The sequence below is a fragment of the Suncus etruscus genome, chromosome 19 (genome assembly GCF_024139225.1).
Source record: "Suncus etruscus isolate mSunEtr1 chromosome 19, mSunEtr1.pri.cur, whole genome shotgun sequence".
Lineage (NCBI taxonomy): Eukaryota > Metazoa > Chordata > Mammalia > Eulipotyphla > Soricidae > Suncus > Suncus etruscus.
This window is the reverse complement of record NC_064866.1, coordinates 9,714,835-9,859,013: the sequence shown is the minus strand read 5'-3', so window position 1 is coordinate 9,859,013 and position 144,179 is coordinate 9,714,835. Positions and strand designations below refer to the sequence as shown.

General features: G+C 40.0%; 1 pseudogene; it reads left to right on the top strand.

Moving 5' to 3' along the window:
• The first annotated feature begins 43,795 nt into the window (after positions 1-43,795).
• Positions 43,796-143,698, top strand: LOC125997609 (UDP-GalNAc:beta-1,3-N-acetylgalactosaminyltransferase 1-like; annotated as a pseudogene).
• Positions 143,699-144,179: the final 481 nt, after the last annotated feature.

Here is a 144,179-nt window from a genome sequence, read left to right as displayed (position 1 = left end):
TTAGACTACCAATAGTTTAACAACTAGCTCTCAAATTTTCTAAAAAGGTTGATCTTCCTTCTCAGGTCCAGACCAGCTCTGGCATTCACTTCTCTGATGGAGACTCTCCTAGAGTTGGCTGTGGGCTGCATCTCTATACTGAAAGACCAAGTAATTGAATCTTATTTAAAAAAAAAGAATGTAGATAGCATTGCTCAAAATTCATGGCAAGTGAGAATCACCTAGAGAAATTATTAAATGCAAAGTGCTATGGCCCATCTTCACACACTGGAAGTAAAAGAGTTAGCTTGGAGGCAGGAAGAATCCTAGAAACCTGCATTGTTAACACATTAAAATCATGATAATTTTAATGGAGGAGCTGTGAGGTTTAGACACCAAACTGTGGCTTAGAAGGCAGAAAAAAATATACAGAAGAAATGGCAGTGGGAATGATGGGCAGGAGGATCACAGAGAAAATGACAACTTTTTATTATAACACCATAATTTACTAAATGGTTCATAATACAGTTATTTTAGGTATTCAATTTCCAATACCAATCCCACCTCTAGTGAGACCTTCCCCTCACTTGTGTTTTCCACCCACCATGCAAGCCTGCCATTTTCAGAGGCACAAACAATTGACTTCAAAGTACTTGTTATAACAAAAAAGGAAAATAGCATTATCAAAAGATAAATCAATAAAAGTCAACTTGTGGTCATATTATATTTCACAGTGGTTGATTAAAGTCATTGTCTGAGGACTTATGGTTGGTGCTAGTTGATTATACTCTGTTATCATTTTGCTTATTAAGCTACCTAACTTTCCTATCAAATTTGTTGTACTCCTATTGGTCTATCAGTTCTATGAAATTTGGAGGTGCCATGTGCTCCAGAAGTAGTGAGGCTGGAATTATTTAGGGGTTCAAAGCTTGATAAGGTTCACTTGTGGAGTTGAACCATTTCCATTCTTGGTTTTAGGGTGTGAGTGGTGACTGCTATGCCTTCAGGTAAAAAAAAGGGAATCTATCCACCCCCATTTCAAGAAGACCCCTGAGTTTTTGGTCCAGTCCAGTTTAGTCCACCAGGGAAGATTCAAAAGCATCATGTTATTTTTGAGATTAGTTGTCGAGCTGGGCTGGAAAATTACAATCTTCACCACAAATGCTACTAATGTGTGTAGTCTGAGACGAATAGAGGGAAGAAGACAGGAGTTGTTCTAAGTTAAACATCCAGACTTTGAATGCTGTGTATAAAACTCTAGACCAAAAGGCTTTGAATACAATTGTGTGGGGATGATAGGATGGTGACATTGATTATGATGGTGATGGTGATGACAGGGCTAAAAATGCTGGTGAGAATGCAGGGCTGTGTGTTTCATGAACCAACTTCACAGAGCTTGTAGGAAGCAGAGCCATCTGCTGCACGTTCAGCACATTACAGAATCTATTTTGCTTTCTCTCATGATGCTTAGCCAAATTTATATCTGTTTCTGGCTGCAAAGCATGCCTGGTATTGGACTAAGCCCTGAGTTCTGAACAGGAAGAATCCTGAGTCAAAGACACACAATCAGTTTTTCTTGAACCCAAGCAAGTCTACATTGCTGAGCCTTCCTCATATTTTAGACTTTGCTCCAGAAAGTAAGAACCCAGGAATGCTTCCAAGCGAGTGTTTGAAAATACCTGTGGGAATCTGCTTTTGCATCCCCAATTCTTTGTCTCCTCCCACAGAGAGGGCAGTTTCCTCTCCAACTCCCCACTTTTCTGCATCCTTATTTCTCCAAGCTATGTTTTAGTTGGCAGCAATGAAATCCTAGAAGTCATCTGTTTAGAGCAGGACCTGTTCCATAAAAGCTATGTGACTGGAAGGTTGATGGGTGATGGTGACACAGAGACCAGAATGTTATTAGGATTGCCTGACTGCAATAGAAATAGGAGGGTAGTTGAGCACCAATGAGGACTAATGATTTGGAATACAAATGTCTGAAAATTTGCCCTTCTTTAAAAAGAAAATTAGTCTAGCTACAACTATAGAGTGAATTATTAGTGTTTTAATGTGATTAATGTTTCTCTGGCCAAAAGTACTCCTAAAATAAATGAAATGAACCAAAACAACTTGCAGGAAGGTTGGGGATGACAATGATAGGGACGATGAAAGCGACACTTGGAAGTGACTGAATATTCTTCACATCTTACTCTCTTGACATGTTTCTCCCTTCTTTTCTCTTCAAAAACACAGTGCAAAATATCTTCTCTCTGAGCTGGAACACAGAACTTCTTCCAGGTCTTGGTATGAGGCTTCAAATTTGATAAAGCTACCTTCCCCTGTTTTATAATTCTGTATTAGAAACCCTTCCTTCTGCTCTGACACCCCGCATGCCTCTCTTGGCTCTTGAGCCCTGTTTGCCTTGCACCCTCACGGCTCAGCTCAGACAGATGACATGTTGAATAAAAACCACTCGGGCTGTGGGGTCAGGACCTTGTCTTTGTGCCTCATAAAATGCTATGTACACCTGCGGTGCTTTGTAAATAATAAATGGCCGTAATAAAGAAGCTGCTTTTGGGGGGTCAGGAGCACATGTTTGCCGAAAACAGCTCCTTCCATCTTACAACCACCATCATCAGATCTGGATCTAAGTGATGCCACTGTCACCAGAGACTCTGAAGATACAGAAAATTCCCAAGAGATGCATGTCCTGAAAACTAAGGGTTCTAGGAGTTTTTATGTAAAGGGATGGCAACAAGTTAAATCCCTGGACACAAAGTAGACCCCAAATAGCACCATTGGACCCAAACAAATAATGATTCAATCACTGTACCAAACCTATGTAGCTAGCAGAGTATTTCTGGGAGTGAACGAGCCAAGATCCTCTGAGCATTACTTAAGAGGCCCCTCAATTTTTAATTTTAAGTAAAACTTAGGGTTGCAAACAGAATACAGGGCCTGAGGACAGGATTTTTTTTTGGCCAAGAGAGGTCAGAGACCTCCACACTGACACAGTGTGCTTGAAAAATGGGCATTAGAGACACAAAACATCCTGCTTCATTTAACCCTCACGAATGACATTAGCTCAGGCTATTTAGTCAAATGCATAATAGAGATTTACTATTGGAGGATTAATTGACTGGTAATAATGGATCATGGTTATTATCATTGTTATCATGAATCATCAATTTCATCTAAAGGGGAAGGATGCAAGAGAAGAGTTGTCTCTCCCCGTCCCAAGGCTAAAATGCTAATCTTACCTGGAGAAGCAGACCAGCCCACTTCTGGGAGGGGTCAATGGTTGCTATTAAAGGGGTTGCTAGACACTCCTAGGGAAAAGAAAAATGGGAGGCATTACTTTTCCCAACTTTAAACTGTACTACAAAGCAATAGTTATCAAAATAGCATGGTATTGGAATAAAGACAGACCCTCAGATCAGTGGAATAGGCTTGAGTTCTCAGACAATGTTCCCCAGACATATAAGCACCTAATCTTTGACAAGGGAGCAAGAAATCCTAAGTGGAGCAGGGAAAACCTCTTCAACAAGTGGTGCTGGCAGAACTGGTTAGCCACTTGCAAAAAAGCGAACATAGACCCCCAGTTAACATCATGTAGGAAGGTAAAATCCAAATGGATTAAAGACCTTTATATCAGACCTGATACCATAAGGTAATAGAATAACATGTAGGTAAAACACTTCATGACATTGAGACTAAAGGCATCTTCAAGGAGGAAACTGCACTTTCCAAACAAGTGGAAGCAGAGATCAACAGATGGGAATACATTAAGCTGAGAAGTTTCTGCACCTCAAAAGAAATAGTTCTCAGGATACAAGAGCCACCCATTGAGTGGGTGAAACTATTGGGAGAAATTATTCACCCAATACCCATCAGATAAGGGGCTAATATCCAAAATATACAGGGCACTGACAGATCTTTACAAGAAAAAAACATCTAATCCCATCAAAAAATGGGGAGAAGAAATGAACAGACACATAGACAAAGAAGAAATACAAATGGCCAAAACGCACATGAAAAAAATGCTCCTCATCATTAATCATCGGGGAGATGCTAATCAAAACAACTATGAGATACCATCTCACACCACAGAGATTGGCACATATCACAAAGAATGAGAACAAGCAGTGCTGGTGGGGATGTGGAGAGAAAGGAACTCTTATCCACTGCTGGTGGGAATGCCATCTAGTCCAACCTCTATGGAAAGCGATATGGAGATTCCTCCAAAAACTGAAAATTGAGCTCCCATTCGACCCAGCTATATATATAAAATATGTATATATACCCTAGGAACACAAGAATACAATACAAAAATCCTTTCCTCGAACCTATATTTATTGCAGCACTATTCACAATAGCCAGACTCTGGAAACAACCAAGATGCCCTTCAACAGACGAATGGCTAAAGAAACTGTGGTACATATACACAATGGAATATTATGCAGCCGTCAGGAGAGATTAAGTCATGAAATTTTCCTATACATGGATGTACATGGAATCTATCATGCTGAGTGAAATAAGTCAGAGGGAGAGAGATAGACGCAGAATAGTCTCACTCATCTATGGGTTTTAAGAAAAATAAAAGTCATTTTTGCAAAGCTCCTAAGACAATGAGAGGAGGGCTGGAACTTCCAGCTCACTTCATGAAGCTCACCACAAAGAGTGGTGAGTGCAGTTATAGAAATAACTACACTGAGAACTACCATAACCATGTAAATGAATGAGGGAACTGGAAAGCCTGTCTAGAGTACAGGTGGGGATGGGGTGGGTTGGGATGGAGGGAGATTTGGGACATTGGTGGTGGGAATGTTGCACTGGTGAAGGGGGGTGTTATTTACATGACTGAAACCTAATCACAATCATATTTGTAATCAAGATGTTTAAATAAAGATATTATAAAAAATAAAATATTAGCAAACTATAAAAAAAACCTGCTACCCTGGAAGAGGCCCCTTCAAGACATGTTAACTGATGTGAATAAAAAATGAATAAAAAAGGGGGTTGCTTGAGGGGTGTAGGAGAATTCAGCAAGAAATCTTAGCTGAGGGAGTCAGCATGGATATAGCAGAGAGAGGTTTAAAGGCAGGGCAGCTTGGAAATCTGCTTAAGAGGTTAGCATAGAAGCCACACACATGGTGGCTAAGGCCTTATTTATTTATTTATTTTGGCTAAGGCTTTAATAATAAAGTTGGTTACATCCTGACTTCTACCGACTGCCTGCGGATCATTTCTCTCAGAACTTCCAGCTAGAAGGGAATGCCGGTACCTGGCCCAACTGAGAAAAGCCTCACCATCATCCACCACCATCCAGGACTCTATAATTAATATGTAATTCTACAAAGAGTCACTCACTGTGATGACCTATGTCCCAAAGGCTAGAAACAGGTAGAATAAAACACTGGTACATCTTGTTGGCCTCTCACGACAAAAAATTGACATTTGATTTTTATTTCTTACAAATGTGAAGCCAATATTAGGCGGTGCTTATCTTTATTGCCGTAGTGCTCATTAGGTAATTTATTTGATATTTCTTTTTGTATTGTTGTAGTGTTTCACTTTCTTTTTCCCTTTCATCTCTCAAACCGAGGATGAGAGCCTCTAGTCTAGAAGGACTCCGCCCATTTTCAGCTTATTTGATTTTTTACCCCAATTTATTGCTTTTCTTTTCTTCAAACAAAACCACATAACTTGAACTATCTAGTTCCACCTCTCAAGTAGAGGGGGAAACAATGGAGGGTCCCAAGACCAAACAGTTGTATGATCACTAAGTAGTAAGCTAGACACAGAGGGGACCACTTATACTAGCAGCCCCGGGGGATGAGGATGGGGATTATAGGATGCAAGCTGGAAAAGGGGGTGGAGGGAGGACAAATTTGGTGATGAGAATTCCCCTGATTCAATGTTAATATGTATCTAAAATATTACTGTGAAAGTTATATAAGCCACTATGATTAAAATAAAAATTATATGTAAAAAATGTGAAGCCAAAATTTTCTCTGCTTATTTCCTATCTGAGAGATTAACAGAGCAAGAAAAAGTCTATTATGATAACCATTCCTGAATCCTTGGCTGCAGAAACCTAGAGTACATTCTCATGGCAGCAGAGACCTTGTATAGACAGAAGACTTCAAGTAAATCCTTGCAATACACCAGGTCCTATGTTCCCTCTCTGCTGGGGGCCAGTCTTGGATGGACTGATCTGAAGCAGAGATACCACAAAATATTAATAAAAGAAACAAAAATAAGAGAGAAAAGAGTAGAGTAAGGAATCTCACTATCTCATAGATTGAGATCCTTGACTGGTCTCCAGGTCCAATATTCATTGCTTAGAACCAGAAATCATCAGAAGACCCTTTGCTCAAATGCCTGATCCATGTGGGCTAGATTTTTTCACATCTGAGGGCCTAGCATATATCAGGACAAACATCGTTGTAGTAGGTTTTCTCAAGGGGAGACTTTTCCAGGAGGAAGAGCAGAGATAAAGAAGTTACAAGGCCTCCATTAGAAAAGCATTCTACCTTGGCACCAGCATTCTGGTTTGGTAGGTCCAATAGACATCCCTCCTGCCATCCTTTATCTTTCTATCTCAACCCTACATTCATCCATCTCAACCCTAAGTTAGCCCTCTCTCCTTTTTGGGAAAGGAAACTCCATTACCAACTAGTACATTCAAGGGCTCTGAGGGAGATTTCAGCTCAGGACCTAAGAGGGTTATGTTTGAATCCAGAGCTAAAGATCTCAACCATGATCTCAAGTAGATCCCTCTTGTCCTTTCTACCTACCTCTATTCTCTCTCTGTTAACATTTGGAAATTCTCCAAATGAAATTAATTTCTCAGCCCAAGTGATTCAATCTTGATATTTGTAGTCAATAGAAAACAATGGTCAATTATCTAAACGAGCCACAGGCCAATGATGAATGGATAATACTGGCATCTCGGGAGGTCAAGCTGGGCTCTGCTCTGCCCAGTTGGGAGCTTATGCAGCAAACTTGGTCTGCTCTGTGAATAGTCTGGTTTTCTGTGCAGCAAATTGGCTCTGCTCTTGCTTGATAATACTCTGAGAATACTCTGGCTAAATGGAAGCAGGAAGTGGCTTTGATGGGGGGGTGGGAATAGAGGAATTGCTATGGAATAAAAATTTTACCACTGATAACCCATTAAGCTGATTATCAATGCTGATTAGATTTGTTCTTTTTTAATGAGCAAAGCTCTATGGTTATAGCTTCCTTATAACTCTGAGATCTTATTTAAATTTGTTGTGCTTTAAATAGGGAAAATGAGAGGGAAGTAAATTAGAAGGGTGGATTCTTCCAGGATTTTATGGTCTAGGCCTGACCATCTGTCCTCAACTCAGTTTATTCCAGAGTGCAAGCTCCATATTATTATTAATGAGTAACCAGGGAGAGGCCTTCATCCACAGCTTGCTCTGGACCAAAGTTATTATCACATACAACTCACTAATTTCTTTTGTTTTGTTTTGTTTTTGTTTTTGGGCCACACCCGACGGTGCTCAGGGGCTCCTCCTGGCTGTCTGCTCAGAAATAGCTCCTGGCAGGCACGGGGGACCCTATGGGACGCCGGGATTCGAACCAACCACCTTAGGTCCTGGATCGGCTGCTTGCAAGGCAAATGCCGCTGTGCTATCTCTCCAGGCCCAACTCACTAATTTCTAATGAAGCCTTTGATCCTTCTAAGATCCCTGACTTGAACATATTGTGCTTATTCCCTTCCCTCTGCATAAGCAGGAGTGTTGGGCGGCTTCAGAGCTTGTCATCATCAGAAATATGGCCATAGAGGAATACATCCCTGTGACCCTTGTGCAAGTCAAAGAACCACAAATAGGGGCCGGAGAGATAGCATGGAGGTAAGGCGTTTGCCTTTCATGCAGAAGGTCATCGGTTCGAATCCCGGCGTCCCATATGGTCCCCCGTGCCTGCCAGGAGCAATTTCTGAGCACGGAGCCAGGAATAACCCCTGAGCACTGCCGGGTGTGACCCAAAAACCACACACACACACAAAAAAGAACCACAAATGTTTGCCCAAGCTCAAGGATGGGGACTGGAGTAATATAGCTTTAAGGTGCTTGTCTCTATTCAGTGAACTAGTTTTTTCTTAAATATCAGTTTTATTTTGACCATATTGGCTTACATATCTTTCACAGTAATATTTTAGGTACATACTAATATTGAATCAGGGGAATTCCCATCACCAAATTTGTCCTCCCTCCACCCCGTTCCCATCTAGCATCCCATATCCCCCACCCTCACCCCCCAGGCTGCTAGAATAAGTGGTCCCCCTTTATGTCTACCTTACTATTACTAAATAGTAATCTGTAAATCATACATCATACATGTAAATCATGCATCTGTTTGGTCAGGGTACCCTCTCTTATTTCCCCCTCTATTTGAGAGGCAGAACTAGGTAGTTCAACAGTGAACCTAGTTTTATCCCTGCTACTACATGGTCCTAAGGACTACCACTCAAAGAGCCAGGAATAGTAAAAATTGAGGGGAGTGGCCAAATAGAACAAATTTAGCCCCCCCAAAAAGCTAAAAGGATGGAGGGCTGTATTGAAGGAGAATTATGGAGGAGAAAAGGGTGTTGTGTTTATGTGTAGAAGGCTATGGATGAGGGGGTGGTTCTAATGTTGTATATGAGTCTATCATGTTGTACATAATGTTAACTTGCTGAGTGGGGTATTTGTATGTTCGTGTGTGTGGTATGTGTGTTGAGTAGGGTGTTTGTGTGTATGGTATGTTTAATGTAGGGGGTGGGAGTGGTGGAGTGATATTAGTGGAGTGTTAGGTAGATGATATTAGTAGTAGAGGAGTGTGTGTGTGTGTGAGAGAGAGAGAGAGAGACAGAGAGAGAGACAGAGAGAGAGACAGAGACAGAGAACAAAACAGCTACATGAATAAGGGTTTTCTATTCCTTATAGATTTTCTAGAATCATTTCCGGGTTGGCTAAAGCTTCAGAGGGTCTTTGAGGCTCTAGGTTTGATAAAGGGCAAGCTGAATATCGAGCAAATAAAATGACTATTAAAAATAATTGGAAGAGAAGCATTTTTTAAACCAGCTAACAATGCAGCCATTTCCATTTTCTTCCACTGGGTGAAAGGAATATTTAATTCTAAAATGAGATGAGTCAAGAGCCAGAGAGATAGTTCCAAAGGACCGAGAACATGTTTTGCTTGTGGTGGGGCCCCAGCTCATTCCCCAGCACCACTTAGTCCCCTGAGCACTGTCAGGAGTGATTCTAAACACAGTAATGGATTAACCCCCGAGTACCTCCAGTTGTGGCCCAATACTCTGATACCTCCCTTACATCCTGCTACCAATGGAAGTGAGTTAAGTCTCCCTCACATTTCTGGAAGGAAATGCAGTATATGTTCCCCATCCTCTTTATTTGCCAGGTCGTTTGCCATGTCATAGGTGGGATAATTTATTATTCATAGAATATTAAAAAAAGACTGGGTCTTATGAACTTGGAATGTAGAAACCAACATGGCTTTCTGCAGAAACCAACATGGAGGTGTAATACAGGGCTAGCAAGGATTGGAAAGCCATCTCCAGAACTAGGAATAAGAAATCAAAGCTGATGGACTGAGACTGTGTCACTCACTTTTTAGTACCCTGGAGCTTGAAAACTTTTTCTAGGGAGGCTCATTGAAAGCAATCAGCTTGCATAGCTCCTGGAAGCTTCAAAAGCGTCTCCACTGGAAAGAAACTTCCTTCAAACCCAAATCCTCCCTTCTAGAACCATTCCCCCCCAAAAAACATATAAATCTATATGTTTAAAAATCTATATGTCTATAAATCTAATATCTATAAATAAAAGGAAGTTTGACTTCCCCAGTCATCAAGAGATTGCAAATTAATACAATATATTATTATTGACTTGGCAAACATTTTTAAATGATCACTTCAGGACATTCTAGGATGCTGTTGGATGTTTTGTCAGTCAGTGCAATCTTTGTAGAATAGAAAGTCATTTGGAAATACATGAAAAACCTTTCAATCAATTATAAGAATTTATTCTCAAGAACACATCAGAGCATAAAGATTGTTCTGCAAGGATGCCCTCTGCAGTGGGAATTTTGCAAGTCTGAAAGTGGGGTATTGACTTTAAGGTCCCAAACAGGAAAATTGAAAAACTAAATGGTAAGAAAACTACATGAAATACTGCTTTAGAGCCCTTAAAAGCATATTTTTGGAATATCACTAATGGCTGGAGAAAAATTGTGAAATATAATGCAAAAGCAGCATAACAAAAAAGTATACATATGTATTTCTACTATGTTTATTTCTAGAAAAAGATTTTGTAATGATGTGCTTCAAGCTATTAAGAGACGTTTTCTTAGGGGAGAGATTTTTAAGTGCTTGTTGTTCTTAAAGCTTTCCTGTATTTCCCATTATTTTTTATAGCAACAATGAAGTATGACCACAATATAAGCCATGATATGTAAGTTAAAGAGAAAGAGCTGTGAATCACAAGCACAGATATAGCAGAGGGAAAAAGGCACCTCTGTGATTTAGCCTGGCTTCATCTTCCCTTGGCTTATTTTCCCCACATAATCAGGCAGGTCGTGCTTCCTCATGTGGCCTCACCTCTCCCAACCTCCCCTCTGAAGGCCTTGCTCCCCTGCTCTAAAATCACTGAGGCAACTGGAAGAGAACAACACGACCCACCATGCCCACATTGTGCCCTCACACCTGTCTTCCATGGGGACAAAGGATGTGCCTGTACATAGCAGACTCTGAGTGGTAACCCTTCAACTACTAAAGAGAATATTTCTCATCATTCCTTTCATGCCAATTGTGTCTCCTCTGTATTGGAACTCCATCAGCATAGATCCATACTCATCAGCTCCCACATGGAATTAGATAGTAATTTCCTCTCTACTGTCTGTACTCTTTCCTTCTCCAACTCTAGACTCCACTTTCTACACCCGCTTTACAACATGCTGTCTACATGCACCAATGACTCTTTCATTTTTTCATAAATCTTTATCAGTCATCTTGAGTCTTTCTTTCAGAATTGTTCCTATCATGGTCCTCTGGATTCCACATTCCTTTATCCTATGGTCTTCTCTCAGTCTTTCTGCTCAACCCTTTAAAGTCTTGACAGGGGAGAAACAGTTGATGCATCTTAGAATCGCTTCCCAACCCATAGCCTATTCTTTTTTTTCTTTCTCAAGTTCTTCACACTTCACTCATTCCTGACTTCTTCCTTTGCTTGCTTAAATCCCCAGATTTCAATTCTCTGAACTCTTTTTCTCTCTAAGTTCTAATTTGGTAAATGTTTAATAACATCCATTATACTAAAATTTTTAAATTTATAATATATCTCAAACACAAACTTCTCCCTTGGAACATCAAACCATATAATCAAAATCAAACTTTTGATTTTCTTCTCAAAATGTATGCCCTCTACTGCTATAATTTCACTATCCTGAACTCAGTCCATTGGCATCAGCCTTGATTAATCTCTCTCCTTCACATTCTTCATAGAAACCATTAGCAAATCTAGTCTCTTCCACCTTCATAATACACCCAGAATCCATCCATTCTCTTCTCACCACTCTACTACTATCACCACATAGGGAAAAAAAATCTCAGTTGGATGTTTTTTTCCAGAATTTCCTAAACTAGTCTCCTCATCTTGTCTCCACATTAGGCAAGACAACCTGCTAAAAGGCAAACCAGAACTAGAAGCTCTTTCATCTTACTCGGGATATCAGCTCAGCTCCCTTGATTAACCTTGGATCCCAGTCTCTCTTCCATCCGCATTGACTTCTTTCCATTTTTACTTCCTTTGTTTTGCTTTCCCACGAAGTTTTCCTGGCTGTTCTAGAACATATCAGATGTGTTTATCCTTGGGATATCTGCCTGACTTTGCTCCTTCAGATCTTCAGGCTTGTATTCCAAGATCCATTTAAAACTGTAAGGTTCCTTGGTGGTGCAGCAATAGGGCATTTGCTTTGCACATGTCTGACCTAGGATGGACCACAGTTAGATCCCCAGCCATATGATCCCCCAAGCCAGAAGCGATTTCTGAGTGCAAAGCCAGGAGTAACCCCTGAGAGTCACCAGGTGTGGACCCAAAACAAAACAAAACAAAACAACAAAAGAAAAACAAAAACAAAAAAACCCTGCAAGGTCCCTTCTACCACCTCAATCATTGTCTCCATAAGACTTATCGCTTTCTGAAAACTATAAGTAGGCCTTTTTATTTATTTATTTATTTATTTGCTACTTAGAATGTAAGTTACATGTTGGGCCCAGAGAGATAGCACAGTGGTGTTTGCCTTGCAAGCAGCTGATCCAGGACCTAAGGTGGTTGGTTTGAATCCCGGTGTCCCATATGGTCCCCTGTGCCTGCCAGGAGTAACCCCTGAGCACCGCTGGGTGTGGCCCAAACTCCCCCCCCCCAAAAAAAAAAAGAATGTAAGCTACATGAGGTCAGACTCAGTCTTGTTTACTGTTACATACCAATGCCTTGATCAGGGAGAAATACTAAAAAAATTATTTGTTGAACAATTTACTAACAAATGAAGTAGTGATGGAAAACTTACACTTGAATTCTTTTAAAATGTGCCTCTACAAACACAGCATGTCTGCATATAGACAGCTCCATAGACTCACTCTGTTTTTGAAAGATTTGAGAAATAAGTAAAAAATTATAAGTATACCAGCCATTGCAGCTATAAGCTGGCTATCTTGGGAGAAAAGGGCAGGCCAAGTTCCTGCCCTGCCAAAGCCATATTATATCACCCACAATCTCTGCTTCACCAATGGTCCTGTTTTATCACTCCTCTATGACTCTCTGAAGATACACCAATCTAACCAAAACTCCAAGTACACAAGTATTTTCACTGATACCACCAGAACTTTTTTTTTGGAGTGAGTATAGCCACCTTCTACCCCACCGCATACATCTTCTTGTACTTACTGAAGACCTTGCAGCCAAAAATATGCCCCTCAAGAGCCGCAGTGTCAGGAAAAATGCTTGGAATTCTCGGGGTTTTGTTTAATACTGTCATCCTCATCTAAACACACCAATTTAGAAACCAATGTGTATCTGAAGTTACCTAATGTTCAGAAACAAATGAAGTAACAGAATGGTCAACTAGCAATAAAGCCTTACATACTAAACCTTCTGACAATAACTTAATGACCCCATTTGTCATACAATAATTTGCTTGTCACTATACTTCTTTTATTATTTTTGTACTTGTCGTTTTTTCTCTCTTTATTCTTTTTTCTTTAATTACTTTGCCCCTACTTATCTGGAAACAACCATATTATGATCAACTATGTCAGCTATGTGATGCATGTTCTGTAAATAAAGTAAATTTTTTAAATGTGCTTCTAATTATAGGCACAGAAGGAAATTGGCCATGAACATATCTTTTCTGTTCCCATTAAAAGCTTTGATAAGATGGCTTGGTTGTGTTACTATACCAAAAGCAACAGATTTTCAGTGTTTAACAATGTGTAAATGATTTTGCTGCCTATTCCTTTTCTCTTTTCCTAATGAGCCAGAATATTCACTTGCTGTCTTTGCCCTATTATCTACCCATTTTTCTAGAGCTGACTTTCCCATCTTCTCGAAATGAACCAGCCACTTAGTTGAGAAAACGTCTGAGCAAATATTTTTGCCACTATTCTTGGTATTTGCCCTCCTGAAAGTTTCTTGCCCTAGATTGCTCCTGCACATCTTTGTAGGGACTCTTGGTGGAGCATGAAGAGTTCCTATAGAACTTTACATCTGTCAAAAGACCCATGGTCTTCCTAGTCAGGCATTGGTTGTTATTGGTAATCAATGTTGTATTGATTGAGGCTCCACTTGGCACTCCCTGGACACTTAGATCCATGAATATTTCCTATAGTAAAACAACCATGTCTTCAGCCTATAACAACTGTGCCCCTGAAAAGACATTGTTCTTACTTAGAGTGAAAGACCCACATTTTTCAAGCCCAACCTGCTGGTCAGCCTCCCTCAGGGACTTCATCCTTTTCTCCATTTGCTCCTCTGTGAAGCAGAAACAGGCAACCTGTTCCCTGTATTAAGGTAACAGCAGGATCAATATAGATAGAGGATTACAGTGGACTTGTGCGTAAGATGACATCCAGCTTTTAACTGAAAGCAAAGGTGTTCCCCTATCTTCCTCTTTCTGTTAAACTCTCTTTTAATATGTAAAAGCCCACCTGGAGTTCTGGCTTTTGGTTCAGGCAGAGAGGCCATGAAGTAAAAAGCAGACTAACTCCAATGACTCTCTCCTGACTGGTTTGGTTGATGAATCTTTTGCAGCTACCCTGCTTTTTCAGACCTCTCTGCATGGGGTTTAGAAACACAGTGGCTGGGGTGATCTCAGAACTCGTGGGTTTTATTTATACTTTGTACAAATGTCAGGATGGAGCATGAGTGAGGCACTTTAACACATTTTATACCTGGCTCTAGAAAAATATAATAGATTTGACTTTCTCTTGCCTACCTCTTTTTTTTTGGGGGGGGGGGCACACCCAGTGACGCTCAGGGGTTACTCCTGGCTATGCACTCAGAAATAGCTCCTGGCTTGGGGGAACCTCATGGCATGCCAGGGGATCGAACCACAGTCTGTCCTAGGCTAGCACCAGCAAGGCAGACGCCTTACTGCTCCACGCCACGGCTCCAGCCCCTTATCTACCTCTCTTACTTACAATTTTGTTACTATATGCTAAGAAGCAATTTTCGATTCTGCAGTGATTTTCTATAGGACAATGACAATTTCCTGAGGGCCACCGGCCCAGAAAGGATGGATAGGATCTCAAGACACATCTTCTGGAAGAAGCTCCTTGCTTGGGGGGCCAGGGTGAGGGAGTCCCCACTTGACCAGTGAAGATGTCAAGAAACGCAAGGGTAACTTTCTTCTTTAGGTTGAAGATTAATTTTCCCTTTGGTGTCTGCAAGCAGACTCATTTCCTCACCCAACAGTTTTGCCAGCTGCTTTCAATCCTAATATTTTGGCAGTCCAACAGCAGGCTGTTCTGCAAAAGAGTTAGGAAACTGCTAATGATCTGCTATTAGCAACCTCGCAGCTCTCTCACTTTTCTGCTCAGAATTCAAGGTGGAGAATGGGGCCCAGCCTGGCCTCCTGCTTTAGAACCCCAACCTCATGCTGCAAATATGCAGAAATCCTGTTTATGAAGGGGCACCTAAGGTCTCTATCTCCAAGATCTGCTGTACAGTGAGACCCATAGCTATAAACATTCAGGTCACAGGGCAGTGTTTCTCTACAGCTCTCGGTGTTCCTTCCTTGAGACCAAAGGTGACTGAAAGAAGGTCAAGATCGGTGGGGTGTGCTGCTTCTAATGTTGAAGATGGATTGTATTTTAGCACCTGGCTTGCTGGGGAAGGAAGGTGATTGATTGTCAGAGCACTCAGGTAAAAAGAGAAGACAAATTAGTCAAAATGTCAAATACTTCGTGTAGTGAGCACGCAATATATTCTTGCATAATGCAATCTGCATCACGTGTCTGTCTTGCTACTTCTCTTCATGTTCTAATTTGTGATTCTGGAGTCATCTGCAATTACAGTAGTATTAAAAATTGCCCATAGAAGTGAAAAAAACATTGTCCAATGTTTGACAGCTCCTATCACTGTTATGGGTGCAAGAGTGTGTGAGTTTGTGTGTTTGTATGTGTGTGAGAGTGTTTGTGCAAGCATGTAGTCAAGGTTCCTTGGCACAAATTTTTGTTTGTTTTAGGCCACCTTTGGCACAACTCAAGATTTATTCCTGGCTCTGTGCTCAAGAATCACCCTGGCAGTGCTCAGTGAACCATATGAGGTAGCAGGGATTGAACCTGGGTTGTTGCATGCAAGGCAAGAGTCCTACCTGATTACTACCTCTCTGGTCTCAGACTTCAGCATCATTGATGATATCTTTTTTCTGTTTTTTTTGGGGGGGCCACATCTGGTGATGATGCCCAGGGGTTACTCTATGCACTCAGAAATCACTCCTGGCTTGGGGGACCATATGGGACACCAGGGGATCGAATCTTGGTGCATCCAAGGTCAGCCACGTGCAAGGCAAATGCCCTACTCCTTGTGCCACTGCTCTAGCCTCTATTGATATCTTGAACAGTGAAGTCAATCATGGTAGGTCTTGAAGTTGTTTCTCAGTGTCTTTGGCTTCAACTCACTAGAAAGCAGCTGTGCTAGTTAAAGAGTTAAAGAGGTCTCCAAGGCTTTATCAAATGGTAGACCAAAGAGGCAAAATTGGTTATTGCTTGCAGAAACTTCTTGTCCAATCATGGAATTGAACTTCCTTGAGACCTTTCCCCAACCCCACCTGCCAGTACTCAGAAACCAAGCTAAAAGCACTCATCTTCCATTCATTCATTCACTCAAAAAGAAGCCATTCAATGTTAATGAATGAGAGAAGTAGAAAGCCTGTCTCAAATACAGGTGGGGGGGGTCTTGTTGGTGGGAATGTTGCACTGCTGAAGAGGGGGGTGTTCTGTTTATGACTAAAACCCAACTACAGTCATGCTTGTAATCATGGTGCTTTAATAAAGATTTTATTAAAAAAATAAAAGAAATAGTTGAATAAGTCCCAATTCCTTCTGAGAGCTATATAAAAACCTACTGGGAAAGCAAGCAATGGCTAATATTCAGTTATGTTATTGAGTTAATTCAATATACTATAATAAAAAAAGTGTAAAGACAAAAATAAAACAAAAAGGGGCTGGAGAGATAGCATGGAGGTAAGGCGTTTGCCTTTCATGCAGGAGGTCATCGGTTCGAATCCCGGCGCCCCATATGGTCCCCTGTGCCTGCCAGGAGCAATTTCTGAGCCTGGAGCCAGGAATAACCCCTGAGCACTGCCAGGTGTGACCCAAAAACCAAAAAAAAAAAAAAAAAAAAAAAAAGAAGTCATTGATCATGTCCTACATTCCAGACATTGATCATAGCCATAAAATAATTTCTTCGGCTAAAAATCTCATCTAGAGGGGTTGAGGAAATAAGTTAAAGGACAAGAACTTATGCCTTACATGTGTGAGGCCCAGCATTTGATTTCTGGTACCACTTAGCCTCTGAATATCTGTAGAGTAGTCCCCAAGCACCACTGTATTACCAGCCCAAGAAGAAAACATTAGACTGCCACTTAAGTATTTCCAGGTGTGGCTCCCCAGGTCTTGGAGCACTGCTGGGAGTTTTTCCCACTAAAAAAGAAATTTATTGCGGCTGGAGTGATGGCACAGCAGTAGGACATTTGCCTTGCACATGGCTAGCCCAGGACGGATGGCGGTTCAACCCCCCTGGCGTCCCATATGGTCCCCCAAGCCAGGAGCGATTTCTGAGCGCATAGCCAGGAGTAACCAGCTGTGGCTCAAAAAAATTTATATATATATATATATATTTATCTAGAGATAGGGAGAGGCCTATCAATATTCAATTCTTCTTTTCATACTTTTTCTCTGTTCATGAGTCAAGGAAAGAAACGGATATTTAAGGTAGTAAATTCTTAACATCATAAATAGCAACAGACTCTTGGAAACTGTGACAAAAGAAGGTCCTGATTTATGTCTTTGTTTAATATTTTCAGGATTACAATGAGAGAGATGGTGTAGAGAGAAGGGAGCTTGCTGTCAATGCTGCTAACCTGATTTTATTCCCTGCATTCTTTACAGTCCTCCGAGCCTGCCAAGAGTGATCTCTGAGAAAGGGCTAAGCCCTGAGCATAGCTGCATGTGGCCTAAAAACTAACATATATTTATTTTTACTTATATATATATATATACACATATATTTTTTTCTAGGATTACTTTTCCATCAAAGTTGTAATACTGTTGAACTAAAGAAAATTATTCAAAGACCTGCTGTAAGTTCTTATACCTAGTAAGTTCCATGCTTGCTTTTTCTAAATTTTGCTATCTGTTCTCCTAAGTAACAATTAATTTAACTTGCATCACTATTAGGTATTTATTAATAGACTGGCATAGCTCTATTCTTTTTTTGGGTTTTGAGCCACACCCAGTGATTCTCAGGGGTTACTCCTTGGCTATGTGCTCAGAAATTTCTCCTGGCTCAGGGGACCATATGGGATGCCGGGGATCAAACTCAAGTCAGTCCTGGATCAGCCACTTGCAAGGCAATTCTGGCCCCAACATGGCTCTATTTTTAAGCCCCTAATCTTCAACCAGAATTCTTTGACCATTCCTAGCAGTTCACAAAAATAAAATGATTTTATAACACTAAGTTTAATAAATTCCTTTATACATTTGTCTACGTTAAGCTTCATATCTTTTTTTTTTTTCTTTCCTTTTATCCTGTGGGGTGTTGGGAGATGTTTGGTTTATACCCAGAAAGACTCAGGATTTTCTCCTGGCTCTGAACTCAGGACTCAGTTCTAGAACCACTTGGGTGTTGAGGATTGAACATGTCAGACAAGCACCCTGGTCTCTGTACTATCTATCTCTCCACTCCCTGGTTTTTATTTCTATCTTAGCCATCAGCCAATCTGTGAGTTAGCTCCTATTCTCCCCTAGTCTACAGGTGTGAAATGGTTGAAGAACCTTAGAAAACTCAGAGATCTAGAAAAAATAAATTTGTTTTGCTATTCAGGAACTCCCACCCCTATACACAGACAGTTATATGAGTATTGAGCTCTCTTACTCAGGGCTAGGGACCATTCAAAGGGTCACATCAAGTACAATGACAAAGAAAAGGATCTTTTGGGGAGGAAGCCCAATGATGCTTCATTGCAGGGTACTGGTTGAGCTTAATCATGTGGGGTATGTAAAACTTTCTAGACAGAGGCTGGAGAAGGCCTTTGAGAGAGCTACAATAGCAAAGAAACACCCAGTAGGACAAGCTCCGAAGGCTGGGATCAGCCCATAACTTGCAGAGGCTACTGTCCTGGTTCTGGCCTTCTGTTGAACATGCCCAGAGACGAGCCATCTGTTCACAACCAAATTTAAATTATTCTTAGATACATAGCACCCTTGCCCCCAAGAGCAACCATTCTTAGATTTACTGATCTTTCATGCTCAGCCATGCCTTTCGGCTACCATCTTGCTAATTGACTCAAGAGGAAGCCAAGCAGAGAGGGCAGTATGGAGAGGACAGAGGAGCTGGTCCTGATGCCTGCCCCCTCAATTTTCCTCCCCTGCAGCAGATCTCCCTGTGTGATATCATCAAGTTTCTTACTGCTTCCCCTTTTGGGGGATGGCTGGTGTTTCTTTTTTTTTTTCTTTTTTTTTTTATAATTTTTTATTATGAATTATGAGAACAAAAGATGCAAAGAAAGAGGATAAGGTAAAGTTACAGTGGAAGGACAATCACCCATAACATAATTATCAGAAGAAGTCCCCTTGCTGATATCTTAACTTTGAATTTTCACCAAAGAAAGTTAAGATAAATAAAACAGAATCCATGTGCAATTACTTTTTCCCTCAAGTCCCCAGATTGTAGCACATTATAATATTTCTTAACAGCACACAAGGCAATCTAAAGCCATCAAACTTACGTAACTCCTTAAACATTAGAGGCATAGTGTTTTTTACATTTACATGTACATGCATATTAGCTTAAGTTAACCTCAAATTTTAAGTGGGTGTGTTTTAAGGATTAGAGTCAAAGGAGCACAGTAAAAACGGTGTTAGAGTGGCAATTGTTGTTTGCATAGGCCCACCAAAATATGAGAGGCATGGAAAGGAATAGCCTTGGCCTAAATACAAAGAGATCCTACCCCTGAAGTTTCCTGGCATAAGACCAGCTCTAGGCCTCAGGAAAGTTATCGTTCGCTCCAAGACATTGTCCGTAGCGCCAACACACTTATCACACAGTCTCTGTTGTTGGTCTCATGTTTCTGTATTAAAGATTCTGGAATCTGCATGTCCTACATTGAAGTCATGATGAGGAGTGCCTTCTCGTTTCACCTCACCATGAAAGGGGAATGCAGGAAGCCCTGTCCTATAAGCAGGTTGTTGTTGTTGTTAAGTCTTCTCAGTGTTAAAGGAAGTCTCTTTTGAGCAGGACGATGTCTGAGCAGTGGTAGGGTCTTCCGTGGTAGAGGATTGCTTCCAGGTGATGTTATAGACAAACCTCACCATAAAGGGGCAATACAGCAAGCCCTGTCCAGTAAACAGGTCATTGTTCTTGTTGTCTTCTCAGTGTTAAGGGATGTCTCTTTTGAGTAGATCGATGTCAGAGCAGCTGTAGGGTCGTCCCTGGTACAGGAATGCCTCCGGGTGATGTTATATACAACCTTGGATGTTTTGTAAATGTCTTCTGTAGATCAAGGGGTAAATGGAGAATGCCCATTCTTCTGAGGCCTGTGCCAGGTCTTTATGTCAATGTTCAGGGTGTAAGGTCTCATTGTACTACAAGATTTGTGTGTTCCCATTTCTATTAGATAAGAACTTATTGGTATGTATAGTATTTTCCCATGTCAGTGTGCCTACGCAAACAAGATATAAAGCCACGTGGTGCTATCAGATATATGGGGGCATAAGAACATTTCCAACAAGACCCATGACTTGGTTCAAACATAAGTATTAAACTGAGGGATTCTTTCACACCAAATTCCATATTGAGCAGTTCACAAAGAGAAGATAAAAAAAAATGGGGGGGGGGATCATCACTGTATAAGAAAGTATTTAGCAAAAGTTATAGCCGTCAAAGAAAACACCCATAAAATGTTGAAAAGATATGTGTCCTTTTTATGCCTTTTAAAATAGTTGTGTGGGTGTTAACTCTAGGGCACCACCTTGGTCTGTGAATTAGGACTCAAGAGTACTTAAGTTAGAAAGGGTAAAAAAGGAGTAATGATGATAGGAGTTAAAGAAGTTAAAGAGAAATATGAACTTATGAAGGGGTATGCAAAAGGGCAGAGTACAAAATGGACATTCTGCATACATAAAAACATAATTCAATGATAGTGAGTACTATTAATGTTTCTTGTGAGAGTACTATTAATGTTTCTTGTGCGCGTGGGGGCGATAGCTCCCGCGCGATTTTGAAAATGTAGACTGGACAGAGATTACCAGTGCCAGCCAAACCTCCTCCTGCTAGACTCCCGGCTCCCAGGAAGGAGAGATCCTTCAAGAAGCTGGGAGAACAGAAGTTCAGAGCCCCACCCAGACCCTCCCTATGGAGCCACATGGATAGTGGGGGAAGGCCTAGGGTCCTTCAAGCTCCACCAAGGGACCCAACTCACGGGCTTGCCCAGGGGTGTGGCCCAGGGAAGCCCTGGAGATCTGGAGCAAGGCAGCAGAGGGGTGCTGGGGTTACCCAAATCCCGCACCCCCCTTAGGCCTGGCCAAGCAGGCCTCCAGCATGGCGTGGGCCTGCCAAACCTCCTCCTGCTTGACTCCCGGCTCCCAGGAAGGAGAGATCCTTCAAGAAGCTGGGAGAACAGAAGTTCAGAGCCCCACCCAGACCCTCCCTAAGGAGCCGCATGGATAGTGGGGGAAGGCCTAGGGTCCTTCAAGCTCCACCAAGGGACCCAACTCACCGGCTTGCCCAGGGGTGTGGCCCGGGGAAGCCCTGGAGATCTGGAGCAAGGCGGCAGAGGGGTGCTGGGGTTACCCAAATCCCGCACCCCCCCTAGGCCTGGCCAAGCAGGCCTCCGGCATGGCGTGGGCCTGCCAAACCTCCTCCTGCTTGACTCCCGGCTCCCAGGAAGATGGCTGGTGTTTCTACTGCCCACAGTCAAGAGCATCAAAGTGTGCCCTTCCAATTACTTGGTCCAATAGAGGAGAAAGCTTTACTCTAGAAGAGGCACCTAATAGGGAAGCATGCTATGTGCTCACAACTCCAAGAGTTTCAGTGTGGTAGATGCATGCTGTAGAAACCATGTGACTAAAGATGGGAGCGGAAGTGTATGCTCGAAGCCAGATCTCTGCAGAGTATGTGCTCTGTACTGGGGGATCCAATCTGTGGGATATTTGAAATCCACTGCTGGGAAGGTGAAAATACCTTCATGAAAACTTCAGCAACACAATACCACTCCTAAGGATATACCCTAGGGACACAAAAATGCAATACAAAATCCCTTCCTCACATCTATATTCATTGCAGCATTATTTACAATAGCCAGACTTAAGAAACAACCAAGATGCCCTTCAACTGATGAATGGCTAAAGAAACTGTGGTACATATACACTATGAAATATTATGCAGACATCAGGAAAGATAAAGTCATGAAATTATCCTATACATGGATGTACATGGAAGCTATTATGCTGAGTGAAATAAGTCAGAGGGAGAGAGAGACTCACACACCGAATAGTCTCACTTATCTATGGGTTTTAAGAAAAATAAAAACATTATTGTAATAATACTCAGAAATGAGGGCCGGAAGGATGGGCTCACGGTATGAAGCTCACCTCAAGGAAGGGTGAGTGCAGTTAGAACACTAACAAGTGCCATGACAATGTTAATGAGTTAGAGAAATAGAATGTCTGTCTTGAATACAGGCAGGCAATTTGGGTGGAAGGATATGGGGTGCATTGGTGATGGGAATAATGCACTGGTGAAGGGGGTTGTTCTTTTTGTGACTAAAACCCAACTACAGTCATGTTTGTAATCATGGTGTTTAAATAAAGATATATTTTTTAAAAACTTCAGTAACACAGCATTGCTAAAAGAGGACCCGTGAGGCTTGTGCCCGTTGACGTACATCATAACAGAGATTCCAAAACCTGTATTTTTGTAAAGAATGCCTAAATCAGCTTGGAATCGTCATTGTCTCTAAGCTCTGCAGGCTCAGTTATGGATAGCAGCATTCATGGATAAGAAGCACCATTTCTCAGACAGGGAAGCTGGCTGTCATGTTGTTAAAAAATTGAAATAATCTCATTATTTTGGTACTCCAGCTCAAAATGGTTGCAAGGCTTAGAGAGCCTCTCCAGGAATCTCAACAGTTCCCAACATTCAAAGCCATTCCTTATCCAGATTCTGGAAAGCACAGGAGGGAACCATGAAACACGGACCTAATTAAAATACATGCTGGAATTAGACTATGTTCAGAAAAGGGCACCTTACAGCATAGCTCGATGATTTATTGCCATCTGACAGTGGGTCCCACCACATAGGGAAAGAATCAACACCCTGCTAATCCCCTAGAAGCTCTTTCAAAGTGTTCCTTGTCTTCACCCCAACATCAATGAAGGCATGTCTAGGGTATCTATCCTTATTTCTAAAAACCACTGAAATTTTAGAAATGAAAAAGCACTGAAGGCATCAGCAGGAAGGAAATGCAGTCATATTTGTCCTTTACCAGGTGCATCTTGACATGGAAGAAGGCAAGGAGGTGAACTGGGAGTCAGGTACAAAGATGGGAGGGACCAAAAAAAAATGGCAGTGGAGGAAACTGGGAAGAAGAGAAGGAAGGAGCACAGGTAAGAAGAAATAAAGGAAGAAAAGGAACTCCACAAGGAGTGGTGAAGCCACCTTGTCCACTCTCATATTTTCTGTGTTCTGTAAATTGATTAAATGACCTTAAAAGCCTCTTACTTCCAACCCTGAAAGTCTTTTCCTCCAACCAGTTACCCAGAAAGCAAGCAAGCCTCCTGCTGGTGCTTAATTCACTCCAGAAAAGATTAGAAAAACCTGGTTACCGGCTTTTGAAAAGTTGCTTATAATATTCAGTAGGAGCCTGCAGTCCTCAGAGACTTCTATTTTTACCAAAAAACACACACAGTGAAGTGGAGAATTTTCAAATGAATTAGACATGAGATTGATCTCTTTTATACAGAAGAAGAGAAAAACAACAGGACTGCTGAGTTGAAGCTGCTCTCCCTCCTCCAATTTCCCTCCTTCACTGTCTCCTCTGACTGCTTATACCAGGCTCAAACTGGGTTGAGACCCAGGCCTAAACCCCAGCAAGGCTCGGGCAGCAGAGCCCCCCAGGACAGCCTTCTGCCTCCCAGATGGCCTAAACAGTAAAAGCAACTTTCCCTTATAAGCAACTGTAGGAGTGGACTTGGGACACATTCAGGCAAACCTGGGGTGATCTACCTGTAGTGCCCAGCTGATGAAGCAGAGCGCTGGCATCCTTAGCTGTTCCCCAAATTTTATTATGCTCATTGTGAATTCCCTCAACAGTGCTCTGGCAGACCCCCCAAAAAACCCTTTGCTTAGGCTGGGGTCAGGTAAGGACTACCTTGTTTTTGTCTTAGGAGCTTCTTATATGCTAGATCAGTGATTCTCAGTACATTTTTTTTTTTTACCACTGCAGACCAGATAGCTGCAAACCCTGGAAACATATCTCTATTCACAGCTCTCTGCAGAGCCCCAGGAAAAGGGTGAGTCACCTCCATTCTCAGCCTCCCCCAGAAGGCATGCCTGGAGCCTACTCCCAACTTTAGCTAAAGAGGCATACCTTTTCAACAGGCTTAAATCAAGGCAATCTTTTCATAAAATTGGGTCCAGGCAGGCTTATCTTAGTTGTCACTGGTAACTCAAAAACTCATATGTACTAATGTCTAGACTCATGAGAGCTATGGTGGTGGGCAGAAGGAAGGGAGTATGGAAGAAATGGGTGGATGGGGCTTAGGGGAATGGCTCTGTGACTTTCATGACAGGCATGATATAATACCCAGAGGCACAAAGCTCAGCCCTTTGGATTCCTTAATATAGTAAACCAATTTAAAATCCTCGGAAAAATGCCAGGGGAAGAGAATTGAAGAGGCATGAGGAAGTGGGCTAAAGATATTATCAGGGCATTGGCCAAAGATCTTGGACATTTTTTTGATGTGGAAGGGAGGCAACTATATACATTCTGAACCACAAGAATCAGCATGTGAGTATTATAAATATGTGACCCAAACTATAATAAGCAAAGTTTGAAAAAAAAAAAAAGAGTTTAAGGACCAGAATGATAGTTTTACGGTGGGAAGGGCACTTGTCTGCTCTAAGCTGACCTGGGTTTGATCTCTGGCACACTATATGATCCCCTGAACCCACCATGAATAATCTCTGAGCACAGAAGTAAGAGTAAGTCCTGAGCATCACTGGATGTGACCCCCCCCCCAAATTTTTTTTTAAATAAAATAATTTGCTAAAGAGATGGAGTGGGGAGAGAGAAAGATGCTGACACTGATGTTAGGTTTGGAATTAGAGAACTGAATGCCTAAAACTTGGTTATCAATAACTTAGTATTTAAGGTGAATAAAATAAAAACAACATTTTAGGTCCAGAGAGATAGCATGGAGGTAGGTGTTTGTCTTGCAGGCAAGGTGTCCCATATGGTCCCCCGAGCCTGCCAGGAGTGATTTCTGAGCCTGGAGCCAGGAGTAACCCCTGAGTGCTGCCAGTTATGACCCAAAAACCAAAAAAAAAAATTTAGGGGTTCAAAGAGATAGTAAAATTGATTAAGGAGCTTCCTTACATGTGACCAAGTCAGGTTTGATTTCTGGTACAACATATGGTCCCCTAAACCCCACCAGCAGTGATCCTTGAGTGCAGAGACAGGAATAAATTCTGAGTACTGTGAAATATGGTCCCAAAACAAAAGCAAGCAAAAAATAAATTTAAGAAATGCAAATATAATTGGTAAGAAAACTACACCTTGTTCTTGGAGGGGGTGAAGGACTGGGAAGTTCTTTCAATCAAAAAATAAAATAATAAATAAATAAAATAAAATAAAATAATAAATAAAATAGGGGCATAGCAATAGCACAGCCTTGCATGCGGCCAACACAGGATGGCAGGTGGTTCAAATCCTGCCATCCCATATGGTCCCCCAAGCCTTCCAGGAGCAACTTCTGAGAGCAGATCCAGAAGTAATCCCTGAGTGCCTTTGGTGTGACCCAAATACCAAAATAAATAAATAAATAAATAAATAAATAAAATAAGAGCTTTTCTTTACTGTTAGAGCAATAGTACAGTGTAAAGGACTCTTGCCTTGCAAGTGCCTAACCTGGTTTTGATCTCCAGCCTGTATGAACCCTTAAGCACTACAAGATTTATCCCTAAGTGCAAAAACAGAAATATGTCCTAAGTATCACCTGGGGTTGCTATAAAAAACAAAACCAAAAATACTTATTTTTTTACTTCCCTGGTTTATCAGGTACAAAAAAAATAAACATTTTGTTCTTCAAATGGTTGGATGTCAAATTTCAATCCCCCCCCCCCAAAAATCAAATAGCTAGGTATTGAGTACAGGAGGCTATGAGACTATAAGGAGTGGTATGATCTTGGACAAAATGAAGTAAGCAGTCTTCTCGATTTCATGTTTCCTCATGTGAAAATGTAGGCTTTACTGTGAGACTTCAAGAGAAGCATGTCTCAACTCTGACTATTCTGATTTTTAAATAACATCCATATGTGTGTGTGTGTGTGTGTGTGTGTGTGTGTGTGTGTGTGTGTGTAGTCACACTCAAATATAGTGTGAATGCATGAACTTCTATATTGAGTCATAGGATAAATGAAACCAGAATGTCGAAGAGTTTTCTGTTGCTTTGATGGAGGGCACACCTAGTAGTGTTCAGGAGAACCATGAAGTGTTGGGAATAGAGCCCAGAAGTCCTGAGGTCAAGCCCACATACAGACAGCTCTTTGCACCATCTTCCCAGCCCTAGAAAAGAGTTTTCAAGCTTCAGGTATAAGAGGTTGAAAAAGAGGAAGCTCTGAACCATTGAGGTGGGAGTCAGAGACACAGAAATAGAAAGAATTGTACATTTCCAGACCCTGAGTAGTAAGGCTGGTACCTGGGCCAAGTGCAACATATGGAGGACATCATAGTTTGGGGGCAAGTTTTAGGGGTGGCCATAACTGTTCTGCTTGAACCCAGCAGGCCTACATGAAACAGGAAGGACACGGATCAGGAGTACTCAGTCCTGGCTTATTCTCTGTGGGCGGATTATTGTGACCCCCAAAAGAGAAGACAGTAGCTTAGTAACTTAAGCATGCTGCCACTTCATCAAGTAGAGAGCATTTTATTTCAGATAAGAAAGAAATGAGCCTTTTCTTTCAACCCTAAGGCCCTAAGACAGGGGTTCTTTAAAGCGTAGGTTAAGGTCCCTGAGAGGGGGAAGCAGTGGTGCTGATGGATATGAGTCAGAATGAGTGACACTGTAGGCCATTAACCTGGACCCCACTTAAAGACTCACTCACCCAAGGCAATGGCTTGTTTTCCTTTAATGTGTTCTCAATACAGCATCAAAATTGCTTTATACTATACCTCAGCCATCATTAATATTATTAATTTGACCCTAAGCCCTTGTATTTTAATGTTGTGTGACTAATCAGAACACTGATGGAAAGCAATTCATAAAGAAGATGTTTGAACAATGATTGAACCCTTCCAACTCAATTCCCAAAAAAAAAGAGAGGACAGTACCTGAAGGAAAACAACATGGGGCATATGATGATGCGTGTTAAACTCGCTTTTTGCAAATCAATGGTGCATTTCTCTTTTTACTTAAAAGGATTATTGGTAGACTAAATGTGGCTATTCAGTCTGGGGTTTGGGGCCAATTTCTAAAATGACCAAAAATTAAACTCACTTATGGCTTTTTTTTTTTTTCTGGTCAATAGAGCATTGGAGTTTTTAACACATGGATGCCTATACAAACCACCAATGGGTCACCCTAGGGTGTCATGAATAGACTGTACCAATGGAAAGAGTTATTATTGTTGACAACACTTAACCTACCATTTTAGTTTTGTACCAGTTCATTAAACTAATTATTCTAGAAGCCCTCTATGTTGAGAAACACAAATTGCAGTGTCAGTGTTAAGAACTTTGCCTTTCTGGAAAACTGCTTCTGCTACAGTAAGCTTGCTAGCATCACAACACATTAAGTCTTTACTGAATAGACTGGTGCTAAAAAAATCTTTCACTTATTTACTTTGGTCTAGGGCTATTCTGGGTACTGATCCGGGTTACTCCTGACATGGTTCATGGTATCATGCAATGCCAGGATTCAAATGTCTGTCGCATGTGCTCCAGCAATTTGAGTTAGTTCCTTGGTCCTTTCTACTATCTTTTAACAGAATGTGCTACTCTTAAGAAAGTCGAGCTCATTGAATCAAATTTGTTGTTGTTGTTTATGTGTTAGGAGGCCATATCTAGTAGTACTTGAAGAACACTAGTACAGGAATCAAACATAGGACTTCACATATACAAGGCATATGTATTGTACCACATCCCCTTACCTGAATTATTATTTTCTAGATGCCCAATGCAGAATGTTACAAAATTCTGCAAGAGTAAAAGATCATTCAAGGTGCCAGATAACTGATAAATTTTAATGTCAGAGAATGAAAAATTCATTATATGATTTTAGATTCCACACTGCAATTTATCTGTAAGTAACTGCTGTTTGTTCGGTCGAGTTTGTTATCAAAGAACATCTGAAAAGTCTATTAAAATATTTTTATTTCCTAATTACAGACATATGGAGGTGAACTTTTTTTTATATAAGTGTCAACCAAAACAGTATATCCCAGCAGATTGGTTTTGATGTGTCAAAACATTTAAGAAAATTGAGAAAATGTAAACAACACCAATCTTCTCACTAGGAAGTTTTTTGCTTGAGGAAATACAGCTATTGAATATTAAAATATGCATGTATATTAAATTTAAATGGGTTTGTTATTTTCTAATAATCAAATTCTAAGCATGATTGCTTAAAAATCTCTAGTATATTTCTAATGGTCCCAATATTTACTGTGCCAATGCAAAAAAAAAGCACAAATTATTTTTTTGTTATTGTTGTTGTTTTTCTTTTTTGTGTGCTTTGTTTTGTTTTTATTTCAGGACCGTGGTTATTGTTTGGTTGTTGTCTTTTGTTGTGGTGGTTTTTGTGTTTTTGTTGTGGTGTTGCTTTTAGGGTTCTTTTGTTTGTTATTTTTTTGGTATGGTTTTTATGTTTTCTTCCTTTTTTCCTTTCTTCTCTTAAATTGGTATTTATAGCCTCTAGAAGGACTCTAGTTTCTTTCTTGTTTGATTTTTACACTCTCCCTCCTTTTTTTTCTCTTTCTTTTTTCTTCCCTCCAAACAGAACCACATAACTTGAACCATCTTGTTCTGCCTCACAAATTGAGGAGAAAATAATGGAGGGAACCAAGACCAAAGAGGTGTATGAACATTGAGTAGAAATATAAAATAATCATACTTAAACACCAAATCCGAAGCCAACGACAACAGAATTGAAACCCAATCTACAACAAGCTAGACACAGAGACCACTTATCCTAGCAGCCCAGGGTCAAAAGAGAGGAATATGGGATGCATGCTGGGAACAGGGGTGGAGGGAGGACAACACTGGTGGTGGGAATGACCCTGATTCAATGTCACTATGTATCTAAAATATTACTGTGAAAGATTTGTATTCCACTTTGGTCAAAATAAAAATTATTTAAAAAATAATTAAATATCTAGTGTAAACTTTAAACCTGTAAATAACCATCACCCAAATAAATAGCTCTTTAGTATCCTCAGACATTTTGAAAAGTAGGGGCTATGGAGCAGAGAAATACACAGTAGGTACAGAACTTGCCTTACATGTGGCCATCCCAGGTTTGATCCTCAGCATTTCATATCATCGCCTGAGTCCACCAGAGGTGATTTCTGACTACTGAGCCAAGAATAAACCCTGAGCACCCCTGGGTGTGACCCCAAAACAAAACAAACAAAAAGAAAAAAGTAGGAGCTAAAAAGATAATACAGAGGGTAAGGTTTGCATTTTTGTTTTTGTTTGTTTGTTTGTTTGTTTGTTGAGCCGCAACAGGCAGTACTCGGGAGTTACTCCTGGCTCTGCACTCAGGAATTACTCCTGGCAATGCTCTGAGGACCATATGGAATGCGGAGATCAAATTTGGGCATGATTGGGTTGGGTGCATGGAAGGCAAATACCTTAATTGTTGTGCTATCGCTCCAACTCTGGGAAAGTTTACTTTGTACACAGTCAGCTTGGATTTTGACCCCTCCTGTCATCACATAAGATTCACCAAACCATGGCAGGAATGAACCCTGATTATAGAGCCAAGAGTAAGCCCTGAACTCAAGTGAGTGTGGTCCCAGGAACAAAATAATAATAATAATAATAATTTAAGTGAGAAAAAGTCTTTTACTTGTAAATTCTGATAACTGCTATGATATAAAATAAAGTGTACCTATCTAACTGTGCTTCTCTGGAGATCCCAGAGATGTCATAAGCCTCTTAAGATGCATCAACATCTCCTATGGGGGTTGCATTTGAAGCTAAGCTGTGCAATTCAAAATGTACTTTCATGCATACAACATCATTTTGTAAGTGAGCAAATTACAGTCTCCATGTTGCTTCTCACAAATGTATTTCTCATCATCTCTATTCACCCCTTGCCAGTTTTTGTTTATCCCTCAATGCTAAGTGAAGTCCTTATACTTCAAGCATCCTCTCTCACTTGTAGTAAAGTCAACACTGACTATCTGGAAGGACTCTTCGAGGTTATGATATAGGCCCTGGAGAAAGGTGGTTGTTTATCCATGTCTTGAAGGATCATTATCCTCCTCCAAGAATCTATTAATGGCAGAGCCAGCCATTACAACTTTCTTGTGCTCTGTTTATGACTTGGGGATAGAAGTGACTTACGTGGTGGACCACAAAAAATAACAAGAGACAAGAAACTAGAGATGGGTGGATGAGGGAAAAAGAAAGAGCAAACAAAAATAAATGGCTACCGGAAGTAGAGAAAGTGGCCTTTGTGGTCCAATGGCCATGAGACCAGACTCCTTCCTTTTGTGTTCCCCAACATTCTTAAAGTGGCCCCTAGACTTCCTGATGTGCTTATAAATACTCTTTTCTCTTACCTTCTACGTGTGTCACATTTCTATTTGATGCAATACTCTAGGTCTCTGGCTCTCTCAAAAGTGTGCCACACCCTGGGCTCCTTGTAAGTCTGGAAGCTCTCTCTCATGCCTTCTGGTTTGCATTCCTAACCATGAGACAGAGAAGCATAAGGGAGCCATGAAGGCAACCCTTTATGGATCTTCATTCCCTTGACTTCAAGCTCACAGAATCAGACCCCACTAGCGTTGTTGTCTGGTGGCCCAGGAATGTCCTCTCACATTCAATGTGTTTCCTCTCCTTCTGCCAGGAAATCACACTTTCTCCTTCGTTTAAAGTAAGGTGCAATGTCCAAACCCACCTGAGACCATAAATCTAATAGCATTAATTTCTATAGAATTTAGGATAACGTGGATAACTTCCTTTCATGGCATTAATGGGTTCAAAAGAGATTTTACCAGCTTTAACCACAAAACCTACTCCCTGTGTTTTTGCTTTATAATTTTATTTTAACCATTATGTTTTATAATTTGACAATGCTGTCAAAGGTAGGGTTTTATGCAAACAACATTCCAGCATCAAATTCCCAACCAGAGTGTCTATTTCCCTCTACCAGTGCCCCCAGCTATCCCCTCAGTAAACCCCTTTCCTCAGCTTCCCCACTATAACTCTGCCCAGTCTCACTACTATGTTGAGCTTTGTTTCTGTGTGTAGACCAATTCTTAGGTTTCATTTCTTTTGCTCATTTGCTTTTCCCTTTCTCTGCTTCTTTATATCACACATATGAAAGGAATAATTTTGTAAATGTTCCTCTTCTGATTGACCACTACTCAGCATGATACCCTCATTTCTTTCCACGTAGAAGAAAATTGCATGATTTCATCTTTTCTTATAACCAAATAGTATCCCATTTTTCATATATAATGACTTATCAAGTCAGCTGCTCTTGGATACTTAGGTTGTTTTCAAGCTTTGACTACTTTGGCTACTGCCCAGAAGTGGGATTGTTGGGTCAGAGGGAAGTTCAGTTTTTAGTTTTCTAAAAAGTGACCAAATGTTTTCCAAAAGGGTGAAACAGTCAATATACATGTACCAACATTGAATGGGGAATAAAATCTCTTTTCCCCATATATAGGGGACCTGTATTTCTTCATCAATGAATCTTCTGTTCATCTCTTCTTTTTTTTTTTGATGGGGCTGACTGTTCTTAGTTGATGATGGTATTTAAGTTTGTTTTTTGCTTTTTTTTTTTTTTTGCTTTTTTTTTTTTGTGGTTTTTGGGTCACACCCAGCAGTGCTCAGGGGAAACTCCTGGCTCTATGCTCATATATTGCTCCTGGCAGGCCCGGGGGACCATATGGGAATCCGGATTCGAACTGATGACCTTCTGTATGAAAGGCAAATGCCTTACCTCCATGCTATCTCTCCGGCCCCTTAAGTTTGTTTTTTTTAATTTATTTATTTAAAGAAAATGCATCACAGGTTTGACACAGATGACCATACTATATTTGTTTCTAGCTAAGTGAAAGCAAAGTTATCTGGAAAAAAAATAGAAAGAAAAAAGGAAAAGTACAGAAGTAAGTACATTTGTAAAAGTTATTGTATCTCCGATGAAGTCATTAATACAATGGCAGAAGGTTTAGTAAGTTTCTGGTTGTTATTTGTCCATTCTGTTAACTTGGAATTATCCTTGAGGGATGACAGCATAAAACAAATGAAGTTGTCCAGAAATTCAAAGCACTATTCCTGATACTACGACTTTTAACGGTATGTACTTACCTGCCAGGCCATCTCGAAGAATAAAGATATGGGGGTAGGGGGTAAATTATCTCAGTATTTGTGAATCCAAGAACAGTCCCCAGAATGAGAAATTACTTCCCATCCTTTGTCCCCTTTCGGGGGGAGATCTTGGTAATATTTATCCGCAGCAAATAATAATCCACACAAACAAGAAAGATAGGGTGTAAAAGACTGGGCAAAGAGAGCGAGAGAATCCTCTTGCAGCCTGCAGCTTTCGCAAAAGGATCCCTCTCCCCTCTCCATCAAGCTATTTATTGCCAACTCCACAGCGCCCCACCTGGAAGGGCTAGGTGGGGCAATAGTCACAGAACAATCCTAAGGAAATACTTTTATAGACAACAATTCCAAGAATAATCTTATGGAAACTTTTTCATATACTACAGTAGGGTACTCACACTTGCTCAAAAAATCCCAATTGTATCAGCCCCAGAACTGATGTACCCTGAAGTTTGGTCAAATTAGTGTCCCCACAGTGGATCATAGAGGGTCAGTGATGAGGCAGGGCCATTGGGAAACAGTGATTTTGGGTGAGGGAGGCAGCAAGCATGGCTTTGGGAGGGTGGAGGTTTGGCTCACCCTCTCCTCTCAAGATGGCCAGCTTTCTGCTGTGTGGGCCAGTCTAAACCTAATCTTTCATAGCTCAGCTTAGATCTCATTCAAGCAAAGAGTGATTCTATGCAGCTGGCAGGATTCAAACATGGTGGCTGCGTTTGTGGGCGTGGTTGCAGCTTTATTGTTAAGTTTTACCAGTGCTTTATAGATCTTCAATATTTTGCTCCCTGTGCTCACCTCAAGCTTTAAACTTTGTCCTCTGCTACCCATCCTCATGAAACACCCAGAGATAAAGTACATAGGACAGAAAGCCTGATCTATTGGAAAAATAACTAAAGGACAAAGCTGTGTATCCAGTGTCTTCTAACCGAATTCTGAGCATGTCCTGTTCAAAGTCTGACCAGGCTAGGTGACTTTCCTTTGATTTGATATTATATTACTTGATTTGATTTTTTTTTTTTTTTGGTTTTGGAGCTCTGCCCAGCAGTGTTCAGGGGTTACTCCCTGCTTGGAGGCACCCCTGGCAGGACTCAGAAAGCTATGCAATTCTGGGGATGAAACCCAGCACCATGTTTGCAAAGCCTGCACTCCAGTCTGTTGAATATCTCTTAAGCTCCCAGGCTATCAGATCAGTAAAATGCTTCTCTCTCTCTCTCTCTCTCTCTCTCTCTCTCTCTCTCTCTCTCTCTCTCTCTCTCTCTCTCTCTCTCTCTCTCTCTCTCTCATACACACACACACACACACACACACACCTTATTATACCTTATTTCTACAGCTTCTCCTGAACAGACTGCAAACCCCTGGCCACCTGCTTGCTACCATTGACATCTGGGTCCTCCTCTCCGTGGCAGGAGATGCTTGCAGAGAGATGAGTGGTGACAAGTCTGCAGTGTGGCCGCTCTTCAGCCAAAAAGGACTATGTCAGTCACAGTCGGCTGGCAAGGGAACAAATTGCTACAAGCTTTCTGCAGGGCAGTTTGGCAACAAGTCCTAAGAACAGTGAACATATCTCATCACCATCATTTGTTGTTCTGAAAATCAATATTCCTTAAAGCATATTTATGCGAGCCAAAATTGAGAAGCAATCCGACAATGTCCAACAGTCAAGGCCGAATCAAAGAAGGGATCGATACGCGGAGTGATTAAAGATGTGACTTCCAAGAATTATCTCGAACTTGGAAAACTTTTCATGATCAATTGTATTTGACTATTTCTTTTAGTGAAGCAAAATCGTTTTATTGACAGAAATTTACTTAGAGAAGTGCAGAGAGGAGAGAGAGAGAACGAGAGAGAGAAAGAGACAGAGAGAGAGAGAGAGAGAGAGAGAGAGAGAGAACATGGGCTTCCCCAGAGTGGGAAATATTTATGATAAAATTTAAAGTTAAAAAGGCATCTGAAGGGGCCGGGAAGGTGGCACTAGAGGTAAGGTGTCTGCCTTGCAAGCGCTAGAGTAGGATGGACCACGGTTCGATCCCCTGGCATCTCGTATGGTCCCCCAAGCCAGGAGCGATTTCTGAGCTCATAGCCAGGAGTAACCCCTGAGCGTCGAACGAGTGTGGCCCAAAAACCAAAAAAAAAAAAAAAAAGGCATCTGGAGATATAGTAGATATATTAGAATATTGTAAATAGACTAAAGTAGATATAGTAGAATATAGTGGAGCTAGCACAGCAAATAAGGTGTTTGCCTTCCAGTGGCTGATCCAGGTTCATTCCCTGTACTGCATATAGTCCCCTGATACCACTAGGAAGGATCCCTGGGCACAAAACACTCATATATGTGAGCCCTTCCTGAGGGATCTGACTTGAATAGTCTGGGTGAACCATGGAATTTGTATTTGGAGAAATGGGCTTTGGGTCTCTCATTGTGGTGCTCAGGGATCACCCCTAGCTGTGCTCATTGGGGCCTCTGTGGTTCCAGAGATCAAATCAAAATCTACCACATGCAAGGCAAGTGCCTTAAGACTTGTCCTGTCTCTTCAGCCTAGAATTTGCATTTTTAATTAGCACTCCAAGAGCCTATCACACCACTTGGCATCAGTATCACATTTGAGTCACTACTAAGTCGGTGCTATGGTGCCTTGATCGATATTGGGCTATTCTTTGGTGTCAGTCTAGTCCCCTGTCTAGAACTTGCTATATTAACTCTCACACTTTTGAAATTCTGGAATAAATGTGGCACTTCCTGTAAGTAGATTTCCTAGTTTTGCTCATTTCTCCTCGCTCACATTTTTGTCCTTGTCAATTTACTCTCATATAAAAAGGAAAGCAAGAGTTGGTTCTTTGAAAAAATAAAAAATATAAACCAAGACTCATAGTCTTGGTAAAGACTTGATAAGAAAATCTTGATAGTAAAGTCTTGATAAAGCTGGACCCACAAAGAAAAAGAGAGGGAGAAACTTAATAAACAGAATTTGAAAAGAAAAGAAGGATGCCACTGAAGATGCTATAGAAATTTAAAGATTTGGCCAGAGCAGTAGCACAGCAGTAGGGTGCTTGCCTTGCACACGGCTAACCCAGGACAGACCTTGATTTGATCCCTGATGTCCCATATGGTCCCTCAAGCCAGGAGTGATTTCTGAGCACATAGCCAGGAGTAACCCCTGAGCATAACCAGGTGTGGCCCAAAAACCAAGAAAGAAAAGGAAGGAAGGAAGGAAGGAAGGAAGGAAGGAAGGAAGGAAGGAAGGAAGGAAGGAAGGAAGGAAGGAAGGAAGGAAGGAAGGAAGGAAGGAAGGAAGGAAGGAAGGAAGGAAAGGAAGGAAAGGAAGGATGGAAGGAAGGATGGAAGGAAGGAAGGAAGGAAGGAAGGGAGAGAGAAAGAAGAAAGAAAGAAGAAGAAAGAAAGAAAGAAAGAAAGAAAGAAAGAAAGAAGAAAGAAAGAAAGATAGATAGAAGAAAAAGAAAGAAAGAAAGAAAGAAAGAGAGAAAGAGAGAGAAAGAAGAAAGAAAGAAAGAAAGAAAGAAAGAAAGAAAGAAGAAAGAAAGAAAGAAGAAAGAAAGATAGATAGAAGAAAGAAAGAAAGAAAGAAAGAAAGAAGAAAGAAAGAAAGAAAGAAAGAAAGAAGAAAGAAAGAAAGAAAGAAAGAAAGAAAGAAAGAAAGAAAGAAGAAAAGAAAGAAAGAAAGAAAGAAAGAAAGAAAGAAAGAAGAAAGAAAGAAAGAAAGAAAGAAAGAAAGAAAGAAAGAAAGAAAGAAAGAAAGAAAGAAAGAAAGAAAGAAAGAAAGAAAGAAAGAAAGAAAGAAAGAAAGAAAGAAAGAAAGAAAGAAAGAAAGAAAGAAAGAAAGAAAGAAAGAAAGAAAAGAAAAGAAAGAAAGAAAGAAATTCATAGATTAATCAGAGATTACTTTGAAAATCTTTATGCTCCAAATCAAGAGAACCTGGGCAAAAAGAAATGGATAAATTTTTGGATGCCTTTAAACTCCTACGGTTGAACCAAGTTGATCTGAAATACCTGAACAGACCTATGACAATTGAGGAAATTGAAATGGTAATTAAAAGGCTTCTCAAAAAAAAAAAAAAATCCCAGGCCCATATGGGTTCACTAAACCTTTTTAAAGCTTTAAAGAGGACCTACTGCCAATCCTTTTCAAGTTCTTCCAGAAAATTGAAGAAACAAAAACACTCCCAAATAGTTTCTATAAAGTTAACATCAAAAGCAAAAAGCAGGGCCCAGAGAGATAGCACAGCTGCGTTTGCCTTGCAAGCAGCCGATCCAGGACCAAAGGTGGTTGGTTCGAATCCCAGTGTCCTATATGGTCCCCCGTGCCTGCCAGGAGCTATTTCTGAGCAGACAGCCAGGAGTAACCCCTGAGCAACGCTGGGTGTGGCCCAAAAACCAAAGGAAAAAAAAAAAAAGCAAAAAGCAGGGGCCAGACCAATAACCCAGTGGTAGAGTGTTTGCCTTGCATGCAGCTAGCCCAAGATGGATCTCGGTTCAATCCCCAGCATCCCATATGGTCCCCTAAGCCAGGAGCAATTTCTGAGTGCAGAGCCGGGAGTAACCCCTGAACATCACTGGGTGTGGCCCAAAAACCAAAGAAGAAGAAGAAGAAGAAGAAGAAGAAGAAGAAGAAGAAGAAGAAGAAGAAGAAGAAGAAGAAGAAGAAGAAGAAGAAGAAGAAGAAGAAGAAGAAGAAGAAGAAGAAGAAGAAGAAGAAGAAGAAATAAGCAAAAGAAAAACCACAAAAAGAGAATGATGGGCCAATATCTTTGATTAGCATATACAAAGATCCTCAACAAAATACTAGTAAGAATCCAACAAAAAGAATTCATCAAAAAGATTATACACCATGACCAAGTAAAATTTAGTCCGGGGATGCAAGTCAATCAATTTAATACACCATATCAATAAAAGAAAAAAATCATATGATCATATCAATAGATGCTGAGAAATCATTTGACAAGGTTCATGATAAAAACTCTTAATAAGGTGGGAATCGAAGAAACTTACTCAATATTGTCAAAGCTATTTAACACAAACCCATTGCAATCATTATACTCTTTGTGAAAAAACTAAGTCTTTTCTCTAAGATCTGGCACAAGGCAAGGTTGCCCCTCTTGCCACTTCTATTTAATAAATTAATGGAAGTACGTGCCATAGCAATTAGGCAAGAAAAAGATATCAAGGGCATCCAGATAGGAAATAAAGAAGTGATGCTCTTACTGTTTGCAGATGACGTGTTACTGTATCCAGAACATCCTAAAAAGTCCACCAAAAAGCTTCTAGAAACAATAGAATTGTATAGGAAAGTGGCAGGCTACAAAATTAATACATAAAATCCATGGCTTTTTTATACACAAATAATGAAAGAGAAGAAACTGTTTTTTTTTTAAATAATTTCATTCACAATTGTACCTCAAAAAATCAAATACCTCTGAAGGAACTTAACTAAAGAGGTAAAAAACCTATACAAAGAAAATTACAAAACACTGCTTTAAGAAATAAAAGATAACAGAAGAAAAAAATATATAAATATATATATATATATTCTCCCCATGAATTAGGAAGACTAACATCATTGAAATGGCACTACTTCCAAAAGCGTTGTATAGATTTAATGCAATCTCTACAATTGTATTAAATGCAGTTAGATGCATTTTTCAAAGAAGTGGATTAGATGCTCCTGAAAGTCATATGGAGCAATAAAGTTCAAGAATAGCTAATGCAATCCTTGGCAAAAAGAAGATGGGAGAAATAACTTTCCCCAACTGTTGTCATACACCTCTAAAATTACTTTTTATTTTTTCTTTCATCTTTTCTGAGTGAATTAGCACAGATATCCTTAATTATGTCAACCCTGACAACATCTAAAAGCTTGGTTGGCTCAGTAAGACTAAAGAAGTTGCTCAACAACCCCTGGCCAAAATGCACTTTTTCCTATGACTGTCTGGTTTCTTGTGCAAAACTGCAAGCTGAGACCCCAAACCCTACTTTAAATTGTACTATAAAACAGTAGTCGGGCCCGGAGAGATAGCACAGCGGCGTTTGCCTTGCAAGCAGCAGATTCAGGACCAAAGGTGGTTGGTTCGAGTCCCGGTGTCTCATATGGTCCCCCATGCCTGCCAGGAGCTATTTCTGAGCAGACAGCCACTAGTAACCCCTGAGCAACGCCGGGTGTAGCCCAAAAACCAAAAACCAAAAAAAAAAAAAAAAAAAAAACAGTAGTCATTAGGATAATGACGGACTTTTAGGACAGTGTAATAGACTTGAATACTCAAAGATGGACCCACAGGTTTACATCAATTAATCTTTGATAAAGGAGGAAGAAATATAAAATGGAGCAAGGAAAACCACTTTAACAAGTGGTGTTGGGAAAACTGGTCAACTATATGCAAAAAAAATTTAATTCAGATTTCTCTTTAACACCAAGCACAAAGGCCAGATCAAAAAAGGGTCAGAGCAATGGTGCAAGCAGTAAGGTATCTGTCTTGCCTGCGTTAGCCTAGGATGAATCACGGTTCAACTCCCCAGAATCCCATATGGTCCCCAAGTCAGGAGCGATTTCTTAGCTCATAGCCAGAGCGTCACAGGATGTGGCCCAAAAACAAAAAAAAATGAATTAAAGAATCTTAATATCAGACCTAAAATCATAAGGTACACAGAGGAAAATGTAAGCAAAATGCTCCATGACATTGAAGCTAAAAGCATCTTTAAGGGTGAAACATCACTGGCCAAGTAAATGGAAGCAAAGATAAACAACTACATTAAACTAATAAAGTTCTGCGCTTCAAAGGAAACAGTGACTAGTGACTAGAATACGAAGACTACCCACAAAATAAAAAAAGCTATTCACCCAATAATAAGTTAAGGAGGTTTATATCTAAGATATATACAGCACTGATAGAACTTAGCCGGAAAAAAAATATCTAACTCCATCCATAAATGGGGAGAAGAAATGAACAGACATTTCTTCAAAGAAGAAATACCTGTGGCCGAAAAGCACATGAAAAAAATGTTCCACATTACTAATCACCAAGGACATGCAAATCAAAACAATAATAAGGTATCACCTCACACCACAGAGATTAGCAAACATCACAAAGAACAAGAACAACCAGTGCTGGCACAAATGCAGAGAGAAAGGGACTCTTATCACTGCTGGTAAGAATGCAGACTGGTCCAGACTTTTGGGAAAATAATATGTGTATTCCTCAAAAAACTAGAAATTGAACTCTCATATGATCCAGCAATACCACTCCTAGGGACAGAAAAACTTACTCTAGGAACAGAAAAACACAATTTAAAAATGCCCTCTGCTCATATTTATCACATCAATACTTACAACAGCCAGAATCTGGAAATAATCCAAGTGCTGAGAACAGATGAATGACTAAAAAAAAACTGTGGTACATCTACACAATGGAATAGTACACAACTGTTAGGAAAAATGAAGTCATGAAATTTGTTTATATATGGATGGAGATGCAGAGTGTTATGCTGAGCAAAATGACTTAGAGGGAGAAGTATAAATATAGAATGATTGCATTCATCTATATGTAATAATATGCACTAGTATGATATCAATATTCAAAGATAAGAGAGATGAGGGCTGGGAGGACTAGTCCATGGTTGAAACTTGCCACAAATAGCAAGGGAGTGCAGTTAAGGCAGAGAAGGGACCAGTATGACAATGATATTTGGAAATGATCCCTTCTGATTAGAACTGGGTGCTGAAAGGGGGTAAAGTGATATACATGATACCCCTTCATTAGCAATAGTGCATACCACAGTGGAGAGAGAGAGAGAGAGAGAGAGAGAGAGAGAGAGAGAGAGAGAGAGAGGGGAAACATAATGCCTGCCCAGAGGCAGGCAGGGGAGAGGGTGGGAGGGAAACTGGGGACATTGGTGGTGAGAAATGTACACTGATGAAGGGTATTGTACATTATATGGCTGAAACTCAATCATGAACAATTTTGTAACCTCGATGTAAATGAAGTAATAAAGTAATCATATAAACTATATAAATATAAAAGCAATTCTTGTGCTAATAGCAACTACTACTCAAAGCAACCACGTGAGACCATTTCTTCTTCTCTCCTATTCTTCTCCACACTAACTCCAACCCTAGCAGCATCTATATATCCTATATTCTCACTATATTCTGAGATGTCCCTTGAATGTGACGATGCTCTAGGTCCTGTCCTTACTGAAGAAATCTCTCACTTGGGGCTGAAGAGATAGCACAGGGGGTAAGGTGCTTGCCTCACATGAGTTTGGTCCCGGTTCTGTCCCCGGCACCCCATATGGCCTGCACATTTTATCAGGAGTATCCCTGATAAGGGTAAGCTCTGAGGATCAGAGATAGCAGAGCACTTGTATGGGCACAAGGCTGACCTAGGTTCCAGTCCCTGGCACCTCATAGGGTCTCCTGAGCACTGTAAGGAATGATGCCTCAGCATAGCCAGGTATGGTTGCTCACGCCCCCCAAATAGAAATATATTCCACATTGGAGTGATTTAAGAAAACACTTCCTGCTCTTTCAGAGTAGAACCTAGACATGCTTTGCTAAGTTCAGTTGCATCAGGCATGTATCAACCGGTGAAGGGGGGAGGGTTCTGTTTATGACTGAAACCCAACTACAATTATGCTTGTAATTATGGTGCTCAAATAAAGATCTTATTTTTAAAAAATAATAAATGTGTTTATATTTATTAAATAAATAAGAAAGAGTGACACCAATACTCTCACCCACAATTCTCCCAACTGACCTCTAGCCTCTATGTTTGGGGACATAAAACCGAGTGACACTTCAATGTATGCACCAATGCTATGACCAGAACAAGTCCTTCCTTTATCAAGGAGAATCTAAGCCCTTTCAAAGGCACATGGAAAATTGTAGGATTGCTCTAGAAAAGAACTTTATGCTGGGCCACAAGTCAGGCTGCCAGCTGCAAAAGCCATTCTGAGCTCTTGAAGAGCTTCTTCCTGTGGCTTCTTTTTTTCTTTTTAATATCTTTTTTTTTTGTTTTGTTTTTGGGTCACACCCGGCGGTGCTCAGGGGTTATTCCTGGCTGTCTGCTCAGAAATAGCTCCTGGCAAGCACGGGGGACCATATGGGACACCGGGATTCGAACCAACTACCTTTGGTCCTGGATCGGCTGCTTGCAAGGCAAACGCCGCTGTGCTATCTCTCCGGGCCCTCTTTTTAATATCTTTAATTAAACACCTTGATTACAAACATGATCATGGTTGGGTTTCAATCATGTAGAGAACTCCCCCCTTCACCAGTGCCACATTCCCATCACCAATGTCCCAAATCTCCCTCCTCCCCCACCCCACTCCCGCCTGTACTCTAGACAGGCTTCCTACTTCACTCATTCATTCATATTGTTAGGATAGTTCTCAATATAATTATTTGTCTAACTACACTCATCACTCTTTGTGGTGAGCTTCATGAAGTGAGCTGGAACTTCCAGCCCTCCTCTCTTTTGTCCGTGAAAATTATTGCAAGAATGTCACTCACTAAGCTGCTTGAGGACCACCCCAGATTATAGATCTCACGTGGCCCTGAATTCTCTATAGAGGGAAGAGAACAGTATTCCAGTCTCAGACCATACTTTGTCACCTGCATCCTAAGCATCGTTGCTTATACACAGAATCCACAATGAAAGAATCTCCTTCATTTCAGATACTTAGTACTCAAGACCAAAATCCAGACCAAGTGGGCAGGCAGAAGACAGCTCCATGAACGCCCACTCTTTTTCCTCCAACTGTAAAACACAAGTCCCATGCAGGTGGAGAGAAGCCAATAGATGGGGAGAGAGTCATGGCACTTGCCATGACTACAGGTTTTAACTCAACCAAAATTGCCCCTTGTCCACAACCTGAAAAATCATCCCATTAGCAAGGCAAGCCAAGACGCTTGCATTGTTCTAAACCTAAGACCTGAGAGGCCCAAAGCAATCAGCAAAGCTGCACCCTGTGTGATGAAGAGAAATAAATGGCTGAGAAAGAAGTCAGAAAGAGTTCTTCTAAATACAAACATTTTGTTTCTCCCAGAGAGCACCACCTGTTAGTTCTTTTATTTTTGCACACATTAGAAAAGCACGGTTCATTCGCATGGGCTTTTTATTGAATCAACCCCACTTTCAATAGACTCCTGGGAAGAGTAGTCAATTCCTACTTGGGGGGTAGGAATGGGGAAAATATCACCCAAGTTCCCATTCTCCATCACCACCCACAGCACTGGGAAAATGTATTCGGTTCACGACTCATCTCAAACCAGAAGGAAGCAGAAGATAGCATGGCAGAGGCTGCCATTAGCTGGCTTGGCTGTCAACGCACAACTACATTCCATCAGATGGAAAGTTAATTTCCATAATGACCTCCCTGGGATGGCTTAGGGGGCTAATTTTTCTGCCCTTGGATCATCTGGTCTTACTGACCCCAGGAGGAACTGCCAGTCAGCTGCAGTCACCAAACTTAGAGTGTGGCACCAATTTCTTCCCTGTCAAGCCACAGGGCTGTGATTCAGGACTCGGGCAGTGAGTCTTGGCTGACAGTCAGGGGAAGACAGATGGCCTTGGAATGATTAGATTTTGAGTTTCCTGACCAGATTTTTCTCCTGTGTATCATGAAGCCAGCCATGACTTGAAGACTCATTCCTGGAGCAGCAGGCAGCCACCTTCTCGGGTTCAAATGTTCTAGTTTGAGAGTATGTAGCTCAAGTCTTGACTATTAGGGGACCTGATTCATTTTCTGAGACATCAGGAGGGAAAGCAAATGCACTTAGATTTTTCGAAACTGGTGTTAACTCAGAGGCATCCAAGAAGAGTAAGATTAGACAAGACTGTGAACAAGGCATTTCTGTGGAACAAGGACTCTCTCTGGCTTCAACAATGATTTTTTTCTTTTTTCTTTTTCTTTTCTTTTCTTTTCTTTTTTTTTTTTTTTTTTTTTTTGTAAGAAGACAACACACATGGAAATACTCAGGGCTTATTCTTGGCTCTGTACTCGGGAATTTCTCCTGCTGGTGCTCAGGGAGCCATATTGGATGCTGGGGATTGAATTGGGGTTAGCCAGGTGCAAGGCAAGTGCCCTATTCATTGTACTACCATCCTGTTCCCAGAAGAAGAGGTTCTTGCTCTTCACAAAGTCTCCTGCTTTGGAGTTCCCTCTGAGATTGTGGCTAATTGTGGCTTCTTGGACTGACAACTCACAATCAACTTCGATCACCATTCCTCTTTAGTCACAAACATGGCAGAAGCTCCTTATCTTCCTCTCACTTGGCTCACTGCCATTCATATAGAGGCCATAGTGGAAGTCACCTCTGACAGGTTCCTCATCACCTGTCATATTCCACAATCAATCACTCCAACAGCCTTGTCACCATGCCTCAGCTCCCGCATGGATTCAAAGCACCTCACTATCACAAGTACGAGCTAACAGAGCACCCTGTGAATCCATTCTACCCAGCAGACAGAAAAATCAACCTTCTTGTCCTGTCACTGCCAGACTGAGCGTGGGACTATCTGACCTGTTTGGCTGAAGAGGGGTCTCAAAAGACCCTTAAGCACTGTCGTGGGAGGCCCCCAATAATATCTACCTCTTATTGCCTCTTCAGCATCATCCTCCCCCTCTTGCTCTACTTGATGACTTTAATTCTTAGAGGATGCTGATTTTTCATTTAATCTTTATTTTTGGTATGGAGGGTACATGTAGGGTTCCCAGGGCTTACTTCTGATTCTGTGCTTAGGGGTCACTCTCAATAGGGTAGGAGGGAACCAAATGTGAATAAATGCCCAGTATTGAGCTTGGGTCAACAGCATGCAAGGCAAGTGTCTTACCCGCTGTATTATATCTCCGTGCCATCTTAGATGATGCATTTTTATTTCCTTTGCCAAACCTCAGAGGCACTTTCCTCTTCAGGAACCCTCTTATTCACAAAAGTTGGTTTCCTCTTCACTCTACCCTCCTGTCAGCTGATGGACTCCCACTGGTTCTCTGGTTCCAGCCCAAATGGCCCTTTCTCTAGAAAGACACCTCACCTATTTCTGTGCAGTTCTATTGCTCTGAATAGACCAGAAACTATTATCAAGGAAGCTTTGCTCATGGTGGAGTCCTTAGTCCCAGACACAATAGCAAGAATTCAACAGGTGCTTTAAATATTTTTGTGGCACAAGGAAATGTAAGAATCAATAAAATCTTACCTGTAGTTGTCCAGTCATTGAAAGGTGTTAGAATTCAAACCCCATCCTAATTAACTTCAAACCTGTGACTTTTTCTTTCCTTCACATTTTGATGACATTAGTGTCATCATGTGGATAGATTATTTAAAACAAGACTGATGACCTCTGAGCTAGATGGGATTTGGGGAGTAACTGCTATGGACTCTGGAGAATGCTTTGAATTTGGCATTTTAAAATCAAATCTGAGGGCTCACCTTCTATCTACTTAACTATTCTGGCCTAGAAAACAGGTCTTGTCCTTTTTTTTTTAATCTGAAAATTGTCTTCAAATTACCTCTTCTTTCCCCTCAGAGCACCCACTTCAGTGATAACAAATCCTATAAGACGTCCAAGAGCAGGGAAGAGATTGCGCCATTACCACATTATTTTTTATTCGAAGAAAATATGCGTTTCTTTCCCTAGATTATGTGGGTTTGCTATTGATGCAATGTGACCAACTAGCATTAGAAAATTCAATCAGCCTAAAATTTTTCAGTGAAAGCCAACGAGGAACTTCCCACTAAACAGCTATCACTGTAAACACACCTCACAAAGTTGTCTCTTAAATAAGCCAGAGATGGATCACATTTCTACCTTTATTCCAACAATGAAGGGCAAGCAGCTGAGGTATATAAATGCTTAGAAAAAGCCCTGGAAACCCTCAGGAGGGAACTAAATTAGACTTTCCCTGCAGGATCTTTGGCACTGCCAAAGCAGAGAATGAGCAAAACAAATTAAGGCCTCTGCAAGGCCCTCCCATACATAGCCAAGAGCCTTAGGCTGTAATCCTACCATGTGCCACCATGTTCTGTCATTTGTCTGATGAATCCTCAGCTGTTCAATGAAAATACACCCCTTTTGGATCTGATTCAAAATAATTTAGCCCTGTTGGGGAATTGTAGTCGAAATAGATTGACCATAAATTGAGCATTATTGAATCTGATTGATGATTTTATGGGGGGGGGAGAGTCCTTAGAGTATTCTCTATTCTTTTAAATAATTTTAAATTTTATCCTGATAGAGTGTTTTTAATAAATGCTGCCTTTGAATGTAATCTGCTTTAATTTTTTCCTGAAGAATAATTTGGTAATATATATTCAATAACCTTTCAAATGTGCAAATCCTCTGACTCAGAAATTCTATTTTCAGGAATTTTTCCTTAGGAAATAATAAAAAAAATGTGTGAAAAGAATTGGTCTACCAGAATGTTTGCTGTTTGTAATGGAGAAAAAAAGAAGATAACCTATAGATTCAACAATGAAGGCTGGTAAAAGAAAATATAAAGCATAGAATGGTGGACCATTATTCAATCACTAAAATAATATCAACTCTGGTGATGATGAGAAATAGTCATTTCACTCTGTTAGAGAAAATAAAATGAGCAACTTTTGGGGAAGCAAATTTTTCTTATCTATCTTTATTCAATATAAGCCAGAGAAATAGCACAGCTGTAAGGCATTTTGTCTCACACACGGCAGACACAGGATGGACCTGGGTTCGATTCCCAGCATTCATATGCTCCCCCAAAGCTGCCAGGAGCGATTTCTGGCACAAAGCCAGGAGTAATCCCCTGAGCACTGTGTGTGGGGCCCGAAAACAATAAAAAAAATAGGCATAGTCCTTTACCAAGCAAGTAAACTTTTAAGACATTTTTATAATATTTTATATAAATATTTTTAACCTTTTTTGTTAATGGTTCCCCCCCCACACCCTGAGCCTGTCCTAATATAAATATTTAAGCACCATGATTACAAGCATGTTTGTAGTTGGGTTTCAGTCATAAACAGAATACCCCTCTTCACCAGTGAAATATTCCCACCACCAATGTCCTTTTACGTTTTTCAGATTTTTAAAAACTTATTTAAGCACCATGGTTTACAAGGTTGTATATAATACAGTTTTTCCCCACAGTTAGAAAATTATTCATGATTGAGTTTCAATCATACAAAACACAACACTTAACCAGTGCACATTTCCTGCAATATATGTCCTCAGTATTCCTCCACTTACCTCCCAGCTCTTTCCCTGCCTGCTGCTAGGGCAAACATTTTTCTTCTCTCTTTTCTTTTTGCCTTTCAGACACTGTGGTTTGCAGTGTTACCAAAGGGTTATCATGCATATCACTTTACTTCTTTGCAGCACCCAATTCTTGTCCAGAGGGATCATTTCCAAATATCATTGTCCTATTGGTTCCTTCTCTGTCCTAACTGCACTTCCCTGCTATTTGTGGCAAGTTTCTCACCATGAACTGGTCCTCCCAGCCCTCATCTCTATTACCTTTGGATATTAATATTATATCTTTTTTTCATATCCTTCAAATGAGTGCGATCATTCTATGTTTATACCTCTCGCTCTGACTCAGTTTACTCAGCATAATACTCTCCAAATTCATCCATGTATAAATAAATTTCATGGCTTTAGTTTTCCTAACAACTGTCCACTATTCCATTGTGTAGATATACCACAGTTTCTTTCGTCACCCATCTGTTGTCAGGCACCTGGTTGTTTCCAAATTCTGGTTTTGGGAATAGTGCTTCAATGAACATAAGAGTGCAGAGCACTTTTCTGCTTTGTTCTTCTGGGCCCTTACAGCATATTCCTCTGAGTAATATTTCTGGAAGCTCAATTTCTAGTTTTTTGAAGAATATCCATGTTTTTCCTTAAAAGGCTGGATCAGTCTACATTCCCACTAGCAATGAATGATAGTCCCTTTCTCCCTATATATTTGGGTGTGTTATAAAATTATTTAATCCATTTTGATTAGACATTTTTGCGTATCATTAAAGAGATTTCTGAGTTTACTTTATTCCATGTAGCTAACAAGTTTTCCCAGCACCTCTTATTGAAGATGGTTTCATTGCTCCACTTTGTATTTCTTGCCCCCTTTATCAAAGATTAATTGATCATATCATCTGAAGATCAATTTATTCCATTGATCTGAAGGTCTATCTTTATTCCAATACCATGCTGTTTTAATGACTACAGCTTTATCGTAAAGTTTGAAGTTGGGGGAAATTATCCCTCCCTTCTTTTTCCCAGTGATTGATTTATCTATTTATAAAGGCTTATTGCTCCATATAAATTCAGAAGTGTTTGGTTTACTTTATTGAAAAACATCATTGCATTAAATCTGTGCAATGCTTAGGAAAGTATTACATTTTAATTATGTTAAATCCATACACAGAATATGAGTTGTATTTTCTCTTTTTTAAATATTTTTTATTTAAACACCTTGGTTACAAACATGATGTGGTTGGGTTTCAGTCATATAAGATGACACACCCCCATCACCAGTGTAACATTCCCATCACCAATGTCCTAAATATCCCTCCTCCCCTCCCCGCCCCCACCTGTACTCTAGACAGGCTTTCTATTTCCCTCATATATTCTCATTGTTAGGATAGTTTGCAATGTGGTTACTTCTCTAACTAAACTCATCACTCTTTGTGGTGAGGTTCATGAGGTTGGCTGTAACGTCCAGCCCTCCTCTCTTTTGTCTCTGAAAATTGTTGAGAAATATCTTACATTTTTCTTAAAACCCATAGATGAGTGAGACCATTCTCTATCTCTGTCTCTGTCTCTGTCGCTCTCTCTCTCTCTCTCTCTCTCTCTCTCTCTCTCTGACTTATTTCACTCAGCATAATAGATTCCATGTACATCCATGTATAGGAAAATTTCATGACTTCATCTCTCCTGATGGCTGCATAATATTCCATTTTGTATATGTACCACAGTTTCTTTAGCCATTCATCTGTTGAAGGGCATCTTGGTTGTTTCAGAGTCTGGCTATGGTAAATAGTGCTACAATAAATATAGATGTAAGGAAGGGGTTTTTGCATTGTATTTTTGTGTTCCTAGGGTATATTCCAAGGAGTGGTATAGCTGGGTCGTATAGGAGCACAATTTCCAGTTTTTGGAGAAATCTCCATATCGCTCTCCAGAAAGGTTGAACTGGTCGGCATTCCCACCAGCAGTGGATAAGAGTTCCTTTCTCACCACATCCCCACCAACACTGTTTGTTCTCATTCTTTGTGATGTGTGCCAATCTCTGTGGTGTGAGGTGGTACCTTATAGTTGTTTTGATTTGCATCTCCCTGATGATTAGTGATGTGGAGCATTTTTTCATGTGCCTTTTGGCCATTTGTATTTCTTCTTTATCAAAGTGTCTGTCCATTTCTTCTCCCCATTTTTTGATAGGATTAGATGTTTTTTTCTTTTAGAGTTCTGTCAGTGCCCTGCATATTTTGGATATTAGCCCCTTATCTGATGGGTATTGGGTGAATAGTTTCTCTATTGGGTGGCTCTTGTAATGATGTTATTCTCCAAATCCATACACAGAGTATGAGTTGTATTTTCTTGTGTCCTCTTTTATTTCTTTTTTTTTTTGACCTCTTATTTCTTGAAATAAAGTTTTGTAGTGTTCTTTGTATAGGTCTTTAACTTCTTTAGTTAAATTGACTCTAAGGTACTTGATTTTCTTTCTTTCTTTTTTTTTTTTTTTTTTGGGTACTTGATTTTCTTAAGCAGAATTGTGAATGAGATTTTTGTTAATATCTTTTTCTCTGTTCCATTATTTTTATATAGATGAACCATGGGTTTTTGGGTATTAATTTTGTAGCCTGCCACTTTACTATGCAAGTCTAGAAACTCTTTTCTAGAATTTTTAGGATTTTTTAATATAATAATCATGTTATCTGCAAATGGTGAGACCTTGTCTTCTTCCTTTCTTATGTAGATGCCTTTGATAGCTTTGTCTTGCCTCATTGTTATGGCAAGTACTCCCAGTACTATATTTAACAGAAGTGACAAAAGAAGGCAACCTTGTCTTGTGCAAGATGATAGAGGAAAGGCTTTTAGTTTTTGTCCATTGAACATACTGCTCACCATGGAATTGTGGTAAACGGTTTTGATGTGTTGAGGAAAGTTCCTTCAATTGTCATCATGAACAAGATGTTTTTATCATAAATGGGTGCTGGATTTTATCAAATGTTTTCTCTACATCTATTGTTTGATCATGTGTATTTTTATATATATTTCTTGGAAAATAATATTGTTAAGTCATCCTTCAGAACTGACTTGATCAGAAAAAGAGGGATATGTGCATTTCTTTATATGTATTTGTGGGAACTATGTTGTTATTATACCTTTGAATCAGGGATAGTGGAGAATGTCATCTACTGAGGGAAAGATACTATAATCTTGCCATAGTCCTCTGGTGCCCCAATAGTATGCCCCCATGGTTTTATTCCATCCTCTCCCCTATAGCACCCTACCTGTACCAATTTACTATTTAAATATCCCCCAACCACGGGTCTTACAACATATCTAATACTTTGTGGCAATATCCTTTTCCCCTTTTTTCCATAGATCCAGATGATTTGTCATATTGGCTTGACTTAAGTTTTATTTACTCTGAGATTGACTATACATGCCAATATATGGGTCCCACTGAAGGCCTAAGATGGACCTAGGGCAGGCTTTCTACTTTCCTGGCAATGACATGGAACTGGAGCAAGCTTCATACCACCCAGGCAATGACTTAGGATATGAGAGAGCTCAAAGGTTCAGGTGTGATATCTTAATGTGACAGCCATGAACTATAAGAAAATAAGTTAAAGGAAGCCTTTACTTTCCACGAGATGTAGAAGGACGACCCTCTGGGCTATGGTAAATTAAAAGACTGGCCTGAACCCTGCAGTTGAAAAGTATGACAAAATGCTTCCTGGAAAAGTCTACCTGCTCTAATCTGATCTAGGTTAAAAGGTTTTGTTTTGATTTGGTCTTGGTATTGTTTTGTGTTTGTTTTGCTTTTGGGCCACTCCTGATGGCATTCAGGAGTTATTCCTGGATCTGCTCAGAAGTCAGTGTGGGCAGGCTCGGGGTACTTATGGGATGTTGGGTATTGAATCCAGATTAGAAATGTGAAAGGCAAATTGTCCTACCCACTGCTATCACTCCAGCCCTTAAGTAGAAAGTTTTTTTATCCCAGCTATTACTATATCTATGCAAAATAATAACAACTTTTATCACTTTACAATAAGCTCTGCTCTGGGTATATTGGACATGCTGTTGGCAATGCTGCTATTATTGATTCTGGGATCCTGCCTTTTGTTATGATAAGTAGTACATACAGACAGCAAGGCCTATGTAGCCTATCTCAATTTTGTTTAGCGAGCAGAAAGGGGGACATGTAGCTAAACACACAGAGTACATGCCTTGGTTTCCCCCAAATCAGAAACTTTGCCTTAGCTAACTTTTCCCTTCACTCACCCCTTTTTGAGAAGTAAAGAGCCACCTAGGCTTAATTAGCACTACGTAGGTACTTTTGTCTGTTAACTATGCCAGCTTTCCCCTATGCCCAGATGGATTTAATCTGGTCAATAGAGATCCTACAGGGAGGACAATAAGGTTCTCCTTCCTTAAGGCAAGAAGCCTTCTGACCCCACATTTTTTCCCTTGTTTTTTTCTTTCTTTTTAAAATAATATCTTTATTTAAGAACCATGATTACAAACATGTTTGTAATTGCATTTCAGTTTTAAAAATAAATACCCACCTTCACCAGTACAACCTTCCCACCATCAATGCCCCTCTTTTCACTCTTCCCCCAGACCCTGCCTGTATTTGAGACAGGCATTTGATTTCTCTCATTCACTACCATTGTCATGGTTGTTGTTTGTGTAGTCATTTCTCTAACTGCATTCACCACTCTTTGTGGTAAGCTTCATATCATGGCCAGTCCTTCCAGCCTTCATCTCTAGTGTCTCTGGGTATTATTACAGTCATAAATAGAACACAATAATGTCTTTTATATTTCTTAAATACCATGCATGAGTGAGACTGTTCTGTGTCTATCTCTCTCTGACTTATTTTACTCAACATAATAGTTTCCATGTCCATCCATGTATAGGAAAATTTTATTACTTCATTTTTGACTGCTGCATAATATTCCATTGTGTAAATGTACAGTTTCTTTAGCCACTCATCTGGTTTGTTTCCACATTATGGAATTGTAAATAGTGCTGCAATGAATATAGGTTGCAGAAGGCATTTTTATATTGTGTTTTTGTGTTCCTAGGGCATATCTCTAGGAGTGGTATAGTTGGATCATATGAGAACTCAATTTCCAGTTTTTTTGAGGAATCTCCATATTGTTTGCCAGGAATGCAGGACTAGATAGTATTCCCACCAGCAGTGAATGAGAGTTTCTTTCTCCCCACATCCCCATCAGCACTGATTGTTCTTGATCTTTGTGATGTGTCCTAGTCTCCGTGGCATGAGATAATACCTCATTATTATTTTTATTTGCATCTTCCTGATAATTAGCGATGTGGAACAGTTTTTCATGTGCCTTTTGGTCATTTGTAATTTTTTTGATAAAGTGTCTATTCATTTTTTTCTCCCCAATTTTGATGGGGCCAGATGGTTTTTGTTGTTGTTGTTGTTGTTGTTGTTGTTGTTGTTAAGTTCTGTCAGTATCTTGTATATCTTACATACTAACCCCTTATCTATACTTAGATACTAGACCCCTTATGGGTATTGGGTAAATAGTTTCTCCCATTCTATGAATGGCCTTTATATCCTAGTCACTATTTCCTTTGAGCTGCAGAAGCTCAGCTTAATATAGTCCCGTTTGTTTATCTCTGCTTCCACTTGTTTGAAGAGTGTTTCCTCCTTGAAGATGCCTTTAGTCTCAATGTCATAGAATGTCTTTACCTATGTGTTATTCTATATACCTTATAGTCTGGGTCTGATATCAAGGTCTTTAATCCATTTGGATTTAATCTTTGTGCATGGTATTAGATGGAGGTCCGAGTTAACTTTTTTGCATGTGGCTGATTAGTTGTCCCAACACGACTTGTTGAAGAGGCTTTCCTTGCTTCATTTTATGTTTCTTTCTCCTTTATCAAAGATTATTTGGTTGTATGTCTGGATAACATTCTCTGAATACTCAAGTCTATTCCATTGAGGGTCTGTCTTTATTCTAATACTATGCTGTTTTAATGACTATTGCTTTGTAATACAATTTAAAACTGGGGAAAGTGATGCCTCCCTTATTATTTTTTTCTTAGGGTTGCTTTAGATATTCATGGTGTTTATTGTTCCAAATAAATTTTAAGGAGTGTTTGATCCACTTCTTGAAGAATTTCATGGGTATCCTTAAAGAAATTTCATTAAATCTGTGTAATGCTTTGGGTAATATTGCCATTTTAATTATGTTAAACATCCCAATCCATAAACAAGTTATGTGTCTTCATTTCTTTGTGTCCTCTTTTATTTCTTGAAGCAGAGTTTTGTTGTTTTCTTCACCTCTTTAATTAAGTTGACTCCAAGGTATTTGAGTTTGTGTGGCACTAATATGAATGGGATTGTCTTTTAATGTCCATTTCTTCTCTATCATTATTGGTGTATAAGAAAGGCGTTGATTTTTGCGTGTTAATTTTGTAGCCTGCCACTTTGATATATGAATCTACTGTTTGTTCTGACTATTCACATGTGTTTCTTGTAGGCAGCAAAATATTAGATTTAGCTTTTGATACACTTTTCTACTCTGTGTTTTAACTGGTGCATTTAGTCCATTCATGTTGAGAGAGATCATTGTCATGGGATTTAGTGTCATTTTTATATAGGACTTTGGTGTGTCTTGTCTTAAAGTAGACCTTTTAGTTTGTCTTTTAAGGCTGGTTTTTGTTTGTAAAGTTTCTGAGCTGTTGTTTATCCATGAAGGTATGTATACTTCCTTCAAACCTGAATGTGAGTTTGGCTGGATGCAGTATTCTAGACGAAGCATTTATTTCATTGAGTTTTGTCACTATATCCCACCACTGCCATTAGGCCTTGAGGATTTCTTGTGACAGGTCTGCTGTAAATCTTAAGGATACTCCTTTGAATGTAATTTCCCTTTTTGATCTTGCTGTATTCTACCTTTATATGAGATTCATCATTATGGCTAGAATGTGTCTTGGGGTGCTTTTCTTCTGGTCTCTTTTAACTGGTACTCTTCAGGCATGCAGGATTTGGTTGCATGCACTCTTTATCTCTGGGAGTTTTTCTGCAATAATGCCCTAGACTATTGATTCTTCCTGGGAACTTTCTCCTGGATCTCTGGGACTCCAATGATTCTTATGGGTTTTTTTTCTGTTGAGTTTATCAAACACTTCTATTCTCATCTGTTCCCATTTGAGAACTTGATTGACTTGCATATGTTAAACTTGCATTTCTCAGATGAATCTGATTTGGTCATGTTGTATGATTTGGGGGATAAATTGCTGGATTCTATTTTGTAGTATTTTGTTTAGGATCTTTGCATCTGTATATCAAGTATATCAGTCTGTATTTTTTTTTTTTGTCTCTGCTTTTGCTATCAATGTGATATTCACTTTAGAGAAATTGTTTGGGAGTGTTTCTGTTTTTTAAATTTTCTGGAAAAGCCTGAAAAGGATTAGCAGTAGGTCCTCATTATCCTTTAAGGTTTGAAAGAATTCATTAGTGAATCCATCTGGGCCTAGGCTTTTGTTTTTGGGAAAATTTTGATTACCATTTCAATGTCCTCAAAAGTGATAGGTCTTTTCAGTTATTCCACATCATTTGGTTCAAATTTGGAAGGTTATAGTCATCCAAGAATTCATCCAGTTCTTCTAGGATTATTTTATTTTATGGCATAAAGTTTTTCAAGGTGATCTTTTTATTACCCTTTGAATTTCTGTAGGATCTCTTTGTTCCAGGTCAGACACATTCCAGGCAAATGTCCTACCCACTGCTATCACTCCAGCCCTTAAGTAAAAAGTTTTTAATCCCAGCTCTTACTGTTCTTTTTTTTTCTTTTTTTTTGGGGGGGGGTCACACCCGGAAGCACTCAGGGGTTACTCCTGGCTCTACACTCAGAAATTGCTCCTGACAGCCTCAAGGGACCATATGGATGCCGGGATTCGAACCACTGTTCTTCTGCATGAAAGGCAAACGCCTTACCTCCATGCTATCTCTCCGGCCCCAGCTCTTACTGTTCTTATGCAAAATAACAGCAACTTTTATCACTTTAGAATAAGCTGCTCTCTGGGTATATTGGACATGCGAATTCATTTCTGATTCTATTTATTTTATTAAGTTTTTCTCTTTCTTTGTGAGTCTTACTAATTTATTAATCTTGGTTATTTTTAAAAGAAACAACTCTTGTTTTCATTAAGTTTGTATGTTTTTGAGTGTCCAATTCATTAATTTCTTCTCTAACGTTTATTTATTCCTTCTACCTGCCTGATTTGGGTTCATTTTGTTAGTCATTTTCCAATGTGTTAAGCTGTACCATTAAGTTATTTATATAGGCATTTCTTCTTTTCTGATGAATGCTTGCAAAGCTATAAATTTTCCTCTTAACACTGTTTCCCACAAATTTCAATAATTTATGTACTCGTTCTAATTTGTTTCCAGGAATCTTTATTTACTCTTGATTTTTTTTCTCTGACCTATTAGTTGTTCAATAGTGAGCTGTTTAATTTCCAGGTTTTAAAGTTTGTTCTCCATTTCCGTTTTTAATTCACTTCTATTTTCAGTGTATCCTAGTCTGAGAAGATTTTTGATGTGATTTCTGGTCTCATGAATTTTTGGAGATATGTTTCGTGGCACAGCATGTGTTTTACTTTGAAGAATGTTGCATGAGCACAGTAGAAGAATGCGTATTCAGCTTTTGGGAGATGCAAAGGCCTATATATACCTACTAAGCTCCTATCTTCCTTTTTTCCTTCAAAACCAGTATATTCTTATTAAATTTTGACTTAATTGATCTATCAAAAAGTGACAGAGCAGTACTGAAGTCTCCAAAGACTTTTATGTTGCTACTGATGCCTGCAAGTCTATTAAGTTATGTTAAATATCTTGGTGGCCATTCATTAGGTACATATGTATTTAGAGATGTAATTTCTTCCTGATATGCATATCCCTTGATTATTAATAAATTACCTTCTCTGTTTCTTAAAACCATTTTAGGCCTGAAGTCTATGTCATCTCTTATTGCTATGGCTGTCCCACCTCTTTTAAGGAAGTTGTTTGCTTGAAGGACAGTCCTCCAACCTTTGAGTCTGTGTTTACTCTGACTATTTAAATATGGTTTTTGTAGGCAGAAGAATGTTGGATTCAATGTTCTGATCCACTTTCCACTCTGTTTCTTTTAATTTGGGCATTTGTCCATTGACATTCATAGATATTACTGTCATGAAATTTTGTGCCATCTTTTTGTAGAAGTTTGGTGTTTTTCTTACTTTAAAGTACACCCCGTCCAGTTCTTTTAAAGTTGTTTTTGAGTATTTAAAGTTTTTGAGCTGATTTTTATTTAGGAAACTGTCCATTGTTCATTCAAATCTGAATGACAATTATAATTGGTGAGGTGTTCATTTTGTTTAGTTTTTTCACTTTAGCCCACCACTGTTAGGTGGGCTGGATGGGTGAGGCATTTATTTTGTTGAGGTTTTTTCACTATAGCTCACCACTTCCATTAGACCTGAAGAATTGCTTGAGATAAATCTGATATAAATCTTAAGAATACTCTTTTGTATATAATTTCCTTTTTTGATCTTGCTGCTTTCAGTATTCTATCTCTATGTTCTCATCATGTGATGAAGATGTGCCTTGGGATACTTTTATTTGGGTCTCTTTTAACGGATACTTTGGGTATCCAGAATGTGGGTATATGCACTCTTCAGCTCTGGAAACTTTTCAACAATGAGGTCTTAGACTATTGTGTCTTCACTAGTGTGTCCTTCCTGGATTCCTGGGATCCCAATGATTCTTAATGTTGTTTCTTTTGAATTTATCCTAAAGTTCTCATCCATTAATTTATTTTGTGCATTATTTCCATCTTACGTTTGTTTATTTCTGACTTGTTTCCATCTTCTTATATTGTCTGGAGGTGTTATGCAACACATCTTTGAGCTCACTGATTCTGTCCTCAGGAGCTATTACTCTGCTGGTGAGGCCTTCCAGTAAGTTTTTTATTTTGTCTATCAAAAAATTTTAGTCTGTCATTTCCGTTGGAAATGTTCTCATCTCTACTCTCATCTCCTCTTGAGTCTTACTGGCTGTCCATACCATGGTTCTTTGAGTTCTTTAAACATCCTCAACATTTCCTCTCTAGGGTCTTTATCAGAGCAGCTATATAGGTAGCTGATACTAGTTGGGTATTCAGAAGTACTATCTTCACTCACTAAATGTGGTGGGATTCTGTGTTGATTTCCCATGGTGACCATGACCTTTGCACAGTGATGGTGCTTTTTATGTATGATAATGTAAATAATTCTTATGTAAGCCATTGATTAGAAGAAAATCGCAGCCACTCTGCTTTGTTCTGTGCCATGCTCTTCTCAGGATGAACTGACCTGAGAGAAAATGGCTCTTCTGAGTCACAAATATGACTCTGCTGCTGACCTATCTCTTTCTCAATTTTGGGGGGCTGTTTCAATTCTTTTTTAGGATATTTTTTCTTTAAAATATATCCTCTTCTTACTCCCTTTATTGCTGTGATGATCTGGGGGGGCATGTGCACACACACACAAACACACACACACACACACACACACACACACACCCCTCTGACTTTTGCGCTCACTGGGATTACAGTTTGTTATGTGTTATGCGCTTCTTGGCCATAGTGCTCTCATGCTTTTAGATGCTGTGATTGTCAGGGGTTTACCCCCTATTTACAGGTGCTCAAATGCATTTGGTTGCTGTGCAGCCAAAATTTGCATAAGGCACCAAAAATCAAGAGAGCAGAAATAGCCACGACTGCTCTTAGCCCAAGCCTCAACACCAAATGGAACCTACAGCTGCGCCTTTGTACTGTAGGTTCTCCAGACCTCCCTAAGTTCCATAAGAATTATTTACCATTGAAAGGTAAAAATGCATATCATAAAATGCTTAGAGCAGGTGCTTAAAGTGGAAAAATAAAGTTCAACAAGTAAAGAATTGTAAGGCTCCACATGCTGTACTCTCACCCTTAGAAAATCAGGTCTGGAGCAGGGGTCGCTGCAGAAAATAATCCAAACCAAGCTGAGGAGGGTGAAACACATGTGGTCCTGGAGCTTTCACCTCATGGAGTGAGGGGGAATGGTCACTGTGAGTGGCAGACAAAAGACTTCTCCCTAGCCTAGTCCCATTTAAGTAACCTTAGAAGTGTAAAGGGAGGGGGAGAGATCAGAAACCAGCTTTGTTTAGGGTGAAAACCAGTAGTAGCCCAACAAAGAATGGTAAATTAATAATAGTATGCCATACATGAAACCCTTTGTAAGCATTATATATAGTATATATAATCATATATATATATTATATATAGTATATATAATCATAGTATTTTGAAAACTCTCTATGATATAGGCACTATTCTAAGTAAGTGTGTGTGTGTGTGTGTGTGTGTGTGTGTGTGTGTGTGTGTGTGTGTGTGTGTATTTGAGGACAACCTCCAACAGTGCTCAGGATGCCCTGAGTCTCACCAACAATTTTGGCCAAGCCAGGCCCACTGTTCAGTGCAAGGACCCAAGGATGAATTATTGCCACAGACTTATAGTGCTAGGGATATCCAGACCATTCTGGCAATGTAAGGGCCTCCTCTCATTACTTTTAAACAGTTAATTTATTCAATGTACTGCTATGAAAAATATCCCTGTTGCTGCCAGGCTTTGCTGTAAAACAAGCTTTTCCCAAATTTAGTGGCTTAAACAAATAAATATTTGTTCTTCAAGTGTTGTTGGTTGATCCGTAAGCAGATCTGGTTTGGGCAGATATGCTTCAAGGTGAGCCAAACAATCAGCTGCCTCTGCTCTCTCCATGTTTGGTAGTCAGCTAGGGGTTCAAGTTAACTGATTGAACATTTATTTATAACAGGTTGGTTCTGTTTCATGGCAGAATTACAATAGAGAGAATAAAAACATGTAATTTTGTTTGTTTAGTTTTGGACCACACCTGGCAGCACTCAGGGGTTGCTCCTGGCTCTCTGTTCAGAAATTACTCCTGGCAGGTTCAGGAGGCCACATGGGATGCCAGGAATCAAACCCAGGTTGAGTGCAAGACAAACACCCTACCTGCTGTGATATTGGTTCAGCCAAAAAAAAAGCATGTAATTTTTAAAAATTTTAATTTCATTGTTGCAATAACATGGTTTGTAGGACTGTGATCATTTATCTCACTTACTCCACCATCAAAGTACCCAAAACCCTCCACCGGTTTTTTTTATTCCACTCTGATTCACCTGCTCTCTCCCTTCCTTTTCCTTCCTGTCCACCACCACCACCAGTCAACTTTATTCCTTTATCCCTTCAGTCAAAGGCTTAGGCGTGCTTTCTTGGTTCATTGACCATTCCTTTGTTTTGTTTCTTTATATGCCATGGATAAGTGAAATCAACATTTGACTTTCTCTCTCTCTCTTTCTTTCTCTTTCTCTCTCTTTCTCTCTCTCTCTCTCTCTCTGACTTATTTTGCATGTCTTTAGTTCTTTCCAAGATGCAACAAAAGGTAACATTCCACTTTTTCTTATAACTGAGTAGTATTCCATTATGTACATATACCACAATTCCTCCTCCTCCTACTTTTTGGTTGTTTTTTTTTTGGGGGGGGGGTCCCACCAAAGTTGTCTGGGACTTACTTTTAGCTCTGCACTCAGAAATATTACTCCTGGCAGTGTTGGGAAACCACATAGGTTGCCAGAAATCAAACTGTGGTTGGCTATGTGCAAGACAAACACCTTACCTGCTGTACTATCTCTTGATACACTACAAGTTCTTTTTGTTGTTGTATGTATTTTTTTGTCACTGCAAGACTGTGCTCAAGACTTACTTTTGGTTTTGTAATCACTTCTGTTATCATCCTGATTTTTTTTTCAAGGGACCATTTATAGTGTCAGAGGTCAGCTGCATGCAAGCCAAATGCCTAACCCACTATACTATTATTACTCTGGCCTGTCTCCTCTTTTCAAAAAAGAGAAAATAATCATTTGAATAATCATTCAAACTTCCTCTTTCAAGTCATACACAAATCCTGACATTTTCATTATGCATAAACAATATTTTCAACAGTTACAGTAGTATGAAATATAATTTAACTTTTCATAAACTTTGTTTACATATATCATATGTTCTGTAAGACACAAACATTTTTGACATTAAATATTTGAACCATTTTCTCTGTAGGTGGCTTATCAGGGATAACCAACATAATTACTAATTTATTAATAATATTAATGATCTAAGTATTAGTAATTACACTACAAATTTTTATCCACTCATTCCTCAGTGGACACTTGGCTTGTTTTCATATCTTGACTATGAAAAAGTGCTGCAATAAACAAATGCATGTATCTCCTTTAAAATTAATGTTTTTTGTACTCTTGGGATAGATGCCAAGAAGTAGAATTACTGAATCATATGTATTTCTAGCTTTGGATTTTTAGAGGGAAGAGAGACTGTGCTCAGAGCTTACTCTGGCTCTCTACTCATGGGTCAGTCCCAACAGGCACTGGGAACTATACAGATGCCAGGGACTGAACCAGATGAGATACCAGAGAGTGAATCTAAGTAAGGCAAGTACCTTACTTGCTGCACTGTCTCTCAAGTCACATAATCTTAGTTTGGGAGCAAGTTGTCTCACAAGCAGTGCTCAGGCGGACTGAGACTCCAACAGTGATTTTTAACCTGCAGTTGGTTCAATGCAAAGACCTGAATATGAGAGCTGCTTGCACCCGCCTCCGCTTCTGCCCTTTAATGGGAGAGATTTCCGGCCAGCAGCTTTCTCTCAACCAGGACAGAAGGTAGAAGGCGAATACAAATAATTCGCAAGTGTTAAGCTCTTTTGTGAACACCTAGAAAATTAAGCCGCAGAAGTTAATAAAGCGTTCAAGCTGAGTTCCTGTCAAGAGGTTTATTGAGGGAGCGAAGAGGGTTTTTATGCCCTGCTTCAGTGGGAGGAGCAACAACATAGGATTGAAATTTAAACCAATCAGATTTGTACAGGTACAACGATTTTAACCAATGGGAGCAGACACATTTTGATGGCGGGAAGGATAAGGAGGAACCTGGCAGGATGGGGGGAGGGGAAGCAAATCCTTAATAGATCTTTCTTTTGTGCAAGCAAATAAGGATTACAGTTTAAACCTTACAAAAACCTATCTATAATTACGTGTATGAGAGCAGTTACAAAAACAGGTTCCATGGAAAGTTTAAGGAATCTAGTTAAGCCAGATTCTCTGTGGTGAGCTAAATTTATTTGCAGAGTTCTTTTGGCTCGGGGCTATGCAAACTTTTTGTGGCTTGAATCAGACGGTGGAAAATCCATTCAGAGTTCCATTAAACATGTGGGTGCTCGGTCGCTCACAGCTGCTTGAGTCCAGTAGTGTCAAGGATATCTGGGTTATCCTGGCAGTGTTGGGATCCCCCAGGGTCACACTTGGTGGTGCTTCAAGAACATGAGATGCTGGGAATTAAATCAGAGTTGGGTGTATGCCAGGCAAGTGTGCTAACCACTATACTATCATGAAAATTAAGAAAAAAATTATTAATGTTTTATGAAGTGTATATACTATTGTCCATAGAAGCTTCTTTTCCACCATATATTCCTGTTAGCACTGATTGTTTTTTGTACTCTTTGATATAAGGCAGTTTTATGGGTGTGAAATGATAGCTTATGATCATTTTGATCAGCCTTTCCCCATGTAAGGGGTTCTTGAGATTCAAAGAGAGGGTTGGCATACTAATAATTCCATCACAATCTACTGGCCAATGTAAAGTCAAACTCAAGATGTAGAGAAATATCCTCTTACTTAGGGGAGCAGTTTTAAAGTCATATTACAAAAAATATATTACTATGTGGAAAAATTGAGATTATTTTGTAATCAATCTACTGCATATCTAAGAGGAAAAACAGTATGCTAAATGCTCCTATTTGTTTCCTAAAAGATACACTATGATAGGCTGGAAAGATAGTATAAGATTTAAAGCTCTTGTTTTGCACAGAGCCAATCCTGGTGCAATTCCTGGCATCACATATGTTCCTCCAAGTATTACCAAATGAAATACCTAAAGAGAGAGCCAGAAATAAGCACTAATCACAGCCAGTGTGCCCAACAATACACCCCCCCCCAAAGAAAAAAGAATGTGAAGATTGAAATTGCTTCTGAAAACCCTGGAACTTAGAATTTCTATTTGTGGGGGGTGTTTTGTTTTGAGACTACATCCAGCTGTGTTCAGGACTTACTCCTGGCTTTATGATCAGGGACAACACATGGAGGTGTTCAGGGGATCATATGGGATGCCGAGGATCAAACCTGGGTGAGCCACATGCAAGAACCTTTATTTTCAAAATATGATTAAATCCAGGTCCTCTGGGCCCTAAAGTTTATGTTGATGACACAACACTGCTAACTCTCATGGATAGAGATTAGACTTATCTTAAATCTAAGTAACCCTATGTCCCCCCTTTTTTTGGAATTTGAATTGTTCTTTATAAGTCTCATGTTCTGGGGAAATAGTCAACAAGACAGACTAAGTCCTTACTTCTGGGAACTTAACAATCATGAAAACCATACATTAAGCAATAAAATGATTAAATTTTTCATTATGATGATGCTGAATGCTGCAAGAAAGAAATATAGGGCCCAAGGATGAACACTGACAGGAAGAACCAACATGGCCTGATGAATCAAAGCAGATTCTCTGGGCCATGGTGTCTAAGCTAAAATCAAGTCATTAGTATCACATCCACTAGATCCAGAATCTTCTAGCCAGGGCAATTTTGAATGAACATATCTTCAGACTTTATGGGGCCACAGAGAGAGGCATCAGTTCTTGTTTTGCTCTCAATTTTGCCATTCACTGCCTCTGTGATTTTGAGCGAAGTATTCGCCTGGTGAGTTCCTGCTTCTTTCTAATTAATCAAAATGAAAACATTAATCAGTGAGTTTCAATCTCTTTTTTTGTTTTTAAATCCCAGAACCTGGAACACATCTGGTAGGCTGATAAAAGTTCAGGGGCCATGGACTCAGTGGCCAGTGACTCAGTGGTAGAGCATTTCCTTGTGTGAGAAAGACCCTGAAGCAACTGTTGTACCCTCCAACCACTTGCAGGAAAAACCCAAGCTTGCCTCTCCTGGAGGCAGCCCCTGAGCATAAGCAGTTGTGACCCCCAAAGCAAAAATAAATTTTGTTGTTTGCTCCCTACCTCTCCCAATCATTGCAGCAATCTACAAGGACTTGTGATAATCTCAGGGACATTTCAAGCTGCAAGATCCAGTTTGAAATCCCCTTCACCTGGGGAAGTTCTGAGGTTGTTCTCAGACAGAAAGTTGTATGATGCACTGTAAGGATATCACACATCTGCCATGCACTGAAGGAGGCAATCTATCTTGACACAGAAACAGTAAACAGTACAGAGGACGACATTTCTTGCCCACTACAGCCACATTTCAACATGCCTTCTGAACTAAAATTATCCTTGTATTATTTTTATGTTTTCCTTCCTTTTTCCCTTTCTTTTCTTAAACTGAGATTTCTAGTCTCTAGAAGGACTTCTCCTGTTTTTTGCTTGTTTGAATTCCCCCCCACTTTTTTTCTTTTCTTTTCTTTTTTCTTACCTTCAAACAGAAACACATAACTTGAACATTCTTATTCTGCCTCACAAATTGAGGGGGAAATAATGGAGGGCACCAAGACCAAACAGTCGTATGAACATTGAGTAGAAATAAAAAATGATCAGACTTGAACACCAAATCCAAAGCCAACTACAACAGAATTGATACCCAATCTACAACAGGCTAGACACAGAAGGGACCACTTATACTAGCAGCCTGGGGGGGGTGTCAAAGGAGGGGTGATATGGGATACATGCTGGGAACAGAGGTGGAGGGAGGACAACATTGGTGGTGGGAATGCCTCTGATTCAATGTCACTATGTACCTGAAATACTACTGTGAATGATTTGTAATTCACTTTGGTCAAAATAAAAATTATTAATATAAAAAGATCTTCCCATACATGATCACCAATCTACGACACCCACATGAGATTGAGAAAGTAACAGTGAGCAAGTAAGGTTAAAAATAATAAATCAAATGAGGTGAGATGGTCTCTTCCAGCCAGGCAGTGTGGGGAAGGGAGACAGCCAGGTTTGGGCTTAACTGGAGCAACTGGACAATAAATCTGCCCCTAATATCCTAGGAGTTAGGTGATCAGCAATGGCATTAGGGAGGGTCCCTCTAGAACAAACTAGGGTTCTGCTTGGTCTTTATCCTTTGCTGCATAGAACAGTCTTTGGTGGCATCCATTCATGATTTGAGTTCCATCATTCAAGTTAAATAACACACTATAACAAATCTCTTTCCATTGAGAGGAGAGTGAATGCTGTGCCTAGAATACAGTGGCAAAGAAACAACAACGCTGACTCTCAGAGAGGATTATGACAAGTTATGATTAGTCTGCTCCTAGTTGGCTGACAGCCCACCTCTTTCTCAGTACTATTCTCCTTTAATCCTCCTAGCTGGGTCTCCAAGGGTCTCCCAACATTCACCATGCTAGCTCCCCCGTTGGAGGCGCTGACTCATTCTTGAATCCAAATTCCCTCTCTGTCACTTAAGAGAGTGAGAACTTAGGTAAAGTCTTAGTGGTTCTATTTCAGATTTTTTTTTTCATTTGGAAGGCAAGAGAGAAATCTCAATAATCTGAGCACATGCTTTGCTTCCAGATGGCCTGAGTTTGATGCCCTGCACTGCACAGTCCCCAAACCCTGCCAGGAGACATAATGCCCTGGCACCAAAGCTAGGAGTAGCCCCTGAGTAACGCTATATATGAGCCCCAAGCCCCCCTGGATGTGACCACAGATATTTAGAGTGAGAGTCAGATAAGATAATGCAAGAGAAGTTCATAGCAAAGTGGCTGACACCTGGAAAAGCCATGAATTCTGTTGCCTATGTTGTGACTTTGGTTTCAGTGTCATCATGGTTCCTGGGTTCACACATTAATTAAAGGCCAAGGCATCTCCCCTCAGGACACAGAAGAGGAATAAAGGCTCTCTTGGTTTCCCCTGTTTTCCAGCTGAAAGATTGCCTTGCCCACAGAATTCTTGGTAACCAGTTACAGACTGTCCATCTTCACTTAGAAGCTTTTCAAGATCTGGAAACAATCCAAGTTCCCAAGAACAGATTACTGAATAGAGAAACTGGTACATAAACACAATGGAATACAACTTGACTTAAAATCTGGGGTCAGAGCAATAGCACAGCAGGTAGAGCATTTGCCTTGTTATCTGTCAACCCAGGTTTGATCCCCAGCATTCCATACGGTCCACTGAGCCTGACAGGAGTAATTTCTGCAAACAGAGTCAGGAGTAACCTCTGAAAGCCACCAGTGTAGCCCAAAAACAAACAAAAAAATAAAAAGAAAGAAAAGATGAAAGCATGGCATTTGCTGCTATTTGGATAGATCTGCATCTGAGTGGCTTTAGTTAGTCTGAAGTAAAGACCACAGGATTATCTCTTAAACTCGGGCTATAAAGAAACATTGGGTGACTTAACAAATGCCTAAAGGCAACAGAAACTGAGAATGGGTCTTTAAAAGGAAGATACTTTGCCGTGTGTGTGTGTGTGTGTGTGTGTGTGTGTGTGTGTGTGTGTGTGTGTGTGTGTGTGTGTGTAGGACAAGTTATGAATAGTGGGGGAACAGTGGTGGAAGGAAGCAGACACTGTTGGAGGGCATGGTGTTAAAATGTTTGTTGTATGAAGCCCTACCATTAACAGTAAACATGTTGCCTAAAATAAAATAAAATTTTTGGGAAAAAAATTGGGGCTGGAGTGGTGGTGCTAGCAGTAAGGCATCTGCCTTGCATGCACTAACCTAGGACAGACCATGGTTTGATTCCCTGGTGTCCCATATGGTCCCCCAAGCCAGGAGCAATTTCTGAGCTCATAGCCAGGAGTAACCCCTGAGCATCACTGGGTGTGGCCCAAGAACAAAAACAAAACAAAAAATTGGGGGGAAAAATTGCACTTTTTTTTTTAAGATAATAGGGAACTTTTAAAATCCACTGATAGGGGTTGAATCAGGCTTAGAACATGATATAAAAATAGCATGTTCAGATGTTCAAACCAAGCCACCTCTATAGATTTACTCAAACAAAATGTAAACCAAGCCATGAAAGATCATGGTTACACCAGCCCATGCAGCAGAAAGCTGGCCATCTTGGGAGAAGAGAGTGGGCCAAGACCCCACCTTGCCAAAGTCATGCCCGTTGCCTCCATCACCTACAATCACCAATTTCCCAATGACCCTGCCTCTTTACCCTTCTATGATTCCCTTTGGGGACACCAATATAACCTAACTTCAGGTACACGGGTTTGGGATGATAGCACCAGGACTTTATGGAGCAAGTGTAGGCAGCTTCCCCCTGTATCTTCCTTCTTCGAGTAGGCCTGGCATTTGAGTACACGCCCCTAAAAGTCACATTATCGGTAATATTGCTTTGAATTTCTGGACAACTTTGTTTGATGCTGTCATTTCTATAGGAATACACCAACTTTAGAGAATGGACAGCTAACAACAAGAGCTTACTAAACCTGTCATTATATTAATGACTTCATTGAAGATACAATAGTTTTCACAAATGTGCTTGCTACTCTACTTTTCTTTTTCTTTCTTCCTTCTTTCTTTCTTCTTTCTTTCTCTTTCTTCCTTCTGTTATCTTTCTTTCTAAACTTTCCTTCTTTTCTTCCTTTTCCTTTATTCGATTTTTTTCTCAATAACTTTGCCCTCACTTATCTGGAAATAATTGTATCATGGTCAACTATGTCTACTATGTAATACATTTTCTTTAAACAAAGTAAAAATAACAGCATGTCCATATATTCCATCTCTCCATTCTTTAGCAGTCCCTCTCTGCCATTTCCAGATATGACAACTCATTATCTGTATCTCTGGGGTCTCCCTCACCTTAGCCAAAGTCCCAGCAGGAATACCTGAGTAGGTCATCACAGGTCACATACCTACAGCCAACTTGATTTCTGTAGCAGAAACTGGGACATTGGCTTTGCACCCAGGTGATACACACTGTAGGTGATGGCTCATTTTGTCTGTCTACTTGACTGGATCATGGGATGCCCAGACCTTGAGCTAACCAGCATTTCTGTGAAGATGTTGCCAACTGCAATTAGCATTTGAATCAGTGAAATCAATGAAGGCTTTTTTTTTTTTTTTTTTTTTTTTTTTTTGGTTTTTGGGCCACACCCGGCGGTGCTCAGGGGTTACTCCTGGCTGTCTGCTCAGAAATAGCTCCTGGCAGGCACGGGGGACCATATGGGACACCGGGATTCGAACCAACCACCTTTGGTCCTGGATCGGCTGCTTGCAAGGCAAACGCCGCTGAGCTATCTCTCCGGGCCCCAATGAAGGCTTTTTTTAATTCCCTGTGTAGATGAGCTGAATCAAGTATTTGGCCTAATTGAAATCTTTTCCTGCCTTTAAGTACTCCTGCCTCTCATCCTGGCTTTGAACCTGAACTGGAATCTATACTCGCAGTTCCTTTGGTTCATAGACTCTCAGATTCAGGCTGAATTATACCATTAATTCTCCTTGCAGACCAAATCAGGTGACTCCTCAACTTCCATACTTAGGGTAGTGAAAGACTTAAATCCTGTCATCCATATTAGGCTCAGGTTTTGCAATAACTTTTGGGGAAGGCAGAGAGAAAACCATACCAAGTGATGCTAAGACATACCCCTAGTTCTGAGTTCATGGATCACTCCTGGCAAGATATAGAGACCATTTGAAATGCTGGGGATCAAATCCTGTCAGATTTGTGTAAGAACGGTACCTTATTTGCTGTATTATCTCTTCAGTCCCAGGAATAATACTTTTAGTATTATGTGCATATCTGTCCCAAACAATTAAGGTTACCCATTTATTCCTAGGTTTTTGCTGTTTGACAATCTGATTATCACAGGACCATCTCTCTGTGCAATACATTTGCCATACAATTAGTTTAAATACCAACATGTTAGCATGTTTCTCTGGTCCACACATATAAATTGTGGGCATGGTTTTCCAAAGAGGTATTTGTATTGTTTCTCATCGCATGAGCCATTCTCATTTGGGAGCAATTTCTGGGAGAATATACCACTTACTGCAAGTAACATTTTCTTTTGTAGATCTGATCATATCTCCTTTCCTGTTTTCAGTTAACAAAAACAAAAAGATAATACCTTCCAAAAGGACAATTTTCCAGATTCCACAAAATGTGTTCAATCATTTGGTCAAACTAAACAGAAAATTGCATTCTTTAACGGGGGCTATACCAGTCCGTTTCACGGATTAAAATGCTATCTGCCAAAGAACTTTGCTCCCTCGAGAATGAGTAAACTCAATTGGGTGTGAGGTTTGGAAAGCTCCACTTGAAAATAACTATAAAGCAAGTTATTTTGCACCGTATTCATTGTGTTTCTGCAGAAAGGAAACCTATACTTTTGAAACTTGAGCTCTCACACTTTGCCCACAGACCATATAGTAAAATTCCCATTGAAAACTCTCTGAATCCTGTGGCCCTAAGAAATAGCATAGCAAGTAGAGTGTTTGTCTTGCACACAGACAACCTGGGTTCAGAGCCCCTGCATTCATATGGTTCCCAAATCTGCCAGGAGTGATTTCTGAGCACAGAGCCAGGAGTAACCCTTGAGCACCGCTGGATGTGCCCCCCCAAAAAGAAATACTCTAGGTTCTTCAAAACAGAGATTTTGAATCCCAATTAACAAGTAAAGTAACTGCACTGAACTTTTATCCAGTCCCACCCTATCACTGAAGCTCTACTTCTCAGGATCTTAGCCATATCTCTATTTTTTCTATTATATCATTCCTTCCCCCACTCCCTCAGCCATGAACCCCTCGCAGGACCAGAACACAGCATATTTTTCTCCATCAGGGCCATACCCCATATTGTGCTAGTTTCAGGCTTGTCCCCTGTCTTGATGATAATTCTTTTCTTTTTTATCATGGTGGCCCTCAGTTCCCTTCTCCCCAGTGGTATCCATATGTGCCTCCATCTTCTGGGTTCCCAATAATCACATTGACTTGGGGAGTGGTCCCCTCTTTACTCTCTTGCCCTAAGAGCATGGTTATTTTTATGTTAAATTATATCTTGGGTAATTTCACATTCTAATTTTCTTATGCCACCTGGCATTTTCTACCTTGTCATGTGATTTACACTTAGGAAGAAATGATTGAAAATAATAATCCTCCTCTGTACCACACATTCTTAGATGCCTGGGTCAGTGGTCATCATCTAATGACCATCTCCATTGAGCTTCTCCAAGGTTTGCAAATTTGCTTGCTTGCAAAGGAAGTGGCTAGCTGTATAGATTCCAATTCCCATCCTGAGATCTTGATCCAATTACAAAACCTCTTGAAGCATGTCTATTCTCAGCCATAAAATGAGCCAATAATAGCTTCTCACCCCAAAGTGTATCAGTGTATGAAAGGATGGAAGAAAAATACCTTACAGAGGATCTAGCACACATTAGGTACTCAATAAATAGCAGTTTATTCTTCCTTTTTCTTGATATAGTTCCCATTCTGGATGGTCCATGATTTCCTTCATTCAGCAATCATGTTTGGTCTAGGGACCTCTGCAGTCCTTTTTCCCTGACTCCCATTGCAACTCCTGCTCCTAGAATTAAGCTCAAACACTTCAAGATGGGGCCTTGAAGTGATAACACAAAGGGTAGGGAGCTTGCTTGCATGAAGTCAACCCAGGTTTGATCCTTGCCACCGCCATATAGTTCCCCAAACCAGTCAGAAACAATCTCTGAGTACAAAGTCAGGAGTAAGCCATGAGCACTACCAGGTGTGACACCCCCCCCAAAAAAAAAAAAACAAATGAAAAACACTTTATGTTCCTCCTATTTAGGAATACATTTTGCTACCAACCTATAAAAATATCTCTTACTGATAGACACCCCAGTAATGATCCTTCCAAGATCAGAGCCTGAGCAGGCTCACAGAATAGGCCCCTCTTGTCTAGTCTAATGTTACCCAAAGTCCTTCTAATGGTTTTGTTTGTTTGTTTATTTGTGTGTGTGTGAACTGAGGAATCACACTTGATACATGTGAGGTCTGAACTCTATCAATGCCACTTGTCGGGCACCCAAGTCTTTATGAATTATATTCCAACGAAGATATTTGTTTCATGATGCCATCTTTGATCTTAAGAATGTTTCTTTTTATTATTGGTTTGGAAAACTCCAGCTCATTCTGGTACAGTGCCCTATTTTTGAACTGGAATCTTCCAGTCCTGGGAGGAAGAGAAGGTATTGGCAAAGTTTGAACACAATCTGAACACAAGGCTGCCTGGAGACTGCAGCTATCAGATATCAGATATCATTCAGAGACACAATTGCATGGTCAAATGCACATGACTGCTGGTGTGATTCATGTAATGTACATTACTGTCTTTGTTTTCTTTTAATAAATTTTTATTAAAACAATTTTTTGCTATAATATGATGTGATTTCAGGTGAGCATTCTGGTAACTCAACCTCTTTATAGATTATATTATGCTCCTCACTAAAAGTCCTATTTTATTTTTTCATCATACAACTGATCCCTATCACTGATTTCTCCTCCCTCCCTTCTTAGTCCCTTCTTGTAATTATCATTAGGGGTCTCTAGTCTAGGTTTATTTTGTTCATGTGTTTGGTTGATTTCTCTATACACCACATGTGATTGATAACATAAGGAATCTATCTTTCTCACAGCTAAAGAGATAGTTCAATGGGTAGAGTATTTGGACATGGCTGATCCAGGTTTGAACCATATGGTCCCTCTGAGCCCCACCAGGAGTGATAGTTCTGAGTGCAGAGGCAGGAGTAATCCCTGAGCATCAGTGAGAGGAACTCAAAACCAAAGCTAGAACAATAAAAAGAATCTACCCTTTTTTCTCTGACTTATTTCACTGAGTTCAATAACCTCTAGGTCCATCCCTGGCTCAAATGGCAGGAGTCAATCATCTTCTCTTTTATTAAAAATTAGATAAATAGATGAGTAGCACCCCATCATGAAATACAAAACACTTCTTATGCTTCGCTGAATTCAGGTAGTATTGATCATTGCTGCATATGAATTTTGTAATCAGTAGATGCTAAAAACACAGCTTGATCACATATTCAAGTAATGTTTAACATTTAGAAAAGGAATGTTTTTACTTTAAACATTCGACAATATCTACTATCACAGTTGCAAAGAAAGTCAGGGTTATACTCTAAGGCGGGGAGGTGGGGCAGTGACCCTGTACACATTCAATCTTCTCACCAGACTCAGTGACCTCCTCACCTATAAAATGATGACGTCAAAAGATATGGCCTCTAAACTCAGCACTAAAATTTTGTGAGTCAAATATCACCCTCTTCTAGATACTTGAAGACAAACCCGTATGTCAATGACTGCTATTCCTACAGAGGATGTTACAGGGGCTGGAGGTCCATAAAACCATAAAGAGTTTGAATCTGTTAGTTTTTCTTTTATTCTTTTTTGGAGAGGTAAATATTTTAATTAAATCACTGTGAGATACAGTTACAAAGTTGTTCATGATTGAGTTTCAGTCAATGTCCAACACCCATTTCTTCACTAGTATACATTTTCTGCCACAAGTGGCATCTATTAGTTTTTCCATCATACTTTATTTATCCCCTTCACTTACTTGGTTTTATTTTTAGTTGCCATGTCCTCCAAAACTAATGTTGCCTTAACAGATTGCTTTCGATTACCTAGGTTAAGACTCTATTCTAAGAGCCAAGGTCCTCCGCTGCCCCTTATCATCTTAAATTCATTGGTAGGAGTTGGAAGTACCAATACTTAGCTGTTACTTAAATATTTGTACACAGCTTAGTTTCAAAGTATAAATCCCTCATAGTTAAGTGATGTGTTTCTGTGCTATCAATTTTGCCATCTGCTCAGCTCCGAGCAAAGTGAGTTCTCTTGTCTTTCCACCACCTTTCCTTCACCACCATCCCTCACCTAACCAAAATGCCTCTGGTTGGACAACCAATCAGAAAGTATCATTCCTAGTATTTATTAAGCATCTGTAAGGGGGCTAGGAGAAATGCCTCATAAAAGAAACATTGAAAGGGCCTGAGAGATAGCTCAGAGGGTAGGGTGTTTACCATACTCTAGGCCCACCTGAGTTAAATTCCCAGTATCCTATATAGTCCCTGAGTACTGCCAGGAATGACCCCTGAGCACCACCAGGTGTGGCCAAAAACAAAACAAAAGAAACACAAGTGTTTAATTTTTCAGCTCAAGGAATAAGAACCTCTGGGTATAGACAACAGCTTACAATATACTTAGCCTTCTCTTTGAAAAAGTCTAAGGTAGACAGCTTAAATCTCCACTATGATGGAGTGCTTACCATTATTGGTCTACTTGGAACAGAAACCTGCGGCCAGGAGGGATGCTAGCCCTTTAAGACTATGGCTCAGTCATTGTCCCAAACTCCCGTATTATCTTAGAACTGCTAAAGCAGGCTGGAATTTTCCATTAGATTTGGAGAAATCTAAACGATCATAAAAAGGAAGCTCACAAAGAAAACACCAGAAACATTTTTCAAATCAAGAACGCAGATTACAGTGTGTTGCTCATAGAGTCTGGCAAGTTCCCTGTTCTCACTGAAGCATTGACTCTGTACCCCCAAAAGATTCACTTAAAATGTTCCTCTTAGGAATGGCTTGGTTCCTAGCTTCCAGTCTCTTTTTTCCTAGTCTCAAAAATTAGCTCTCTTAGGCAAAAAGGTCCTTACAAATTCAGAAAAAATGCCCATCTCTATCCTTTCTGTGTCAGGCACATGATGGTGCAAACCCCTCTTACCTGAAAGCTTGCATCGACAAGTGAGGATGACAGAACAGCACCACATCGATTCCACCCCAGAGCTGTATGCTCTGGCAGAGATACACACAGACTAATGTTGTCCCCACAAACTAAGAAGTCCAGGGGGCGTTCCAGGGTCTGTAATTTATGCTTGAGATAATATATGAAAGATGATTAGAATTTATTCAATTTTCACACGACAGGAAGATTATTGCAGGCAGTGGAAAGCACAGCAGAGGAGGAGGAGAGAGCACTAAATGACTCCATTCCGTTTAGCAAAGGGATGCATGAAGAGACTCTTGGAAAAAGATCAGAAGAGGGTGAGAGGGTTGAATCAGGGCAAAATTTGAGTACTGGGGAAAGATGGTAAATATTAATCTCAAGGGAGCATGGAAGACTTCTAAGAAAGAGATTGGCATAATCAGACTTGTAATTTTTAAATTCTGGCAGCAATGTTCATAATTAGGAAAATGCAGGCAGGAGAGGCAGGTTCCATCTGGAGGTGATGGCAGTAATCCAGGGGGGAGGGGGGAGCGATGGTACAGTGAGTAGGGCAGTTGCCTTACATACCATCAACCTAGGTTTAATATGGTCCCCCCTGAGCAATACTAGGAATAATTACTGAGTGCAGAGCCAGAAGTAACCCCTGCAGAGATAGGAGTATCACCAGGTGTGAAAGGAAAGAAAGAAAGAAAGAAAGAAAGAATAAAGAAAGAAAGAAAGAAAGAAAGAAAGAAAGAAAGAAAGAAAGAAAGAAAGAAAGAAAGAAAGAAAGAAAGAAAGAAAGAAAGAAAGAAAGAAAGAAAGAAAGAAAGAAAGAAAGAAAGAAAGAAAGAAAGAAAGAAAGAAAGAAAGAAAGAAAGAAAGAAAGAAAGAAAGAAAGAAAGAAAGAAAGAAAGAAAGAGAAGGAAAAGGAAGGAAGGAAGGAAGGAAGGAAGAAAGAAAGAAAGAAAGAAAGAAAGAAAGAAAGAAAGAAAGAAAGAAAGAAAGAAAGAAAGAAAGAAAGAAAGAAAGAAAGAAAGAAAGAAAGGAAGGAAGGAAGGAAGGAAGGAAGAAAGAAAGAAAGAAAGAAAGAAAGAAAGAAAGAAAGAAAGAAAGAAAGAAAGAAAGAAAGAAAGAAAGAAAGAAAGAAAGAAAGAAAGAAAGAAAGAAAGAGAGAGAGAAGGAAAAGGAAGGATGGAAGGAAGGAAGGAAGGAAGGAAGGAAAGAAGGAAGGAAGGAAGGAAGGAAGAAAGGAAGAAGAAAGAAAGAAAGAAAGAAAGAAAGAAAGAAAGAAAGAAAGAAAGAAAGAAAGAAAGAAGAAAGAAAGAAAGAAAGAAAGAAAGAAAGAAAGAAAGAAAGAAAGAAAGAGAAGGAAAAGGAAGGAAGGAAGGAAGGAAGGAAGGAAGGAAGGAAGGAAGGAAGAAAGAAAGAAAGAAAGAAAGAAAGAAAGAAAGAAAGAAAGAAAGAAAGAAAGAAAGAAAGAAAGAAAGGAAGGAAGGAAGGAAGGAAGGAAGGAAGGAAGAAAGAAAGAAAGAAAGAAAGAAAGAAAGAAAGAAAGAAAGAAAGAAAGAAAGAAAGAAAGAAAGAAAGAAAGAAAGAAAGAAAGAAAGAGAAGGAAAAGGAAGGATGGAAGGAAGGAAGGAAGGAAGGAAGGAAGGAAGGAAGAAAGAAAGAAAGAAAGAAAGAAAGAAAGAAAGAAAGAGAGAGAGAGAGAGAGAGAGAAGGAAAAGGAAGGATGGAAGGAAGGAAGGAAGGAAGGAAGGAAGGAAGGAAGGAAGGAAGGAAGGAAGGAAGAGAAGGAAGGAAGGAAGAAAGAAAGAAAGAAAGAAAGAAAGAAAGAAAGAAAGAAAGAAAGAAAGAAAGAAAGAAAGAAAGAAAGAAAGAAAGAAAGAAAGAAAGAAAGAAAGAAAGAAAGAGAGAGAGAGAAGGAAAAGGAAGGATGGAAGGAAGGAAGGAAGGAAGGAAGGAAAGAAGGAAGGAAGGAAGAAAGAAAGAAAGAAAGAAAGAAAGAAAGAAAGAAAGAAAGAAAGAAAGGAAGGAAGGAAGGAAGGAAGGAAGGAAGGAAGGAAGGAAGGAAGGAAGGAAGGAAGGAAGAAAGAAAGAAAGAAAGAAAGAAAGAAAGAAAGAAAGAAAGAAAGAAAGAAAGAAAGAAAGAAAGAAAGAAAGAAAGAAAGAAAGAAAGAAAGAAAGAAAGAAAGAAAGAAAGAAAGAAAGAAAGAAAGAAAGAAAGAAAGAAAGAAAGAAAGAAAGAAAGAAAGAAAGAAAGAAAGAAAGAAAGAAAGAAAGAAAGAAAGAAAGAAAGAAGAATGAGAGAGAGAGAGAGAGAGAAAGAAAGAAAGAAAGAAAGAAAGAAAGAAAGAAAGAAAGAAAGAAAGAAAGAAAGAAAGAAAGAAAGAAAGAAAGAAAGAAAGAAAGAAAGAAAGAAAGAAAGAAAGAAAGAAAGAAAGAAAGAAAGAAAGAAAGAAAGAAAGAAAGAGGGGTCGGTGAAGTGGCGCTAGAGGTAAGGTGTCTGCCTTGTAAGCGCTAGCCAAAGAAGGACCGTGGTTCAATCCCCCGACTCCCATATGGTCCCCCCAAACCAGTGGCAATTTCTGAGCGCCTAGCCAGGAGTAACCCCTGAGCATCAAACGGGTGTGACCCAAAAGAACAGAAAAAAAAGAAAGGAAGGAAGGAAGAAAGGAGGGAGGAAGGAAGGAGGGAAGGAAGGAAGGAAGGAAGGAAGGAAGGAAGGAAGGAAGGAAGGAAGGAAGGAAGGAAGGAAGGAAGGAAGGAAGGAAGGAAGGAAGGAAGGAAGGAAGGAAGGAAGGAAGGAAGGAAGGAAATAACCCAGGGGAGTAATAAGGAGTGAAGCTAAAGCAGATGCTAGAGATTTTATGGCTCTTTTGATAGGAGAGTAAGAGTTTAAAAAAAAGAAAAGTTGGGGCCGGGAAGGTGGCGCTGGAGATAAGGTGTCTGCCTTGTAAGCGCTACCAAGGAACGGACCGCGGTTCGATCCCCCGGCGTCCCATATGGTCCTCCCCCAAGCCAGGGGCGATTTCTGAGCACATAGCCAGGAGTAACCCCTGAGCGTCAAACGGGTGTGGCCCAAAAACCAAAAAAAAAAAAAAAAAAAAAAAGAAAAGTCTATTTCCCTAATTTGTAGTTGAAATAATCAGCTTCATAGCTAACATAATAAAGTGCCTGCTAGACACCATAGTATGGTATTTTTTTTTCCGGCCACACCTGGTGATGCTCAGGGGTTACTCCTGGCTATGGGCTCAGAAATTGCTCCTGGCTTGGGGGACTATATGGGATGCCAGGGGACTGAACTGCTGTCGTCCTAGGCTAGCACAAGGCAGATAGATGCCTTCCAGCTTGTGCCACTGCTCCGGCTCAGACACCATGATATATTTGCATATTTTCATTGTATGCAATATTTGGTTTGGGGTTTTTGTTTGTTTGTTTGTTTTCAAAAACCTTTGTGTCAGGCACAGTCTTCCGCATCAGGTTTAGAGTGATGGTGGTATATGGGAGGAAAAAAAATTCCTTGCCCAGGTATGTGCCGAATTATTGTGAGCAACAGAAAGAAACTTTGATCAGCTAAAAGGGATTGTACCATCAGGAGTGGAGAGAGTTTAAAATAAGTAAGCCAAGGAAAGTTGCCCCAGGGATGAGGGGACTGCAGGAGGGATTGGGGTGGCCGATGGGGGGAAAAAACAGTGAGGCACATGGCTAGCTGGGAACAATTATGCTGGTGTAATCTAGTATGGTCCCTGCTCACTTCAGCAGCCCAGTGCAGTGGATGGAGAGTTGTAGGGACAGGGATAGGAGGACAGAAGTTAGAGAGGGGAGATTGTTGGGAGCTGGGGATCATCAGGGGTTGGCTTGGTCATTGTGAAAACTCTAGCTTTTACCCTAAGAAAGAGAAGCTGTTGCAAAGTTCTGACAAAGCATTAATATGATTGGCTTGCATTTGTCCAGAATCACTTTGACTCCTTTACTAAAAATAGATTTAGGAGGGTCAAAGCCAGAAGCATGAGACCAACTCAAAGGCTCTTCAACAACACAGATGAGAGAAAAGTAAACCGTGAGAAGGATCGACTTTTGTGGATGTTTCTGAAACATTATTAGTGTTTATTACTGTTTTTATTATGATTTAGATGGTGTTATTATAATATCATTAATGTACATTAATATCATTATTAACATACAATTACTATACCCCAGCACATACAAAGTACTCAAGACCCTCAACCACTAGGGTCAAGTATTTGTCAGGGTTGGGTATTGTACATTCCTTTGGCTTGTTTCTCTATATCTCACAAATGAATGCGATCACTCAGTGTTTCTTCTTCTCCCTCCGACTTACTTTGCTGAACAAGGAGCCCTGTGGTTCCATCAAAGATACAGCCAAGAACATGATTTTATCTTTCCTTAAAGCTGCATTGAAATCCCTTGTGTATATAATCCACAACTTCTTTATTCATTTATTTGTCAGTGTACATCTGGGTTGTTTCCATATGCCAGCTATTATGCTAAGTGCAGCAATGAACAGAATTGTGTGTATATTTTAAATTAATGTTTTTATGTTTGGGGGAATGGAATCACTGAGTCATCTAAAAACCCTATTTTTTTTGAGAAGTCTCTATACTGTTTTCCATATAGACTGAATCAGACCAAACCATTCACAAATAATTGGTGTAAGAGGATTGATTTCTCAGCACATCACCACCAGTCCTTCTGATGTGAGATGAGATCTTATTGTTTTTATTTTTAATTCCATAATAATAAATAATAATAAATAATGATGTACACTTTTTGGCATCTACTGTCCTCCAATGCCCTTTTTGGTGAAATATCTATTTAGTTCCTCTCCCCATATTTTGGTGGGGTTATTGGTAATGGTGGTGATGGTTGTTGAATTTTATGATTTCTAGATCTTGAATATTAGTCCTTGACCTGTGTGTGCAAATATTTTCTCCTATTTGGAAGTCTTTTTCATTTAGTCTGAGTTTCTTTTGCCAAAACTTTTTAATCTGATGTAATCCCATGGGTTTTTTTTTGTTTTTCTTTTTAACTTCATTTGTTGTTTGATTGATTGGCTGATTGATTGGTCCTTGGGCCACACCCAGTGGTGCACAGGAGTTACTCCTGGCTCTGCATTCAGAAATTGCCCTGGCAGGCTTGGGACTATATGAGATGCCGGGGATCGAACCAGGTTCCTCCCAGGTCAGCTGCATGCAAGGCAAATGCCCTACTCTATGCTATCTCTCCGGCCCCAGTAATCCCATGTATTAAATCTACCTTTGCCAATGGAGTCAAATCATTGGAGATACCTCTGAGGGCTGCATATCTTGTAGAAGACAACCTATTTTCCTCAGGTATTTTATGGATTTTGATCTAATCTAACAGTCTCTAATCCACTTTAAATTAACTTTTATGTGAATAATGTTTTAGAGAGAAAGGTATCAAGATTTTAGTTATGAGGGAATAGGTTTGGGAGGGAAGATTTGGTGACAAAGTTTCTTGGTGACAAAGCTGCCTGTTGGGCATCCTAGCAGAAGTTTAAAGAAAGCTGTTAAATAGATAAATCTGGGTTTCCAGAGAGAGAGGTCTGAGCTGAAGCTATAAATTTTACTCATCAGCTTATAGATGGCATTGAATACCATGAGCATGGATGAGATCATAGATGACTGTGGAGAGAGCAGAGAAAGGGCTAAAGCAAATTTTATCCTGTGGGAAATCAATAGTACTCTTCCTGTCACTCACATCAGGAAAAATCATCCTACGTTATGAAAAAATATATATAACGTCCTCAGACAGGGAACAAGAATTCCTTCTCCAGAAATAATTAGGCTTTACAGAATCAAATTTATAAGTGTTCCTCTTCAGTAGAAACTACTTTAATATCCCCAGTCCAGTTTTTCAGCTTCTTGCTCCCAAAGTCCTGATTTTCACTTAAAACCCTGAAAAATTGTGAAACAGTTTTTGGCAATAGTTTTTAAACTACAATTCACAGGTTTTGGAGCAGTAACTCCCATAGGAAATAACATAGTTATAACCCAGTAGACCCTGAGTTGAATCCCTGGAACTACATGATTTCTTGAACATTATTTGGTAGAGCTCTGGAGTCCCTGAGCATTTCTGGGATATAAAGAGATATAATCAGGGCCCGGAGAGATAGCACAGCGGCGTTTGCCTTGCAAACAGCCGATCCAGGACCAAAGGTGGTTGGTTTGAATCCCGGTGTCCCATATGGTCCCCCGTGCCTGCCAGGAGCTATTTCTGAGCAGACAGCCAGGAGTAACCCCTGAGCACTGCCGGGTGTGGGCCCCCCACCCAAAATAAGAGATATAATCCACATAATTTATGATGTAGCCATTTAAAGCATGCAATTCAAGCAAAGTAAATAAAGATTGAAATGTACTGGTATTTTTATATATTCCTTTATTTAAAGACCATCAACCATAGTTGATCATAATACATTTGTTTCCAGGAAAGTAGAGAACATTTATTAAAAAAAAAAAAAAGAAAAGAAAGAAAAAGAAGGGAAACTGAAAGAGTAGAGCAACAAGAAAATTTGTGAAAATTATTGTATCTCACAATAAGGTCATTAAGTTATTATGAAAAGGTTTATTGTTGACTATTCTGTTACTTCTTTTGTTTCTGAACATCAAGTGTCTTCAAATACACACTGTGTCTAAACTGGTGTGTTCCTACAAGGACAACAGTTTTGGGGTTTGGGGGGGAGTTTGTTTTTGGGGGGGTGGGTTTGTTTGTTTTTGGGCCACACCCAGTAATGCTCAGGGGTTACTCCTGGCTATGCGCTCAGAAATTGCTCCTGGCTTGAGTGTCAATATGGGACCCCAGGGGATTGAATCACGGTCTGTCCCAAGTCAGCTTGTGCAGTCAACCTACTGCTGCGCCACCCCTCCAGCCCCCTGTTTTGTTTTGTTTTTTTTTAATTAGAGAAATAACTACACTAACAACTATCATGACAATGGTAGTGAGTGAAAGAAATAGAATGCCTGTCTCAAATACAGGCAGGAGGAGCAAGCTGGGGGCAGGAAGGTTTCCCTGGTGAAGGAGGGATATATTTTTTATGACTGAAACCCAAGTACAAATATGTTTGTAATCGTGGAGCTTAAATAAAGATATTATTTTTAAAAAATAAAGTGTGGAGAAGACACATTCATGACCAGAATTCTAACTCTATTGTTGATATTGCGGCTTTTGTGGGGCATATTTTGGGCTTCCAGGCCTTCCAGAAGTATGAGAAAATAAGGGGACACAGTGCCGACACTCACTCCAAAAATGTCGTGGTGTTGTCGATCTAAATACCAGCATACTTTACATTTTGGTCAGATCAGTGTCTCTGTAAGAGAGCCATAGTGAAGCAGAATCACTGGTAAAGAAGTGATTGTGTTGTTGGGTGCAGCTAGTATGGCTTCGACAGTACAGGGCCTTGGCTCCCATGACTGCCCAAGATTGCCAGCTTTCAGCTGCATGGCTGTTGTACTCATAATTTTTTACAACTTGATTTACATGTCTTTCAAGTTTAGATTGAGTTTATGGAGCTGGCTGAATGAAGACATGACAACTAGGTTCTTGATGCGTGGTTTTGGATGCCAGGTCTTCTGGAAGTATGAGAAGATGGGGAATGCAATCTAGTGGTCATCGTATATTCACAGGCAGACATTCTCTGCATTATATACAATTATTTTTGAGAATTGCCTTTAAATTTGGATCTCAGAATGCTAGCCTCTACACCAAGATTTCAGGCTTTCAGAAGAGTTTCCTCATTTATCTTCTGGACTTTCATGCGGGCACGTCAAGAATGGAATGCATCGTTTTCTTTTATTTTTTTTCTTCCCTTTTAATTTTTATGTCATATAGAACTTGCTCAAGGACTATCTCGTGGTACTTGGGGAACCCTTAGGTTCAAACTAGGTTCAAAGCCAGGGTTCAAACTCAGGTCTCCTATGTGCAAGGCATGTGTTCCTGCCCTATCTCTTTGACCCCTAAAACTCATTAGGTTCTTTTATTGTTTTATTTGGGGGCCACATCTTGCTGTGCTCAAGGGTTTATTCCTGGCTCTGCACTCAGGGATCACTCCTAATAAGCTTGAAAGACCATCTGGAATGTTAGGGATAGAACTTTGGTTGGCTGTGTACAAAGGAAACACACTACCATTGGACATTCTGGTCCCTCGTCATTTCTTTTCACCATTCGCCAATCTACGAAACTGTTTGATACGAAGATGTTTGATACTGATGGGAAATAAAATGGTTCAATCACTTGAGAAACCAGTTTGGCAGTTTCTTTTAAAGTGAAGCATAAACTTCCTATAGAAACCAGAAATTACACTCCAGGGGTTTTAACCAGGAAAAGCAAAAACATAAATCAACACAAAGGGATGTATGAGATTGCTCACTGTTGCACGGTTCATAATAGCTGAAAACATGAAAAGTTTGTTTAGGAAGGCATAAGTGAGTGGGCAGTGATGACTTAAGAGGTCACTATGCTTGGTAGTGAGTGAGGATAGGTGCCCTGGTGCCCGATTGTTTCAGCATGCTTTTGTTCTCCACTCTCCACATTCATCTCTTTTTTGTTTGTTTGTTTGTTTGTTTTTTGGGTCACACCTGGCAGCGCTCAGGGGTTACTCTTGGCTCTACTCTCAGAAATCGCTCCTGGCAGATTCAGGGGACCATATGGGATGCCAGGATTCGAACCACCATCCTTCCATGCACAAGGCAAACGCTCTTGCCTCCATGCTATCTCTCCGGCCCCCCATATTCATCTCTTAACCATTAATACTAATCAACTCCAGGTTTATCAAAAGAAACCCCAAGAAGCTGAGACTTCTATAGAGAGTCCATTAGCTCAGAGGTAGCTGCATGTATGTGGTTTCCCAGATTTATTGAGTATTTGATCATATAATACATATTATTTCCTCAGCTCTTATAGTTGGGAAAGGTCTGATTCCTAGAGTAAACCCCTGGTCTAGGACACACATAGCTGTTTCCCAGACTAAATGTAGTATTTGTATCAAAAGTGGTTCCAGGGGGACAGAATCTTAAGATGGAAATGTGAAAGTTAAATGTGAAAGTTAAATGCATTAGAAGTCATGAAAAAAATTTTTTTTTGTTTTTGGGCCATACCTGGTGGTGCTCAGGGGTTACTCCTGGCTCTGCACTCAATCACTCTTGGCAGGCTCAGGAGACCTTGGGTTGCCAGGGATTGAACCCTGGTCTGCTGCATGCAAGGCAAGTGCCCTACCCACTGTGTTATTACTCTGGCCCCAGATATTTGTTTCTTTGCTTTTGGATCACATCTAGTGGTGTTCATATTTTACTCCTGTTTCTGTGCTCAGGGATTACACATGGCTGGGCTCTGAAAACCAGGGAATAAACACAGGTCAGTCACATGCAAGTCAAGTACCTTATCTGCAATACTATCTCTTCAACCCAAGAAAGCTATGAGGTTTTGGTTTTCTTGAATGGGCTTTGTTTTGTTTTCTTGTCTTTTGGAAGGGTTCTAGTAACCCCTAGAATGTTCAGGGGTTATTCCTGGTTTTATGCTTAGAAATCACTTATGATGGTGCTTGGGGAGACCATATGGGATGTCAGGAATGAAACCTGGGTCCACTGCATGCAAGGCAAATGTCTTACCCACTGTAGTATAGTTCTGGCCAGAGAGAGAACAAGCCACGAGATTTAAGTAAAGTGGCAAACTATTGAAATGATGACTTGTAGTTAACTGCAATTAACTTCCAGAGAATGGCACCAAGGACCAACCAAGGAATACTGGTCACATAATATTTGAAAGCAAATACAATTTATGAGTCATTTAGTGTTAGCAGCTTCGTAGATGTTTGATACGATGTATTTTTTTCATTGTAAACATTCTAGTAACAGCTCATTGTGTTTTAATTTGCACGTCCCTGATGACTAATAGTGTTGGCCATGTTTTTGTGTTCTTCATAGCCACTCATGTATCTTTTTTTAATGAAATCTAAATTCAAATCTTTACCCACCTTTAATTTGGACTACTTATCTCCTTATTGAATTTTGAGAATTCTTTATTCATCCTGGATTTAACCCCATCTCAAATATGTTATTTGCAAATATTTTCTCCCAGTCTGTGGCAAGGCATTTCTTTCTACTTTCTTTTTTTGTTTTTGTTTTTGTTTTTTGTTTTGTTTTGTTTTGTTTTGGGGTCACACCCGGCAGCACTCAGGGGTTACTCCTGGCTCTATGCTCAGAAATCGCCCCTGGCAAGCACGGGTGACCATATGGTATGCCAGGATTCAAACCACCGTCCTTCTGCATGAAAGGCAAACGCCTTACCTCCATGCTATCTCTCCGGCTCCTCTTTCTACTTTCTTAATTTCACTTTGGAAGTGTAATGTCTTCATACTGATAAAGTTCAATTGTATCTTGTTCCCTTTTTTTTTCTTTTAAAAATATTTTTATTTAATTAAAGAATTGTAATTTACTAAGTTTCTGATAGTGTATCTTGTTCTTTTATTGTTGAATGCCTAACACAAGGTCCAAAGTTTTTTTCTCTCATAAATTTTCTTCTCAAGGTTTGCTATTTTTAAGCTTCCACATTTATGTCCATGATTAATCTTCGGATAATCTTTGTGCCTCTGAAAAACCTAATGTATAAAATTACCTAGGGATCTTGTTAAATCTATATCCTGGAATAAATGCAAAATTTGGATCAGTAAATCTACTATGCTACCTGGGAACCAGCACTCCTAAAAGTCTCTATGTCTGTCCCACAACCACTCTTAAAATACATATGAAAATTCAATTCAAGCCAGCTCTCACCTTTTCTTTCTCATGTTTGGCACAACACTTTATAATATGGATACTCTTGACTACTCTGACTTCTTTTTTCCAAATGCCTTGTTTCCCAGAATCTGCCCAGCATAACCTTAGAATGCCCTTTTATCTGATAGACTTTTCCTTTGATCCCAGTCCCATTCTGAGATAAGGACCAATAGTAAATTTTAGAAAAAGCACTTTGTAAAGATTATTTGAGTCTGGATCTAAATCCTTTCACAGGACCTCTGACCTGTGAAAAAAAGAAAAATAAAAATGACTTTGACACAAGAACTTATATGTCCTTGAATATGTAATGGATTGTTCAAAAATTAATGAGATAATGCTTGTACATATGAAAGCTTGCACAGTACAGGCACCTAGTAAACCCTTAGGAATCCACTTTTCTTCCATCTTTTCCTCTTGAGACACCATGTTTTTCATAAAGAGCAATTGACTGTAGGCATAAAATTCATTTCTTCTGGACTGGTCCTATGTAACCTTGTAAATGTCATGTCTTTCTTTTAACTTCTTTTCCACCCAGATATCCATCATACCTCCCTAGTATACCTAGTATATCTTTATGAAATCTATCTTCCTTTTTCTTTGAGTTTTTTAATATTCAAGTCAGGACCAAGATCTCAATTACTTAATGTGATGTGAAACACAGAAGTCAGGCAGATGTACTACAGAACTACTACCTTAATCACTTAATTATTATTTTATACTGCTTTGCTCTGCTTAATTTCCATGGCTATGATCCATGGGATCACACATTTAGAACTGCTCCCACTTTGAAGTTTAATATCCAAACTTCTTTTGGAGCACCAGGCAATATCTTATGTTGCTTAGGGGACCATCGGATGCCAGGGACTAAATCCAGGGTTCCCATGTGAACTTATGCTCTCAGAACTTTGAATTTCTCAAGCATTTGACCTGTATTAAGTATCTAAAAGGATTATATATGGTTCTAGAAACTTCCTTAAAATCCTTTTCTCTATAAATAAAAGTCATTTTTACAACAATCCTCAGAGACAATGAGAGGAGGTCTGGAACTCCAAGCTCACTTCATGAAGCTCACAACAAAGAGTGGTGAGTGCAGTTATAGAAATAACTACACAGAGAACTACCATAATCATGTGAATAAATGAGGGAACTGGAAAGCCTATCTGGAGTACAGGTGGGGGTGGGTGGGATGGAGAGAGATTTGGGACATTGGTGGTGGGAATGTTGCACTGGTGAAGGGGGTGTTCTTCTCTTTACATGACTAAAACCTAATCACAATCATATATGTAATCAAGATGCTTAAATAAAGAAAAAAAGAAAAGAAAAGAAGGGTTTAGTAGATTAAATATAATGAATAAAAGGTTTTTGATATACACCAAAAAAAATCCTTTCCTCTATTCTCTTTCTCTCTACTCATCCCAGTTCACCCTGTCCTTCTGTCCTTCCAACTTCTTGAGAAAAATCTTCTCCAAAAGTCTCCCCCAGCTATTCTCATCTCTTGGAAGAAATGTGAATGACACAGCATACTTAAAGGGGAGTGAGAGAGAGAGAGAGAGTGTGAGAGAGAGAGTGAATTTGGGAACACAACTGCATCAATAGCTGCTGTCTTCTCATAGGATGAATTCTCCGATCTTCTATAAAAGGAAAGTGAAGCTTGTGGTGGGTATCCTGCCTACAAGAATATAGAGGAAATCATACCTGGAACTTCTGGAGTATGACCTTGAACTTCTGAATCAGCTACCATATAATTTATTGTTTTGTTTTAGTCTGCCCTGTGTTATTCTTGTTTTATTCTTGATTGTTTCGTGTTCTTGTGGAGTAACTTTCCTTAGTTTTGGGTTTCTACTATAATTATTCCACCACGATCTCCTTAATTATGGCTGTAGTCCTTCACCACTTATTTTTGTGTAGCTATCATTTATTTTAAGCTTCCTGCCATCTTTCAGCAAAAAAAGAAACATAGGAAAATAAATGAAATGGCAGTTTTCTATGGGTTCTTGTTCCACCCTAAACTGGAGAATAAGCAATTTGTAGACAGATATTATGTTTTATATTTCATTTGATCCTAGCTTTCCTCAATACGTAAATACCTGTCAGGTAGTTCAGACATCCTTATTTTATAACTATTTTTCAATGAAGGAGAATAGGAGTCATCTAGTGACTCCTTATTCCTTATCATACATGCTACAAACAAAATGACATTTCATCCACAAAAGAAATTAAGTGTTACTACTGTTAGTTTAATAGGGTGACCAACTCTTCTTATTGGCTTGGGACGTTCTTAATTTGAACTCTAAAAGATCTGCATTCCTGGCAAACCCAGAAGGTAGGGTGGTCACCCTATCCTTTTTTGGTTTTTTTTTAGGTGATACAATTAGCAAATGATTTAATGCGGGCTATTTTGCTTTCAAATTTGTGCAAGCCATGTTAAACTTGATAAAAATTATGGGAAGAACAGATCTTTATTTCCATGGCCTTCTCTAGGTAATGTTGGGCTATTAATTCATTAATTCATGTTTATTGTCTTTGTACTTTTTTTATTTTTTTAATAAGGAAGTATTACCCTTCTAAACTCAAACACATTCAATGCTTAGTATAGTACATCAAAGGTATATCTTGTTCTTTACAGTAAGTTCTCTGAAAACATTATGACATAATTACAGGATACACACAAAATTAAATATATCAGCATGATGCAACTACTCAGTACTGCATACAGTGCATTATTTATAAGGCACCACAAGAACACAATTCTTATAAATTAATATGGATTATTGTTCTCAGGTTTGTGCTATTTATATCTATTAGTGATAGTGACCATCAACTTTTTTTAAGGTTTGGAGTCAAAGGAGCACTGTAAAAACAATGTTAGTGTGGCAGTTATCGTTTGCATGGGCCCACCAAAGTATGGGGGTCATGGAAAGGAAAAACTTTGGCCTAAGTACAAGGAGAACTTATCCCTGAAGTTTCCTGACAGAAGACCATTTCTAGGCTCCAGGCAAACCAGTTTGTCCAATCCTGGTCATTGTCTGCAGTGCCCATACAGTTATACCTTTCACAGTCTCTGTTGTTGACCTCACGCCTCTGCATTGAAGGTCCTGAAATCTGTACATCCCACATTGAAGTCAGGATGGTGCGGAGCGGCGTCTAATTTCATCTCACAATTAACGGGCAATGTAGAAAGCCCTGTCCAGTACGCAAGTCGTTGTTGTTGTTGTTGTTGTTGTTGTTGTTGTTGTTGTTTAAATCTTCTCAGTGTTAAGGGAAGACTCTTTTGAGTAAATCTATGTCAGATTAGCAGTAGGGTCTTCCCCAGTAGAGGATTGCTTCCAGGTGATGTCATAAATAACGTTGAATATTTCACAGATGGCTTCCCTGGTTCAGGGGGTCACCCTATCTTTTTAGAGGTGCTTTCCAGTTTGTCTTACAAATTCAAATCCAGATCTATTTAAGTGCACAGATGTTTCCCCAAAGTGATTTGGCTAATCATCTGCTGTTTAGGAAAAGAATTATTCAGTTTCTCACCACCTGAAATTTACCTTTTTTATTTATTTAGTTTTAGTTTTTGGGTCACACCCGGCAGCGCTCAAGGGTTTCTCCTGGCTCTATGCTCAGAAATCGCTTCTGGCAGGTTCAGGGGACCATATGGGATGCCGGGATTCGAGCCGCTGACTTTCTGTTTGCAAAGCAAATGCCTTACCTCCATGCTATCTCTCTAGCCCCTGCTATCTCTTCAGCCCCTACCTTTTTTAAGTGAACAAATGTAAAGCACTCAAAACTTGCATCTGAGGTTTTAGCCTCAGCATCCCACTAAATTATCCCAGCACACCCTACTGGGGAGGTGGATAATCACCCACTTTAACAAACACTATGAAAGTACTGTATTAGGGACATTGGTGGTGGGAATGTTGCACCCGTGAAGGGGGTTGTTCTTTACACGACTAAAACTCAACTACAATCATATTTGTAATCAAGGTGTTTAAGTAAAAATATTAATAAAAATAAACTGTTGTTTCTTATTTGCATTCTCACTTCAAAAAATTCTGCAACCAATTTTGGTGTATTCCCTGGTTTGTTGTACTGGTTTATTATTTCTACGTTAAATAAAATTGGAGACAATAAAAAAGTACTGTATTAACAGAATAAATCATAACATTAGAGAAAAAGGAAGTTTTCAGAGCCTGGTAAAATGGCTCTGGTTTACCCCCAGGAAGTAGCTCTGGGTACAACTACCTTTGTGATTAGTTGTTGGAAGAGCTTTTGGAGAAGAATGGATTAAAGGGTTCAGGTATGAGGGCTTGGAGCTGGTTTGGACATTAACCATTGCATAGGGGTCAATGCTAAAAGGCAAAAGGACAAGTTAGAGTTGTGTCTTCTTCCTCCAGTTCACCTTGAACCTCTTGTTTCAGTCATGGAGAGCTTGTCGCCTGCTTCTTGTCCCAGACTGTGATTCCAGCAAAGTGCATTTGCTAACAATACATTTGCCACATATAGAATTCCTCATGAGTAATTCGGACCCGATCATTATTCCCTGCTTACTACTCACATGCCCAATATTTATAGAAGTGAATATAGCGTTTAGTTTAAAGCTGATAATAGAGAACCCATTAGCTCCCCGTCATCATCTTTCTTCCCTCCAGCAAGCAGAGACTCATTCAACCTTGAAGAATAACCCCAGACTTAGCTGGTGCAGAAGGATCACATTTCTTTACTACAACCAAGTTGAGAGACTCTAGAAGTTGTTCCTATGTTCCACATTATTTTCTATTCAGTGTTTCTGCTTCCAAATATCTCTCACTTTGAGTCATAAAAATATAGTCCTTCAGGCCAGTGAGATAGTGCAGCAGGTAGAGCACTTGCCTTGCATGAAGCAAACCCAGATACTACCCCCGGTACTTCCATTTGATCCCCTGAATCTCACCAGATGATCCCTGAGCTCAGGAGTAATCTCTGAGCACCATTGGATGTGACCCAAAAACAAACAAAGCTGAAGAGGTAAAACAGCAAGATCGACCCAGGGTCTGTCATGCCAAGAGAATCCAATCAATAGTTTTCTTTAGACTCAGTGATCATGGCTGACTGTGCTGGTCCCCTAGTTTCAGTGGAATTCAGACATTTAGAAACTCTCAAAAAATTGTTTATTTTATTTTATTGTGTACTGATTGAGCTTAGAGGCGAAGCAGAAGGACGCGTTACTGATCTCAAGGCTTTTGTGATGAAAGAAAAAAATGGCATTATAGTTTATGCTAGCGATATGATTTAAACTGTTTCATATCCTCCAAAATACTCAGAATGATAATAAAATGGGATGACACATGGACATGATAACCATCAATTCAGAAAAACACTTTCAGAACCACAAAATGATAGAGAAAATAAATTTACATTGACCTTGTGTGGCTAACATCAGTGAAGGTAACCTCTTACTTTTACTCAAGCTAGTCTCTGTGGTGTGAAATCATATCTTGTTGCTTTGATTTGCATCTCCCTGATGATTAATGATGTTGAGCATTTTTTTTTCATATGACTTTTGACCATTTGTATTTCTTCTTTGAGGAAGTTTTTCTCTCCCATTTTTAGATGGGGTTAAATGTTTTCTTGCTAAGTTTTACCAGCGCTTTATACATCTTAGATATTAATATTAGTACCTAATAAAATGGGTACTAGGTGAATTTCCTTTGAGGTATAGAACCTTCTCAGTTTAATGTAGTTCTATTTGCTTATCATTGCTTCCACTTGCTTGGTCAGTGGTGTTTTATCCTTGAAGATGTTATTAGTTTCAATGCCATTAAGACTTCTACCTGCATTTTCCACCATGTACCTAATGGTTTAACTTCTGTTATCAAGATCTTTGATCCATTTTGATTTGACTTTTGTGCATGGCATTAAAATGAAATTGGAGTTCACCTTTTTTTACATGTCTCTGACCAGTTTCCCAACAGCACTTGTTAAAGAGATTTTCTTTGCTCCACTTTCTATTTCTCCTCCCCCCCCCTTTTTTTTTTTGGTTTTTTGGGTTTTTTTTGGCCACACCCGTTTGATGCTCAGGGGTTACTTCTGGCTAAGCGCTCAGAAATTGTCCCTGGCTTGGGGGGACCATATGGGACGCTGGGGGATCGAACCGCGGTCCTTCCTTGGCTAGCACTTGCAAGGCAGACACCTTACCTCTAGCACCTCACTGGCCCCTCTTTTTTTTTTAACTATTTTATTTAAACACCTTGATTACAAACATGATTGTGGTTGGGTTTCAGTCATGTAAAGAACACCCCCCTTTACCAGTGCAACATTCCCATCACCAATGTTCTTTCCCCCTTTTCAAAGATGAATTGATCATATACTGGAGGGTCCTTTCAGGATATTCAAGTCTATTCCATTGATCTGATGGTCTGTCTTTATTCCAATAGCATCTGGGTTTTGTGGGGGTTTGTTTTGGTTTTTTGGGTCACATCCAGCAGCACTCAGGTGTTACTCCTGGCTCTGCACTCAAAAATCACTCCTGGCAGGTTAGAGGGACCATATGGGATGCCAGGATTCAAACTGGGGTCCATCCTGTGTTGGCTGCATACAAGATAAATGTGTTACCGCTGTGTTATTGAGCATCTGGGTTTTTATTTAATTTAAAGTAAGGGCAGAACATAGTTGACCATAATACATTTGTTTTTAGATAAGAGAGAAAAGTTATTTACAAAAAAGAATAGAGGGGCAGGAGCAGTGGTGCATGCAGTAAGGCATCTGCCTTGCCCCCGCTAGCCTAGGATGGACTGTGGTTCGATCCCCCCACATCCCATATGGTCCCCCAAACCAGGAACAATTTCTGAGCACATAGCCAAGAGTAACCCCTGAGCATCACTGGGTGTGGCCCAAAAACCAAAGAAGAAGAAAAGGAGAAAAAATAAATTTTTTAAAAAGAGAAGTGTACATTAGCAGGCACATTTATGAAAATTATTGTATTTTCAATAAAGTTATTAATACAATAGCAGAAAATTCAGTAACTCTTACTGTTAGCTATTCATTCAGTTAAATTGGCATATTTCTGTAGGAATGACAGCGTCAAACAAATAAAGTGGTCCCAAAATTTAAAGCACTATTACTGATAGTGCGTTAGGCCCAGAACAGTAGGAGAAGAGAGAAAAGACAGCAGGAGCCAGGATCTAGTAAACAGTTTCTCCAGTAATTCAGTAGCAACCATCTAGCAGTAGCAATCCAGCAGCACTGGCAGCAGCAGAATATCCTAGCCTTCCCTCCATCCACCCTAGCACTTCAGTCCGGGGCTTTATATACCCTGGGCCAACTGCCAACCTGTAGCAGTTACAAGGGCCTGGCTTCTGATAACTGATGTCTTCACCCTTAAAAGGATGTAGCCACTGAAGGCTTACTGGGGCTATAAGAGTTTCTGTTACTTTATAATACTTCAGTTTTTAGAGCTGTGAAAATTTTAGTTTTAAAAGTTTTAAAAAAAACTTTTAGTTTTTTTTTTATTTAAACACCTTGATTACATACATGATTGTGTTTGGGTTTCAGTCATGTAAAGAACACCACCCATCACCAGTGCAACATTCCCATCACCAATGTCCCAAGTCTCCCTCCTCCCCACCCGACCCCCGCATTGTACTCTAAACAGGCTCTCCATTTCCCTCATACATTCTCATTATTAGGAAAGTTCAAAATGTAGTTATTTCTCTAACTAAACTCATCACTCTTTGTGGTGAGCTTCATGAGGTGAGCTGTTACTTCCAGCTCTTTTCCTTTCGTGTCTGAAAGTTGTTATTGCAAGAATGTCTTTCATTTTTCTTAAAACCCATAGTTTTCTCTCTCTCTCTGACTTATTTCACTCAGCATAATAGATTTCGTGTACATCCATGTATAGGAAAATTTCATGACTTCATCTCTCCTAAAGACTCTACCAAAAAGCTTCTAGAAACAATAGACTCATATAGCAAGGTGGCAGGCTACAAAATTAACACACAAAAATCAATGGCCTTTCTATACACCAATAGTAATAAGGAAGAAATGGACATTAAGAAAACAACCCCATTCACAATAGTGCCACACAAACTCAAATATCTTGGAATCAACTTGACTAAAAATGTGAAGGACCTATACAAAGAAAACTATAAAACTCTGCTCCAAGAAATAAGAGAGGACACGCGGAAATGGAAACGCATACCCTGCTCGTGGATTGGCAGGATTAACATCATCAAACTTTTAGTTTTTTGTTCTCAGCTGCTAGGCCTCCTGGAAGAAGGAGGATGTGGGGGGAGGGTCCCACACTCACACCAAAAAGTCCTCCCAACTACAATCATGTATGTAATCATGGTGCTTAAATAAAGAACAAAAAAAATTTTATAATAATTTTTGACCATATTGGCTTACATATCTTTCACAGTAGTATTTTAGGTACATATTAACATTGAATCAAGGGAATTCCCATCACCAAATTTGCCCTCCCTCCACCCCCGCTCCCATCCTGCATCCCGTATCCTCCACCTTCACCCCCCGGGCTGCTAGAATAAGTGGTCCCCTCTGTGTCTAGCTTACTACTTAGTGATCATATATCTGGTTGGTCCTGGTACCCTCCCTTCCCCCTCTGTTTGAGAGGCGGGACTAGATAGTTCAAGTTATGTGGTTTTGTTTGAAGAAAGAAAAAGCAATAAAGTAGGTAAAAATCAAATAAGCCAAAAATGGGTGTAGTCCTTCTAGAGGCTCTCAACCTCAGTTTAAGAGAGGACAGGGAAAAAGGAATTGAAATACCACAACAATACAGAAAGAAATATTGAATAAAATATCCAGTGAGCACTACAGCACTAAAGGCAAGCACACTTAATAGTCTCAGTCCTGAAATAAAACCATGCCAGAGAGCAAAAAGAGAAAGATAAAAATAACATAAAATAAGATTGGAGACATCAACTTCAATATCTACACCAAAACAAAGAAGTCAAAGGATAAAAATAAAAATAAAAATAGATTCTTTACATGACTGAAACCCAAACACAATCATGTATGTAATCAAGGTATTTAAATTAAAAAAAAGTAAAAATAAAAATAAAATAAATAAAAATAGATTAAAAAAATAACTATTTTGTGCCCCCCCTAGGTTTTTTTTTCCTACATAGGCATAGTAAAAATTGGGGACATTAGAGAGGAAATTCCCTTGGCCTAGGAGATACAGGTTCTCTCCACCCTTGAAGAATAGTGTCATGGCATTGACTGTAGACTCCTTGTCAAGAACAAAAATTTTTAAAGAAATAAAATAAAATTTAAAAAAGCCCTAATGATATGAGCCCAAATACCGGGTTACCTGAAGTTTGGTCAGATTGGTGTCCCTGAAGGGAGTCGTAGGGGCTGGTGAGGCAAGCCATCACATCAGCAAAATGGTGATTCTGAGTGATGGATGCTGCAAGCATGGCTTTTGCAGGGTGGGGGCTTGTCCCACTCTCTCCTCCAGAGATGGTCAGTTTTCTCATGAGTGGCCTATGATTTACATCTCGTTAAAAAAAAAAGAGTAAATCTATGGAGCTGGCCCAGTGCGAATATTGCAGCTATGTTTGTGGGCATGGTCACAGATACCAGGCTTTCCAGAAGAAGGAAGATACATGGGGTGAGGTTGGGTGGGGAAGGTGCCTACACTCACTCGAAAACTTCCTGGTGCTATCAGTCCAAATACTAGCGTACATGAAGTTTTGTCAGATTGGTGTCCCAAAGAAGATTGTAGAGGCAATCTACAGAGGCAGAGCCATAGGCAAAGTAACAATTCTGGGTGATGGATGCATCAGGCATGGCTTCAGCAAATGGGGTTGGCCTGCCTTCTCCTCCCAAGATTGTCTGCTCTGCTATGAGAGCCAGTATAGCCATAATCTTTCGCAGCTCATTTTTCATAGCATTCAAGAAAAGAGTGGTCTGATTTGAACATGGTGACTGCTTTTGTGGGAGCAGGTATAGCTCATATCATGCTGTGTTAATGACAACTGACTCATAGAACAGTTGCAAACTGGAGAAAATGATGTCTTCCATTTTCTTTTCTCAAGGATTGCTTTAACTATCATGGAGGTTTATTGTTCCATTGGGTTTCAGAAGCATTTGGTCCATTTCTTTGAAAATTATCTTGGGTGACCTTAAAGGGGTTGCATTAAATAAATCTGTGCAATGCTTTGGGAAGTAGTCCAATTTTAATGCTGTTTATCCTCCCAATCCACAAGCAGGATATTGGTTTTCATTTCCTTGTGTCCTATTTTATTTTTATAAGTGGTGTTTTGTAGATTTCTTTGTATAAGTCTTTCACGTCTTTAGTTAAATTGATTCTAAGGTACTTGATTTTCTGAGATACAATTGTGAATGGGACTTTTACTTTAATATCGCTTTTCTTCTCTTTCATTATGTATTTAGAAAACTCATGAATTTTTCATATTAATTTTGTAGCTTGACATCTTGCTATCTAAATTTATTGTTTCTAGAAGCTTTTTATGATCTTTAGGATTTTGCAAATATAGTATCATGTCATCTGCAGACAGGAGAGTTTGACTTCTTCCTTTCCTATCTGGATGCCCTTGATATCTTTTTCTTATCTAATTACTATGGCAAATGCTCCCAGTACTATATTGAATAGAAGTGAGCCTCCTACTTTTAATGAGGCACATAAATCCCCCCGCACTATTCTCCACTGCAGTTATGCCTGTATCTGACTTTGTCTTATTGTGGTATGGCATATGTCATGTGTTCAACCAGCAGTTAGTCCATCCTTGGAGACTTGTCACACACTCTGATCTATCAAAGTAGCCAGAAGATGAATGTTTCAAATGCACTGCTATAAATAAAGAAAAACTTGATTAATACTTTTGTCACGGTAGATTAGATTAACTTTAGAAAACATATAATGGGCTTCAAAAAAAAAGACTAAAAATTTTCAATTCTTGGAGAGAAAGAAAAATAATCTGTCAGAAATGATACTAAGAGTAGTATAGGAAGTAAGAAGAGGTAAATAACATTTTTTCCTAACTCTGGCCCAGTCTGAATTTAAAAAATCACAGTAAACAAGTCTTTGTATTATTTTATTTAGTCATAAAATAATTTTTAAGACATTTTCCAAGTGATTTCAGGCTCTGAAATCACTTCCTGGCACATTTATTCTGGCAGTCTAAGTCAGACATTTTGGTGTTTAGTTCAATTCTAAATTATAATCACCAGATCTAAACTCAAAGATATTTGTAAAGGCTATACTCTGCTGGGATCAAACTTAAAAGATATGGCACATAACTCCAGCCCTTTGATCTCTCTTTAGGGCCCAGAAAATGACTATTGATGAAAAACCTCCTCAGCAGTGTTGGAAGCTACCAGAGCTATCTCTTCTGGTGCTCAAGAGACCAGGCAGTGCCAGACCCTTTAAATGTCAGGTATATCCTCCAGAGCTTGTCTCTGTGGTCCAGAAAATTAATTTCTAAATTTTCATTCAGGCTGAGGTATTCCAGAAGGTGTGGGTTGCCAGAGCTACAAAGAAAACTTTAACAAAATAATTGTCTCTACCAACCTCTGTGGAGGCTCTTTGCTATCTAAAAGAGGGGAAGCCATGGCTACCCCACCCCAAGTCCTGCTGAAAGCCAACATATAATAATACAGGAAACCAGCTTCCTTCTGAAAAAATGAGTACTTCCTCCACTTGCAAGAAAGGAAAAAAATTTACCTAGAAACTTCTCTTCCAAATAATCTTGCAGCTCTGTGAGGAATGGGAGAACTGGACTCTCACTAGAAGAGGAATTCATCTTCTCACTTGCCCCCAACAGCCACTACCTTCCACTTCCCCACAATGCTCAGACCCCTTTTAAGGTTATGAGAAGTTATTCTCCAAATAGAAGAGATTCTTGAGAAATAAGCATCACCGGATACTTTAAGACGAGAGGTAAGGTGATATAAAAGGATATAAAGATGATATAAAAGTGATATAAAAAGGGGCTGGAGCATTGGCACAGCTGGTAGGGTGTTTGCCGTGCATGCACTGACCTAGGATGGACCACAGTTTGATCCCCCAGCATCCCATATGGTCTCCCAAGCGAGGAGTGATTTCTGAGCGCAGAGCCAGGAGTTCAACCCCTGAACATCACTGGGTGTGGCTTAAAAAACAAATGATATGGGCCCGGAGAGATAGCACAGCAGCGTTTGCCTTGCAAGCAGCCGATCCAGGACCAAAGGTGGTTGGTTCGAATCCCGGTGTCCTATATGGTCCCCCGTGCCTGCCAGGAGCTATTTCTGAGCAGACAGCCAGGAGTAACCCCTGAGCACTGCCGGGTGTGGCCCAAAAACAAACAAACAAAAAAATGATATAAAAGGATACCAGGGTAACATGGAATAACCATCCAATTTTTCCTACTTTCAAAGGAAAGTGAGGGAATCACTCAAAGGGTTAGAGCACATGACTGGATGTGGAAGTCCAGAGTTCAGAGTTCTAGCCCCTAAACACCTCCTGGCATGACACCAATGGGCCCTAGCACCCCTGGGTCTGGGCATTGTACCATCCTGCCTATACAGCTGATCAATTATAGCAGGGGTCATAGGTGATCTGACCCCTGAGCACTTCTGGGGCTACTCACTCTCCAGAAAAGAACTGTTTCAAAGACAACACTTCATGTCAGATCTACCACCCAGATTCACAGGACACAACTGAACCCTGGCTCTCCCAATCAAATCATATTGGTTTGAGTTTAGAGGGTTTGTGTTGCTGATATTCTGAGCTTAGAAAAATCTCTGGCATATGGATTCACAGTGTGAGTTGCAACAACATCAAAAGGAAATTTTTCTCTGAGAAGATAGAAAAGTAGAGGGAAATTACTATTTTTCAGGGCCTAGAGTGCATCAAGAATCAACCTAGGCAATCTTGTTTTCTCCCAGCACAAAAATTATTTCTCTGAACAAGATTAACAAAAAGGCAGGGTGGGGAAAAATCCATATAGACTACTGGAGACCTTAAAAGGTATAATATGCAGACCGGAGCAGTGGTGCAGAGTGGTAAGGTGTCTGTCTTGCCAGCGCTAGCCTAGGATGGACCTCGGTTCAATCCCCCAGTGTCCCATATGGTCCCCCAAGCTAGGAGCGATTTCTGAGCACATAGTCAGGAGTAACCCCTGAGAGTCACCAGGTGTGGCCCCCCAAAAAAACAAACAAAAACAAGTATAAGATGCAAACCTTCACATTTGATTCTCAGCTCGCTATCTTATTAATTGTGGATGCCAAGAACCCACCATAGCACCCTTCATACACAATATTTACTCAGTACATTTTTAAATAAATCAATGTTTAAACCATTCCCCTCATCTAAAAGTAAAATATTGCAAACAAGTTATACAAGTCAATTTTTTAAAGTCCTACAGTAGAAATAGCAAGTAAGGATATTTTTTTCTTTATTTAAGCACCATGATTGTAGTTGGGTTTCAGTCATAAAAAGAGCAACTCCCCTTCACCAGTGCAACAAATAAGGATATTTAAATTATACATATTCTATTCTTTCCCAGGACCTCTGAGGGTCCTACTGATTGAAGAATATCATCTTAAACATCCCCAAGGGGCAAGATACAGCACAGTGATTAGGGCTATGCCTAGAGTGGGCCCAACCAACTTCAAATCTCTCCACTCTGCATGGTTCCCTTAATGTCCCCTTAATGTCCTGAAGTCCCCACTGAATTTCTGACTCAGGTGACTGAGAATTACCAGAAGGGCCTAAACCTCCTAAGCATTTCTTGGAAAGCCTCCCCCCAAAAAGTGCCCAAATCAGGAGTCTTAAAATGAGAAAAACTTTAAAGATACAATCATAATTTCATGTAGAACTAGGCAAAGAACTATCCGGGGTGAAATACTAGAAGAGAAACTATATCTGAAATGACAGGCAATCATATAGTAGAATATTCTACATCCGTGAAATGTACAAATTCAAAGAGAAATAATACATAATTTTAAGTGAAAAAAAAGCAGGACACAAAATTATGAGCATATCCTCACTATTCTAATCAATAGACGCGATCATATTCTTGGAAAATGTCATCATGAAATACTTTAAACATTAGTTGTAATTATTTCTGGGTAGTGGAATTGTGAGTGCTATTTAATTTTTCTTCCTGTGTCTCATATTTTTCTATTATTTTATAACATATATTATTTATATAACAATTTTAAGATTCACTTCGTTTTTATAGAAGAAAGATAATAAAAATATGTCAAATGATTCTCTCTGGTGCCACAAGCTGTTCTAGGGAAACACTAAAAGAAGTTTAGATGCCGAAGAGAACAATTCTTTTTGCTAGTTTTTTTTTGGGGGGGGTTAGCACTTTCCCCCTTTATTGATTAATAGGCAGATCTCATGTAGTGCTTTAGTCTTCATGTTTTCCATGTTAGCTCAGACAGCAGCTGCTCAGAAATGTTCCTCTGCAGTCTGCAGAAAAGATTTTCAGCAGTACCTAATTCACTCAGTTATCATTGTCATTCGGTTGATGCTGGAGAAAGGTCCATTCATCTCGAAGTCTTTATATCGCGCTGTGGTTGGGGCTTCATTGGTGTCCTTCCCACGAAGCACCCACAGTTTGGCTGGTAGGGAGAGAAGAGCAGTCAAGAGGAAACTTCAACAAAAGAACAGTGAGTCCTGTCATTGCACAAATGTTCACGGGCCTGAGAGAATTCAGCTCAATAAAAATTAAGATCTGAGTGGATGAGTGCATTTACACATGAAATCACAAAAACCAGATTATCAAAACTGATGAGAGTAGAGGTCTCGCCCCTCCACTAAAGGAGATGAGGAGAATGAGGAGGTGTGGATCAAAGAATTCAACCTTACAGTTCTAAGGCAAGTTAAGTTCTGGGTCTCAAATTTACAGCACAATGACTAGAAAGAGTATTGTATTGTGCATTTAAAGTGGCCCAAGGAGGGAATAGAGAGATAGTATAGACTAGAGAGTAGGGTATTTACCTTACATGAAGCCAGTCCAGGCAGGTTTAATCCCCAGCACCCCTTACATCTCCTAAACCCACCAGGAGTGATTCCTGAATGCAGAGCCAGGAGTAATCCCTGAGCCTCACCAGGTGTGGTCAAACAAAAAAGAGAAAGAGAAAAAAAAGAAAAGAAAAGGAAGAAATGAGGGAGAGAGGGAGGGAGGGAGGAAGGAAAAAAAGGAAGGAAGGAAGGAAGGAAGGAAGGAAGGAAGGAAGGAAGGAAGGAAGGAAGGAAGGAAGGAAGGAAGGAAGGAAGGAAGGAGGGAGGGAGGGAGGGAGGGAGGGAGAGAGGGAAGGAAGGAGGGAGGAAGGAAGGGAGGGAGGGAAGGAAGGAAGGAAGGAAGGAAGGAAGGAAGGAAGGAAGGAAGGAAGGAAGGAAGGAAGGAAGGAAGGAAGGAAGGAAAGAAGGAGGGAAGGAAGGAAGGAAGGGAGGGAGGGAGGGAGGGAAGAAGAAGGGAGGGAGGGAGAGAAGAAGAAGGGAGGGAGGGAGAGAAAGAAGGGAGGGAGGGAAAGAAAGAAGGGAGGGAGGAAAGGAAGGAAGGAAGGAAGGAAGGAAGGAAGGAAGGAAGGAAGGAAGGAAGGAAGGAAGGAAGGAGGGAGGGAGGGAGGGAGGGAGGGAGAGAGGGAAGGAAGGAGGGAGGAAGGGAGAGAGGGAAGGAAGGGAGGGAGGGAAGGAAGGAAGGAAGGAAGGAAGGAAGGAAGGAAGGAAGGAAGGAAGGAAGGAAGGAAGGAGGGAGGGAGGGAGGGAGGGAAGAAGAAGGGAGGGAGGGAGAGAAGAAGAAGGGAGGGAGGGAAAGAAAGAAGGGAGGGAGGGAAAGAAAGAAGGGAGGGAGGAAAGGAAGGAAGGAAGGAAGGAAGGAAGGAAGGAAGGAAGGAAGGAAGGAAGGAAGGAAGGAAGGAAGGAAGGAAGGGAGGGAGGGAGGAAGGGAGGAAGGGAGGAAGGGAGGGAGGGAGGTGAGGAAGGAAGGTGAGGAAGGAAGGGAGGTGAGGAAGGAAGGAAGGAAGGAAGGAAGGAAGGAAGGAAGGAAGGAAGGAAGGAAGGAAGGAAGGAAGGAAGGAAGGAAGGAAGGAAGGTTGGAAGGAAGGAAGGAAGGAAGGGAGAAATCAGAAATCACTTCTGGCAGGGTTGGGGGACCATATTGAATGCCAGGTATTGAACCCGGGCCTGTCTTGTGTCAGCAACATACAAGGCAAAAACCATACCACTGTGCTATTGCTCCAGCCCCCCACATAGGGTTTTTTTTACCCCAATTCCCATGCCCCCCCTTTTTTTTTACCCCATCATAGTTCACATTGTTTCTTTTCCTTCATTAAAATCTCCTGAATGAAACTATTTACTTCATCCTCTTCTCTGGAAATTCCTTTTATTTTTTTAATGGAATGAAGTTTTCTGTTTGTTTTGGAGGGGAGATTGTTTTTAATACATAAATTCCTTCATTGAATCCCCATGAGATACAATTACAAAGTTGTTCATGATTGAATTTTAGTCATATAATGGACCACACCTTTTACCAGTTCACTTTTCACACCACCAATGTCCCTAGCTTCTCCCATCCCACCCCTGTCCTCTCCTTTGTGGCAGACGTTTTTCTTCTCTCTTCTTTTTTCTTTTAGACACTGTGGTTTTTAATATTGTTATTAAAGTGGTGCCATGCATGTCACTTTACCTCCTTTCAGCACCCAGTTCTTGTCCAGAGGGATCGTTTCCAACTATCATTGTCATAGTGGCCTAACCTATTTGTGGCAAGCTTCCTACCATGAACTGGTCCTCCTAGAAAGAGAAAATATTTTTCTGAAAAGAGAAAATATTCTCCTCACCCACACCCAAACACACCGTTATTATGCGAGAGAATGAAGGCGGTAACTTACCTCCTTTTATTCATCATATGGCATGTCCTTGTACACAGCTTCATGAAGTACACCACTTAAACATATTCAATATGTCTATCCCTAACTACAACTAGAAAATAATTTTGTTTTTAAAGCCAGGAAGGTCCAGCTGATAAGAGAAATGAGGCTAAAGCTCTTCCTGATGCCGTGGGCAGCAGAATTTGACCATGGGATGTTATCTGTTCCAAATTTTTGCTCCGCCCCAAGGATCTAGATCAGAAAACACCAGAACACAAAGGCCCTTACCAATGCCAGGCCTGGATAAACAGAATCTTTGCCATTAGGAAGCATGGGGAGACTGGGAGGAGAAAAGGAAGTGAGTGTTGAACTTACAGAAAAAAATATTTCTAATTGTATGATTTCTGCCAGGATGGCATCAATAATGCCACTGAACTTAAGCTTTTTAAGCTCATTTTCTCCCTTGAACACATATACCTTTTTGCTTTTTTACCATTCTGGGAAAAAAAAAACTCTCTTAGTCTCTTGAACACATTTTCCTTTTTTATTTTCACCCTTCACTTCTTTATTTTTTTTTCTGGCCACACCCTTCAATGCTCAGGCAATAACTGGGAGACTATATAGGATACCGGGAATTATACCAGGGGCTGCCACATGCAAGGTGCCCCAATATTCCTTCTCTTCAGACCCTTTCCTCACATCTGTCTAAGTAAATTTTATTCAGTAAACACTTTTTAAAAATTAAAACTAAAAGCAATGTCACTAATATAAGTGAACAGACAAACAACCAAAGGCCGCTTCAGAGAACAATGTTCAGACCAACCTTGTCACTCCACACTGCAATCTCTCTCAGTCCCAAGGTCTTTGCCTGCACAGAGGGGCTAGCACAATGTTCTAGCAAGGATGTTCTGAGAATGAGAAATACTACATATAATGTACAGGCCATAAGCCTTGATAAATATTAGGCAGCCCATTGCAGTAGGTATAAAGTCAGTCTTCTCCTACACTATCCCACACTTTTAGAGTTACCTAATTTGTATAGCAAGGATTTTTTTTAAATAGGAGAGACAGGGGCTGGAAAGATAGCATATCAGTAGGGTGTTTGCCTTGCATGCAGCTGACCCAAGAGGAACCCGGTTCGACTCCTGGCATCCCATATGGGTCCCCAGCCTGCCAGGGGCAATTTCTAAGTGCAGAGCCAGGAGTAACCCCTGAGCGATGCCCCAAACCAATCAACAAATAAATAAGTAAATAGAAATAAAAGTTTAAAAAAAATAAATAGGAGAGACAGCTGCAGGATGGTGGCCAATTGGGTGCGAAGGAACACAAAAGTAGTCACTTGGGAAGGCAGTTGACTTCTTTCAAATCAAACCTGGAATGAGTATTAGTGAATATTATTATGAGTATTTTATGTATATTATTAGTGAGCATATTGAGTGCCTGTATTTGCAAATGAATATTAGTGTGCCCTCTATAGGCAGAGCATAGAAAGTGTTCCTAAGATCAGGGACTATGTGAAGGAGCTAAATGTCAACACAACAAACTTGACTCCATTTGTTTTTATGTTGAAAGTCCTATGACTTACTCAACTGGCCTGTCCAATGTTCTCGAGAAGCAATATATTAATGTATCTGTATTTAATTAAGTGATACATGATTTAAAGCAAGTTTTCTTTAAAATGTCAACAACATGATCTAACTAGGTAATGTTCTCATTAATCTTGGATATTAATCAGTGTTTTTATTTTCCAGCAGAGCTGACGTACAACGAGCTCACCCCGACTCTCTCATGACTTATCACAGCCCAGGTTGGCATCTCTCAAAATTATCACCATTATTTCTATCTCATGAGTGTCCACCACACATTTATGAGCATTAACACCATAGATAATCTTTATGCCGAACGCTCAGAACACAAGAAGTAATAAAACACGAGTGCCTGCTTTTGAGGGCATTCTAACCAATTAGCAAAGACAAAATATACATAGAGGCAATGGGTAAATCATTAGTAAGAAAAGTTGCTTCTGGGCCCGGAGAGATAGCACAGCGGCGTTTGCCTTGCAAGCAGCCGATTCAGGACCAAAGGTGGTTGGTTCGAATCCCGGTGTCCTATATGGTCCACCGTGCCTGCCAGGAGCTACTTCTGAGCAGACAGCCAGGAGTAACCCCTGAGCATCGCTGGGTGTGGCCCAAAAACCAAAAAAAAAAGAAAAAAAGAAAAAGAAAAGAAAAGTTGCTTCTATTTCATTCAACCCCTGGCTCCACATTTCTATACCTTAAAGAGTTGATAACTTAACATAGATGTTTCATAAGTTAAACCGAGTAGTATCTTGATAGGATAAATGCTTTTTATTTCCCTTTCCTGCCCTAATTTTTTCTTTACACTTTTCATCTATTAACATGCTACCCTTTTGTCACCTGCTCCTCCCTTGAAAATTGAGCATTCTCAGGGGAAAGAGTTTGTCTGCCTTATTTCTGCAGATTCAGAAAGCACAAGCCTGTGTCTGGCCTATTATAGGTATCTGAATAATGCTTGGTGAAAAGACAAATAAATGCTCCAGTTATGATTTCTCAAGAGAAAGAGAGAGATTTTCTCAACAGATTTTCTTAAGATAAAATGTTTGCCCTGTGGGTAAAATGTACCAAGGTATTTGTTGGAATTCTGTTTTATAATCATGGAAAACTGAAAATAATTTAAAAGGGGGATAGAAAGATAGTACAGGAAGTTGGAATCTCTAACTTACAGTCCCCTAAGTGACCTCAGAGTGAGAGCTAGGTGAGACCCCAAAACAAAACAAAATAAAAACAAATGAAAGAGGAAAATGGCTGAATAAATTAATGACACATATCATAATTTCTTTAAAATAGCAACAATGATCAATATTCTTGGAATGATATTTTTGGTGTGTTAAATGATAGCATCATTAAATAGATACCTGGTTTTAAAAATCATTGTAGGAAGTCTACAGGTATTTAAATAAAAATTTTGGGGAATGGGGCCAGAGCGGTGGTACAAGTGGTAGGACATTTGCCTTGCATGCGCTAACCTAGGACGGACTGCAATTTGATCCCCCGGCATCCCGTATTGCCCCCCAAGCCAGGAGCAATTTCTGAACACATAACCCCTGAGCATCACCAGGTGTGGTCCAAAAACCAAAAAAAAAAAAAAAAAAAAAGAAAGAAATTTTAGGGAATAATATAAAGAGAATGTGACTGGATTAAAGATGAGATTTTCATTTTCTTCAAACCTCATCTTTTCTTATCCCAGAGGCAATAATATTTCATCTATAATTATTGTTAATTTTAGGTAATAAAAGATTAATTATATTATTAATGATTTAATTAATCATTGATTAAAAGTTAATAAAATTGATGCCCCTGTGATACTCTATTATAATAGTATTAATATGAATTATATCATGTCAAATATTAATTATATGATAATTCTTATTCATGATTGCTAAGTCATAGTAATAGCATGTGCCTTGATTTTAAAAAAAGAGTAAAGGATAATTTAATTTTTAAAAAATAATTTTTCTGGAGGGGCAGTTGAGGTGGCGCTAGAGGTAAGGTGTCTTCCTTGCAAGCGCTAGCCAATGAAGGACCGTGTTTCGATCCCCCAGCGTCCCATATGGTCCCCCCAAGCCAGGGGCAATTTCTGAGCGCTTAGCCAGGAGTAACCCCTGAGCATCAAATGGGTGTGGCCCCCCAAAAAAAATAAAAATAATAATTTTTCTGAGAATTCCAGTCTGCAACACTCCAGAAGCATTAGCCAGGAGTAACCCCTGAGCATCAAATGGGTGTGGCCCCCCCAAAAATAATAAAAATAATAATTTTCTGAGAATTCCAGTCTGCAACACTCCAGAAGCAATTCCAGACAGGAAAGTCTTGCTTGGGTCGTCCATCCATAGTTCTGCCTTCATTCCCCTCACCCCACACCTTCCTTCTCTATTCCTCTCCAGTAGCATGGGACATAAATCAGAACTGCCTATAATCAATCGATCTAGCCAGCCTGGGATTAACTTGAGCAGGTATTGATTTCAGATGGTGGTCAACTTCAATAGCCAGCAGTCATTACAGGAGTTTATCTCTCCATCTTTCTTCTTGAGAAGACTGCCATGGATTGCCAAGTGAATTTTCATCAATGAAATCCCTAAGAACCACTGTCTCAAGTTCTGACAGCAAGATGCTTTGCCCAGTTGGAAGATTGGCCTGAATTCTTCTTTTAATGCATCAAACAGACAGGCCATCGCTGAACTGGTAATATGAAGGAGCTAGAAGCCTTACCTAGATGAAAAGTGTCTGGGGTACCAAGTGAAACTAAGACAGATCCCCCTTCTCTAATAGCTAAGACTATGCCAGAGACATAAAATGTTCTAGAGGCCTAGTCTAGGAGTTCCACACAACCACTTCATTATATTGACCCTGGTTTAATTACCAAAGCATGTAATTCGAGGAAACACCAGGTATTATTTTTTTCATATATATATATACATACATATATATATTCTTTTATTGATTCATCATGAGATAAACAGTTATAAAGTTGTTTATGATTGAGTTTTGGTCATACAGTATCCAACACCCATCCTTTCCACCAGTGCAAACTTTCCACCATCAATCCCCCAATTTCCTTTTAGGTATTTTTCCTGCCTTTCTTCCTGCCTGTTCTCGATAGCACACATTTCTTCTCTCTCTCTCTTCCTTTTTTTCTCTTTAGACACTGATTTGCAATATTGTGACTGAAAAGGTATCACGCAGACCACTTTACCTCCTTTCAGCATTTTACATTAGGGGTGGGTAGTTAGTAGATGGAAAATTGGGCAGTGAGAACTTTTACTCTCAAAATGACTTGAGATGAGATTTTAAATTCCCTGAACTTTGGTGCATTTATCCATAAAATTGCCTTTCAATACAGAGTCCACATTATTTAAAGAATACATGAAATCTCATACTGCCTAATGCACTCGAGTTGTGATTTGCACAATTGTAGTGATTTAATACATGTTGGTTTTCTGTTGGTTTTTTTTTAAATCAGTATCTATGGGTGTCTCCTCTAATTGTGTGTTTTTTTTACCTAATCTCTATGCACAATACTCCTGATCCCAAAGATGTGGCTTGTCCACATTAAATATTTCTCCAGTTCTTTGCAGGGTCCTGCTGTTGAATCCTTTCCGACACTAAATATGCAGAGTGAATGCAGATGCTTTAGAACAAGAACTCAGTTCACAAAATTGCCCCTACTTGAGACAAAAGGATCCCCAAATGAACCCAGACTTTAGAACCAATTGACTAAAGCCAACAGTTCCCACAATCCTTTCCGAGAATCCAATAATGTTCTATAATGACTCATTGAAATTAGGAGAATACATTACTCGGGACAAAATCCAAATAGGTACTTCTTATTTGGCCACAGTAAGCCTCAGACCCCAAGACCATAAAGTTAGTGTAGCTTCCCACACCTGAATATATATTACTTAAATAATTTAGGTTCTTCAAAAGGGAGAAACAATACATGGAGAATCTGCTAAGTGGCCCCACAAATCAGTGGTGCTCTATAAAATACTCATTGCATGGATGAGACTGGCAGAGCCTTTTAGAGACTTGCCCAAGATCATGTCCATGGCAGAACTTGTATTTGAATCCAAATCCATCTATGACTTGAGTCCATTTCTAGAAATTATATTTGAGTTGTTTTTAAGAGAAATAATACGAGGTTCTGTTCTTTTACGTTCAGAAATGGGGTGACAAGTTCTGTCCTGTTTCTGTGTCCTGTTTCCCCTCAGCTGAGAATTTCTTTGGTTATTTAGCTGGGGTTGGAATCTGAGTGAACAATAAATGCTGATAGTAACTGGGTTCATGGTTTTGGACAACTTACTAAATGTTGAACTAAGTTCATTACATGGATTATATGGATTCTCATTTCGTCTTTCACAATGAATCCACAAAGTAAACATTATTATCTCTCTCTTCCAGAGGAGAATTCTGACATTGGCACAGTGCAGCTAAGTGAGGTGCTCAAACTGCTAAGTCTGCACTGACAGGCTCACCCCCTAAACATCCACCTCCCATCTTGAAGAAAATGAGAGTGAAGCTGCAGGCCACTTCACTCTCAGAATGGGTGGCCACATGCCAGAATTCCTTGCTATAGGCAAGGATTCCATAAGCCCATGAACCCATTTCAGCCTTTCCCTCCCAGCCCTGAGAACCAAGTACTCCTGCCTCACAGGCCTGGAGTTGCCTCAAGAAGCAACCGTGGGTTCCACACTCTTCTACCCTCAACTCTATTCCCTCAGACCCTCAAAGAAACTGAACAGTGCATCCCCCTGTGGAAAAGCAGCTCTTTTGTTGATTAGACCTTGGAAGAGAGTTGGGGGGAAGAGGCCAATGGGAACCTCTGAGCTTGGGCATCAAAGAGGGAAATCTGGCTGAGGCAGAGATGTAGTCACAAGCACTAAAGGAATTTTCTGACACTATGGCTCACCAATATTACTTTACATATGGAGCAGTTTTGCAAATCATCTTCCATGAAAAGAATGCCATTGTCAGACAAGGAATAGACATATAAACAATACATGGAGGAGACAGGAGATTTTAGATACATAGATTCAGTTTTACCAGATAAAGGAATAACTATATATATATATATACACACTTTAATTTTTTTCTATTACTACACAGTAGAAAATGGATATTTGTGATAAAAGATGGAGTTGTTAAACCAAAGTTCACAGGACATTTCTTCAGGAAGCATCAGGCAGCAGCTAGTGTTGTTTGAGAAAGTTTGTGGACCTGAAACAAGGTACTGTAGTGGGACATATGCATCTTATGTATGAAGCCCTAGGCTCATCTTAATCCCCAGCACCGTGAACATTTTTAAAAAAATGCACTTGTACATGAATAGGCAGCATGTCCCTGATTCTAGGCCTCCTAAACTAACCACCCCACTCTATGCAAAGGCAGAGAACATTATCTGAAAGAACCAGGACTAGGAGATTTGAAAGATAGTACTCAGGATAAGACATTTACTTTGCAAATACAGTTACTCCTTGCTTAACGACCACGTTCTGTTTCAACAACTTGGTCGTTAAGTGAATTTGTCCTTAAGCGAGGAACTGCATTACTGTATACAGTAGTACAGTATATGCATAGTACTGGACAATACAGTATTCTGAATAAGTAAAATAACTGAAACATACATTAAATTCAACTCAAACAATGTTTGATTTCTTTCTTATTTTTAAATAATGTATTAGCAGACATTAAGCTTTTTCTTCCCATGTTCCCAGTTTATTATTTTGCATTCATCCCATTATGGATTTTAGGGAAGATGATCTCATAGACTCAGGTGCTCTTGGAGCCCCCACCAATAGGTTAATTGGTAGTATTTTTGACCCTCTGGGTTAGGCCGGCTATGAAAGATCCTTAATCTTTCTTCATAAAAATAAATATGCATTGGAAAGATTCTAGACAGGAAAAGAAGTGAGGCCTAACAATCTCCACTCCTAGGATTGAAGAGGTCAGACAGAGAGTAGAATATACTTGCTTTACATAGGTCCAACCCAAGTTTGATCCTCTGCACTCCTTATGGTCATTGGACCCCATCAGGAATAAATCCTGAGCAAGGAATAGCAATCTCTTAAACTCCTCGCTTCCCACTGAAATTCTATCAGCAAAATTGAATTAGTCCCCAAAATAGTGGCTGTCCATGAAATAACCTCACAGGAAAAGCTTATTCATCAGGCAAAGAAGGAACTTAAAGAACCATAATTTTTTTTGAGAACTTTTCATTTTTTTCTGCCATTCTGCCTCATTCAATTCATCCTTCACACAGAATTCCCAGCAATTGTTGATGCTCTGGTGTTACCTCTACTCAACTGTAGATTCAATACAGTTGTGCAGCCTTGGTGCCTAGAATGTTGACTGTTGTTCAATAATGCTTAATAAATATTATTGACTGAATATATTCTAGGAGACAATAATAATAATACCCAAAAGGACCAAAGGAGAAACTGTAAGAAAAGCACTTAGCACACCGTAATTGCTCAATAAATATACATGCGATGGCAGAAGATAATATAGTTGCTCTAGCCATGAGCATATTATTTTGTTCAACAGTACACTTTACACTGCAAAACAGCTCATTGATTTATGGCTTTGTACTCTCCAGTTCCCACTGTTGAATGAAGTTCTTTAGAGCTCTCAAGGTCCCTGAGCCTTGTGGCCACACTTCAGACTGAGGAAGGCTATATACTTAAAAAGAATTTTTTTTCCTTAGAATGCATGTCAGCTAGGTTATGGTGTAAACTGGATAATTATATCCCTTGAATCTTTGTAGCCCCAGTTCTGAGTTTAAATGTGCTATTCTTCCTAGTTCACTTGGTGCTGCTACATCTGATATTTTGTAGATTTATTTTTAAAGAAAAATTTTATAGAAATATATTTGTTTTATAGAAACAATCTTACCATGGAGTGATAGCACAGCGGTAGGGCATTTGCCTTGCATGCAGCTGACCTGAGACAGACCTGGGTTCAGTCCTCGACATCCCATATGGTCCCCTGATTCTTCCAGGAGAGATTTCTGAGACCAGAGCCAGGAGTAAACCCTGAGCACAGTCGGGTATGGTCCAAAAACAAATAATAATAATAATAATCTGGCCAGTGGCCCATTATTCAACAGCATTTTACCCTGAGATTTCAGAGGTCTCCTTGTAATTGTGATGAAAATCTTCCTTCCACCTACTCAGCCACTCATCCTCTATCTCTCTATCCACCATCCATTCATATATACATCTTTGTTTACCCATCCATACATTCAATAAATGCTTTCTTATATGTCTACTACTAACCTGGCATTATTGTAAATTCTAGAGACACAGGTTTGGGGTCAGAGCAAAAGTAGAGTAAGTAGGGTGCTTGCCTTGCACATTGTCAACCCAGGTCCAATTCTTACCAACCACATATCATCCACCGAGCCTACCAAGAGTGATCCGTGTGTGCAGAGCCAGGAGTAAGACTTCAAAATTGACAGATGTGGCCCAAAATCCCCCCCCAAAATAAATAAGTTAATTTTATTAAAATAATAGAGATATAGTCATGAATAAAACAAATGCAAATTTATGACCTCCTAGAGCTTATACCCTAAGTAAAATAAATACATAAATAAAATAAATAAATAAATAAGCATGAACAATGTTTTAGAGTGGTGAGTCTAAAGACAAATACCAAGCAGAAAAAGAATCAGGGATGTAGGCACATGTATTAGAAGTGAGTCGGTGAGGATTCCTGGAGAAACCCATATGAGCATGAAGGAGGAAAGGATGCACCAGGAAGACATGGTGGGCAAAGCCAGCCAGGCAGAGAGGACAGCAGAGGCAGAGGCATGACACAGGAGGTATTACGCATGTTCTCCATGAGAGGGGAGCAGGGAGGAGGCAGGAAGGAGACACATCTGGCAGGGGCTGTGAGCTCTGCATTCATCTGGTTTCACGTATGAGGGAAAGCCAGGGGCAGAAGAGGGACATGAGTTCATAGATAATATTACCCTAAAGTCTCACTCAGAACTGCCATGAGGAAGGAAGTGGTGGGAAATACTCTGTAGGGAAGAAGACTACATGGAAGCAAGAAAGCAGATGGAGAGGCAACAATGACCCAAGCGAGAGACTCAGTGGCAGTGCTGAGAAGGAGCCAGTTACTAGATGTATTTTTAAAGCGAGAAGGAAAAATAAAATCACACACGTGAGATTTTTGATGGATTTAAAAAAAGGAGGCGAGACAGAAAGGTATCTGAAAACGAAGACCTCAATCGACATACATACCACTACTCTGGCCTCTTAGAAGAAAGTTATGAAATATTTGTTCCTTACAGCTCATGCCCTTAACCAAAGCCAATTTTCTAAATTTAGCCTTTCTTTTTTAGCCATTCTCGGTGCATATATTTCTTGGAAAGTAAGTGTATTGGAAGTTTCCAAATCATCTCACTGTACAGAAAAATACATATAGATAGATATATGATTCTCTGCAAGGAATAGCAATCTCTTAAACTCCTCGCTTCCCACTGAAATTCTATCAGCAAAATTAGAATTGCAATTTTATTCCTCCTCAGCTATCTGATTAAGGTTTCATTTAAGCCTGGGGCTTAGTTTTTGAAAGCCCTATAAACATTATATACACCTACTCATATATTACCAAAGTCATTCTGAATTCAACTCACAGTAAAATTAATTACCACATCATGAATCTGACACATTTCAAGAGAAATCATAAATATTTACTTAGACCTGATTCAATGTCAGTTTAGAAATGAAACAATATTGGCAACAAATTTCTTTGTATTATAGTACAGACTTTAGCTGGAAGATTTCCATGTAAATATATCCATAAAGTTTTTATAAGGCTATTTTCAACATGCAGCGAAAGTAATATATCAACATTCCCCTCTCTTAATACATACATATATCCATAAAGTCCATATACTTCTCCAGTTCCTCCAGGGCAGTACTAAGAAGCTAGCAGAAGCAGAAACAGACTTCAAGCCTAGGAGTCATAGAAAAGACTGAGCATTAAGAAGATGAGCAAAGGAACTGGAGTGATAGCACAGTGGATAGAATGTTTGCCTTCCAAGGAGCCAGGTCCGATCCTTACACGATCCACGATATAACATTATATATATATATGTATATATGTATATATATATATTCCATGAAATAACAAATATTTCATTTGGTCCTCTGAATCTTTCAGGAGTTATTTCTGAGCACAGAGGCAGGAGTAACTTCAGAGGACTGCTGGGTGTGGTCTAAAAACAAGGAAGAAGAAAAAAAGTAGAGGAGGAAGTAGAGAAAGAAGATGGAAAAAAGAAGAAAGAAGAAAAGAAGACGAAGAAGATGATGAAGAAGAAAAGAAGAAAAAGAGGAAGAAGAAGATGATGATGATGATGATGATGATAAAGAAGATGAAGAAGTGATCCATAGGGTCCCACTTTGTGGGAATGTTCCTACCCCTCAATAAAAAGTACCAGCTTCATTGGATTGTAGGGAGGGGCAATATAAGGGACTCAGAACAAGCGCACAATAGGTACTTAGAAGCATTGATACAGAGATACAGATCAATACAGAAATGCAGTCATATCTAGGTTAGATATGTCTAGACTAGATATGTACATATGTACTCATGTGTGTATATTTTACATACATGTGCGTGTGGCTATACATGTATATGAAGCTTTGGCTGGCTTCCCAGCTACTTCCTTATCTTACCTCTCTCCTTCAGTCCCCAGGGGCCATTAATAGAAACTATTAATAGAATCCACTCTTGCTTGGAACTGGTGAGGGTGAAATAAGATCATATGGAAGCCATCTACAAATATAAAATAATATATGTATATGCGTGGAATACTTATGACACTATTTTCAGGAGGAATTTGGGGTCACATCGTGGAGTGATCAAGAGCTATTTTCAGAGAGTTCAGGGACAGGAATCAAACCAGGATCCACTGCATACAAGGCAAGAACCTCTTTCCCTCTCTTCAGTTTAGTTTCTAAACTCTTCCTTTCTACTCTTTATTTCCCTTGGTTAGGCTAGATTTCTCAATGGTTTGAATTTTCATGGTCCTGGGTCCAGATGACCCACTTACTTGTGGCTCCAGGACACCTGTCCACCTCCATGGCCTGGCCCAGAGTAGCCAGCTCCAGAGCAAACATCCCATCTCTCCAAGGTTGCAACTGAAATGCTTACTGAACCTGCAATGCTTACAGAAATGCAGCTGAACTTGCTTACACTGAAATTTTATGGTTTGTGCTTGGATGAATAAACTAACAGCCAGGGGCCAGTGATAGCACAGCCATAGGGTGTTGGCCTTGCGTGCAGCCAACCCGGGACTGACCCAGGTTCAATTTCCAGCATCCCATAAAGTCCCCCAGGGGCTTGCCAGGAGTGATTTTGAGTTCAGAGCCAGAAGTAACCCCTGAGTGCTGCCAGGTGTGGCCCAAAAATACAAAAATAAATAAATAAAATAAAATAACAGCCAAAAAGAGAGCTGAAGAGTCTGCCAGGTTGGGTAAGTTGAAGAGGGTCCATGTAAGGTAGATACCCCAGAAGTAAAATGGGTTCCTCTCACTTGGTTATTCTGATTTCACTATCTTCAGAGTGAGAAGGAAGAGCCTTTTCATTCTCTCTAAGGACAAAAAAAAAAAAAAGTTAAGTAGATTAGCAAACACAAAAAAGATTAAAGCCTGATGCACACTAAAATCTAGGTCAACACAGGACCAGGAATGCTGGCTGAACTATTCTTTTCCACCAATTTCCTGAGCTAAAGAGTATTTCCCAACTCATTTTTGTCTTCTTTCTTATTATGCTTAGCAACCTGTTTGAGATATCATTTATGTATCATGCTACTCCCAATTGTAAATATGCTATGTAAAACACTTGTGTTTATTTTTATACTTGCTGTGTAAGAGCAGTTTATTCACAGCCAATGCCCACTGCTACCTTAGCCCAGCCCCAGGCATTACTAATCTGACCTCCCATTTATTTGCTTTCTGTGGCAGTTTCACAGAATGGAATCATACACTGTGTCACCTTTTGTTTGGGGAGCATTTATCTGGGTTTTATGTTTCTGAGCTTTATGCTAAGAACAACATAGACCTGTGACAGTTCCTTCTGGTGAAGCATTCTTTGGATATTATGTTTTATCCAAAATCATGGAAGGACACCAGGGTACGGTTTTATGGGCTTTTTCTTTTTTATGATTTTGAATGTTCAAAGTAATAGAGAGGGGGTATTACAATGGTTAGGCATGTGCCTGATGCAGGTTTGATTCCTGGCACTATAATATTTCCCAAGCACTGCCAAGGTGGTCCAGGTAATCTCTGGCACCCAGGACCTAGACAGGATCACATCCTTGGGTCCTTGCGTTGAACTGGCAATCCAATTGAACAAGAATCACCAGTAGAACCTCCAGTCCTTTTGGGCCTTGGTTGGGAGCCCCCATCCCTACCGAAAAAGAAAATAGCTCCAAGTAAAGGAGATTGATTTTACTTTTTTTTAGAGAGACTTTGTTTAGCCTGGACAGAAATATTTCTTTTCCAAATAGCTGCTTTAATGCTTGACACAAATTCTGTAGGGCTCAACCTCTTCCCATATAACAGCAAATAGTCTATGAAAACCTATCCAGAACCAGAGTTAATTCAAAGAACTGAGTGTAAGCTTGACATGTCAGAGGCTGGGTTTGATCCCCTTTATTACATGGTCCTCTGAGCACTGTAGCAACCTCAAGCCAGAAGGAGTCCTAAGCACCACCAGTTGGGGTTCAAACGTCAATAATCCACACACACCAAATATCCTCTAGCATATAAATAATAGCCCAGGGAGCCTCAGAGATAGCACAGCGGTACGGCATTTGCCTTGCATGTAGACAGATGGTGGTTCAAATCCCAGCATCCCATATGGTCCCCTGAACCTGCCAGGGGTGATTTCTGAGCTCAGAGTCAGGAATAACCCCTGAGGTATGACCCAAAAACCAAATAAATAAATAAATAAATAAATAAATAAATAAATAAATAAATAAATAAATAAATAATAGTCCAGTGACTAAGCTTGTTAAAGAGATTTTGCCCCTGAATTGTCGCAGAATGTCCATTCTCCAGGCTGAGATCTCTGGAACCTTCTCATGATGGCAGAAGAACTGTTTTGATCAAATGTCCTAAGATGCACACATGCACACACACACACACACACACACACACACACACACACACACACACACACACACCCACCCTACATCTTCTAGCACTTACTTCACTCTATATTTTCTGGCCCAACTTTATAGCTCCATGACTAATCTCAAAGAGATGCCAACCTGCTGAATTGTCCCATTTCCAAAGCTCTTGGAACATGTGGCTGCAAATGCAGCTATCAGCACCTCCTAATTTCATAATACTACAGCCCAGTAGAAGGAGCACAGCAAATTAAATGGAAAAGTTGCATAAAATTCCATTAAGTTCAGTGAGAGAAAATAATAACACAAAAGATTTGACTAGCAACTAGTAGCTCAGTAAATCCTCAGACAATGACTTTTGTTAACACCACTTGAGATATATGTTGTAATAAGCGATTTAAAATAACCATTTTGGGGGGCAGAGAGATAGCATGGAGGTAGAGTGTTTGCCTTGTATGCAGAAGGATGGTGGTTCAAATCCAGGCAATCCATATGGTCCCGAGCCTTCTAGGAGTGATTTCTGAGTGTAGAGCCAGGAGTAACCCCTGAGCACTGCCGGTGTGATCCAAAAAAAAAAAAAAATATATATATATATATTTGGCACAAAATTTGGCACCATATATATATTTTGGCACAAAATTTGACACAAAATATATATATATTTGGCACAATATATATATGTATATATATAATTTTGTGCCAAAGGGGACAATCTTTGGGGATAGATAAGAAAGCTGAAAGCATTGGTCGAAGGAAGGCTACACTGGTGGTAAGATTCATATTGAAACACTGAGTACCTGAAACAACTGTATTATGAACAACTTTTGTAAACCATGATGTTTAAATAAAGTTTCAAAATAAAAAATTTAATAAATAAGTAAAACCTAATCATAGGCATGGCTCATTAGAAGTAAACCCAAAGGCAAGTATGGGAAAATTCTTCATTTTCCAATATCTAAAATCTTGAAGAAAATAAAAAGGCAGTTTTCTAACTGGCATAGATCTATAAAGTGCATTCCCTCCATCCTGTTAGAAAACTTGCAGCCCATCAGTGTTAACACAAGATGGATGGAAAAGCCTGGGGCAGCTGCCTCATTCATCAAACCATCAAGAGAGTGTGGGTCCTAGTCTCCTCTCCTCTTCCAGGAGCTCCCACTCCTCCCAGAATCGAATTCTGTCTTTAAATTCTATTTTGTTCTTTACTCTCCTGGCAGGGCACTGAAAGTGGGTTGCTTAGGAAAACTTATGCCTGAAGGTTAGAGAGTAGAGTCAAAAGGTAGATCAATGAAAACCTACTGTATTCCTGGAACAAAGATATCCAGGTACTGCTGGAAGGAATCAACTACAGGTGCAGAGAGACAGAGAGACAGAGACAGAGACAGAGATGAATACAGAGATAGAGACAAAGAGACAGAGAGAGAAAAAGATGTACTCATATAGGAAAGGTGATGAGAGCTAGAGGAAACCACAGGGAGTTGGCATTTATCTGAGTCTTAGAAAATAAGAACTTTGATGGGAATGTTGCACTGGCAAAGAGGGGTCTTCTTTTTATGACTGAAACCCAACTACAAACATGTTTGTAATCATGGTGCTTAAATAAAGATATTATTCAAAAAAAAAAAAAGAAAGAAAAGAAAACATCGGGCCACCGAGATGGCTCAAGGAGCTGAAGTGCAGGCTTTGCATGCAGAAGGCCCAGCTTTGAGCCTCCATATTGTATGGTCCCCTGACCACCATTAGGGGTGACACTCTTAAAAATAAACAAATAATGAAAACTTGTCAAACAACAGGATGAGAAGAAAATAGTATTCAGACAGGCATTCAAGATGCCTATCTTTACATTTACAGATAAAGCTGTACTCAACTCAGCTAAAACCTGAATTTTTCTTTCTACCAAATCAACACAATACTTGTGAGGCTTGCCAAGAAATCTTAGAGAGGGGGCTGGAGATATAGCACAGTGGTAGGGCATTTGCCTTGCACGCAGCCGATTCGGGACTGACAATGGTTCAAATCCTGGCATCCCATATGGTCCCCCAGTGCCTGCCAGGAGCAATTTCTGAGTGCAGAGTTAGAAGTAACCCCAGAGCACTGCTGGGTATGCCCCCAAAACAAAACAAAACAAAACAAATAAATAATAAATAAATAAATAAATCCTAGAGAGGGCCTAGGGCAATAACACTGCAGGACATTTGCTTTGCACGCAGCTACTCTGGGTTAGATATCCAAGCGCCACCAAGAATAACCACTGAGCGCAGAGCCAGGAATAACCCCTGAGCACCACCAGGTGTGGCACATAAACAAAAAAAGGAAAGAAATCCTAGAGAGTTGATTGATGGTCATTCATCGTGGACCAGTCACTTAAACTCTTTAAACATAGGTAAGTCCATGGAAAACAGAAGAATGAGAAAAGAGAAGGACTTTATAGCCAGATTGGCCACATGACTTATTCCATTAAGCTCCCTTACTTGTTTAAACATCAGACTTCTCGAATTCTTCTGAAAGAGGGTCACAGCAACCATTACTTGGGCCAGAGCAATGTATATTAGGTAGGGTGCCTGCCAGGCACTGTCTACTTGAGTTCAATCCCCAGCACCACATATGGTCCCTTGAGCCCTGCCAAAAATGATCCTTAATCCAAGAGCCAGGAGGAATATGCCCACCCTAAGCACTACTGGGTGTGAACCCCCTCTCAGAACAAACCCAGAGCATTACTAAAAGATAACAATACAAAATACCACATGTATTATGTGAAACATGTCAATAATGTCTAAGATAAGACAGACTTTTATTCTACAGCCAGATCTTCAATTTGCTTCTTCTAAACCCTGCCATCAACAGGAGTTGCTTTGGGCAACTCTGTCTAGTCATGGCAACTAGAGCATGCCCTCACCTCAATCCTAACAAAAGTTTACTGAGAGAAATGTATCTTTTATGGGGTTTCTTAAAGCAGAAAAGAAAAAAGAGAGAGAACAGAACATTTAATGCCTGAAACAACTGTATTAGGAACTTGGTAAATCACAGTTTTATAATAGAAAAAAGTCTTAATAACTATAAAATTTTAGAGATGGAGAAAAAGATAGACTAGAAGTTCTTAAGAACAAGTTAGCAGTGAGGAAGGAAGTGGAAAACAAACCACGCCTCTGTTCCACAGATCCTGGAAAGGTTTAGGAATTGGAGATGCCAATGTCCAGACTAGAAAAAAGGATTACAAGGCTAAGAGCTATTAACTCATCCATCTGTTCTCTTTCTTTCCCAAGAAGAAAATTACTATCATGCCCAGCAGAAGTCTGGCGGGGGGGGGGTGGCATTTAGAAAAATAAACCAATCGGGATCCAAACTTGGATCTACCGGATCCAATTAGCTTTTAGCATCTGTATGAAAAGTAGGGACTGGGGCTGGATTGGTGGCACCGGTGGTAGGGCGTTTGCCTTGCACGTGCTAACCTAGGACGAACCACAGTTCAATTCCCCCGGTGACCCATATGGTCCCCCAAGCCAGAAGCGATTTTTGAGTGTATAGCCAGGAATAACCCCTGAGCGTCACCAGGTGTGGCCCAAAAATTACAAAAAGTAAAAAATAAAAATAGGGACTATAGAGCAGCCCTACCCACAACCACCATCTTACTAGCAGAAAAGCTGCTGGCTGCTTCACCAAGCACCAAAAACAAATGGTGACCACCAATATTCCCCAGGTTGTCCAGCTTTGGCTGATACCTCGGTAGCACTCTCAGAAAAGAAAGGTGAGGGGAGAGAGGAAAAGATTGTCCTTTCTGCATGAATTATGCCAGCCAAACACCAACCCTGCACACTCCAACAGCTCTGCAACTAAAATTTAATAATATGAGCAGCTAAATTTTCTCAGGTGAGATCAGACTACATGGATGAAAACTCTACATCTTTCTTTATGAAAAGGTATTGGGCCAATATCCCCATGCACCCACCCACCAGCAGCCACCATCTTACAGGCAGAAAGACAACTTGATTCCTCCACCAAGCTCCAAAAGAAAATAATGGCCATTGCAGTGCTATTTACAATAGCCAGAATCTGGAAACAACCCAGGTGCCCTAAAACAGACGAATGGCTAAAGAAATTGTGGTACATATACACAATGGAATATTATGCAGCCGTCAGGAGAGATGAAGTCATAAAATTTACCTATACACAATGAACATAGAAACTATTATGCTGAGTGAAATAAGTCAGAAGGAGAGATAGACACACACACACACACACACACACACACACAGAATAGTCTCACTCATCTATGGGTCTTAAGAAAAATAAGAGACATTATTGCAGAGACAATAGAGATGAGGACTGAAAGGACCAGCTCACTATATGAAGCTCACCAAGAGTGGTGAGTGCAATTAAGAAAATGACAACTGTCATAACAATGGTAGTGAGAGAAAGAGATTGCCTGTCTTGAATACAGGCAGGGGGTGAGGGAGGAGGGAGATGGAGGACATTGGTGGGTGGAATGTTGCACTGGTGAAGGGGGGTGTTCTTTGTATGACTGAAACCCACCTACAAACATGTTTGTAATCATGTGCTTAAATAAGGAAAAAAGGAAAGAATGAAAAGAATGGCCACTGATATTTCCCAGGCAATTTGGACCTGGCTGATATCTGTGTGGAGTTCTCATAAGCAGGGTGGGAGGAGAGACAAATTCTACTTTCTTCATGAACTACAGTAGCCCAATACCACCCCCTATACCTTCCTTCAGAAAGGGCCCAGCTCAGTGACTTAGTCTTATCAAACTTCCAGGCACCAAATTTGTTTCATCTCGATGACTCCTGGATTATGCAGCTGCATGACATCTTATAGTATGACCTTATAGTAGTGTCATCCAGTAGCATCACAGGAAATCTCATGGAAAAGTTACTAGTAATCGAAAAACCTCCCTAAGCCTAACCAGTAACACAGAAGTTTCAACTAACACCCAGGAAACAACCCAGTAAATCCTGTAGATGGAATTGGTGCTTGTATATTTAATGCCTGAAATAAACCTGGTAAATTACAGTGTTATAATTAAAAAAATTATATTAAAAATAGTGATTGTATGCGATCCAGCATATTGTAAGCCTGAGCATCCCATCTCTGCTCTCAAATGCCAGACACAGGCTAATAGTATTGGTGTAAGGTTCATCTCTAGAGAAACAAACCAACTTAATGGAAAATACTAATACAAATACTATCTACACTAATTTGAATCCCGGTACTGCATACATTTCTGAGGATGGCCTGGAGCAGCTCCAAAATAAGTCCGTCAAAATAGGCAATCAAGGAATAGCAGACATTTGGAGGATTCTCTCTGTCATTCAAAAATCACAGGAACAGCTGACTATTAAAGAAGGGCTGCATCAGCAAGAAGAAAATCTTCGTTGGAAAGCTTTCCTGGCTAGCAGAGGCAGAACAAGCTCCAGAAAAAGAAATTGGAGGTCTGGCTTCATGCTGAGTACAGTTTGACTGATGTCATAGGATACATTTTTAGGAGTTCCATGGAAAATGAAAGGGAAAAGTATGGCTATTTAGGGATAGGGCACAGTAAGCTCCATCACAGAGGAAAACACATGAGCACATCACACATGTATAGAAATGGTGAAGAGGAGAGAGGCGGAGAGATAACACATCTGTAGGACATTTGCGTTGAATGCAGCCGACCAAGGACAGACCTGTGTTTGATTCCCGGCATCCCATATGGTTCCCTAAGCCTGCCAGGAGTGATTTCTGAGTGCAGAGCCAGGAATAACTCCTAAGCGCTGCCAGGTGTGGCCCCAAGACATAAATAAATAAATAAATAAATAAATAAATAAATAAATAAATAAATAAATTTTTTAAATAAGCAATGGTGGAGAACATTTTGGGCATATGCTTTTGTAATATGATAATAAGAAAATAAGACAAAAAAAGGTCCCATTGCAGTCTCCTCTGCTGGCTCTGTGCTGTGCAAACTCGTATCAATCCAGGGATGTTTATGAAATTCTGTTTTGGTGCAATCAAAGCTAAAAGAGGAGTTGGAGAGATAGTATAGCAGGTATAGGGTACTTGTCCCACAAGTAACTGACCCAGGATCAATCCCTGGTATCCCACATGATCTCCCAGCACTGATTACAGAGCCAGGAGTAACCCCTAAGCATCGCCAGGTGTGATCCAGAAACGAAAAATAAAATAACATAAAATAATAAAAAGGGGAAAAAGTGACTAATTCAAGGAAAGGAGTTTATATAGTCCTACCCATAAGTGACTAATTCAAGGAAAGGAGTTTATATAGTCCTACCCATAAGCCTCTGACCATTATGATTTATTGTTCCTAATTTAAGCTTAGGGACACCACTGCAGTTTTAAAAAGAAGAAAGTGGGGATAGTTTTGCACAAAGTTTTGATCCTTTGATTTTTTATACCAATATAAAAATATATTCAGACAAACCAGTTGATTAAAGACACCTAAAAGAAGATGAAGGAGTTAAAAAGAAAATGTGCTGAAATCTACAAATATCTCTATCTTATTTTTTATTTATAAATTCTTTCATTGAATCACGGTCAGATTCACTGTCACAAAGTTATTCATGAATGAGTTTCAGTCATATAATGTACACCACCCTTCACCATTGCAGATTTCCCCCCACCCATGTCCCCAGTTTTCCTACCACCCTTGTTCCTGCCATCTTCCCTGCTTGCCTCAGGGAAAGGGTCTTCTCTCTGTCTCTCTCTCTGTCTCTCTCTCTCTCTCTCTCTCTCTCTCTCTCTCTCTCACACACACACACACACACACACACACACACGCCACGCACGCATGCACGCATACTCACTTCTCACTTTTCTTTTTTTCTTTTCCTTTTATTGCAAACTGTGTCTTGCAATATTATTATTGAAGGGGCATCATGCATATCACATCATCCCCTTCAGTTCTTTCCAGAGTGATCATTTCTAACTATCATTGTCATAGAGGTCCCTTCTCTGTCCTAACTTAGCAAGCTTCCTACCATGGACTTCATTCACCCTGGCCTTTATCTCTATTGTCCTTAGATATTAATTCCATACTATCCTTTTTTTTTATATCCCATTAATGAGTGCAACCATTCTATTTCTATCTCTCTGACTCACTTTACTCAATATCATCATGAAAACTCAAGTTTTATGACTTCATTTTTTTCTATCAGCCACATAGTATTCCATTGTGTGGATGTACCCCAACTTCTTTATCCACTTATTTGTTCTGGGGCACTTGGGTTGTTACCAGATTTCTGCTATTGTGAATAGTGTTGCAATGAACATAGGCCTGCAGAGGACTTTTTTTCATTGTGTGTCTGGGCCCATGGGTTATATTCATAGGGCCATATGGAAACTCAATTTCTAGTTTTTTGAGGAATATCCATATTGTTTTCCCAAAGGGCTGGACCAGTCTACATTCCCACTAGCAGTGAATAAGAGTCCCTTTCTCCCTGCATCCATGACAGCACTGATTGCTCTCATTCTTTGTCATTTGTGCCAGTCTCTGTAGTATGAAATGATATCTCCTTATTGTTTTGTTTTGCATCTCCCTGATAATTATGAAGTGGAGTTGTTTTTTTTTTTTAATTTTGGGACACTCCCATGATGCTCAGGGGTTACTCCTGGCTATGCACTCAAAAATTGCTTCTGGCTTGGGGAACCATAAGGGAAGCTGGGGGATCAAACCGAGGTCTATCCTAGGTCAGCCATGTGCAAGGCAAATGCCCTCTAGCTTCACCACCACTTTGGCCCTAATGTGGAGCATTTTTTCATGTGCTTTTGGCCATCTATATTTCTTTTTTGAGGAAATTTCTGTTCATTTCTTCTTCCCATTTTTGGATGGAGTCAGATATTTTTTATTGTTAATCTTTACCAGTGCCTTATGTAGTTTAGCTATTAACCCCTTATCAGATAGGTATTGAGTGAATAATTTCTCCCATTCCATGGGCAGCTTTGTATCCCTTTGAGGTGCAAAGGAAATGTTTATCTTAGCTTCCACTTGCTTGGTCAGTGGTGTTTCATTCTAGAAAGTGCCATTAGCTTAAATGCCACAGAGATTTCTGCCTATATTTTCTTCTATGTAGCTTATAGCTTCAAACCTGATATCAAAGTTCTTTGATCCATTTTGATTGATTTTTGTGATGGCATTAAAATGAGGCCTGAGTTTACTTTTTGTGTGAATGTAGTTTTTTCAGCACCACTAGCTGAAGAGGCTTTCCTTACTCTACTTCCTATTTCTTGCCCCTTTCTCAAAGATTAATTGATCATATATCTGAGGGTTAGTCTTGGGATATTCAAGTCTTTCTATTGATCTGAGGCTCGGTCTTTATTCCAATACCAAGCTGTTTCAATGACTACTGATTTATAATACAGTTTGAAGTTAGGAAAATTGATCCCTCCCATCTTCTTTTCCCCAAGGATTGTTTTAGCTAGTCATGGAGGTTTATTTCTTCCATATGAATTTTCAGTAGTGTTTGATCATTTCTTTGAAAAATAGCATGGTTGTCCTTATAGGAATTGCATTAGAACTTTGCAATGCTTTGGGAAGTATTGCCATTTTAATGTTAAACCTCCCAATTCATGAGCAGGGTATGTGTTTTCATTTGCTGTGTTTTCTTTTTATTTCTTGAAGCAGCGTTTTGTAGTTTTCTTTAAACTGAATGCTGAAGGGAGAAAAGGTGATATGCATGGTATCCCTTCAGTAGCAATATTGCAAACCACCACCACCGTGATTAAAAGAATAAAAGAAAGAGAAAGAGAGAGGGGAACAATGTCCTCCACAGAGGCAGGCATGGAGAGGGCAGAGAAGATGACAGGAGGAAAACTAGGGACACTAGTGGCAGAAAATGTGCACTGCTGAAGGGTGTTACTTGAGGGGGTTACAGGTTCCCTAACCCTTTCATGTGTTATCAATTAGTAAAATCATATTTGGTGTTTCAAATGACCAAATTTCTATGTATTTTCATGCATATATGATCTTCATGTCTTTTGAGCAACGGGCATATCTATTGCCTCAGTATTTGTTTTTCTGGCCTCATTTTCTGAGGAAACTTTAAATTCATAGGTATAATAAATCTATAAGTATGATAGTAAAACTTCAATAACTATTATTTTAAGCAGAAATAAAGGCACAAAGAAATCAAATCAAGTTTTTTTAATAGATGGAAGATCCAACTCAAACAATCACCTAACAGTTGAAGGTTTGCCAATTTGACTCAGCCATAGTGCCCAGATATTTAGTCAAAAATTATTTTAGGAGAGTGCTTTGTATAAGTTAACATTTAAATCAGGAGGCTTTGAGTAAAGCAGGTAGCCATGACTTGTATGTGTTTCAGTCATGAATACAAGGCCTTAAAACACAAACAGACTTCCTCCAAGCAAAAAGTTTCTGTCTATGAATGAAGTACTCTATAACCAGGCAGTATTTTGGGAGAAGAGTGGTGGTAATACATAGGTTTACTCCTGGTTCTGTGCTCAGGGATTATTCTTAGTGGGGCTCAAGGGACTCTAAATGATGTTAGGGATTGAACTTGGGTCTTAAGTGTGCAAAGCAAGTGCCCAACCTGCAGTACTATCTCTCCAACCTTCCAGGTAGTCTTGGTCCAAAGTCCTTCATCTCCCTTTAGCTCTGTGTGAGTTGGGAAAATTTCTGTCACTTGATTTTCACATGTGTTAGATGGATTGGGGAGGGTCCTTAGAAGGGTGAAACAAGTCAATGAAAGCAATAATGTGCTGAACAAGTCTGTGCTGAACACAAGTTGTCTCTATGACAAATTTCATCCACTTGCCTTGCCAGGAACTGGGGTGTTACTTTGATTTTGTCAGGATTATTGTTCCAATAAAATACACTGGCAGAAAAACACAATCTCTTGGAAGAGGTTTTTGCCCCTTTAATATTTTATCTCTGATGTGCTTCATAAGACAAATACTCTTCAATGTTATAATTAAAACTCCTTCAGTGCAGAATTGCCGTCCATGAAAAGAGGTCATTCCGCCTCGTTCTTCTGAATTGATCTGCTGGCATGAGGTTAGCTACCACCCCCGGCTCAGCGATTTCCTGCCCATCACTTGGGTACAAATGAAATCACTTCAGAGGGCCAAATGTGCACTTCTGCCACTCAGAAAACCGAATAAAGAGATGAAAAAGCAACAGCCTGAGAGGCCTGGAAGAACAAGTGCTCTCAAGGCCTGCATTTCCTACATGATGAAATGCCTGAAACTCTGAGATGGAAAGGTCACTTGTAGTTCTTGAAAGTGATGTGCTATTGGGGAGACACAGCTGTATTTCCTGGAGCAAAAGGTTGGCTTCTTGTCAAGATTTTAGGCCTACCGGTCTGGAGTGATAGTAGGGCATAACACAGTAGACTTAGGTTCGAACTCTAACATCCCATATGGTTCCCTGTGCACTATAGGGAGAATTCTTGAGTGCAGAGCCAGGAGTAACCCCTGAGCATCTCCAGGTATGGTCCCAAATAAAATATTTTTCATGCCTATGTCAAACTGTGCTCTGGGGTCCCATGCACTCATTCACAGAACTGTACAATCTTTGCATTGTCCTCCAGCTTACAAGCATGTAATTGTGTAAAATGTGATAAATGATTACAAAAAAGATCCTGCGTCCCTCAAAATGTAGCATTGCTTTAAAGGCCTCTCTCTGTGCTCCCCTCCATAACAGCAGAGAAGCTATTATTCTAAGAGGTTCTTTTAGACCAAGGACTTTTTTCTTGGAGGTATCAGAGCTGGGGGACACCAGGAGTCCTAGTCAAACCCTCTTTCTTAGGTTCGTGGGTGGAGGGGCCTGCCAGGCACTCCCCACTGCAGACCCTCCTTGGAGCCCAAGGTGCCACTGGCTCGAGCCTAGAGCAAGTACAGCCCTTCACTATAAAACACCTAAGCCAAATCTATTGGAGACAGGAGAAAAGGAAGTCGTGCTTTGGTAGTAGGCCCTTAAGAGCCTCTCCTGACCTCTTTTCATCTCCTTTTCCTAAGAGATGAAACTCAGGCTCAGCCGTCTGCTGGTCCAAGACCACACAGTATGTCCACTGCAGAATAAGATTTGAACCCAGTTCTGTCCCCAGAGTCCTGGCTTTCCTTGCCCCACATTACACTAACCCTGTTCTATAACCTAGCCATCATGCCATGTTAAATTGTCCCTTGCTGAGCTGTCTTCAATACAGAGCAGTATTTCCATATCCTATTTCCACCATCAGCCTTTCCCTCTCGGTCACTGTGGACATGAGGAAAATTCTCTCTCCCTTCAACACTCAGTTTGCACTTGTTCTCTCTTGGGCTAGCCATGCGGCTCAGAGGTAGAGCACACAACTTGCAAGTGTGAGGTTGTGAGTTCTGATCCAAATAACAGCTGCTATGCTCCCTGGAACCAACTCCTGCACACCACAACCCCCAGACATTCTGGGAACAACAAAGGCAAGGAAAGGGTTGGTAGGACAAAACAAAACTTCTCCAAAAGCCCTCCCACCATCTTTTTTTTCATCATGCCCACCCTGCCCCTCTCAAATACCCCCACCACCCCTGGCTAATTTAATTCAGTCCTCTCTCCTAAGCTCCCAGAGCTGTACACCCCTACTTTTATTAAAGAATGCAGCATATTGCTTACATTCTTCTCTGTCCTTTTCATTTCAATGGGAAGTCCGGGAGGAATAGTGTTTCTATCTTTTTCATCTCTGGTAACAGTGATAAATAATAGGCATTCTTTGATCGAGCATTCAGAATGACTTGCAAGTCCCCAAATGTAATAAACTTCCCACCTTTTTTTTTTTCTTTAATGCTCTTTTTCCCTGTGCTGCAAGCAAATATAACACCTGGCTCCTAGAACAGTGCTGAATAAACTGTCAGTAATGTTGCAGTGTCTTTCCCTTAGCTCTCTCGAATCCCTCCTGTTCACGTTTCCTTGTCATGCTCTTGAACATGTCCTGAATGAGATATTTCAAACAATTGCATGTCGACACTGGAAGCAATTCCTGGTAATAGTGAAAGGAAAGAGATGGCAGGATCTTTCAGCAGGGCCTCCAGGCCCTCTGGCGGCAATAGGGAAGAAGGAAGGCAGCAATAATACAAACAGATTATTCTCTCCGGGGAAATGTCCCCAAGAAGCAACAGCAACCAAATCAGACAGGACAGATTCCAGCACACCTCTGTTCCTTGATGCAATAGAACAAGACAGCGTTTTCTACTCTGGCTATACTCACTGCCCCCGGCCTTTATTTATTGCTTGCTGACTTCTCGGCCATGTGCCTCTTCTTCATAAAGAGATTTGCTGGGGGCTGGCTTCTTTCCCATTCAGGTCACTGGAGAGCTGGGATGCGCTGGGAAATAGTCATTTCAGCAAAATGTCAAGAAAGATTAAGTGGAAAGGAACTAGGCACTGTGGCCTCCACCAAGAGCAGAGCTAGAAGAACCCACATACATGATCATAAAAGGCAGAAACCAGACCAAGTGTTACAGGGGTTGAGAGAAGCTCTGAGGCTCACCCCTAGAACATCCTTAGAACCAGAAATCCAACCTCAGCAGAGACCCAGACTGCACATGAGCTACTTAAATGCAGAAGTAACCAGCAGCTCTATTGCTTTTCTTGCCTTCAAATAAAACCACATACCTCGATTTTTCTAACTCTGCCTCTTAAATAGAGGGGGAAACAAGGGAGGGTTCCAGGACCAAACAGATATGTGATCACTAATAGTAAGCCAGACAAAGAGGGGTCCACCTACTCTAGCAGCCTGGGGGGTGATGGTGGGGTATATGGGTTGTACAAAGGGAACTGGAATGGGAGGAGGACATAGTTGGTGATGGGTATTTCCCTGACTCAATGTTAATATGTACCTAAAATACTACTGTGAAAGTTATGTAAGCCATTATGGAAAAAAATGTGTTTTTAATCAGAAACTTTCTTTGACTTACATGTATGATTATTATATCAATTATATGTTATGTTATGTCACTATAAAAAAATAAAAATATAATAACTGTCAGAGCCAAAAAAGAAGAAGTAACCAGCAGCAATAGGGCCGGAGAGATAGACCAGTGGTAGGGCATTTGCCTTGCATGCAGCTGATCCAAGACAGATGGTGGTTCGATTCCAGGCATCCCATATGGTCCTCCTGTGCCTACCAGGAGCGATTTCTGAGTACAGATCCAGGAGTAACCCCTGAGCACTTCTGGGTGTGACCCCAAAAACAACAACAACAACAATAAAGAAGTAACCAGCAGAGCCATGGAGTAATTTGTTCAATGACAGAAGTATGCAGCAACCATTTGCCACTTGGCTTCTGATTTACAACAGAGTCTGCTCTATAGAAGCAGTGTCCCAGAAATTTCCTTTGTCTAGATCAACAGCAGTGCCTTTCCAGACCCCCTACCTTAAAGCCCCCCCCCATTTTCAAAGGGATCTTTCAGTCCTTCCTTTGAGGACTAGTCATCTGTAGGTCATGGAGGTCTTCAGGCCACAGGGCTCCCAAATCTATGCATGAACCATGCATTTGGGAAACATCCAAAAGGAAAGCTGAATTCAAAGAGTAGGGAGAAATTTTCCAAATTTTTGTTGACAAGCACCCCAAGTCAAGCTAGTGGCTAAATTTTCTCTCTTTTTTCTTGTCTTAGATGTTTATGTCTCAACATCTTAGATTCCAACACAGATTCGTGTCATGTAAAATTCAAGAAAATGTTTTCTGTCTTGAGAACTATCACTCAATCTTTACCAGCATAAAGATTGCATCTATAAGCCTTCTCTCCATCTTTATTTTCTGCTCGCACTGGACGCCCATGAAGTCATATCTAACCACTGGTACAGTAAGAGTGTCTTATTTAAAGAGGAGCACATTTATCTTCCAATTCAATTCTATTTAGGTTTTAGCAAATTAAGCTTACTAGTTTTATAAAAACTCTTTTATACCTTCCTCTCAACTTTCTCATAAACCTACCTAAAACCTGAGAGGGGCTATAGCTATAGTTTAGTGGAAGATCATTTGTTCTGCAATTGTGAGGCCCTAGGTTTGCTTCCCAATACTCAAGAAACATCTTAAAGCATAGAATAATCTCACTCATGTGTGGGATATAAAAAATGTAGTATGGTAACCAACTCCCCTGCTGACTCATGCTGCGTGGCCCTCCTTACCAACTCTTCCTAACGTGGGCTGTTACTTGAAACCAGACTTAGCTCTAAAAGTATCCCCAAAGCAAGAACTCTTCCCAGGACCTCCCTGCCGCAAAGCTTTTGCCAATCTCAAGAAGGTCAGGGTGTGTGATGAAAAGGTGCTCGGGAACCCACACACCACAAGAAAATCTCAAAAGACAATGTATAGCACTACCTCTTTACCTGCTTTTCCCCAAATATAAGATAGTCTCTTGCATCATTTTGTTCTTTTAATTACTTTGTTATTTCATTTTTCTAAATATTTGTTCCTTTTATATATATATATGAGCACATATATTTTATTTCTATTTTTATCTTTTCTGGGTGTGTGACCTGTTTCTGTTTTCTTCTTTTTCCACCCCCAAATGCACCGGCAATATAATGTAGCACCATTTCCCCCTGCAAAGACACACTAAAAAAAGGGGAAATCTTACATATAAAAACGAGCTCTTATCTACTAGGGATAAGAACTCATACTTGTTTACAATACAGGGACATCTCCCACCTTGAAAATATGTCATGTGGATCCAACTTAGACCCCAGGTGATTAGACACCATCTGTCAAGCCTTGAACCTTGGATCCCAGACATAGAAACGACACAGTTCTTCACGACAGCTACAGGAAACAAATCCCATCCGGGACATCCTCAATACTGCTTGGACACCAACAAATGTCAGCTCTAATATGATATCCTGACAACGAGGAAAATGGGAACAACTTGACCTAAGATCAGGTTATCCTACCCCTCCAGCTGACGATAAGACAAAATCAGAAAACTTGTCACCCTTTGCTCAGTTCAAAAGCCAGGATCGCGGTTTACAGATGACTGGCTGATAGAACCAAGACCGGACTGTATGTATCCTGTGACCAATAAAAAAGCCCTAGTCTAGGCTTTGAGCTACAACCTGCACAACAACCATGATCTCCAGTTCCAAAGGTCCATCTGAGACAATTGCAACGGAATGGGTCTTCTGGAAACACAACGAAAGACGCTATCATAGGCTCCATCCTAAAATCAGCGCAAAGACCAAGACCACCAAACACAGAAGACAGATTAAAATGACACTGAGGGAACAGAACTTCTAGAACCACAAAGAAAGGCTTCATCATAAGTTCCACCCCTTGACCTGTGCAGATACCGAGATCTCTAGATACAAAGATCTGATTTTATCACCCAGGATGAAGCAGAAGTCTTCCTAACACCGCGAAAGCATCAAGGGGAGAGTAAATGAACCTGAACGAAGTCTATAGTTAATCCCATGACAATATACTCCAAGGCCAAGGGCATTCCTTTTCGAATGACCCCAATATTTACTGTGCCTGTGCAGGAGGGGAAAAAAGGCACAAAACATTTTTTTCTTATATCTATTTAGGTTTTGTCAATTTCTTCGTTTTGGTATGGTTATTGAAGTTGTTGTCTCCATTTATATTTATTTATTTATTTTCATTTTTTCTTTTTCTTTAGGTGCTCTGCCATGTTTTTTATCTCAAGACCATGGCTTTTATGTGGTGCTTATCTTTATTGTTGGAGAGCTCACTGGATATTTTATTTGACACTTCTTTTTGTACTGTTGAGGTGTTTCACCTTCTTTTTCCCCTTCATCTCTCAAACCGATGATGAGAGCCTCTAGAAGGACTCCGCCCATTTTTGGCGTATTTGATTTTTATCCCAGTTTATCACTTTTCTCCTCTTCAAACAAAACCACATAACTGGAACTATCTAGTACCGCCTCCCAGTTAGAGGAAGAAACAAGGGAGGTACCAAGACCAAAACAGGTGTAGGACCACTAAGTAGTAAGCTAGGCTCAGAGGGGACCACATGTTCTGGCAGCCCCAGGGGTGAGAGAGGAGGATGTGGGAGGTAGGATGGGAACGGAGGTGTAGGAAGGATAATTTGGTGATGGGAATCCCCCTGATATTTTGTTAATATGTACCTAAAATATTATTGTCAACAATATGTAAGCCACTATAATCAAAATAAAAATTATATTTAAAAATATATATAGTATGATAACAATATCCAGAGACAATAGAGATGAGGGTCAGAAGGACTAATCCATGGTAGGAAGCTTGCCACAAAGAGTAGAGAAAGTGCAGTTAGGGTAGAGAATGCTACCACAACTACCACAGTAATAGTTGGAAATGATTCTCTGAATAAGAATTGCATGCTAAAAGGAGGCAAAGTGCTATGCATAATATCCCTCAGTAACAACATTGCATACCCCAGTGTCTAAGGAAAAAAAGAACGGGAGAGAGAGAGAAGAAAAATGTCTGCCTCGGAGACAGGCAGGGGAGAGGGTAGGAGGGAAACTGGGGACAAAAAAATGTCTTAAAGAGGCAAACAAATGATATCTATGAGAAATTCAAACAAAATACTATAATATACCAAGAAATTTTTCAAAAGATCATTGCAGTGCCACTATCTGGATATAATGATTTTTATATTGTTGAACATTGGGCAAAATATATAGATAATCTCTTTTGGTCATGTTTTCAGATAGGAAAAACATGGATGAACAAAAATAACTTTTAAAATATATGGTTATGACCTATATGCTTATTTTGGTAAATCATCCATATTTGGGTTTTTTTTTAGCACTGTGGTTTACAGAATTGTTCATGACATACTTATTTCTAACATTCAATATTCCAACATCATTTTATCCACTCTTGTCACCAGTTTCCCAACCTTCCTGAAATCTGCCCTTTAACAGATACGAATAATTTACCTAATATTGCTTGGTACAATTAAATGGTAATAGAATTATCAAAACATTAAAAGAAACTTTGTGGAAATCATCATATCTCACATTGGGGTCATTGTGTTATTTTCTAGGTTTAATCATTTGTTTATAGACAGTTGAGCATTCTGTTGTTGGTTTTGTTTATTGAGCTTATGTGGCTTTTATGATATTTCACATCTAATTTGATGTATTCCTACAAGAAGTCAGTATTAAAATTATGGAAGTTTTGTGTGAGCACATAAGCAGCCACACAGAGCAGGACTTTGAGGATTTGTGGAGCTAGACCAATGAGCTCATACGGCTCCACAGAAAGCCCTCAAGAAGGGAAATTGAGGCTCTGGCCAAGAGCCACAGCTGAACTCCCAGACCAAAATTCCATCCATCTGTTTGGCCACTGCATAAGTGAGTTACTCAGTCAGCCCTTCCTGAATTCAGACACCAGATCTGGTAGAGACATTATTGTTACTCTGAGTACTGCCTAAAATATGAAATTGTAGTTAAGTATGTAAATGTTGTTTTAAGACACTACTTTTGGAGTTATAATAATAAGCTATTGAGATCAAGTTCCCCTATACTTATCAAAAAAATTAAAAGTTTGAGTTGGCCATTTTCAGTTATGCTTTTCAAGTTTACAAAGCCTCAAAGAGCTTGGTATATTAAGAAAGCAAACTTTGCATAAAACGTGGAAGAGTAAACCACATTAGAACAAATATAAAGACTTTTAAAACACAACTGAGGGGAGTAGAGTGATAGTCGGGCTAGTAGGGCTCCATCACTGGCATCCCATATGGTCCCATGAGCACCGCCAGGAGTAACCCCTGAGCACTGCTGGGTATGGCCCAAAAACGAAAAAGAAAGAACAACCCTACACACAACCAGAGGCACCTTGGAGATATACCAAAGGACTAGAGCACATGCTTTGCATTCAGGAACCCAGAGTTCAATCTTTGGCATTGCATGATCACCTAAATTTCATCAGGTAAGGCCCCCCAAAACTAACTATAGATGGCATACAACTCACATCAATTCATCACTTGAGGACATCTAACCAATACAAGCACCTATATTTTTCAAAGTAGATGACCCAAAGCTGAAGATGTTAGCAGAATAAGAAGGAGAAATAAGAACTCTACCCACCAACTAGACAAAGTAAAGAACTGGACCAATTACAAAATACAATTCAGGTCTAATTGGAGGAAAGTCAGGACTTGGGGACACTCTGTTCTTTAAGGCCCAAGGGAGCTTGCTCACAGAGGGCAGAAAGACCCATTTGGCTTCTGGAAATTAAGTTCTATCTATTACTCTGAACTCCACAACTGGAGCTTCTGCCTCTGAACACTGCTGCAAGTTATAAAACAAAAATACAGCTGGCAAAGAAGCTTACAAGAAAAGGAATTGAACTTTGAGATCATGGCAGTCTCCAGGCACCAACAAGCTCCTGCACAGAAGGAGAAGGCTCTGTACTTCTCAAGAAGGGGAGCAATAATTTTAGCAAATAAATCATAGCCACCAGAGATCCCTCTACCTCAAAGCTCTCAAAACTGAGCTTCAAGCTATAGAACCTGCTCTGTAGCTAGGTCTGGCAGAGGGAGAATTGATATCATTAGAATTGATACCATATCTGAAAATCAGGCAAGACAAAGTTCACAGTGAACTTCCAATGGCAGCAATACCCATGGCTGGAGGTAGAGGAAGGATCTCGATCATCATAGCCATTGATCTCAAAGGGGGAATAGCTTTGAACACAAAGATTAAAGAGTTAAAAAAACGATTGATAAAGATAAATGTTGTCACCATGTCTGTACTCAGCAAATTCCATAGGCTCACTCTGTTCTTGAAAGAGATGTAAACCAAGTCATGAAAATTACGTGTAAAACAGCCACAGAGCTAAAAACTGGCAATCTTGAGAGGAGAGGGTGGACCAAGTTTCTGCCCTGCTGAGGCCTTGCCTGATGTACCTATTACCTATTACCACTGCTTCACCCATTGCCCTTTCTTCACCACTCTTCTATGGCTCTCTGCAGAGACATCAATCTGGCCAAAACTCCAGGCATGCCAGTAGTTGGGTTGATATCACCAAGATTCTTTGGGAGTTAGGATGGACACCTCCCCAGCTTTTACATACTTCCAGAAGACCTGGCAATCACTAGGAATGTTGTTGTACATTATATGACTATAACTTAATCATGACCAACTTTAACTGTGGGAGGGGGAACTGTAGTATGAACAACCTTGTAATCATAGTGTTTAAAGAAAAAGAAAAGAAAGCAGCAGGGAGAGTGATGGAGAGAATAATGAGAAGGACTAGAAGTGACAGAATATTGGTGGAGGATCTGGGGTGTAAGAGGAACCTCAAGCTGAGTGAGACATGGGTCTGGAAGCAAATGTTGACACAGAAAATAATCCACACAGTGAAAAGGTACAAGAACGGGTTTAGGAATTCCAGTACTCAAGCAAGAAATTCCACCACACAAGCCTTCTGCTCCTAAGAAGAAATGCAACTTAGTGTAGGAAGACAAAAAAAAAAAAAAAATGAGTGACTGCCTTCCTCAGACCCCTGCTTTTACTGACAAAAATCAGACCATACCCTAGGGTGGAATATGAATATTGATGAGGGTAGGACCAGTGATCCAACACTGGGGCACTTTGGTGATGGAGAAGTTAGGAAGTGGTGGACATCAAGGCCATAGAGTTCACAACGTGGCTCTGTGCTCAGGAACCACACATGGTGGTTCCAGTGTTTGAACCATTCTCAGGACCTTCTGTCCTGAAACGTAAACTATAATTAAACAATAAAAAAATAATTGAATTAAAAAAAAAGGACCTAGCAGCCCAAAACATACCCCACATTCAGCAATAGTGCTTGGAATTACTGGGTGTAACCTCCTTTGTGACTTGCGAAAACCCCATTTGTGTTTAATATTGTCATTTCCCCCAATTTAGATGCCAATATGTATCTGAAGCTATCTAATGTTCAAAAAAATGAAGTAACAGAATGATCAAATAACAACAAGGGTTTACTAAACCTTCTGACAATGACTTAATGACCTCATTGGACAGACAATCATTTTCACAAATTTGCTTGTGACTGTACTTCATTTTTTTTCTTCTCTTCCTTCTTTTGTTTTCTTTCTTTAGTAATTTTGCTCCCCCTTATCTGGAAACAAATGTATTATGATCAAACTATGTCAACTATGTATAGATGCTCTTTAACTAAAGTAAATTTTGATTAAAAAGTAATTAACTTTAGGGGGAAAAAAGAATAACCTTTTCCAGAATACAAAATTCTCTTTAAAGGAACTAGTATTCCTGCTCCAATTGCTATATCCCCGTTTAAAATCAACTGCTTTGGAATATTCTAGATGCAAAATTCCAGAAACCTACACCAATGCAAATGCAGGCTATTCCAGTTCCAAGCTCAATGGTGGAGAAGTTCTGGTTCTTTCTTCTCTATGCTCTAGAAAAACTTTGGCTTTGGGATTTCTTTTCATTTGTTTTTGTTTTTGTTTGGGGAGGTCCATACTTTGCAGTGCTCAGGACTTACTCCTTATTCTGTTCAAGGATTACTTCAGGTAATGCTCAGGGGGATCATTTATGGTACCAGGAATCAACTGGGGTTGGCCACATGTAAGAGCCTTATGTCCTATACTATCTCTTGGCCCAAAACATTCTTATTTTAATGCAGCTAAAATAATCAAGAATTAACAGCTTCCGAATTCTGATTAGTTCACCAGCACGAGCACTTGTCATTTATCAAATTTATAAAAAAAATCTCTGAGGGACTAGATCCAAAAGTGTAACACCTTTAGAACTCTGATGATCACAGGGGCTGGAGAGATAGCAGAGCAGTCGGGCATTTGCCTTGCATGCTATCAACCCCTGGAGGACTCCAGTCCAAATCCTGGCATCCCATATAGTCCCCTTGTGCCTGCCAGGAGCGATTTCTGAGTACAGAGCCTGGAGTAACCCCTGAGCACTGCCGGGTGTAACCAAGGAAAAAAAAAAAAAAAAGAACTCTGATGATCACAAAGTAAAATGTACAAACATCTTAACACACAAATTTATCCCTCATATACATGTGCGCGCACACACACACATACATATTTGCGACTTGCAAACACATAAAGTCACACACCCAAGCCATGGCTATAAGTGCAGTATAATTTCACTGTTAGCAAATGTCTAGAATAAATTCTACATCTTAGTTACATCTTGTGTTATGTTTTAGCATCACAAACATTTTGGTTTTGATCATGATCATCATGGCACTGAAGGACTATTTTGGGGTCTAGTTTTATTTTCTTCACTTCTGATCTACACCTCAAATTCTTGTCATCTGTTTTGAAGAAAGCGGCTCCTTTAAAAGTTTCCATCATTTTGCCCTTATGCTTTAAGATTGTAGCTACAAAGCGAAAAAGATGTGCTTGAGTAGTGGCAGTAACCATCATTGATTTTCCACTTTTGTAGTCCTTAATCACTTTGAATTTCATTTCCAGGTTAATCATGCCGTGTGGCCTCTTACTGGAAACATTAACAGTGAATTTTCTAGATGCATAGAACAGGATGAACACAAGATAAAATTAAATCAAGCCCAAGGGGAAATGATGCTCTCGAGAGATGCTGTAAGTTTGGGATATATATGAGGCTAGCTGAGTAAAATGCTGCATTCTAATATGGCATCATGAGACAAGTAGAATTTAGAACCACTATCATACATGTAGGCCATGCTAAACATGAGAAGTTTGACTGTATATACACACAAACAGATACACACACCATGTGCACACAAATATAATCACTCCTACAAATATTCCTTCTACTTGTTCTTAAGAAAATCATTCTAGGGACCTGAGAGATAGCACAGCATTAGGGTGTTTGCCTTGCACGTGGCCAACCTGGGATGGACCCGGGTTCGATTTTCAGCATCCCATATGATCCCCCTGAACCTTCCAGGAGTGATTTTTGAGTGCAAAGCCAGGAATAACCCCTGAGAGCCACCGGGTGTGGCCCAAAAACAAAAACAAAAAAGAAAGAAGAAAGGAAAAAAAATCACTCGGGCTCCATGACTTCAAGAAACTCTCTCTTCAGAAATAGTCTTAAATGTTATCTGATTTCTTATCACAAGTAAGAAAATGGGCAACTCAATTAAGTTGTAGCCTCGCAGGATAAAGGAGGTCATTTTGGGGCCTTAGAACAGCTGCTTTGCAACATAAGGTCATAAATTTAATCCCTGGTGCCATCACAAGTGCCATCCCCACCAGCAGGTTCCAAGAATTCAATTCAGTTCTGTTCACATTTATTTTGTTTGTTTGATTTTTGGCCACACCTGACAGTGCTCCGGGGTTACTCCTGAAGGAGATTGACAAAAGGAAAACAGCAGCAGTGGCAGTGCTGGAAGCAGCGATGCTGCAGTGATGCCAGAGAATGGAATCTGGCAGTGAGTGGCTCGGGCTCACTGACTTGTTCTCATGGTGGTGCTGGGAGCTATTGGAGTACAGTATGGGCCCACTGTCATGGCCAAGATCATGAGATATGAACATTAGCACTGAGGGAATACAGCAGAGACAAGGCTAAGCAAGACTGGGGGGTCCTGTGATCTGGCCGTACAGTCAGCAGCCAGCTACAAGATGGCCAGCTACAAGATGACCAGAAGTAGACAATGAGGCTGGGAAACTGCTCTGCTTGCAGGTATCGTTTAGTCCAGCCCTGGCACCCTGTCCTGGGCACCTTTCCCACCAGGACCTCAGGCCCAACCTGCATTTTGAACTAAGGTCCATGCTCCCAGAGAAAAGCATGGCTTTGAGACAATCAAGACCAGAGCCCAGCAGTTGTGGTGACTGTGGGCAGCTTTTGAAATCAAAAGTGCTATTTTGAACACAGACTAGTGAACCGAGCTAAAAGTACAGTTGCTCCACTTCAGTCTAGCTGCATTTCTTCTAGTCAAGAAGTCCCCAGTACATCACATACCAAAAAACCCACACACAAAGGTCATGATGAAAAGGCAACACAGAATCCTACCACACTTAGTTAATGAAGATGACAGTTCTGAGAACCCAACTAACATCAGCCACCTATATAGCCTTTATGATAAGGCCTTTAGAGAGGAAATGGAAGATGCTCAAAGAACTCAAAAAAACTGGAATGGACAGCCACTAAGACTCAAGAGGATGTGAGAGTAGAAATTAGAAAACTCCAAACAGAAATAATAGGACTAAAGAAACTTCATAGGTGAAATGAAAAACTCACTGGAAGGCCTCAGCAGCAGAGTAACAGCTACTGAGTATAGAATCAGTGAGTTGAAGGTGAGCTGCATCACACCTTCATTCAACAGAATAAATTGGGGGGAAAAGAGCCTTAAAATAAACCAACAGAAGATGGAAAAAACTTCAAAATAAGCAAATAGATGACAATAGACCTTTGGGATAAATTCAACAGAAACAATATAAGAATCATAAGAATCATTGGGGTCTCAGAGAGTCGAGAAGAAAATCCCTATGAAGAAGCAACAATCAGAAACATCATTGCTAAGAAGTTCCCACATGTACATGCACCTGCATCCTGGAGACCCGAAGAGTACCAGCTAAAAGAGACACAAATAAGGGGCCAGAGAGATAGCATGGAGGTAGGGCATTTGCCTTGCATGCAGAAGAATGGTGACTCAAATATGGCATCCCATATGGTCCCCCCGAGCCTGCCAGAAGCAATTTCTGAGAGTAGAACCAGGAGTAACCCCTGAGCACTGCCAGGTGTAACCAAAAAAATAAGTAAATAAATAAAAGAGACACAAACAAAAGCACCACAAGGCACATCCTAGTCACACTAAAAGCCATAGATAGGGATAGAATATTGAAAGCAGCAAGTTCAAAAAGAGAAGTTACATACAAAAAGCATCTTTAAAATTTACAGCAGATTTATCACAAGCAACTCTTCAAATCTAAAGGGAGTTATGGGATATAGTGAAAAAAACTTTTTTGGGGGGGGTCACACCCAGCGGGACTCAGGGGTTACTCCTGGATCTGTGCTCAGAAGTCACTCTTGGCAGACACAGAGGACCATAAGGGATGCTTGGATTCGAACCATCATGTGTCCTGATCAGCTACATGTAAGGCAAATGCCCCACCGCTGTGCTATCTCTCTGGCCCGTTAGTAAAAAAAATTTATGAAAGGAATGCCTTGTCATGAATACTTTACCCAGCCATACTTTTATTCAGGTTTAAAGGAAGGATACACAGCTTCACAGATAAACAACTGCTCAAGAACTTTACAGACTCAAAATCAAATGTAAAAATACTGAGATAGTGGGGTCGGAGAGATAACATGGAGGTAAGGTGTTTGCCTTGCATAAAAAAGGTTGGTGGAAAAAAAAAAAAGAAGGTTGGTGGTTCGAATCCCGACATCCCATATGGTCCTCCGAGCCTGCCAGGAGCGATTTCTGAGCATAGAGCCAGGAGTAACCCTTGAGAGCTGCTGGGTGTGACCCCGCCCTCCAAAAAATACTGAGATAGCAGAAACAATAGAACAGGAGGTAGTTAATTTGCTTTGCACGTGGCCAATCCAGGTTTCATCCCTGGCATCCCATATGGTCTCCTAAGCCTGCCAGGAGTTTTTCTGAGCACAGAGCCATGAGTAACCCATGAGCGCCATAGGGTCTATCCCAAAAACAAACAAACAAACAAAAAACTGAAGAATCTACTTTAAGGCAAGACAATTTCCACAAGCACACCAAATTTCTACAAAAAGATGGCACAAAATCTCATGACAATAATTGTTTACAATATCAAAGGACTAGGGGCTGGAGAAATAGCATGGAGATAGGGCATTTGCCTTGCATGCAGAAGGTTGGTGATTAGAATCCCGGAGTCACATATGGTTCCCCGTGCCTGCCATGAGCGATTTCTGAGCATAGAGCCAGGAGGAACCCCTAAGCACTGCCGGGTGTGACCCAAACACCAAAAAAAAAAAAAAAAAAGGACTAAGTGCACCAATTAAGAGACACAGAGTGGCAAAATGGATCAGAAAATTGAATATAACTTTTTGCTGCCAGCATGGTGTTACTTGTGGCTCTGTATTTAGAAATCACTCCTGGTAGGTGTGAAGACCAATAGTATAACAGAAATCAAACTCAGTCAGCTGCAGGTGAGGTAAGAGCCCTTCCCTTTGTACTATATCTCCACCTGGTTTCATCCAATTCTCACACCCTCTGCTCGCCAATAGACTCAAAATCGAAGGAGTCCAGCACCGCCCTCCATGTTGACACTTAGCAACCCCCCACTTGACATGCAAAATGATGACCCAGAGGCATACCTAGACAGTCACAGAAAATCATTTTCACTAAAGCATGGAATACGTCTAACAACCAAAAAACTTTAGCTAGTGCTTTCATCTCCTCAACAGGCTTATAAGCAATGTATGGCAGAATTAAAAACTAATCTAAATTTGTTCTTTAGTATAATTTTCTTTCTTTTTGGTTTTTGGGCCACAACCAGTGACACTCAGGGGTTACTCCTGGCTCTGCGCTCAGAAATCGCTCCTGGCTTTGGGGACCACATAGGATGCCTGGGGATCAAACTGCAGTCTGTCCTGGGTCAGCTGTGTGCAAAGCAAATGCCCTACTGCTGTGCCAAATCTCCGGCCTTTTTAGTATAAATTTTAATCATAATTTTAAAGGCTGTTTAGGACTAAAAACTCAATGGGTAAAACTGATGTTCTTTTACTCCAAAAAAATAAATCCAAGAATCTGAGACTAAACAGCTTTGGAGCTATTGTGTATGGTCCTGGATCTCTTGCCTATGCAATCAAGGAGGATGTCACACAGTTCTTTCAATGGATGGGCCCATCCATTTAGTCAGGGTTCTTGCCTTGTATCTATATGGCAGATCCAGGCTCAATTCCAGGCACTATGTATGGTTCCCCCAAGCCCAGCCAGGAGTGATTCCTCAATGCAGAACCAGGAGTAAGTCCTAAGCACTGCTAGGTGTAGAATAAAAAGAGAGAGAAATTTCTGCTATAGCTATCCCTCCTGCATTTTCTTGTGGTATGGTGCCTCAGCCCACCCAATTCTAATATGGCAGAACAAGTAAGCTACATAAAAAAAAAAAAAATAGTGGGCCCGGAGAGATAGCACAGCGGTGTTTGCCTTGCAAGCAGCCGATCCAGGACCAAAGGTGGTTGGTTCGAATCCTGGTGTCCCATATGGTCCCCCGTGCCTGCCAGGAGCTATTTCTGAGCAGACAGCCAGGAGTAACCCTGAGCACCTCCGGGTGTGACCCAAAAACCAATAAAAAAAAAAGGCTCGGCTGGGCCCAAACACTCCGAATGCCAGGATTTTTTGGTGTGTTTGCCTGGTATGTTGGGGGCTCTGGGCAGGACAGCTAGCCATAGGACCCCTGGGCTGACCACTTAGTCCAGGGGAACAAGATTCCCCCCACACCAGGTGGGTCTTCAGGGCCACGCCTGGTTAATCGGGCCCTGGGGGGAGGGGGTGAGAAATTCCTCCCTAGGCTTCCAAATACTACAGAGGCTCGGCTGGGCCCAGAACACTCCACATGCCAGGATTTTGTGGGCTTTTGACTGGTATGTTGGGGGCTCTGGGCAGGACAGCTAGCCATAGGACCCCTGGGCTGACCACTTAGTCCAGGCGAGCATGATTCCCCCCACACCAGGCGGGTCTTCAGGGCCACGCCTGGTTAATCGGGCCCTGGGGGGAGGGGGTGAGAAATTCCTCCCTAGGCTTCCAAATACTACAGAACCGCGCGGGGGCTCATGCCCCCGCGCGTACTTCATGTACTTCATGTATTCAGAATATTCCTTATTCTTATGTTATGTTTTCCGTATACAGAATGTTTATTTTGTATTCTCCCCTTTACCACATCCCTACAAAGCTCTTTTTTACTCTTTAACTCTCTAACCCCCTCTCAAACATCACTAACCTAGTTTACTCTTTTTAACTTCAGTAGTGTACAATCGTAATCACAGTCCAAAGCTGTGCATTGTGTGTGACAACCCCAAACTGTTTCAAAATACATAAAATGGACACGTATTTCTTTAGAATATTTTGTGTTTTTTCTCTGACAGCTATAATTCTTACTAAATGTTGTCTTATACAGTGATGATTCTAACCACTTTTTATCTTCTCTTTTTGAGCTGTTTCACAAGGAATTTTGGTGGAAGAGTCCCCCAGTTTAATGCTTGTGATTGAACCATGTCATGGGAATCATTGTAATTGTTCTTATGGCCCCCATATGCGCCAATAACACCATGTGGCATTGCTTCTTATTTGCATAGGCACATTAAAATGGGAAAATAGTATAAATACAAATAAGATCCTATCTAATAGAGATTGGAACACACAAATCTTGTAGTGCAAAGGGACCTTACACCCTGAACATTGACATAACGACCTGGCACAGACCTCAGAAGAAAGGGCATATTCCATTCTCCCCTGAACCAGGAAAGCCATCCACGAATCATCCAGGCTGGTCTATAACATCACCTGGAAGCAATCCTCTACCATGGAAGACCTACACTGCTCAGACTTCGACCTGCTCAAAAGAGCCTTTCCTTAACACTGAGAAGACTTAACAACAACAACGACCTGCTTACAGGACAGGGCTCCCTGCATTGCTCTTTGATTGTGAGGTGAAAGGAGAGGATGCTCCACGTCCTGACTTCAATGTAAGATATGCAAATTCCAGGATCTTTAATACAGAAACATGATACCAACAACAGAGACTGTGTGAAAAATAAAAGTGTGTTGGCACTACGGACAATGTATTGGATTGGACGATCTAGCTTGCCTGGAGCCTAGACTTGGTCTTGTGCCAGGAAACTTCAGGGGTCTGGTCTCATTGTACTTAGGCCAAGGTTATTTCTTTCCATGTCCCTCATATTTTGGTGGGCCTATGCAAACAACAATTGCCACTCTAACACCATTCTTACTGTGCTCCTTTGACTCTAATCCTTAAAAAGAACTCACTTAAAATTTGAGGTTAACTTAAGCTAATATGCATGTATATGTAAATGTAAGAAAATACTATGCCTCTAATGTCTAAGGAGTTACATAAGTTTTATGGCTTTAGATTGCCTTGTGTATTGTTAAGAAATATTATAATGTGTTACAATCTGGGGACTTGAGGGACAAAGTAATTGTACATGGATTCTGTCTTATTTATCTTAATGTTCTTTGGCTGAAATTTCAAAGTTAAGATATCAGCAAGGGGACTTCTGAGAATTATGTTATGGGTGATTGTCCTTCCACTGTAACTTTACCTTGTCCTCTTTCTTTGCACCCTTGTTCTCATAATTAAAAAAAAAAAAAAAAAAAAAACCAAAAAAAAAAAAATAGTATGGAGATTTCTCAAAAAAGTAAGACTAGAACCTCCATTGAATTCAGATTCTATGGGTTCCACTTTTTGGTACCTAACCCCAAACACAAAAACATTAATTTGGAAAGGTATTTGTATACCTATGTTCATGGCAGGGCTACTCACAATAGCCCAAGATCTGGAAACAATAGAGTCCAAGATTAGTTGAGTAGGTTAAGAAGTTGTGGTATATTTACACTATGGAATGGTGTTCAGCTATGAACAACAATAGAATTCCACAGTTCACAGATTAGATCTGGAAGGTGTCATGTAGAGCAAAGTCAAAGAGAGAAGGACAAATACCAAATGATTAACATAATGAGTATAAAGGCAGCAAGTAGGGTGCTTGCCTTGCACACAGCTGACCCAAATTCAATCCCTTTAGACCCCTGAGCAACCCCAGGAGTAATTCCTGAGTGCAGAGCAAGGAGTAATCCCTGAGCATTACTGAGTGCCCCCCCAATAGAAAATAAACATAGTAAAGGAATAAGCAATAACCAGTGATAACAGACCCTGAGAATTGACCTGAGAATTAAAATTTGGGGCATGCTAGAGAATATTGCAGAGATACTGATATCAGGTGCTGGAAGTGACATAGCAACATTATTTTTCTGAAACATCACTATTCAAAGTATTGTAAGTGATGGTGTCTAAATTTTTTAATTAATTTTTAATAAAGAGATAGGAAAGTAGATGGGCATCTATGAATATGAGTCAATTTAGAGAGAAGACTTCTGATTTTCACTTTAAGATCATTCCAAATGCTCCAATCCAATATATTTCTTGTCATTCTGGAGGCTTCACATTCCTTGAAGAATAAGCCAGAGTTACTGGGGGGTAACAAAAAAGTCTTTGAAATAAAGACTTAAAATGGGTAATGTGGTACTTAATATGTTTATTAGACCAACTATCCTTTGGGGATAAATGCCTTCCTTATGAAGATATAATACAAATGCAAGATTTTTAGACACATAATAACCTGACCTTGAAAAATATTATGGCTTTCAGATGTCCCAAAGCCAAAGATATGAGAACAGACACTACTGTTTCCATCCATACTAGAAATTTTGTGAAATCCCTTTTAAATATAAACCACTCAGAAAAGTTTTTCACAGACTATACTGTACTTGATAATTATTTCTATAGAGAATTTTTTTACAAGCCACAATTTTTATAGCAGGAGTTTCTCTTCAAAATGTTTTCTCCTTACTGCAATGAGTTGGGTTATATAATGTCTAGAAATTGGATGCCAAGAATCTGTGAAATGATGAGTCACATAAACCCCATCAAGTTCGAAGATGTTTATGTTGGTATGTGTTTGAATTTAATGAAAGTGGACTTTCATATTCCGAAAACCACAAACCTTTCCTTTGTATAGGGAATTCATTTAGGTATCTGACAACTCGGGTTGTGACAAAAATGCGCTGCTTTTGTTCTTCCAAGAAAATTGTCACATTTTGACACATTCTGCTAAAAAACACTATATACCATTATTAATTTGACATTCTACCAAAAACCTGGGGAAGGATAAGAAACTATGTGGGAAATGTTAAAGTTGATACTATAAAAATTTCAAGGTGGGGAATGGAGACATAGTACAGCAGAACTGCCTTTCTTTGCAAAGAACCAACCCAAGGTCAGTCCCTAGCACTCCAGTTGTTGTTTCAAACCCAAACCGGGGTGATCTCTGAGCACAGAGGTAGGAGTAAGAACTAAGCTTGGTATGGCTCAAAGAAAAATTAATTTTTAAGAGAAACATAGGAAGATCACTGCACTGGCTTACTCTGAACTGAACTAAAACTCACGAAGAGCCTATAACCTGGAGATGTTTCTCTTGTGATTTATTTAGACAAAAATAAGATCAGTGCTGAAGAGATAGTACAGGGGTTGGACACAACATTTTATGCAACCAGCCCTGTTCTCTGGATTCTTAGTAACATGAGGCCTTTTAAGCAGCTAATCATGGCCAGATATAGCC